General features: G+C 37.7%; 3 protein-coding genes across 12 annotated transcripts in view; 1 reads left to right on the top strand and 2 right to left on the bottom strand.

The window, feature by feature from the left end:
• Nucleotides 1-55318, top strand: part of FMN1 (formin 1) — a 175196-nt gene extending 119878 nt beyond the window's left edge. For all 6 annotated transcript variants that reach the window (XM_071427034.1, XM_071427035.1, XM_071427032.1 and 3 more), the window contains 6 exons: nt 835-955; nt 12146-12238; nt 34304-34355; nt 37452-37601; nt 46459-46543; nt 47590-55318. In XM_071427034.1, the coding sequence (XP_071283135.1) occupies nt 835-955; nt 12146-12238; nt 34304-34355; nt 37452-37601; nt 46459-46543; nt 47590-47634 (546 nt within the window). In that variant the 3' untranslated portion in view covers nt 47635-55318. The remainder of the gene's footprint in view (nt 1-834; nt 956-12145; nt 12239-34303; nt 34356-37451; nt 37602-46458; nt 46544-47589) is intronic.
• An 11974-nt stretch (nt 55319-67292) lies between these two features.
• On the bottom strand, nt 67293-77674 carry GREM1 (gremlin 1, DAN family BMP antagonist). Its single transcript, XM_071427031.1, has 2 exons — nt 77234-77674; nt 67293-70713 (listed from the first exon to the last, which is right to left on the bottom strand). Exons 1-2 carry the CDS (start codon nt 77434-77436, stop codon nt 70158-70160), a joined length of 759 nt encoding a protein of 252 aa, XP_071283132.1. The 5' UTR covers nt 77437-77674; the 3' UTR covers nt 67293-70157.
• A 13156-nt stretch (nt 77675-90830) lies between these two features.
• Nucleotides 90831-133439, bottom strand: LOC139590023 (neuroendocrine protein 7B2-like). 5 transcript variants are annotated; one of them, XM_071427025.1, is made up of 12 exons: nt 133073-133439; nt 130683-130753; nt 130263-130359; nt 129502-129752; nt 128877-129037; nt 128623-128769; nt 127536-127610; nt 126729-126896; nt 125383-125518; nt 124949-125057; nt 124013-124160; nt 120938-123625 (listed from the first exon to the last, which is right to left on the bottom strand). In XM_071427025.1, exons 1-12 carry the CDS (start codon nt 133199-133201, stop codon nt 122043-122045), a joined length of 3075 nt encoding a protein of 1024 aa, XP_071283126.1. In that variant the 5' UTR covers nt 133202-133439; the 3' UTR covers nt 120938-122042. The 5 variants fall into 5 exon arrangements, with proteins under 5 accessions (XP_071283131.1, XP_071283129.1, XP_071283130.1 ...); XM_071427026.1 differs by lacking the exon at nt 127536-127610; XM_071427030.1 differs by lacking the exons at nt 120938-123625; nt 124013-124160; nt 124949-125057; ... (7 more) ...; nt 130683-130753; nt 133073-133439 and adding exons at nt 90831-93879; nt 97533-97586; nt 102261-102373; ... (2 more) ...; nt 118830-118898; nt 119175-119232.
• Nucleotides 133440-144179: the final 10740 nt, after the last annotated feature.

The raw sequence follows: 144179 nt of genomic DNA, 5'->3' as shown, positions 1-144179 counted from the left end.
GAGTTTTCCTTTATTACAGATTGAAATCCATGCAGGCATATGCATATTTCAAACTCAGCAATATATGCTTATACTCAGCAAAGTCATGTTAATACCATTTATACATACTTTACTTCCTAAAATTCCACTGGAGATATTGCTTTGAACTGTGTAAAAGTTTTTTGTTGGTTGGTTGCTGGGTTCTTTTTTTATTTTGTTTTGTTTTGTATGTGAGGGGGTTCCTATTGGCTTTGTTTGTTTATTTGTTTTACTTCTGATTATTTTTTCTTGCTGTGCTAAAAATAAGGTATATACTTAGGGGGTCCATGCAGGCTTTAACCCCTGTTATTTATTTAGCCACATAAGCATTCAACTGTGTATTTTTATCTGTGTGAAGTGCTTCAGGAAATATATGAATAGGGTTTCCAATTTATGCTTATAAAGTGTGTGTGTTTTTAATGAATTGTGAGAGAGTGAAACCACAAACGTTTGGCATAAGATCCCGTCTTGCATTGAAATGGGCATTCCTGTTATCTTTTTCTAAGAAACTTCTAATCCCTTATCTAAACCTTTATTAACATAAAATTAACTTAAATGTTCTGTGTTTAATGTTGTTTCAAAATTTAAATTGAGCACAGTTGCTTTACAACATCTAAGAGGAAGTTTCAATACTCAGAATGGTTGATATTTAATCTTGAATGAGATGTTGTTTTAACAAGAATGATTTAAAATATGTGATTTTTGTAATTTTATAACACTGTTGCATAGATGAGAAGTTTTTAAAAGCTACTTATTTCACTTTAAATGCGTTCAATTTTCATAGAGGCTTGTTTGTTTGTTTGTTTGTTTGTTTAGGAAGCAGGAACAGACAAGAGTATTTTTCCTTTACCAGAACCACAGGATTTTTTCCAGGCCTCCCAAGTTAAATTTGAAGACCTAATAAAAGACTTAAGGAAACTGAGGAGAGATCTAGAAGGTAACTGGGAACTTTCACATTTGTTCTGCTAACAACAAAGTGCCATTTAAAATGTGATCTTTATGAGGTTTTCTTATTGCTAATTAGGTTTATAGTGTTGATTCATTTAGAGTTTTTACACTGTGGCACAAATTACTCACATAAATTAGAAAGAAAAAAAATTTAACTCATGACTTAATAAAAATGAAAGTAGAGATCCTGAAAAGTAATTTTCCCTTTTACAATCGAAAGGCCCCTAAAGAAATCTTTCTGAATATTCCTTCAGTTATGTATGAATTTTTCTCTGGCTTCTCCAGAACTATGTGTTTAACTGTAGATATCTGTTAGCTCCATAACATAAATACTTTCTTCAGTACTTGTATAACAACAATTTCAAAGCTACAAGAAAGAGTTGAATACTATTAATGCAGAAATAAAACACAGCTTGCCAAGGCAGAGCAAAGGGAAATGGAAAGCTCCAGTTCAAAATATTTTCACCCTGGGACATAAAATAAACATTTAAAAATGTTTATTATAAAGAGGGGCTCAGAAACCCAACTCATCTATCAATCAAGGTACTGAGTGGAAATAAAGTAGGAAGGGTTGTGCTCTTAAGTATTTCGCACAGTTTCTTTTTTATTTTGTTCTACATGTAATTTTCTAAAATAAATTCAGGAAATGATGACTGAATATTTTAAGCCTTTTTCTTGTTATAGAAAAGTTTCTACTTTACTAAGGGAGTTCTGTGTAGAAGATGGAGTTTAGGAAGAGAAACACGTAAAAACTTTTACATTTAGATTTACATGTTTGCACCAGTCTAGAAGAGTCCTTTTGTAATCAGAATTGAACAAGATAATTGTTTTCAAATTTTTTCAATGAAATGTGCTGAAAACCGTTACAAAATAGTTTATCCTTACAGCTAGGAATTGCTGGATTAGGTCACTGCCATCCTTAGGATAATTCCAAAGGTTAATAGTGGGAGGAAAGTATCAGTTGTTGTTTGTTCGACCCAGGCATAAGTGAGTGCTCTATCTCCTCTCATCGCTTGGCCCTGTAAGCCCCTTGGCCTGCCCTCTTTTGGGCTAGTTTTTTGCAGAAACATGATCTGTGTTTGATCTTGTACTTTTTCAGCATGTAGTCCTGCTGTCATACATCTTAGTTGAGCAGGAGCTGCATTGAGGCTGGAGCATTCACATCATATTTGTTCTACATTACAAAGACACAAACAGCAAATAGGAAAAGCTAAACTCTTTTAAAATAAAAACTTCAGCTTTCTTGTAATCACTGATTTCTGTCTTCTAAACCAAATTTTTGTAGGTATTTATAGCAAATCTAGAAAAATTGTTATCTTGATGTTGTTTCTGTAATTCTTTGTAAAGGTGTGCGTTAAAGCCAGTCACAGCAATTAGCACACAAAGTTAATGACAGCAAAGATGTGAAACAAAAAAGGTTGTGGAAATGTTTTCAGAATGTTGGTATTTTATCACTTAGAATATGCAACAGATTCTAACAAGCATTCCTGTGATTGTTTCTCTTACATTTAAACAAACAATCACATATATAAGAACTTATCTTTTTTTAAAGATTCCCTTTCAAATTTTTTTCTTCAGTTTATCCTCTAGTTAATTTTTAAATCAGAATTTTAATTGAAGAGGTTATAATTTTAACACGTAGAACAAAGATTTGATGAGTCTCTGTAGTTTATTGTAGCCATTAAAAAGTTGTGGCTGCTGGCAGAATACCAGCGAAAGTCTAAAGCTGAAACAGATGTGAGTAGCAGAAAGCAAGTCCAGAGAAGCGTCGGGCCCAGCTATCCAGACAGGCGCGGCCCTTCAGATGTAAATAATTTGAACAATATTAACTGGGGCTGCCTGTGTTATAGGGTACATTGGATTTGTTTCACAGTTTGTTGGCTAAGGTAGTCTTGAGCAGATTACCTTGGAAGTGGGATGAGACAAAGGCAATAAATGGGAGAGAGGTTTTCATCGTGTCATTAGGTAATGAACTAATTTTCCTGCTAGTGACTTCCCTTTTTTATGAGATTGGTAAGAAATTATTTTAAAAAAGAAGCATATCACTTCTTGCAACTGAAAGGGAAATTTTGATAGTTACTTTTCATATTATTTCTCATTTAGTATTTAAAAAAATATTTGACTAGTTTATCAAGGCATTCATTTATGTTTCTAACATGGATATTAACATAGGAAAGATGGAATTATCATGACTGTCATGTCTTATAAACCTTGTGGTATAAACCTCTGGTTTGAAATACCTAGACACTGTGGAACCAAAAGTTCAAATCTAGATGGAGTACAAACCCTTTTATCCTTTTCAGATAAACAGATTGAGTTCCGTACAATTTGCTATTTTTAAATCTTTCAGATTAGACTTTAAAGGTACAGGCTAACTTTACTCTGAAGGGATTAGACTGAAGTTAGATTCAGGAATTCAAAAAGGTTTTTGGAGAACCTTAATCCAACAGGTTTTTAAAACATATTCCAGAACAATCTTTTTAATCATAGGTGTTTTAGGTTAAAAAGAATGAGAAACGAAAATATGCATTTAATATAGGCTTTTAAGGGGAAAGAAGTGAATATTGGATGGTAAGATGAAAATTTTAGTGAAATCTGGTTCCACTCTAATATCCAACTAGAAAGAAATGTCTGTAAACTCAGGTTTTCACTCCAGGTCTGTTGGTGTATTTCCAAGGCTTTCAAATATTGCATAGTATCATAAGCAGATACATTTATTCATTTAACTCATGCTAGCTTTGCTAACTTTCCAGTTAATGTAGAGTTATGGAAAGAAACGATTTTACTTTGCTTCAGTTTGTAAGACTTCTTATTCCTTGTCTAGGGCAGGGAATGATTCCCACATTTTTCTTTCCCTGTGACCAAACATGATTTACCTTCTAATTTGAACAATGCCACTTGGTATTCTTGAAATTGGTATTCTTCTGGAATAAACACAGAATGTTTTAAATACATCATCATACGAAGATACTCAGAAAGAAAGCCACTTTACCAAAGTTTGATAGACTAGTATAAGTTTTACCATGAATCCTTTTATTAATCTGTGTCTGAAGTTGAACAATTTTAATTAGTTGCCCTGTAGATTGTTTCCATCTGTCATACTCCTTCCTCTTCTTTGTAATACAGTACATAAAATTTTAAAATTTTGTGCTGCTCTGTTCCTCAAAATAAAGCAATATGAGATGCCTCCTGTAATATTCTGTGATGTTCATTGTAACTTTTTTTCTATTCTTGACAAATGAAACAGCAAAACTATTGAATTGTCAAAAATGGAAACCAAGGTAGGCCCATACTAAGGATTTTGAAAAGTCTCTTCTTTTTCTCATAATTAATTAAATTTAATATGAGAGAGATTGTAACATTCTGATTCCATTGAAAATCCACATACCCTTTACTTTCCCCTCCTTTTATGGCCACCAGTAGAAATAGTGGTTGCAATTTTCATACTAATATTTTTTCAGTACTGTATATAAGTTTTAAATTTTATTAACTTAATTGTGTGTGTGAGTATATATGTAGGTGTTTGCAAACACATATGTGACCAAAAAAAATCTAAAATAAAAAGACAATTGCTATACAATTGTCAGTTTGAGACAGAAGACATGGTTTTATATTGGGCACCTCTTAACCTAGTTGTTGACAGATCTGTACCTTTCATAATAAGTATGTAACCTCAACTTTTCCCCATTTACATGGGAGAGCTTCACCAAAACTTAAGTTTATGACAACTCCATTTTATAAAATTGCATAATCCTTATGAAAAGATTAAAAGGGAAGTAAATCTATGCAAGAAAAGTTGAGAAATTGCAATGTTGTGTTGGCCATTTTCACACTGGTTTTTATGCAGAAGCATTACAGATATCTTAAAATGATAGAGAAGTGCAGTTTGGTAGGTTGGAATGTACATCTGGAGGTCCTGTGGTCCAGAGCCTCTGAGCAAAAGTAACTTTGTATTTAGATGAGGCTGTACAGGGCCAAAGTCATCTCAGTTTTGGATCTAAGGATGGAAATGGCAGCACATCTCTGGGCACCTGCTCCAGTGCTTTATTTCCATCTTGAGTACTTTTCTTTATCCCATGTGAGAATTTCTTGTGCTGCAACTTGTGACTATTGCTTAATTTTCTTTAGATGTGCATTCCTGAAAAAGTCTGGCTCTGCCTTCTCTCTAGTTTTTCCTTAGATAGTTGACATGAAAATCTAGATCTGCAGCCCGCTTTCTCTAAACAGGACTGAACATACCTGGCTTCTCCTGCCTCTTCTTCAGGTGCTTCATTTAATTTTCATTCCTAAATGTCATGAGAATATAAATAGTTTTTTCAGGTATTAATATATATTTATATAGTATAAAATATATTCTTGTTCATAGAAACAGGTCCAGTGGACTGGATGTGACTAACAAACACCATGCCAGTTGTGTCACTCCCTTAACACGGTCTCTCAGCATGGCTGATTAGACCAGACTAAACTGCTGCATATACACTGCTCTCATTCAGTGCTTCTTCAGGTAGCTGTGTATCACATTCTATTGCAAAGCATGGAAGAGAATTTCGAAATAAGAAATGGATGGAAGCTGAAAAGGGTCACTCATTTGCCATGCTTTCAGCAACTGTTACTTTAAATAGAGTCAAGGAGGAAACTGCAAAAAGAAAAATAACCAGTTCATGCAGACTAAAACTCTGATTTTCCAAATTTAAAGTACTGAAAAACATCTAGATTTATCAAGGATTAGAAGGGAATATATTTATCAATAGGAAAACATATAAAGGCAGAAAAGTTTTGTTGGTAATATTCCAAGAAGTTAATTTACAATTCCTAAATATTTTTTCCCATCAGAGTCCTCAAACTGAGTGAAAAAGTTTTGCAACAAAATGTCCCCTAATTAACTATAGCCTGGTTTTGTTCTAGAGATTAATTGATTTGATGGCTTATAATTTATTTAGGTGGAATTATAGATTTAGTTCATACATAATACAGCCTATGGTAAAGTCTATTCTGTGGACTAGAGTTTTAGTGAAATTATGATACAGTAATAATCCATAGTGCAAGGATTACAGTGTTGAGGGGTCTATTGTTTGATTTGCTTGATAGACAGTAAGTTTACTGGATCACATCAAGAAAATTCTAAGCATTATACCAATTTTGAGTATTAACTTTCTAAATAATTTGTAGAATCAAAAGTTATGTGTTGATAAAAGGTGATTGCTTATTTATTAGGAGGATAGTATTCCAAAAAGTATCAAACATACTCTTCTAAAATATTTACAACCAATTGAAGCCTTAGTCTAATTTAAATTAAATGTTTTAAGTCAATTTAAAAGAGGGGCTTTCTCTTCCCAGCAGGAGCAGAGAAGTTGTATGATAATTTACAGGACATACATAATTTAATTCTCATTGTTGCTTATATGGTCTTTAAAATTGTGGAAGTGCAAGCAAATAGAAATTTGAACTGGGTGGTGGAATATGAGGAGCCAAGTAGGTATATGTGTTGTTTCTCTGGGCAATAGCATAAAAGAAGCATGTTGTTTTGTATGTGGTTTCACTGTTTTTGCACAGTCCAATATTTACATTATCTGTTTTGAGGCAACGCAAAATCGTGTAAGGAAAAGAGCAAAGCAAATAGTCTTTTGCCTCAGCAGGATGAAACATATTTCACTTTGTTTTGATTTAGAAAGATCCAACACAGGCATTTAAAATGCATTTTCTATACCTGCGTTGGATTTGATTTTACAATAAAACTAACTTTTTGACAGTGTTCCACTGGTAATGTTCATATGTGAATACATTTAGTATAAATTTTTCTAGATAGATAATTTCTTAAAATTTCATTAGATTTTTTAAGTTTTGATAAAAAGAATAATATGCAATGGTTTAAATGGTTTAAGCACTCAAATATATAAAAGAGAAGAAAAGCAATTATGTTTTTGAAGACTTTATTCCCTGAAAGCAGATGTCTGCATGTGTGCTCAAAGGCACAGGGAGAAGGCTTTCAGTTGGTTAAACAATGGCATACTGTTAACTTTTTTAGTATATTTTTTCCTTTGGCTGAAGAATTCTCGGAAATTTCTTGTTAAAATCATTCTGCAAATGCTAAGATTCTAAAGTTAATCTGGAAATACCTCACTTATGATTTTCTGTGCACTTTTTTGTGTGCCCTTTTAAATAAATAAATAAATATATGTGTGTTTGTTAAGCATTAGTTACACAACTATGAAGGATACATCTGAGGGCAGGTAGTGTACATCTGGGAATGGGAGGAATACTGTCCCTATCAATGTGTATGATGGATAATGAATGATGTAGTTTGGAGAGTGGTAAGTACTGGTGTTGGGAGGAACTGTGACTTCATGTTTATGGACCTCATCAGCTTTTCCTCTTTGTGGAGGTATGCAGTAAGAGACAGGACAGATTTCTGCTAGAATTGAGACAGTCACATATCAAAGATTGAAACTGCATTTCTTCAAACTGTGGGGTGCAAATTAGTAGTAGTGGGGCTAATAGGCACTTTGTGAAATGTTCCTGCTAATATTGCTGGTACTTTATGAATTTACATGATTTTAAATCTAAGCTGAATGCCCAGCTGAACCAAACTTCACCAACTTGGTGGAAAAATTATTTAGATCCAACTTTATGATCTGTCTTGCACATAAAATCAGAGATCCAGCAATAGAGAGCAAAACAGATCACTTCTCTGGCTTTTACAGTTTCAGCTCATAAACTGTTTCAGCCATTGCCCAATTCTCTTATGTCTGATCCCTTATTCAGTACAATAAGTGATAAAATGTTTGAAAGGTCTTTTTCTTTCTTAGCACAGTAAAAATCTTAGCTCATCTGATGAAAATATTATTCTTGCTTCTTAAAAATATTGTCTCCCTCTCAATTACCCACACAAGACTCTTCAGTTTTAAAATATTCTCTTTTTTTGTACTGTTCAGAGCGAAGGGAAATGTTTCAGTTTCTCAGCAGATTCTGCTAGCGCACAGTTCTACACTCTTGACAGATCTTAATGATGTGTGGAGTGCTGTATGTTTGGATCTTGAGACTTAAAAAGTTTCTACTAATCATGTGTACTGGAATCACTTAAAGGAATCTTTCAAAGGCTTGACTGGAAAATTACGAGGCTTTAGTCATTATAATCATTTATATGTACTGTTCTGTCCCTTGCAGTGTGCTTCTCTGCTGAAGGATGCCCTGAATGTAAACTATTATTTCAGAAGGAGTACATTAAGCAGAGGCTCGGATATGTTGCTATGGTGTGAAAAATATTTAGTTTTACTAGCAGTCTTTTTCATTTTTCTAAATGTATTCCTGGGAAACAATTTTAACAGAAAGGTTTTTAAATTATTTGTATAATATGTTGGTGTTCTTTCACCAAATAAGGAGCTAAAAGAATTTTAGAACAGTTGAAACTAATATTGGCCTGAAAGTTCCTCTGTATGCCATCACTAACTCTAAATGTTCAAAAATGTTGTTGAAATTATACCAAGAAAAGCCCCCTCAAAAGACAAAGGTGGAACATCTGATCAAACTTGTGTGAATTGTCAAGATGTCTGACTCATTCAGAGCAGGTGAACTTTTTAAACTCTTTTGTATGCCACTAATTCAATTATTTCATTTTCCACATCTTAGGACGTGTCACTGAAATGTTTTTTCTGTTTCATTTATATGTGATAGCCAGAGCACCTAAACAGGTGTTCTGTGTGTCATGAGGAAATGTGTTTCAGAGACTGACTTTTGACTTATTATCTTCTATCCTCTGGATTATTTTTTTAAGAAAAAGGAATTATTAATTTGTGAAGAAAATAACTTTATATAGAAGCATTTATTCTTTATATAGAATATTTCTTCTTTTAAATTAGCTGCGAATATCTTCACAGAACAGTAGCTATACAAGCAATTAGTAGGTTAGAATGGTGTATTCAGTTTTATGTGTGCTAACACTTTTTTGCATTAAATTGTTGACTTTCATTTAAGGCAGCAGAGACTGAGCTTGAGAACAGAGTGCTACCACAGTCTGATGCCCAATTATGCTTTTCTCAGATAGTTTTGTCTCAGAGAATTTCCCACTCCACAGCATTTCCATCTCTGCTTTATCCACAGGCGTCTGTATTAGTCAGCCGTGCTCTGGCTTTGGTGGTAGTGCTTGAACATTTGTGTGTTCCTATTATTGGCATGTACTGATGATCAATATGGGTCCAAAAGGGCAAATAAAATACTGTCTCTGAAACTTTTCTGAGTCAGTAGCAGCATAGCCTCTTGCAGTTGGAAGTTAAAATTCTTACCATGCTCCCACAGAATCAAGATGAATCTCTTGTCTTTTGTACATTATTTAAAATTCTATCTGAAAAGAAACTTACATGCAAGTTTGTACAGAAATGCAAAAGCTGTAGATAGTGCAAAAGGCATTCAATTAATTCCATGTGAACAGCTCCAGTGAGTAGGTACCTATGTGCATGTAATAACAGGAGACTATAACCAGATCCTGCAGTGGTGTCCAATGGGTAAACATGCATCTACACCAGTAACTATTTGTTTAACTTGCAAAGTTGTTTCCAAACAAGAAAATAATAAAGTAATACCAAAGGAACTAAATCGTGAGAAAATGATATAGCACTTGCTGAACCATATAAATTTATGAAATTTGTCAGAGGTTTATTAGGATTTAATTTGGGCGTATAGATCCCAGTAGCGTAACAGGTTTGTGTGCTGTAAAAGATCATGGATTCTCTCACACAGAAATTTGGGATTATTTAGCCCTACACTGAATTCATTTGTAGTATTATTTCAAATGCTCTTGGAAACAGAAAAGGCAAGGGCTCTAAAAAAGAGTTGTCAAGTAGTAATCCTTCTGTCAAAGATATGCTTGCATTGTAGCTGAGTGGAAGAGCGAGCCTAGCAGTGTAACCTGCCATGCTCTGAACAGACAGGAACAGGGCAGCTCCAGCAGCTTTCACAGAGGCATAACTCATAGGGGATAGTGTCACTGACAGGTTTATAGGAATTCATGGTGTTGATACTTGGTTTTGCTGTCAGACTGATTCCTGTAAATGCTACTGATGGGTTCTGGTGAGTAAATAGTTAGTAATTTACTGTTATCAACTTTAAACTATTTCTGTTTTTGCGTTTACTTTTAAAATGGTGCTTAAAAAATTCCAAATTGTGTCTGATTGACACAGAAATGCTCTTTACATGAAAGTTTGTTTATGAGCCATGATTCTTTTGACAGATTTACAAGTGTCTGTGGAGTTTTAAGACTATTGCCCAATAGGCATTAAGTGAGAGACATTCTATTTTGTAAATATTTTCACTTATATTGGGGATTTTTAAAGAACTTTTTGAGCCAAGTACTGCATTAAATCTGAAGACAGTGGCAAACTGATAATCAGCAGTTTCCAGCTTTGTTTTAATGTTTTGCTAATGCTTTCCATTTCTGTGGCCAAGATTTGCAGTGGGTGAAGCATGATGTACATCCAACAATTTGTAAGGGCTTTCAAATACTTTTGCACACTTGTATTTTCCTTTTTTTTTCTGCAATAGCTCATTTAGAAATAAACAATTTTCAAAATAGCATATTACATTCAATTCCACTAACATACAGCTCATACCCAGGAGAAGAACCAAAAGTTTATTACATTAGTGGAGAATTTGCATCTGTTTGAACTCAGTAATGCTGAAACAGGTTTTTCATTTTCTCAAATGATTATTTTGGAATGGTGAGAGGAGAATTGTATGTATGGTGTGATAGCTGTCAGCTTCCTCAGAATTCCCTCAGATTCCTCAGAATTTCAGAAAGACATTTTTTCAGAAAGAAGCTTTTCATTATGTATTTAAAAGAGAGAATATGAAGTGTTTAAATCACCACTCCATTCTGCCTACTTTCTGGCATACAAACAAATATCCATTAACTCTGCTCTGAATCATTTGAAAGATTTGTCATATGCTACCGGATACAAGACCATAGATTAAAGATAAACTTAGACTGTAGCCCAGGCCATTTTACACAACCTGCAATTTGAGTTGTGGAGGGTTGCTAAATTAAAATATAGTCTTGGGTGGGAATGGGCATTTTGCTGTAAGAATTGACCAAATGTATTTCTGCTCTCAATTAATTGAAAATCTGTGATTGTTTTCAGTACGTCCTGGTGGTCCAAGGGTTTATAAGCATAATACTACTTGCATAGTAAAATGCATCTATTTTCAACCTTCCCTTGACTTTTTACACTACATTGCAAATTTAAATAATGGAACATTTTAATTACACAGCCTCAACTTCCATTTCGACAGTTTTACATTAAATTTTGTTTAATGGTGCTAGCAATATGGTGTGAATACAGTTCATGCAGTCAAACTGTAAGTCTCTGGTTTAACTTCAAAATAACTTTCCATCTAAATGTTGCTTCTTGGAAATGAAAAATTGTAGAAGAAAACTCTTGTACTTGTTCATAAATTCAGTTGCTAAATGGAAAGTAATTTCATTTTGATTTCTGCCTTCTGTCATCTTTAATGTGGAACACTGGAATGCACTAAGTTTATTAGAAGTTCTCGGCCTGTTAAAATTCATTAGCAAATGAAATTAAGTTTTTCAGAAATTGCCACAGCATTGGTTCTTAAAATAGCAGATAGATTAAATAGTAAACAAATTGCACTTAAATATAAGTTCACTTTCTTACATACTTCAGCTGTTTCATATGATGGTCTGGGGATGGAATACTCAAGTAATGCTGAATTTCTGCATCTGTTTCAGGAAAAATAGTTGAGTATGGGATGCCTGACATTGATTGATTAAAATCAATTCAGATACAAAGGATCCTCCACTCACCACAGAAACAGACCTTAAAGCTTTCAATATACCATTATATTTACCATTTAAATATACCATATACCATAGAATTAGTGTGTGAGGCAAGCTGTGTTGTTAGCAAGCCCTAGCATACTGCAGGAGTTTTAGAACAAATTCCTTACTAAAGACAAATTCTACTCTTTAAACACATATAGAATTTTTTATTTAGTATACTTGACTAGTATTTGTATTTCTTATTTTAGTGTAATTGCTGGATTCCTTAGTGCTTATTTATAACCTCTAAAGTAAATTCAGGTGAGTATTTAGATGTAGGCTCCTATGGTGCTGAAACCTACTTTTGGTACATTTCTTCTGTCATAAATATGTCTCATCTTTTTGTAGCCTCTGAAAAGCAGATGAAGTTAGTTTGCAGAGAGTCTTCTGAAGAACATCTCCAGCCCTTCAAGGAGAAATTAGAGGAATTCTTTCAGAAAGGTAACCACATCTGAAAAAAAAATCTTACTGCCGAATAGTGTAGTGGTTTATAAAGTTATGTGTAATGTAAGCTACATTAAATATCTGTTTCCTCTGAAAATTCCTGTGGATTACGTTCCTAATGGGCCTAATATATATTCATATATGTCGATATATGTTATACAGATCTTCGACATCACTTGTCAAAGCTAATCACTCCCTTGATCTCACCCATTTCCCACTGGTTATTTTGTGCTTTGTTCTTTATTATTATTTGTAGGCAAAATGAAAAATATATTAATCACAGACGAAATTTATCAGAGGGAATATAAAGCTTCAAAGACTTAAAAAAGACAAGAGTGAAAGATTCTCTTTTAGAGAAAGTCCACATATATACATGTCATCTTTACTCCCTAGTGTGGGCTTATGAACTGACTTAGTCATATTTAAAGATTTTTCTGTCTTGCGTGAGACAGAAAAAAGCATTAAAAAAGTGATTTACCAGGTTAGAGTCTGGAGGCAGTGGGTGAAAACCAAGGTGCAATTTGGTGCTCAACTGAAGATAATGTAAATGCAGGTTGCTGTTGAAAACAGCAGTCCTGCTCCTCTTCCTGTTTCTCATACTGTGTTCCCCATCACCTGCTTCTGCCAGCACCATTGCTTCTGTGGTTGTGGAAAATATATGCAGGAAGAGATTTTCCCCCCTCTCCTTGTAGGAGTACAATCTTCTTGGATAAACAAAAAAAATCTGTATTTTTGACAGAGATATTAGAATTGTTAAGAATTTAATTGTATTTCTCATAGAAATGGTGAACAGTTTAACAATTTTCTATCTGAGAAGTCAGTTAAACTATCTGAATCTGCTCATCCAGACAGAATATTAGTGATCATTCAGCTTATTGTAGTAATTTATTGATTAGCTTAATCCTTTTTACGAAGGTTGTCCTAATGTCTTTTTAATAACTTTGTTTCATTAGACTGTCTTGTGTAAATACTTTGACAATTGAAAACAGGCTGTTTCAAAAGTAGCAGTTAAATTGTACTGGTAAATAAGCTGATATTCTCCTTTACCGTTCTGCCATGGTGCAAGTGTATTTGGACAGTATTTAAGCAGCAAATTCCTCCTCACAGAATTTTTAAAGCAAAGAATGTAATGGAAATCTTAATGTCACTCCAGGACAGTTTGTCTTTTTAATGTATTAATTGGAAGTTTTCACTTACAGTTTAACAATAATATCAAGATTGAATTAGTACTAAATATCCAAAATATTGTAATAATCAATTTTGCCCAGATCTTGCCAGGACCCTGACCAAATGGTGCCTTCCACAAGGGTATCACAGATTCTGTAATTCTTGCTGCGTCCTGGATCTCACAAGGACTGTCGTGGTTTGTGCAGTTGGCAGCTTAGCACCACTCAGCTGTTTGCTTGCTGCCCCTCCATGGACAAGGAGAGGGTGGAAGGTTGAATGAAAGAAAACTAGTAAATTGAAATACAGACATTTTAATAGGGAAAGCAAAAGCTGTGTGAACAAGCAATGCAAAATATGGAATTCAATCAACTCCTTCCCATCAGTGAACAAGTGTTCAGGCATTTCTTAGAATCATTAAGGCTGGAAAAGACTTCTTAGAAATTATCAAGTCCAGCCATTAACCTACCATTGCCAGTTCTACCACTAAACCATGTTCCTATGCACAACATCTACACTCTTTTGGAACTCTTCCAGGGATGGTTATTTCCCTACTCTCCTGGGTAGCCTGTATCAGTACTTGATAACCCTTTCAGTAAAGAAATGTTTCCCAACATCCAGTGTGAACCTCCCCTGATACATCTGTCCTGTCACTTGTTACCCTAGAGAAGAGACTGACCCCCTATGCTCTCTGGGAGTTGTAAAGGGTGATAAGGCCTCTCCTGAGCCTCCCTTTCCCCAGGCTAAACACCCCCAACTCCCTCAGCTGCTGCTTGTTGGACTTGGGCTCCAGACCCTTCCCCAACTCCACTGCCCTTCTCTGGACACTCCAACACCTCAAGGTCTCTCTTGTGTGAGGGGCTTAAAGCTGAACATGGGATTCAAGGTGTGGCCTCACCAGTGCCAAGTACAGTGTGCTTTATCACTTCCCTAATCCTGTTGGCCACAGTATTTCTAAGTTCCATTTAGAACACACATTTCTAAATTTCACATTACCAGGAAAGCACTATTTCATCACACATAACCCTGCTTAGGAAGACAAGCATCAAAACTCTGAATTTCTCCCCTGCGTCCTCCTCCTTTTCCCAGATTTATTTCTGAGCATTATGTTCTGTGGTATGAGTTACCCCTTTATTGATTTGGCTTGGCCCCTCCCAACTTCTTGTTCATCCCCAGCCTACTTTCTGTATATCAGCATTAGAAATAGAGAAGGCCTGAATGCTGTGCAGGACTGTTCAGCAACAGCTAAAACATGGATGAGTTATCAACACTCTTTTGGTCACAAATCCAATTTGCAGCACCATAGGAGTTCCTGTGAAGTTACCTCCACACCAGCCAAAACCAGCAGAAGGAATAGCAAATCATATCAACACAGTCTTAAAAAATAAAGACAACCCAGTACCTGGTTTCTCCTGCAATACTGAGCTACCCTTTTTATCATACTCCACTTTCTTATGCATGGAATATTATAAAAGTACCCAGTTGATATTGGAAGAAGAGTAGTTCTGCTTTAGATAAAATTGCAATTGAATTGTGCATTATCATTTCAAATAGAAAAACATCCTCTTCTAAATATTTTCCTTGTTTATGCCTATTGATGTGAAAATTGAGATATATTTATCTTTGTCAGTGTGACAGAAAATTTTATCCTTATGTGTGTGAATAATGTATATATTTTTTTTAAAAAGAGAGAGAGAGAATACATTCCTGCAGCTGTCCTAGGACAGTAAGTTCTATATATTACATTTATTGGGACACTTTTTAGTGAGCTCTTTTGTATACTAGAAGGAGAAAAACCACCTGGATTACTCACTTGTCCACTTTTTCTCATGTTCTCTTGTTCTTCTTTTGCTTTATAATTTTATGCTTTATGGTATCTAATCAGACACACCTAATTTTATATCATTTACTTCTCATCTTTTGACATCTTAATTCTACCTTATTCTGAGATGAATTTTCAGTAGGTTGTCAGATTCTACAATGATTGACTCTATTTTTCTGTCAGTCACGTGATTGATTTGAATCTTTATAATGGTGGATGGTACTTTCTGGGGCATTAGAATGGAAATCTTATAGAATTCCACATTAAAGATAGGGAAAAATAACACAGAAATCCATCTTGATTAATGGCACTAGAATAGGCGTTGGACAAATGTCAAGGTCAGAGGTGTCTGCAAACTCAGCCGCTTCTCTGAAATTGGCTGATAATACTGAGCATCCAATAAGCATCTGTTTTCAGTCTTGTTTGTTTAAGAAAGAGTTGTGGCTGCTTTAGCAAACATAAGAAAAAATTGTCTGTTATCTTTCTGCCAGCTCACAGCAAGTATTCAAAACTCAGATGCTTTTCTGAACCTTGTGGCTTGAAAATAGGGCTGGAACTCATAGATATTGAGGTTTTTCCCACACGCCCAATTCCCATAATTTCTAGCCAATATGAAGTTGGAAATACTGTAAGGAAAAAATCCTGGTTTGCTTGTACTGAAGTGTTTACATTTCCTAATTATAATTAATACCAATTAAATCTAATACTTGCTGTGTTGTAACAAAAAACACTGAGAGTGTTATGGAGACTGACATTCTAAAATGCTAGAGGGGATAAACTGTACTTCTGCTGATGTCAGTGCTGGTTTGTATAACTGCATGTAATGTAGCCCAGTGCCTTCAGCAGGGAATTAGGTGCCAGAAGCTTTGGGTTCTATTCCCAGTTTAGCTACTTTATATGTGATGGTAGCAGTTGGTTAATATCCTTTTCAGAGAGTGCCCCTCTTTCCTGATACACAGAATGTTAAATAATGATTCTTGCTAGTTTTTGTAGTGAAAGATAATCTTTGTCAAGTACTTAGTGAATCCCACATTACAGACATCTTGTGTAAACTATCTTAATGCTTCACTAGCTGTATTTGATATGCCTATGCTTTTTGGAAAAGGCTTAGATTATTCACAAAGTTGAAATAATCTTTAGTAAATCTAATTATATTAGTTTTCCTATAGTATGGAGAACTACTGATTATTATAAATTAGTATTCACTTACTGTATTTCCATTGAAATTACCATGTGGGGTGGTTAAAAATATGTTCATAATTATTTTCCTTTTAAATTGCCATGATATGCAAGAAGGTCTTTGAAAGTATGAAATTATTGTATGGTCTGGAATGCTCTTTAGTTCATTAGATTCTTGCTCAGAATTTCTTAGAAGAAAACTCCTCTTTTGATATGAAACTATCTCTCACCAAAAAAAAATCAGAATACTTAGATGACTATGAGAAAGATGCAAACTACTCTATTTTGAAAAGGAGAAAAAACAATTTTTGTTACTGCAACTGTGCAGCTCACTAGAAGGGCTATTAACCATTGGTGTTTTCCATAGTGTTTCTTGTTCTCCTTGTGCATTCCCTCAAGAATAATACAAACGAGAAAGTAAATGACATACAGGAGTAGGTGACTAATGTTAATTAAATTTATTTCTTATTTAGCCACCTGACTATTTCATCTTGTTTGTCCATTCTAGTAAGTGTAGAAATAAATAGCGCACATGCATGCAAGATCTTGCAAAATATGTTTCCAAATTCTTCTTCATTGGGTCCAGGTCAGAAAGCATGCAAAAACTTTAATCTGGGCTTGGGTTCCTCCCTCATGAACTGGAATGTGAAAATGATGTCTTTGTAGCAGTTAGCGTAGGAAAAGCATATCTGCTTCTCTTAATTTCTCTGAGAATAAAGCATCTTGATGATGAAGACTCTGCTATTACAGGAATTCATTTAATTTAGAACAGAGTCAGGGAAGTGAGTAGTCTGATGTCGAAACAGAACAGTTTTTGAATTTCATTAGTAGTGGAAAGTAAAGCTATTTGGGAAAGGTGCATGATACACTGATGTGACCAAGGTAACAAGCAAGATGGAGAAGGAGTGATTTGTAAAATAGAGTCATCTATTGAGATTAATCCCAAAGAAAAAGAAATTGTCCTATGTTTAGAATTCTAGCCTAACGTTTGGGAAACACTGGTTAGATTAATTGCTTTGCTACAACTGCTGTGTGTTCTATACTACATAAAAGGTCAATATTGTGCTATCTATGGGACTATGCAATAGAAAAAACAGTCGTAGACCAAACTAGTCACCACAGCATTATGTCAGGAGCTAGTGAGTTTTTCATACAAGCTTAGCAACATATGAAAACAGTCCAGAAATCCACTTTTAACTGCTGAGTGATTTCATCTTAATAATTTTAGCCAGGCTGCAGTAGCTACCTGGGCATGCATCCAGTCCAAAGCACTTTCAAATGGATTTCTGGTATAGAACAGGAATTTTGAGCCACATTTCCTTATCTGCCTGTTGATGTGCACCACAGAGGATTATTGAGGTAGTCCATTGGGAAAGAAGATAAGAAGTAAATTCTATTAAGAAGGCCATGAAGGCTGGAGCTGAGTTGGGGCTGTTCAGCCAGGAGAAGAGAAAGCTCTGGGGACACCTTACAGCATCTAAATCTGCCTTCCAGTATCTAAATCTAGAGCTGGAGAGGGACTTCTTATGAGGATATGTAGAGATAGGACAAGGGAGAATGGCTTGAAACTGAAAAAAATGTAGGTTTAGATTAGATAATAAGAGAGAAATTCTTCACAGTAAAGTTGGTGAGGCACAGGAACAGTTTGCCCAGAGAAACTGTGATTTGCCCCTTTCCTGGAAGTGTTCAAGGCCAGGTTGGATGGGGCTCTGAGCACTTGGTTTACTTGTTCCAACCATGGCAGCAGAGTTGGAACTAGATGTCCTTTAGGGCCCCATCCAACCCAAACCATTCTATGAGTCGATGGTAAATGAAAGCAGCTGGCCAACTTTGAATTTCTTTTTCATCATTTCCTACATAGTTCCTCAATATGTAAATATTCTCTCCAAGATGTTGTTCTTGTGCTATAGGTGCTCATACATGGTGAATTGTGCTTCTCATCTAGTAGCATCTATTGTATTAACCCTGGAAAAGCAACCTTTTATTAGTTTATAGCTCCATATATATTTTGGGTGTAGGAGGATAATAGAATAATTTATTATACTACAGGAAAAAAGTATTTCCACTCAAAATTGCTGCTTTTCTCTCAAAGCAGTCTATGAAGTATAAAGCAAGATGTAAATGTCATTTAGCAGTAGTGAATCAGAAGTCAAGAACACTCCAAGGCACCATTTTTCCAAGATAAAATAGTACTTCTTTTTTCTCTCTTACTGTCATCAGGACATACCTTTATACATCTTACTACAGTCAAAGATTAGGAAGAAAATTGCATTGTCACTTATTTTCTTTCATAGTGTGACAATATTATATTGTTTTTAAGACAGATACAGAGATTATCTTTTAAGTTGTTACTCAAAGCAGTTACCTGGTAAAGCTTGTCTGTAATGACATCTCAAAATATCAGAAACCTCTGGGAGCTATTTAAAATTCTTGATTCTCTGCAATAAAATTACAGCTTTTCTCTCCAAGAACATTAACAGAAATAAAGAGAAATGTTCTAAAATTGTATATGAAATTATCACATACTTGTCTTCCCACTTGTCTTATATTCCTCTGCTCTAAAATACATGTCAGATTATGGTACTTTTGTTGCATTTTATTTGTTAAGCTCTTGAATGTTTTAATGCTGAACAAGTGAAGTAAGACAATCAAGAATCATTTTTAAGAACACTGTTACATTTCAGTAATAGCTGTCTGTTAAAATACCATGTGCAAACAACAGCAGAAGAGCAATAGCACTTGCAAGGATCTTACAATTGACCAGATTTTTCTTACCTGCAAGTGTGAAGCTGCTTCTGTCAGCTAAAAAATTTATCTCTGAACAGATAACCATCCCTACAAAGCATGAGACTCTTCCAGTATGTGTAACTATCCACTCTGCATATCAAATACTGCTTCTTCCTCTTGTGAATAAAATGTACAGATATGAAGACTTCTAACTTCAAAGCTTTATTTCTGTTCTACTTATCATAACTTCTTTTTCATTTCATTTGTTTTCACTGAGATGTTTTATTATCTCTGCCACACATATGCATTTCTCACATTAAACAGTGTGGGAGGATATTTATGTCCAGTGTCAAACATGAAAAATATGTCATACTTCCTTGCAGTGATAATGTTTGCTTAAAACTTTTTATGCTTCCCAGCAATGACATTACAGACCAGGCAAAGTTTGTGTTCAGATCTGGAATGCTGTTTTATATGCCAGGAGCAGAATTACTTTAATCTTTCAAACTTTGTGATAGACATAACTGTTTTCATCACTCAAAAGATTGTCATACTTAAACAGATGAAAGAGTGATTTACATAAATTGGCATGAGTCTGCAAAGTACAGAACCTTACTGCTGGGTACTCTGAGATCATATAGTTAGACAATAGCTCCAGTCCATAAGACATCTAATAAGTTGTCCTGGAATGTGATTGCATCCATATGCCTCCTAAGTAATGTAATATTGACAATGAACTGATTCAAAGAACAAGAATTTGCTCTGAAGTGAGTATTTTCTCCCACACTACTAGAAGAACTATCAACATCAAAGTCCTGAAAATTGGTGTTAATTACAGCTATGACTTTTCAGGAAACTTTCAATTTATTATTTTTGAAGCAGATGTACATCAAATTACTATAGCCAATTTCACTATATCACTTCTTACTATACAGATTAAAAGATTATTTTGTATTATGAATGTAATTTAGAAAAACTGGTAATTGAAAATGCAATGGTCATCTCCTCTTAGAAAACAAGAAGGAAATCTCCTATAGAAAACAGTTCCTTCCAACTTCCTTTGAATTTGATTGTGGTATACTGAATTACCATGGCTGTTACAAAGTCACTGGCATGTCATGATAGAGAAGGATTAATAGCAGCTAAGTGACATAATGAATGTTAGTGTTAATACCCTTGATTTAATACAAAATTATTATGTACATGATAGTTATAAAATCTATTCCTAGAATTACTGATGCCTTTACTATAACCACTATCAGCTATCTGGAGTTCAACATCCTCTTTAAATTCTCATTGTAACCTCTATTTTCTGTTAAAATCCACTGTATTTCTTCCATTCTCTTTATCATAGGCTTAGAGGTAAACAGAGCTGTAGACTGTATGTGCTGGCTTTGCATAGAGAGCCTATTAGGCTTTTCTTTTTGTCCAGCTGGGTTTTTTTCACTATACTCTTAGGAATCTCCTGCATGATCTCCTATTTATCTTCTTTTCCTTTTATGTCTTCATTTTCTGATATTCAAAGTCAGAATTGAACAGATAGAATTTAAACCTTGTCAAAGCTGCAGAAATGAAGATGTTCACTGATTCATTACTTTAGATTATATAACTTATGAGCAGTTGTTTACATACATGGAAGACACTACTGCAAGGAAAGAGCAGAGCCAAGAATTGGAAAGGATTGGATAGAGGAGATTCATGCACTTAGATAATGAAAGGCTCAAACACATTTGGTCTCAAGAGACCCCAGTCTTTTAGCCTCACAATGGTCACTCTTACCTTGTGTTTGTCCCCTGTGCTCTGTAATTTCACACCATTAAGCCTGGAAAAGCCCTTCAGTGCACCATATCATACAAACTGATTATGACAATAGCATGCTTAATCTGGTATGCAATTATGTGGAATTTCTCTGTAGACTTCTGTAATTTTGGTATGTTAATACTTTTTCTCAGTCATTTTTTGGACCTGTGCAAGCACATGAATATCGTGTTTTACTGTTTTCAAGCATGATTGATAAAAAATACTAGATACTGAACATTTCATCAAGAAATTGAAGCTCTCTGTGTTAGATTCTTTTATGGTGTGAGCTCTGATTTCCTTTTTAAGCAATAAGAACAGGTAAAACCTGCAGTCTTGTTGAACAGGATGGACCATTGTTTTGAGAACAAAAATATTAATCACAATTTTCATAGGGCAGTTATCAGAAATTTCAAACTAGTTAAGGACATAGCACTGGGTTGCTACTAAGCTCTCAAAGTAGAGGAATGGCAGAGTAAAACCATATGGATAATACAGTATTGTGAGATTACAGCTGTGATTAAAGACAGACTTCTCCAAAATGTAAAGAAAGGGTCTGATTTCAGGTCATCATTCAACCTTTCCTGTAACTTCTCTGATACTTCTGTGTCTAAATACTTCAGATGCCAGGGCAAGATATTTAAAAATTTACCTTTGCCCTGTGAAGAGCCTTTACCATGCTTTTGAACACCTTGAGGTGGAGAAATCAGAAGTTTTATTTCTCTTAAGAGATGTATGTATGAAATTGATTGGAACAGTACTTCTTTCATGGCATATAAATCAATTCAAACTTTTTAGCATCAGAATTTTTCAGCTATCTAAACATTGTTCCAAGTCAACCATTTTGAAAGTGTCAAAAATAGCTTTTAAGTACTTCAGCTTCTGAACTGACTTCAGGATATAACTGTTTGTACAAAGCATGTATATGAAGTCCTGGGAATGTCTTACAGTCTGAAATGTCCCTCCACAAAGTGTTGCCATCTCTGGAACAGAATTTGGTATTACAGAGGTTGTTGGTGCCCCAGGACAGGCAGGGATACCCGACTAGACACAACAGTGTATCTTCTCTGGCCAAGCAGAAATCTTCAAACATCAAAAAGTATCATGCTAAAAGGAAAAAACTGCTCTATAAAATGTGTTTAGTTTGATTATCTATGGAGTTATCAGTGCAGTTTATCAGTAAATCTTAGAGTGTGTTTCCTTAACTTCAGTTTTACACAAAGGGCTTGACCCACCATTGACTTGAAGTGGAATTGGATAGGGCATATGTTAAAGATTATTAAGCTTTATGCTTCAGGAATTCTTTCCTTACATGTAATTGGGCAGCTCCTAGACCAGAGAATCCCCAGGTTTAATGAGGAGAGCTAATTCTATGATGTCTATTTGAAATAATGGTAGGGGAACTTTGACTATTCTCCCTTGACTGTTCTTTCTTTTGAATTCCAGTTATTTTTCATTGTAATGTAATTTGATACAGGTTTGGTTTCATCATGAATGAAGTAAATTATCTCAGGATTTAAAAATTCTTTCCAAATTTCTGAAATTTTTTTAAAGTAATTTGCCCTTTTAAATACTTGATGTAAAGAAGATTCTGTGGTTATAGATGCAGTGAAGCAAATTCCAGTGTATGTTATTACTTTCACCTGTGTATGATTTATTAACTTTTTAATTTTTTAAATTAATTTAAATTTAAAAACTTTCTTGTTCTAATAGAGACAAAAACTAAGAGGAATTAAGCTTATTATGACTGTTTTATTACAACATAAGAATTTAGATGCAAATTATTCATCTTAATTATCTTTTTCAGAAATAGTGTTTGTGTGGCTCAATAGACAATATCAAATCAAAATGGAAGTGAAATAAAAGCTTTAACTATGACTACAATTATATTTAACTCTTCTACTAATGGGAAAGTTGGGATTGCCTTTTGCACAGATCTACTGCTATTATTGAGTAAAAGCCATTTCCAAGAGATAGGAGGTATCTCATAAACACGGAGGTAATAATAAAGGCCTAGAGGTACAGCAAGCACAAAGTCTGCAGTGATGTGCTGAGCTGGTGCACTCACATTCCCTGGTCTTGTTATCCAATACTTATGTCCTCTCCTTTCCTTTTATATGAGAATAAACGTATACATATTAAAATGTTTCCATACACTGCAGGGAAAAAATTCTGTGCTCCCAGGATAGAGTCAATAGAAAATAAGCAAGCTGTAAAACACCAAAATAGATCAGGTAGATGCAGTAATAACTCTTGTTATTTTCCCAGTCTTAAATTAGGCTGAGATTTATTTTTTTATATACATGCTCATTTTTCTCATCATGGTTGTATCTGAGTACTTTCAAGGAGTGAATCAAATGACCTGATTAATGTGTCACATATGCTTTTTCCCAAGAACTCCCCATAAGGAGAATAGTAGCTTTGCAGGTTTTTATTTAGAAATAGAGAGATCCTATTTTTAAATACAGTCTTCTAAGTGTTTATCACAGAGAAGAAAAACTCAGAAAAATATCAGTGCCTTGTATTTCCTTTTTGAGATGACCTACTTCTTACTGGCTTTCAGTAATCATTCAACTATTTAAAAATATGGTCCTTGGTATAAGAATGGGCCAATCTTGAAAATTTTTACTTCTGCTTACAAAAAGACATTGTAGTTACAGATAATCTGGATAGTTAGTTTTCCCAGACACAGACTGCAGTTTGGTGTTTCTTGGTTCTTCATCATTAAAAGGAATCCTAACAAAATACTTTTTAATGTTAGTATCCTGTATTTTATTTGTGGTAAGGAGAAATACTCCAGATCCAAGTTTGCCTCTTTTTTACATTTCATTTCAAATTACAGGTTTTTCAAACTAGTATCTAGATAAATTTCCCTACATAAATTGAAGTTCTAGAAAATCTTTGAGTTAAAAACAAGAATTAATGCATTGTAAGTAGGAAATAATTTGACAAATATTTGTTGTTTCATAGAGGAAATTACAATATTTTTTTAAGAAAGTATTGAGCCTATAAGTATTTTTAACTCTTTGGCATAACTATTTGTTTAGAATTTACGTATTTCAACAGAAGGAATTTTTCTATTGTTGTTGTCTTTAATTACAATTAATAAGACACCCATGCCGTTTCGTAAAAGCATATGTGATTTGAGAGGAATATATTTTCTTCGTTTTTGTTCTTATTTAATTCTATCTATTTAAATATCATGTTCCTCAAGCTGAATCTTAGGGTTTTACACTAAATATGAATCTTTCTAAACAGTACTGCTGTTGGTTACAAATTTAGAATTTGATTGAAAGATTTTTACTTTCTTCTTTAATGCATACATTTTTTTTCTTAAACAAGATCCTGCTAGGTGTTCTTCAAATTCAGTTTTGATTCAGGTGTTAAGAAGACTAAATTAAACTTCAGAGGCTAAACTACATCAGATTTAGTGATATTAATAGAAAAATGTGGGTAAGTTTGCTGTATATCTCCTCTTAATTAATCTATAGTTTAAAAAGACATTTTCAGAGAAAGGGGTGTTTATTTGACACATTTCTCATCATTAAAATGCAGTTACAGATTCTAAAATATAGGAAAAATCTACCTTAATAATTTCACCTTGCTTTTAAATGTGAATATCCAATATCAATACTTAGGTTTAATTTGATTTTCATTTTTATTTTATTTACTCTCAAATATGGGTAGCTGTGTATTTGAAAATCTATAGTCTATAGGGCTGAGCAAAAAGGGAAAAGTGATTGTCATACTTACAAGCGACACATTTTTAGAAGGTCAAACTGATTCAATTCATTCTCAATAATGTAGTTTTTCTGTTCATGCTTTTTATTGACAGCCTTTGTTTCTTAAAGAAACTTCATTGCTATTTTTCTGTTTAAAGAGAAACATAGCAAAGAAACAGATGTGTCCCATATAAAATATGCAATAAATCTTGTTTCACAAATTCTTTGCTCTGAACTTTCTGACAGAAACTGTCAAATATCCACTTTAATTCTAGTATAAAATGTTCACTCTGTGTCATGGCGCCAACCACCATATGCTGGAATAAAGTCAGTAACCAGCAATAAAAAAAGGCAACGTATGCACCTTTGAAACAGTACAAGCAATCAACAGTGAGAAAGGTCTATATAAATCTATGGAGAATTAATCTCAGCTTTGCCACTATCCTGCTGTGCATTTACAATGAGACTTTGCTCCCGACCACCAGAAGTGGCTAACTTTGCAGAGGAGTGTATCCTAATGAGGGGAAAATGCAGGGAAAACAAAGCAGTGGCTTTTAACCCCCCGCCCCCAAGGTTTGGATCACCTAGAAGAGTGTGTCCTAGTGTGTTCAAATGTGTGGGGCCACTACACATCACGGATTCCTGTATTTTAGCTGATCATGTGAAACCAATCTTGACTGAGCTCAATCAGCAGAAATAACTCGAGCTTCATAAATCACTGTTATCATTCCACAGAAGGAGGCTTTGCTGTGGATTTTCTCTCCTCAAACTTTCCAGGCCACAAATTTCACACAGCTTTTCTGAAATTAGTTTAATTATATTTGTATAATTATTCATTCTTTACCCAACAGATTAGCAGTTGGTTCACTATCAATTCATTTTTTCCTCAATAGTACTCTTTTTTTTTTTGAGATGACCTACTTCTTATTGTCTTTCAATAATGATTCAACTATTTAAAAACATGGTCCTTGGTATAAGAATGGGCCAATCTTGAAAATTTTTACTTCTGCTTACAAAAAGAGATTGTAGTTACAGATAATCTGGATAGTTAGTTTTCCCAGACACAGAACAGATTGGATTTAACCTTGCTCTGAAAGGATTAGAACTAATTTTTCAGTTCCGTAAACTCTTTAGTGCAGTTAGTCAGAGATTAATCTCGGAATTAAAACACAACATTATAGGTGTTTATTAGAAAGAAAGTAGAATTAGAAAATGTATCTATCTCTCTAGTGCTGAGTATTAACATGCTTTAAAAAATAGTTATTATCTGGATCACCAAAGTGTGGGAGAATGTGAGATTAATTTCTTGGTTACATTTTAACAGAATGGAGTTTCAAATAATTTAATTGAATGAATAAAATTGAAAAATGCAATGCTAACTCTTCTTTTGTAATTAATGCCTCCAGAATAAAGGAAAATAAGATTAGGGTTAGTCCTAGTTTTAATTAAAAAAATTACTCTTTTGTATGGAAGCTAATTTTTGTTTAGTTTAAAAATCTTCTTTCACAAAATACAATAGAAGCATCATACTAAGAAACATACATTTTAAGAAATAAAAGAATTTATTAAAATAAATACAACTTTTTTTTTTTCTTCATGGTTAGCTTTAATGTTCTGGTAAAATGACCTTCAACACTTTGTTCTGGCACATTTATAGACAGCATTATCACTTTAAAAAGAAAACATAATTTCCTAGGTTTTTTATTACCTATGATAATAAACACTTTCTTGAATGTGTTGCTTGAGCATGTTCTGCTGGTATTGTGTGTCTCTCTGTGTGTGCAAGTGTCTGTAATTCATTATGTTTTCATAACATTAAAAATACTGAATCTAATATTTAACAATTTCTATATGGTAAACATTAATTTTTTTTCTTGATGCATACCTAATATACAGATTGACAACTTATATTCCTGGTAACTTGTGGGATATTTGTTTGTTAAGAAGCTTTCCAAGACTGCATAGAGACTCTTTGTGCTGTAGGAACATTTATACATTCACATCATTGGATGTGGGTTTCTTAGTTAAAAAAAACTTTTGCACCACTGCAGAGGAAAATAAACTTGTGAGAACTGTTTCAGGGAAGGGCGATTAAGACCTCATGGCAGCAAGTGTTCTAAAGATTGTTTTGAAAGGATTTAAGATGTCTATACCAGTATTTAAACTGTCTAAAAAAAAATGGCGTAGCCAAATTCCGTGTTAAAAATGTGATATATTTTCATTTAAAGAAGAGATAAAAGAAACAAAGCTCATGTAATCACACTGCTTTTTGATTATTCCCCAGCCAATAATTTTTAATGCATTGTCCAATTTTCACCAAATGTGACAAGGTCAAAATTGGTTAGAGATCCTGAGATATTAAGCTCTTAAAATCTCAATAAAAATACGTGGCTAAATAGACAAGAGTGACCTTATTAGCCTTCCAGGGAGAGCAAGGCTGTATCATGAACTCACCCCTTAATTAAACATTAATGAATCCATCTGGGAACTAGCTGAAGTACAGACCCACAGTAGACCCAAGTTTCATTGATTCCATTCTCCCAGGGCTTCTTGTTTAACTGAAAGCATAGAGGAAAAATCTCTTCATGGGCATGGGACTGTTTTATGCGGGGATTTTTTGCATTGTGATAGAAAACCGTATTAGTCATTCAGTCAAATATTGCATAGAATTCCCAGGCTGTCTGTTGAATTCCATGAGTTTATAAAGCCCACCAATTAGAAGTTAATAATGGGCTAAAGACAGTTTATCAAGTAATACATATTAGAAAATTATTTGCTAGGAAGTTGTGTATAGAACATATATGTTTTTTCACTATTTCTGAAATGCAGCATTTTTATAAGGCAAAAAAGCAGCAGCATGAGAATGGTGGACTGTAGTCATTGGAAATGATTTGCACTCATATTCAGATTTGAAATTTAATACAGTTCAACAGTAAAAAAAACCAGAAAATATTTTACACTGGATGTATTCTCTCATGTTTGCTCTGTTTATATATGGAATCAACTAAGTAATAAGAATTCTTTTGTTTAGAACTAAATTAAAAGTAATACTTTTTCTCAAAATACAGAGTTATATTAGAAGTAACTCAATATAAAAATATAGAAGTAGGACAAAATTCAGGTTTTATGTATAGCTCTAGACAGATGTTTCTCAAGAATATGTCTTCCTAGATCCAGATACACAGCTCCTTTAGAATTTTTGAAACATCATAATTTGTGAAAAATTTAAGATTATTCAGAAAACTTGCTCAATAATTAGAATTAAAAGTATAAATATCTGAAACTGCAAAATTGTTTTTTACTTTCTGAGGACTTCCCTCTGCTGCTAAATTCTTTTTTATATAATATGTTTTGAAAAAGTAAAACTGTTCTAAAATTAGATTCATTCTGTAGGAAATTAAAAACTTCATCCTAGTAACATATGACACTAGAGTAGAAAATTATTTTCCATGTCTTTAACAATTCCTAGGCCCCAATTTTCATACCGAGCACCCAGACTCACACTTGTTAGTCATACCATGTTTTTAAAAAACAATATATTCCAGGGTTTCAAAATTTTAAAAAATTAAGACAATCCATTTTCTGAATCTACTTTCTTTTGCATTCATATGTGGATTTTTGTTAATACTTGTTTATTTGCACTTGACATTTTTAAATTTGTTTAAAAGATGCTATTAATTTTATTTCCATTCCTTTAAAATTGACATTTCAAGAAAGCAGATTCTGGCAGTGTCAGGTATTAAAATACAATTTCACATGTTATATAATATAAATTATTTTATAACATTTCTAATGTGTTCTATTCTTGGCCTTTTATGTAGAGCCCAGTCTTTTTCTAGACAGTGAGATTACACTAAGAATAAAAAGATTAAATGGGTATTGATGATACTTATGTACACTTTAATGAATTGTTAGTTACATGCTGTTGGCTTTGCTATCATCAGCGAGAACAATAAAGCTTCATAGTGCATTGAAAACTACAGATTGTTTAACATCCTGGATCAAGTTGTTGGACCTTTACTATAACAAAAAAAATAGCTATAGTCTTGATTATTATGTATTTAAACAGCCAAATTATCCAATTTGTCTAAATCTCAGGATTCATCTCCATGGCTGTATGATTACTCTGCATGGCTGTGTGCTGTTGCGCTGGGTCCAGCTGGGATGGAGTTAATATTCTTCGTATCAGCTGGTGTGGGATGTGGTTTGGGCTTGTGGCTAAAACAGTGTTGATAATACAGAAGTGTTTTGGCTATTGTTGAGCAGCACTTGCACATTGTCAGGGTGTTCTCTTTGTCCCACTCTGCCCCCTCAGTGATAGGTGGGCAAGAATTGGAAGGGGTCACAACCTGGTTAGCTCACTCAAACTCAGCATTCCATGCATTTAATGTCATGCTCAGCAATGAAGAAGGAGAGGAAAGGATTTTGGGAGAGGTAGTATTGCTCCAAAAGCGGTGAGGCATCACTCTGCCCTTGCATCACTTCTGTTTTTTCTTCCCCTTTTCTTCATATATTGAACTGTGTTTATCTTGACCCATAAGTTTTTCTCATTTTTGCTCTCCCTATTGTCTTCTCTATCTGACTGAGAGGGAAGGGGGAAAAGTGAGTGAGTGGTTGTGGGATGCATAGCTACTGGCCACAGTTAATCCATGATGATTCTAAAATAGCAGCCCTTGGGAAGAGGTTTAGATTGTTTGTAGTAGTTCTTTGCAGCTCAGAGAAATGCCATGTGCTAGCAAGTGCATCCCTACGAAAATTTTCTTTTCCATGATACTACTTTTAGGTCAATATGGTTTGAGTCAAGAATTTCCTAAAAGTTAAATCTGTTCAAAAATTTTCAGTGTTAACAGATATATTGAAATCAAAACCAAAGAAGGCTTATTTCATCCCACTCTAATCCTGCTGGTCATAGTACTACCATAGTGCAGTGTGCTAGTAGTTTGAACACATCAAGAATTTTGTTCAGAAACAGAAAACTGTATAAATGCAGCGCTTTTGATGATCCTCTGTAGTCATTTTGCCCGCCTAGGGCACCTTTGAGATTTTTCTTCCACCCTCCAAAATCCCTGATTAAACAGGGTTATTAAACAATTTCTCTTGCATGACAGTTGTACTTGAGGGTAGAAATAGATCTACTACACTTCTAGCCTGGGAGCCTTCTGGGTTCAACTTCTGATACCCAAGTATATCACCAGTGATAATATCTAAGAGATTTGGATCTCTGTTTTCAAATGGTGATAATGCTTTCAAAGCATGGTTCATGCTTTACAAAGACCAAGAAAATAAGGTCAATTGTCACTTGTTCTCCTAACTTGATAATGTCCTAGAATGTGACTTTCCTCAGCTTGGGGAAAGATAACCTCTTGGGGGGTATACTTTTCTTCATCTGCCATTAAATCATGGGTTAGTATGTTTCTAGGATGGGGTTCATGTTTTGGCTACATTTCAACATGCCTACCTAAGAGGTTTTAGTTTTGACTAATGAGGAAGGTGGGTTCCCGTGAGACTAGAAATGTCATAATAACCTTTTGTCACTGTTTTAACAGTCTCTGTCCAGGCTTTTATAAAGCTCCAAGAGGAATGTCAGTAGGGATTTTGTTTTGGTTCATTGGTTGGTTTTGTTGTTTACTTTTAAGGTTGAGTTTTGGTTGGGGTTTTTTTTTGTCTATGTCTTATAGATTCTGTCTTAATCTTAACTGTGATTGATTGGAAGACATGCGTCAGAAAAGACATATCTCCCTCCTCAAGGGAAAAAAAAAATCAAATACCTTGTTTTAGGGTGGTGTTTTTCCTATGCAGAAAACACTATAATTTACAAAGCTGTCTCCTAAAGTTCTTGAAGCATATGTTCTTGAAGCATATATTTTTGAATCACAGAAATTCAGCCTTGGAATATAAAATTAAGAGTTCTGATATCTCCACCCTAATGGGTAGTTGTTACAGTTTTCTTGTAATTGTGGACATTTTCACTGCTCCAAAATGCTTTAAAAATTTGTAAAACTTTATGCATCAGATCTTTCAATTATGAAAGTAGAAAAATACTGAAAAACAAAAGAAAAGCTGTAATGTATCCAGCTAAATCAATACACTTGAGTGAGTTATCATTCTTAAGTGCATTCTATATTTAAGGTCTGAGAGAAATACCAGAAAATTTGTTTAGTCAGACTCAATGACTGGACTTTTTCACTAGAGGGGCAGAAGTAACTGAGAGATGTTTGTGTAGTTGTGGCTACCCATTTTTCTTTGTCTTTCTTTGTCTTTCCCTGCACTTTTCTTAGTGCATCATCATTCTCTGGTTGCCTCTGTTAGTTACTGACCTTCTCAATTTTCGTCTGTGCCAGAATTTGTATCCAGTATTTTCTTTCCTTTGCTCTTTAGAGATCTGTTTCATAGTAGCCTGATGCATGAAGAGGTATTGGCTCTGTTGTATCTGGAGCTGCTGTGCATACATTAGACCTGTTAAAAAAAATATTTTCTGGTAATTTCTCATTTTCAGTATAGTGTTTCATGTACTCTTCCATCCTCAAAGAGTAGAATATTTAGAAAGAATATATTGGAGAATTTTTTTACCATTTCACTCTAATACTACTTCACTTTTTAAGCTGTTAGAGGATCATGAATCTTCAAGTTGACATCTCCATTTCAGTAAAAGGAAGTCATCACAAATACGTGATTCATAAGGCAAATTCATTAGATCATCCATCTCATGTATTCAAAGATATCTGAAGGCCCAAATTTTATTTTAGTCCTTTTCTCCCTATTTAATATTGGAGTGCATTTGCTGTGGAGCTTCCTGTTTAATTTCCTCCTAATGGAAATTAGTTTACAAGCACCAAAACCTACCTGCAAACCAAAACAATCCTCATTAAATGGGGAATACTGAGGAAATTTGCTTCAAAAACATCCTAATCAAAAAGCTCATGCCAGTAGACACCGTATTGCAGTGTTCACTGCAGTCAGGTTTTCTCTGATACAAGAGTGATATCAGGTGTCCATTTCAAACAAAATGTGGTGCATATAGTGGACTATAGGACACTTGCCACAGCAGGTTTGGAAGTTAAAAAGTTTCTAAAAGCTTGAGCAAAGAATGAGCAGGTTCTTGAAGAAGAATCCATTGAGGCTTACATTACAATGCCATTCAATGCAGAAAACATTTTGTACGAGCTACAGAATCTCAGAGGCAGAGAGTTCACTTAGGGAAGTGTGTTTGTCCTGGTCCGTAATTCTAACTGAGCACCTGTTTCAGTGCCTGCCAGGGACAGGATAATTAGGCTGGATGAATCCCTGTGCCAGTCTGATATGGCTGCTAATATAGTCTTAACTTGATGAAACTGAAATCAAACACGTGGTCTAAGGGTGGAAAGATTACATCATTCCACTTCTTCAAAAAGCAAATCCTGTGCAAGCAAATATGGTGTTGCTAGAGAAATAAAAAAAAAAAAATTAAGTTCTTTCACTTATGTAATTCATATGAATTGTCTTCAGTAACTCCACAAATTAGACAAGGATTGATATCTTGACTATGGGGCTTTGAAGGCTCTCCTGAGGAAATTACATTGTTTCATAGAAACCTATACTGACAGCATTGATTGTGCTAGTCATTGCAGGTTCTGGGGGGGGAGAAAAAGAGCAGGATATTTCAGATTTTGAGTGGAAAATTAGCTAGAAATTTTATCGACAATAAGAGAATTGGTCTAGTTTCTTGTCTTACACATTATAAAACTTGTTATATGGAGTCGTTCATTTATTTTTTTAACAAGTCTCAACATCTAAATTTCAAATAAATGCTTTTAAACAATTCCTGGGTGGACATGTTTACAGTTAAAAATACAGAAAATACTGTTTGCCCTATAATACAGCTATTTTCTTCCTTCCTGTTTCGCCTTTTATTGGTACACAAACACTGTTATATTAATGTAGGCTCTGTGTGTTTCTTCCTAAAAGTCACACTTATTTTCTACTTTGTATAAAAAATTAAAACTTCTTTCCACTATCTTTCCTTATCCTGTTCTTGCAAGATTAAAACCAGTAAATCCAGTCTTGCCACCTAACTATAAATGCATAAACATGTTGTCCTTGTTAGTTATTGTGTTTCATGTGTAGGGACCTGAAGATACTGTTTCTGTTGTAGCTGGGAATGTAGCTATGTTGGGAAATTTGCCATACTTAATCTTCCATCTCTTCGAAAACCAAAAAGAAATTATTAGTGTAATAATGAATTGTACAATTTTATACATAGTTCAGCTTGTGTAACTAATTTTATATCATTATGAATCAGTAGAATTCCAACCTGTGTTTTCTGCTTTTAATGGTATAAAATTGAAATAATGAATTAAGTGTATTGGGTTAGCTTCAGGCAAATTTTTGCGACCCTGAGGTGAATGGGATAAATCAGAGCTGCCCTATATATTTCACTTGCAGCTGTCTTGCCACTAAGATTTGAGATGGAGAACCTAATCATATAGAATTAATTGCTTTCCCTGCAAAGGGCACACAACATTGTTTCTGGCTATTGGCCACATTGAAATAATAGGAATAAATATCTCCAACACACTTACCCAAGGCAGGTAAATGTATGAGTTGAGGTTAACTTGTTTTGTTAACAGCAAACGTGCTGAAGCAATCAAGTTTTATTTTCCTTTTAAACTATCATAGTACAAACCTCTTTGTTAGTAGCTTTATAATGAAATGGAGTTGTTCAGGACCAGTTTCTCAATGGCCTTGTCTGTAAACTCAAGTTTGTAACTGTATTTCAACCAGGCACTCCTGTGGACTGAGATGCAAAAAGATAACGTTCTTTATTTTTGTATAAAAAATGTCTGAATTCTGTTTATATTAACATTACCACTTACAGGATTATTTTAATATGGAGTAGGAATGACTTTTCAACAGTAGCATTATTTTATATAGGTGGTATTCTGCTGGAGCTGAAGTTGCTCTTCTGTATTAAGAAGACTTGATCAACAAAAACTAGTGGTTTTGCTTTGAGTATCCAGGTCAGGAAACATTTCCAGTAGTAGAGAATGTGTATCTTTTGAAAATCAAATCCTTTTAAGTAGTTCATGTGAGCATTCTGTAATAGAGGGCTCAGATTCACTAACCATATTTCAAATTCTTGGCTGATTTTTCCAAAAAAACCATGTACATGCCATACATTTAAAACCTACTACATGTGTTTTCACTTTCCAGCTTCCAGAACAAAATGTGATAGCTCTAAGGAGCAGTTGGTGCTAACTATGTTTGGTACCTGTTCAATTGCAGTTGAACTTCCAGTCATTTATGCTGCAGAAACACATTTAAATTTATAAGTTCTGACCTGCAACAATAAAGAAACAAACACGAAATATTTTCTTTTTAAAAAATCTGAAAGTGAAGTTTAATTATTTACATTTTATTCAAATTATGCCTAATAGTATATATTATTATATGGATTTTAAATTACTTTCCAAATCCAATACACTTTATTGGTACAGAAGAAACATTCATTGTATACAAGAAATATGTAAAAATTGAAAATTAGCAAGTGTTTCCTACTTTTTTTATACTTAGTATACAAACTGTGCAGTTTTGTAAAGAAGAAATATTTAATCTGTGGGGTTTCTAAAACAGTAAGACAGTAATTTATACCTTTAAAATGTTTCTCATTGGCAGCTAAAGAAGAACGGAAAAAAGAAGAGAACAGTTTGGAAAATGCTCAAAAATGGTAAGATTTTTGCTAGTGTTCTTTAACAGTTTATTTTGATCAAAGATATTATTGAACTTAGGAATTACATTCAATAGCAAAAAGGATCTGCATTTCATAGAAGTAATATGTTTCCTGAACAACTCTTACATAATCTTCCAGGAAAAACTTCATTTGTGTTTTTATCCAAACAGTGTACTGTGTTTGAGGTTTTAATAATTATCAGCATTGAACTGAATGAGGCTTTTATAGAAAAGATAAATAACTGATTAACTACTTTATAACATAAAAATATATTTCATCATCACTGGACATTATGAGCACTTAGAATACAGCACTCGGTCGCCTAAGAAGCCATTGAAATCCCAGTGTTTTTATTGCTTGAATATTTGTGCCTCACTTAGGCCAAAGGAGTCAAAGTATAGAAAAAGTGAGATTGATTTATAGATTGATAGTAAAATATTCAATAAGTTAATGTTACTAATACATTGTGTTTACCAAATTGTAGTTTTGTGACAGTGAAACATCCATCTTAGCTATGGACCTGCTAGAAATAAACTGGGATAAAATAATTTTTCACTTCCTATCAATATTTTTTCTTCCTGGTCACTGAAGGCAGACCTGTGGTAATTTGGATTTTAATTGTACTTTTCACAGACCATACACACTCCACCCGAGACACCTCAGTTAGTTTTCCTAGGCTCTCAGGAAGAGGGAGATAAGGGGCACTTCCCAAATGCAGTTCAAGTCTTAGGTGAGCTGCTCCCATCTGCTTGCAGAAGTTACCTAAATATTGGCTGAACAACTGGCTGATGGCAGCTGGGACTTTACCTCCTCATTTCAAGTCTCTGACTGGCTCTACTTAGCTGCAAACCTAACTTCCTTGGCACAAAGCTCCTTCCTATCCTACCTGCTTTGTAGCCTTTCTAGAGTAGAATAGACTCTCCAGGGTGTGGAGCTGCACCCAGTTTGCAGCTGACTTAAAGAATTAGTTGTCCAACACAGAGTTTGGGGTTTTTAATTGCCAACTGAATATTCAGTATTTTAAATTACTACTTTAGAAAGGCAGAAAGTAGCCCAGGAAGCCAGATTAAGGTGGGCAAAAGCAAAGGAGTGCTAATGGGGCTCATGAAGAAAGGAAGAGAGGATGCAAAGTGTCAGGATGAAGGCAGAGAAAGATGGTGCAGGATTTCAGGACCCCGCCTCTGTATGCTCCAGCAGGGATGGTGAAGGGCTCTGTTAGGTAGAAGAATGCACAATGTACCTGGGGCTGCTGTTACATGAAGCAAAGCTGAGAAGAGTCTCTGTTCTTGCTGCTCTTGGTGAAGCTATCCCCGTGAAAGTGCTGTGAACAGCTGAGGAGCATTTGGCCCAAGTGAACGTAATGCACATGACATTGCCCAGTACCATAAATGGTTTTAACCACGTAATTATGACTAAGGTATTTTATTATTTTTAGAGTTTGAAAACAAAAACGTTTTGCACAGATATTTAAAGCGGTATTTGGTTTATTTGTTTGTTTGTTTATTTTTCTGTTTCTCCTCCTAGTGTCACTGCAAGACCCATTAACTCTGAGTGTTATGTATGGCCCTATATACACATATTTCTTTCTGATTGTTTAAATATGGAACATCAGTTAATTTGAAATATAGTTAAATGTTTCATGCAAAACCTAGCAAGAATGTAAAAGGTTAAGGTTATCATATATGAGGATTTTAAAAAACTATTATTTTAATAGCTTACCTTGAACAGTATGGGATATTGCACAGCATAGTTTCTATCGTTAATGTGTCAAAAAAAATCCCAGAGCATATTGGCTCATGTGGATAAAATCCAAGGTTCTTTGTGAAGTAGCTCGAGCATATATTGCTTTATTTTGGATAATATCTGTAGTTTTTGATGAATACTTTATATTCTTCAAACTAAGCTAAAGAGCTTTAATTTCAAACTAAGTCAAAAAATCTTGAGCCTAACCTTGTATTTCTGTATGAAAACATGCAATGTGGACTCTGCAAATGCAAATATAAATGAAGAAAGATGCCAAAGCTGCATCCATTGTTCATGTAACAAGTTGAATGGCTGGAGACTCCTTACAGGTCTTCAAAATTATTTATTTTATTTTCAAAATTTACACATCCGGTGTTTAGATTAAGAACCTATTTGCAACTCTAAAGAAGAATATAGCTTTCTTATGATTAAATAAAATGATTATTCCAGGAAATATTACTTATTTTAAAATATGTTGTTACCATTGCTTTTAAATTATAGCATTATTTTTAACAAATATCACCAAATGTTTCAGGATTGCTGCATCTACTTTGCAGAGAAAAGGGATTCAACTTTAACAAAAGTGAACATACTTTTATTTATATAAGTACCTAGTTATGAGAGTTGTTCCATTTTAGGTATACAAAGCAATGTCATAAAGTTAAAAATGCACAATCAGTTAAAATGCTCTTGGAGCTACTGTCTGTAATAAAAGAATACTTTGAAAATGTCCAGCTGTATAGCAATTCAGTAACAGCCACACTATAAAATCTTTTTAAAAGCATTCTAATACTGGCAATGTATTTTTGTAAAATTAATTGTTTATTGACACATGTGAAAGGAGATTATTTTCAGTAAAACTTTTGCAGAATTACTATTGGCACTGTCTTTGGCTTGGTTGTTGCTACTCCCAATTCTCCCTAAATACTAGAAGACTATCTTCAGTCACACTTAGAGATTTTTTTCCTGACTTGGTGTGTGGCTCTTCCAGAGTCCTTCAGTAAAGTTAAATGGGAGAATAGGATCTTCATGGAGGGCAGCAGAATAAAATAAATAAATATATTACAGCATTCCCTGTAAGGCAAGAAGTTAAGCTTTTCTCATTATAATTGAACACCCATGATTTGCCAGTGTGACATCTCTGTGGTGGCTTGTGCATCTGTAAGTTACCCTCCTAGAAAAGAGGTGGGTGTTGGAAGGTTAGTTATACTTAGCAAGAATTGCTGCTGTGATTTCCAAGGCTAAAGAGAAGTTATGGTAATTGCCAGCCTTGACTACTGAATCAGAGAAACTGTTTCCCCAGTGGGCTTATGTGTTGACTGGTTTCTTTTCTTTCCCCCTGCCTTGCAGCTTTGAAGAAACAGTGGGATACTTTGGGATAAAGCCAAAGCCTGGTGAGAAGGAGATCACACCAAACTACGTTTTCACAGTGTGGTACGAATTCTGCAGTGACTTCAAGACCATTTGGAAACGAGAGAGCAAAAGCATTTCCAAGGAACGGTAAGGTTCTAATAAAGTCATTAATACCATTTTAGATGTCTGGGAAACTGCTGCTTCTCAAACCCAACAAATTATACTCCTATATTTCACAGGCGTCATTGTTTACTTTCAGATCTAATGGACATCAAGGAAAGATTATTCCCTCAGGGTGCGTAGGAAAATTCACCAAAGGCATGCTGTCCCCACAAAAAGATAAACACATATAATCTGATAAATTACACTTTTGTAACCCCTTCCAATTACTAGCTAGTAAAATGAAAGGAGAGCTGTGCTAATTTATAACAGATTGCTTCTCTGTGCATTTTCATGTTGAACTAGCCTAAATGAGGCGATATTGCTGTCGCAGACAGTACAGACAAATAAAAGTGAATGCTTTTCCAGTTAATATACTGCACTTGCATCAAAGAGAAGCCCCAGAGATTCAGGCCACACTTAGCATAGTGTCGAAGCCCCACACTGAATTTACAGCACTACTTCTGAGTTTTGGTGTCCTGCTGAGGACATCAAACTGCTTGCCGCTAGATCTCACAACAGTCTCCTGATTTTATTAGTTAGAGTAAAAGAACCCAAAAACCTAAAACCTTCAATTATTTTCTTGGTTTTCTTAAAGAAACTTTAAGTCTTTTACACAAAAAAAAGCAATTCTACTACAAGCTCATCACGCTCAGCATGTTACAATTCATTTGAAAAGACCTAGAGTGGTAATGTAGTCATTCTTTGGAAAAGAATGGAGCAATTACTTTCAGCATGAAATTTAAATCCAGGTGCTTGTACCAAATTGACAAAGAGGTAGATTAAAATGTCTTTAAGAGAGCAAGCAAAAGTAGAACACTCATTTACACTTATATTTTCCATTTTGCTTCAAATCAGTGGCGCTTTCAGTTCCTATAAAGTAGATTTTTTGAAGGACTAGATGTAGAAGTTACAAATTCTTCATTTATCAACCTTATCAGCATTGCTTTATAGATTTTACAGTTTTAAAACATGTGAAAGTTGTAGCTTTTTGTATCATCTATTGATTGATTTTGGAAGCTGACAAATGCAAACATTTACAAATAATCTTTTCTTTCTTTGTATCTAAATCAATATGCAAATTTGGTTTACATGTTAAAAACTGTATAAAATAAAAAGTCCCAAGCATGTTGCTATGGTCATGATAGAGATCATCTCAGGGATATATTTTCTGCTGAATCATGACTTATTTTTGTTCCAAAAGCAGTTAGGAGGAAGAGAAGTTAACTGCCCGAGAAAAAAAAAATCCAGACCATGCAGACCTTTCTTTTTTATGCAATTAGCACCTTGCTAATGGTACACAATTGCTATAAATGATCAAATTAGAAACCAAATTTATAAGAAAATTTAGCAATGATTTATTAGATCGTTAACAAAATAGAATTTCGAGAAAAACCACCACAGCCAAGGCAGCGTCAACCCTGCGTATCCAACCGACAAAGTGTCAGCGTGCTCCATGCAGCGAGCTTACATACAGTTTATTCTGCCTGAGGCAGAAATGACCGGATGTTCCTTTGTGTCCCTTCACATGTAGAACTGGGGCCATACACGTGCAGGAATAGACAGAAGTGAGTCCAGATGTCTAGATGGTTGTCTGAACGCTTCGGAAGAGCCTGCCTTCACATATAGCAGGGTGGCACCCAGTGCTTGAGTGTGGTAGATGCAATCTTCCCAGGTGCAGGTCCTCGTGAGTGGCCCTGACATTCCAGGGAAGTCAGCAATCATGGTGGGAAGGTTTCATTCATACGTTAACCGGCTTGATATTATCTACACGTGGTCTGGGAACTAATTGAATAAAAATAAGGCTCTGCTCCCAGCCGGGTGGTCAAAGACACAGCTTGGATTCTACAATATTTTATACATAAATAGCATGAATTATCTCTATCATATGCCACACAATGATCCTTTCAAATAAGTCGATTTGAAGTGGCTTATGTTTTAACAGTACATAGCTTCTTAACTATCTTAATACAATAATCACAAAATCTTTGTAAGTAGACTGCTATATTGTGTGCTTTCATACTCAGGTGAGGTGACAATTTCTTGTGGTTTAATAGCTGTATCAGTCAAATCTACAAATAAAAACACAGAACAAATATATCACCAGTTCCTCTGACAGATGCCTTATTCCTGTTCCAGGTACAGCAATACAGTAGAATGCAGAGCAGCAGTTACTGTAATACTTCTAGGTGCTGACACTTTCTGGGTCATATAGACTGTTCTTCAAAGCTCACTTCAAATTATTTTTCAAAGTTTCATTAGTCTCAAAAGCACAGTTCATTGCCCTTTACATTCAAACTTGGGTGATTCATCAAGATGATGAGCTGTTAAAATGAGGAGCCTTGTGTAAATAGTCAATTAGAATGACATAAGAGCTATTTTCATCATTATAAATTGTTCTGTAGTGTGCTACTGAAAAGAAAGACATAGTGAAATCAGTAGATTAGAATGGTGGAAAAGCTTTTTACATCACCTGAAAATGTCTTGTAAAGTCTTAATCATTTAAGGGTCCTGTTTAACAAAGTATGAAACTAACAATTGATGAACTGCTGTCCAAAAAAGTTTGAAAGCAAGGGAAGAATCATTGTACACACTGGTAACTAAAAACCTTAGAATGACAGGAATGGACAGCTGTCTTCCTTTACTAGCTAATTAATTGGATGCACTATTTGTTGTGCATTTTTAAAGATTGCAATTCAATTTAAAAAAAGGAAAGAGAACATTTTTGTCATGAACCCTTATTTTGTTTTGAAGGAAGTTTTAAAGAGGAAGAAACATCATTGTAAGTCAGTAATTGCAAATGTAAGTTCTGAAACTGAGGCATTGATATCATTATGTGAACACCTAATGATAGGTGAATGATAGTTCACCTATCCACCTATTCAAATTTCCTATTCCACCTTTCAAATTTCAGGAGCTGAAGAAACCCAATATAAAATGCGTAGGAATTAGCTAATTATTTACATTTACATAGGAACGTTAATAGTGGATTGTAATTTGTCTTTCAAGAAATATGACACATAAAAATTTGATGATAATGTACAGAATGATCATTAATAAAAGGAATAATTAAAAATTTATTAGGTTAAACTTAATACTAGAAAAAATAGTTCAAAAGATCTATGATTCCAAAATTAAAATTTTATATCCCAAACTTACTACATTGCATTGTATAACAGACATCTTTAAAATCTTTGAGTTTCAGGAAAAAAGCGTGCTGTCTTTAACTAAATGACAGTCTCAGCTGCAAAGAGCCTGTTTTGTCTAAAGCTGCTTGGCTGCCAAATGTAACACAACTGTAGGAATCTAATGAGATTTCAATGACACTTTTTCCTAAAGTAGAGGAAACACTTCAACTGAGCTGCCCTGCATTTAACCTCACCATGAAAATAAATTAGCTGCCTGCAAAATATAACTGAGTCATTGTGTCTTTCCTGGACAAAATTTGCACATAATTTGGGAATGCGAGATGGAGTTACAGATTAAAAAAAAAAAAAAAAAGATGATATGATATGATATGATATGATATGATATGATATGATATGATATGATATGATATCTAAATGACTATAGGGATAAAATGAAAACTATTTTCCAAACCATATGTCTGATAGGAATAAGATGACAGTTTACTTTCCCTTCAATACCAGAATTCAAGTACAATGAAATAAAATTTACTTTGACGATCACATCATCTGTGACAAACAGCTGAATGTAAGTGCACCTAATGTTGGAAACTTTTTTTTGGTGCTGTTTTGAATCAAAATTCAGTTGTTGACAGTTTTATAATTTACAACGTGTATGCATTCAGGTACATCAACTGCTTTTATGCTTTTTTCTGTGTATGAAATTTTGAGATGATAGCTGAATTGAAGACTAAAAAGTTGCAGTTTTTGGCAATAAAGCACTTAGAGCAAGGTGGATTGCAGATATTTCCACTGTCACCTCCTTTTCTTAAAGTACTAATTTTATTTGCAGTGAGCATGTCTATGAATTCAGAACCAAAACAAATACATATATATAACAACTTAAATCCATTATACATATTAAATTATATTTTAAGAGGATGTCCTAGACAAGTCTGAAATAAGGAAAAAGTATAAATACAGAAGAAATACTAGTAGTTTGCAGTGAGTTTCATCACAAACTGTGATTATGTTTTGCAAAATAAATGTGACAAAGATTACAATAATATGTTTATGCCTGTTACCCTTCAAATATGAAATAATTAAAATAGGAAAGAATTGTTGCTTTTAATTTAACTCAACTCACTGCTGACTCTTGCAAGGATAAGATTGCTACAATGGTTACTGTACTGGATGAAGTAATCTCTTTCAGATTGAATCTGCATACAAATAGGCCAGAATTCAGAAATCAAAAACAGAACCAAAATTTGTCTCAATAGCTGGAGAAGACACGATCACTATTTAATGAACAGAATTATATATTTCATCTTGAAAACAGAAACACTTTGTCACAAGATGTCACAGATGGTAAAAGCTTGCATTGCTTCTAAATGGTAGCAATGCAAAATTATATTAGCAAAATCTATGAAGGACTTGCACATTAAGAGAGTTCCCAGCTGCAAAAGCATTCTGGTGATTATCACTAGGCTTTAGCTGTCTTTATATACTCCTAAATATTTGCCAGTGGCCATCTCAGATGAACTGAAGTATATTTTTGTTCTTTAGCCCTTGTCTTCCTATTGGTTTTTCTTACGCATCAACTTTCCTAAAAGAAAAAAAAAATTTATTCCTTGTTGCTACAGAGATGAAATTTTTCACTTACTTTGTAGATAACTTTGTATACAAACCACTGTCAGTACATCCAGAAAAAAAAGAAACATATCAAACATATTGGCAATTTGAGGTTTAATGACAAAATCCACTGACAACATACATTTTACTGTATTTTACTAATTTAGTTAGTGAACATTTAGTTTAAATGCAATCTAAAGATTTGATCAGCAATAGCCAAGTTCTTTCCAGAAGATTTAGGCCTGAAGGCTTGATGGGAAGTTGTATTGTACAGCACAGTAATAGAAGTGGCTACGTTTAAACGTCATAATCTGGTATAAGGCTTCTAATTTTAAAGCTAGTTAAGTACTCTGTAAAACCATCTGCCAGGCCAGGTACTACACAAACACCTGTCTTCTAAAATTTTGATACTGAAATCTAACCTGTTTTATTTCATGGGCTAGCAGTTTTCAGGAAATGGAGCTGTGACTTGAGTTTAGTTTATGAGCTGCATACAGAAATAGGACTGAGAGTAGAAAGGCATTTAACACATGAAAGGAATGTGAGCTGTGGGGATTTCTCACTGTCCTAAGGGAAGTCACTGTTCAGCTGTGTTAAGGGTCTGGACTGGATATGCAGCTTGGCTCTAGATTGAGTAGTTGATGTTGACTGTGCTACCTCCTCTTGTTCATTTCCGCCCATATCTGAAATTTTGTTTGCACAACTTTTCCTTATGCCAAAGCAGTTTTATGGGAGAATTTTAAAGTTCTAGTCATGGGAAGCTCAGGTGACACAGAACTGTCATTCCAAGTTATTTCCTAACCCACAGCTATCCACATAACCCACCAGCTGCATGAAAGGAGCTGTAGAAGCGAAAAGAATGGATTTTCCAGATTATTGAGAAGCTGAGAGAAAATCAGATAATTTGGTCTCTGTTGTTGCACAATAACAGAGCCAGAACATGAGTATGTGAGCAGCAATTGCTTCATTTACAAGGGATTCTGGTTTTCCTAACTGGGAAACTTCATAAGATGGAGTGTGCCAGTCCATGCTGCCTTCTGTTTGACTTGAGTGGAAACCAGAGGTGAAAATGATAATCAGTTTATCTACTTAGTCCCTGGCTTGGTAGTATCTTTTCCTGTAAGGAAAAGAACGTATTTTCTTGAGCTTACAGAGGAAACTTCTTTATAATAAACACAGCCTTATGTTTAGATCAGGTTTCTGCATCCCTAGGTACAGAATGAAAATAATTTTGAATAAAAATAATGTCTTTATTTTTCACTAATAACTTCTAATTTGAGGCTTGGCTTTCATCCAGTTTACAGAGGAAGACACCACTTGCCACATAGAGTCAGGGAAAAGCCAATTACATTCCCATAGATTATAGTAAGGATACATATGCAGTATTGGAGTCATGGTTCTCATATTTAAAAATACATAGTTTTTTTAATTGTTCAATTCAATATTTTTCCATATTATGTGCTAATGTGCAGTATCACTCAGTTTGACACCATATCTTCTTTATTAATTAAGGTGCATTGATTTCTTTTGATCACAGTTGAAGGAGAATAACTTTTCTTTTGAACACATCCACGTTGCAGCTCATCAGATTTGAAGGCTTGAGTGACCTGCATTCCATAATGTTTTGGCCTCATGACTGCTTGCTCAGTTAGCCACAGGCCAGCTTGGAGGGGACCACAGTGGCTCACCTGGTCCAGCCTCCCTGCTCAAGCAGGGCCATCCTGGAGCACATGGCACAGCATTGCATCCAGACAGTTCTTGAGTATCTCCAGTGAGGGAGACTCCACAGCCTCTCTGGGCAACCTGTTCCAGTGCTCAGTCACCCTTGTCTTGTGTTGTGGTTCAGCTACTCTGTCATCCCTTCTGGTCTCTTTGTCCTTACCAGTGCTCTCTGTCCAAAACTGTCCTTGTCACTGTGAGCTGTAGATTGTGGCCCTCCATTTCAGGGCTTGATTCTGTTTCAGCACCCTCATTGTAAAAACCTTCTTCCTTATACCTAATCTAAATTGGCTTTTTAATTTAAAACTATATACCCCTTTTCCTTTTGCAATAGGCCCCGCCGAAAGTTTGGCCCCATCTTTCATTCTATTCTTAAACATCACTATTTCCTAGAAATGGTGAAAATATGCCCTGTAATACAGAGCTAGGTCTGTATCAGTGGCAGGCATAATCTTCTCTTTTTAAATCTGAAAGTTTGTAATCCCTATAATTCTACCTTTGGGTGGAAGTGTGGACTCAAGACATTTGAAAACTATTTGAAAACACTTCTAGAACCAAGGAGAATGTGATCAGATAGAAAATGTTCTCAAAATAGGGAAGAGTTTAGAAGCTGATCACTTGGTGTGATTCTGATGAGAAGAAAACCATCTTGAAATTCATCATCATCTTTGCATAAATGTTGTAGCTGTGAGGAATAGCATGCTGTCCAGTGGGTGCAGTCATCCTGCATTAAGAAGTGAACTGTGCAGATTAACAAAAATAAAGGGATGGAATGGTGTGTTGTCACATAGTTGTTTACATGTAGAAACAGGGAACGGTAATTAAGTTCTAAAAATACACCAGCTGTGTTTAAAAAATGTACAGAATAATAATTTATAATCATATAATAAATAGTAAGTTTAGTTGAAAGTAGTGTAACTGTTTTCTCCTCTTCTTAAGCACTCAAAAGTGAGACAACACCAGGAACTATCCTGTACATGCTTCTAAAATACGTTGAGAAGAAATTTTTTGTTTCCAACACTGATAACATTTCCAACATTGATAAAGACAGTAATGGATGTATGAATGTGTTCTGTGTTTTAAAAAGAATACAGCTTGCTGCTATTGTTACAACAAGGAAGTACACATCAGTAATTGCAGCTATAATCCACTTTTCTTTTTGCTTTTCTTCCAAAATTCCTCAAAAATTGAGTGTGTCAAAAGTGGTTTGAACTGGACGTGGTATTTTAAATACTTTTTGACTGGGCATAGCAATTATTTCTGCCAGTGGAAAAAGTTAAATAGGAGAAGAAAGTAGAATTTTTCAGTTTGAGAGTGCCAAGAATTGTGTTGCTTCTAGTAAAAGACTTGACTTGGTGTACATTACTGAAAATTGCTTTACTGAGTTCTCCTTGCTTGTAAAAATTCACTCCCAACCTCCCTCTTTTTGCATTTTGCATATAGAATTTAAAGTAGTTGAATGTACCATCGGTATTATAGAGGCACTTAGCACTGGGCAGATCCTCTATTAGGAGTGCCAAGAATTTTATTTCCTTTTTATCACTGTTTAGCACATAATTTCCTATGCACTTTCCAGTCTGTACAAGGAGAATCAAGTCCCTTTTTCTTTAATTCTCTGTTTCTCCTCTTCCTCCTGATTAAACTTCTCATTGGTTCTTCTCGTTAAATCCCCACAGAAGGAAAGGTTCTGTATGCAAGACCCTGAGAGTAAAAGGCAAGAAGCAGAGGAATCAGATGTGTTCTTCTTTTCCCTTATCTCTACAGTACTTTTGGCAGTCTAGTCTGTTGCTGTACACAAGACAGCTTTAACTACCCTGAGATAAGAACCTCTTGTACCTCCTATTGCCACATCAGTGAGGCTGGTCAGTCAGTTCCATCTAAAGCAACACAGAAAACATTAACAAAAAACTGGCAGATGCTTTCATTTCAAGGTTTTCAGAGGAAATGTAATGTATAGCCTGGCAAATGGCCTGCTAAAATAGCATATTCTGTGTGTACAACAGATTAAGCCAGCTAGCTCTTTTTTTTTTCAGAGGAGGATCTTTTTGCCTTGATAGCACAGCTTTTTTGGTGGGAAAGATACTCCATAAAACCCAGATCCTGCAAGAACAGAGAAATCATTTTTCCAATGACATTTTCAAGGGGCAATAGAGACAGGCTGTCCTTTTGCTTTTGATTTTTTCCATTTGAAAATGTACTTTGATCTACTTTTGGTAGTTTATTAAGTGCGTTTAAATAGAAGTAGTGGTTTGTTGGGCTAATGTGCCCAAAGAAAAGTTACTGGTGAGGCTTCTTACAAAGTATATATCAAGCAGAGCCAGAATACCTTTCATTTCATCAAATCTAATGACTCCTTTTCTCTGTTTCAGAATTAAAGTGGCTCAGCAATCAGTGAGCAAGTTAACTGCAGAGAAGAAAGTTGAAACGAAGAAAATCAATCCTACAGCTAGCCTGGTATGATGTGGTTTTCAGTATGACATTCCAAAGGGGTTTTGTGACACCGTTCTTGTCATTCAAAATGATGGCTGGTTTCTGCTGTTGTTGGAGAGCGAAGTATTTTTAGTTTGAATGCAGCAGAGTGATTTTCTTCACAAGGAGAAATGTTAAAGCTTATGCCCTTTGGTAGTCAACAGCTATGTTTAACATTTAGTTCAATTGTGCCTAAGCATGGCTCTGCTATTTTAGATAACAAAAAGAGCTGCTTTTGTGCTTTCTTCGTCCCTTCCACTGTAGTCTCTTGTATTTTCTTCCATGCTTCGAAGTGCAGAAGCTCACTAGATATATTTGTCCAATGGCTGGAGTGTCTGGTTTTTTCAAAACCTTAAAAATCTTGTTTTCTCTGTGGAATAGTGGTAGAAGGGATTAAATCCCCATTTATTCTTTATTGTACACCAGTGTTTTTGATACAACACAGTAAGAGATCTGCTAATTTGCATTGTATATAATTCCTTTTTTTATCTGTGTGCAAGGCACATGTGTTAGACAAGCATTTCTCAAACTCTAGAAGGCAAGAGAAGGGAAGGAAATGTACATGAAGGAATCAGGGTATTATTTCCATTCCCAGCAGAGCCTCTGCTGCAGATCAGGCAGCAGAGATATGAATGACTGCACTTGCCTGGAAAGAGGTCATTAAGCAAGATCATCTAGCTAATGCTAAATTAGAGCCCTTATGTCAGCAGAAGCCATTCCAGACATGAGAAGGTATTAGAGTCACATGAATTTGTAATGTATCTTGTTTTCTCTAGCTGCAGTGGTCATCACAGATGTGTATTTTTAAAGGTACACAGTATTTGATAAGTATGTAGTGAAAGCAAACTCAGTAAGTAATGTGTTTTGAAGTTTTAAACCTTCTTTGAGTGCTCCAAGCATTTTTTAAATAAAGAAAACTGAAACTGTGACTTACTTCTTCATCTTCTAAACCAAATGCTCATGGGAACTTGAGAGGAGATGGAAAATTATAGACAAGAATTAAAATAAAACTCTTTTTTTTTCTTTAACAGAAAGAAAGACTACGTCAGAAGGAAGCCAGTGTGACTGCCAACTGAAGGAAGATGAATGAAAACAGTGCAGTGATTTCATACATTGCCTGATGCTTTACTACACCAATGGCCCAGGAAGCACCTTATGTTAGATACTGAATTCTGCTTTGCTGATCTGTCCCAAGACAATCCATTAAAGACTTTTGAGTTCCTTCAGAGGGGTTTGTATGTTCAGTGGAGGGAATTCTAAGAAGGTCTTTACGTGGGAAGTCAAATTTTTTTTCTGTAACTGTTCCTTACATTGCTTAAAATGCATCTTGTTGTCAATGGTTTATTAAAATAGTCTGTGTATAATGTATTTATTTGGATGCTGAGTTAAGTAATGACTAACAACCTGTAGGTTATTTACAGGGCTTTATGTACATGAGAGCAGATATGCCATTCAGTTCACAAAGGTCTATTGCAGCATACTTTTTGTTACTTCAGCAGTAACTGAGGTAAGATTGACTGATTCTAAATAATTTTACACTGTCTAACTATTGGATGCATCTTTCTAAAACTGATTAAATGTAAGCATAGATTCATGCTGTATTTTACTATGAATATTTTTATAGAAGCTTCAGCTCATGCCATTCATTGAAATGGGAGTAATATTTTGCACATAGAAAGGAATATTCAAATTCTTTAGTTTTGTGATTGATGACATAACAGATTTATTATTTTTATGGTTTTAATCTAACATTTCCTAAATTTTGAGCTTCGAAAGAAAAAATTATAAAATGTATATTTTTATTTCAGTATATATTGCAAATAACAATTCCATAAAGTGATGAGTTTATAGGTCATTATTCATTAAGATACAATAATATCTCTCCATGAAGTTAGGCATTTGCCATTAAACATTTGACTTTTAATTCCATTGAAAGCTTTCTTTTTAACAGCATTAACTCACTCTAAAATACATTATGCAGCCTGCTCTTGTCCCTCTGTATTTGTATGAAGAATGTGTTAAGCATACCTACATATTTATATATATATATATATATATGGTTTTTATATTTGTGTGTGTATATATATATATATATATATATATACACACGCATAATATAATAAGTAAAATTCAGAAAGAATTAACAGGGTCTTGCTGTCCTCCTGTAACATTACAACCATTGCCATAAAGTGGCAGAGCCTAAAAATAACCCTACTGAATATCCACCATTACTTGAAGATTTTTACTACATTTTAAGGATTTGGATTCTTAGGAGGAGAAATCTGGAAGCAGAAGTTAATTTAAGGTAAAAGAGAAAAGTGATTCTGCTTGCTGTCTACAAGAGAGAAAATGAGTTTATGATAGTGGTGTATGAAGTTGATTACAAAGAGAAATTAGCTGAAGCAGAGAGGTGCAAAAAGCTAGTAGGGGAAAAGCATTAGTCCTTTGCTTTGAAACTGGAAAGAATATCCATGAGACAGACATCAGTTATCATACGGCAAATTCCATAGAGACTGAGATTAAACCTAGGCAAAGTCCCCCCTAGCAGTGTACATTTATATTAAGAAAAATAGCAGTTTTGGAGACACATTCATAAATTAACTTAGGATTCAGTGCAGATTTCTTAAATTAGTGTCTCTCTCATTCCTGCATAAATGAAAACAAAAGACTCAAGAGTCTCTTGTATGTTTGGGAGTTTAGACCTGCTGCAGATATACTCAAGATATGTAAGCATAATTCTTATGAAAGCAGTCAATAACATGCCAGCAAAAATAATCTGATTTGTATTTTGACTAGTCCCATTGCAGAGAAAAAGAAAATTCCAAAGATTTAAGTTTCCTGTCTTCCACTAACTAGGTGAAGTACATTTCTTTTCAACTCTATTAGTGATAAATAAGAGGAGCAATAATGCCTATAAAAGCCAAAGAACAATAGCAAGCAAGGCAATTCTGATGAGTATTTAAGCAAACAGTGTTTATTTTTTATATAGTTTTCTATCTATCATGAAGATAGTGTATATTGCCATTTGACCTGACTGAGAGTTTTTTCAATGAAATGAATTTCTTGAAGTATTATTCAGCAAGAGCAGCACTGTTTGTGAAAATGGATGGTATTAATAATTCCCATTAAAAGTATATTGTGGAAAAAAAGGTTTTAACTTATTGAAATATTCTCTTTCAAAATTTCTAAATGTGAATTTTCATTTTTCGGTTCAAATTTACTTCATTTTGAAATGTTGAAAAATGTATATAAAAAGGGATTAAAATTAAAATTATTCATTTGAAGCATTGAACACTTGATCAGACTTATAATTCTTTTATCAAATTAGCAATTTGCCAAGGTTTTGAGAATTAATGCTATTTTTTAGAAGATTCAAAAACTTATATAGCACAGGGACCTTGTCTTTTCCTGATTTTCAGTTGTATTGATTTTCCTCTCAAGTCTAAGTTTCTGATTCCAGTTTAACCCATGACTTAAATCCTCTACTGCTAATTGAACTATTTTTAAATGAAAAGAAGAACTCACCTAGATTATTTGATTCATTGTCTTAATCAAGACTATAAGACTTCTGGATGGCATTCATCAGGTAAATATCACACTTTCTCCCCCAGTGATACCCACAAGTGTCTTCAGGCAGTGATTGAAGCCACAGTAGCTGGCTTTAACTAAAACTGTGTATTAGAGAGGAGATATTTCTACAGATATGTCTACATAAGCTGTTTATTTCTGAAATATTTAGACACTTCAGGCATAACAAATGTGCATCAACCACCACTCTTCTTTGGGGTCACCAAATGTCACCAAACATTATGTTTTAAGCTTTAGTTTGATGCCTCACTTTACCTTGAGCTTCCTAGTTTGGGGAGAATAAAAGGACAGAAGGAGAAAAGAAGGAAACTACAAAGATGGAATGGAACAGAAGTCTGTGGCACATGTCTACATTGCTGTCAGGAAGTAAAAGAGTGGACTCAGTTAAGCCAAGCAGCAATAGCTAGACAGTTACAATTTTCTGGTCTATTTAACTTAAAATACCTCAACACTTCACAGAAGTCACTTCTGTGACTGCAAAGTAGATGTGGCTTAAGAGGGGGAATTTTCTGTTGTGTTTTGGTTTCATTTCTTCTGTTACTGCCAAGCTTCTCAGACTCTAAAGCACAGGATTATTAAAACCCATGTTACTCATTAGGTGCTTATTACCCACAATGACAATATACAGTACTAATTTCTAAATCAAATTATTAGGAAGAATTCAGTGTAGAATGAGTAGATAATAATCTGCAAAGTGCTCTTTACATTATTTACAACATTACCACTTGTTGATTTTAAAATGGAAGATCTTTTAGTGTCTTTGAGGTCTAAAAAATCTTTTTTTCATTAGGTTTTTACCAAACTATGAGAACTACCCAGGTGTTTTGCCATCATTAACCCCTGCAATTGTTTTGCCTTGTGTTTTATCATAGGGTTGTAAATATATATATTGAATATTAAAGTTTTATATTAAACTTAGAATTTTTTTGCATCAAAACAGAAACTATGAACTTCAGTTTCTGTATATAAATATTTCTATTTCAAATTATTAATACTTAATATTTGTTGGATGCATCTTACAGCATTAAGGTAGAAAATTTATATGCTCTGAAATTCAACACTGTTTTGGAGATTCCCAGGCTAGGTCTGAGAAAACTGGCATTTTGGATTGCACAGTGAGAAATCCCAGAATCCTAGAAACCCTAGTTCCTTAGTAGTCAAAGGTTTGAGCATCTGCAATAGACTTTACCTTGGGTACAGTTAACATGGTGCCAGATTTAGATAACTGTCTCTACTTTTAGATATGGCCTGCTAATATCATTACTAGATATTTCCACTGCTAAATAGGGTTTAAACCATAAGAATTTTATGCAACTGTTTTAGAGATCTAAAGTTCAGAAGTTGTGCAAGCAAAATTGGTAGACCTCATCAAAAATACTTGGCTTTGCAAGTTGTTTTTTTTTTCAAAATGCCTGCAAGACCTTTTCTTGTTTGTTTTTATAAACAATTATCTCAATTTAAAAGTATTCCTAACAACGTTACAAACATTTTTTTTCCACTTGTTGAAAATGAGGTATACCTAAACAGTATCTTAGGAAATTTTGCAAGCTTCAACTGTATTTAAATTTTTATTTGATACATCATAGAATGCAAGCTTTTAAATTAGGACCTGTTAGTAAAATTTAGGCACTGGATATAAAAGATTATATATTGTAAGAACCAATGAAGTAAAAATGCTGAACTGATAAATAGCTTAGAGACAGAGTGCTCCACCTTCCTGGGAGGACATTATCAAGTGACATAAGCTTTTCCCTAATGTAGAACAGCATTGCATTTCCTGTGATCTCGTTCTGCCAGGTGTCATCTCAGACTAAACTAAAGGTTGCAGCTTTTTTTTTTCATTAGCTGTTTCTGGTTAATTTCATTTCATACTTTTTCACCTCAATTTGACCTTCAATAAGCTAATATTGAGTAAATAAAAAGCCTTTTTATACAGGCTGATAGTGCTTATATATGCATGCAGGTTTACTTATGTATGTATTCCTCTGGCCCACATGGTAAAAAATATCCATAGGGAACACTATGGGGTCATGGGATTGGATAAAATCTTTTAGAATCCTGTTAGGGAAACTGTACTGAACTGTCCCAGTATGGGACATGATTTCTTTTCTGTGGTATGATCTGCCTACAAAGGTTTTGGAGGCCTGGGAGCTTTTGGAGGATGGAGAAAGCTGTTGCAGGGCATCTTTGCTTTATCCATCAGTTTCCAACAGTTTGTTTCTCAGGAATTACACTGCAGAATTCCCTGAGCATAGATTGCCTGGGGGACTCCTGGAAGGGAGACTGGAAAATAATGTCAATGGTTGATTTTCAAAAGGGAAAGAGATCATACCTATATTTCCAGATTAAGGTAAAAGCTAGAAAACTCTTCCAAAATAGCAAAAGTTTTGTAGAGTTGTATGTATCCGCTCATTAGGTTCTACAGATTTCAGAAATGCTGCATTCATGTATGTGAACATCATCCTGTGCCTATATACTGATCATATGATTATTTGAAATGAACAAAATCACTTATATTGTCTTACTCTTGTGCTTTGACCAGTAGAATATTGACTACAAAAGCTCTTGAAAGAGCAATCCATCATCAGAGTCCTGACAGACAGCTGTGTTTCAGGTTTCCCAGTGTTGTCTTGGCAGGAACATTGATATTTTCCTAGAGGTAAGATGAGTTTAGCTGCCATGACATCTGCCTTCTCAGCCTCTCTTAATCATAAGCTAGTACTTGAATCATAGGGCCAAGTGATGGGGCCAAATTCTGTCATCACTGATGACTGCAGTCTTCATTGCAATTAGAAGTTAACTGTAGCACAAAATAGTACTAAGGATGGTAGGATGTTTTTGTGATTGACATTGAACCATAATGTATTTGGTCAGCTCAAAGACCTGAAGAGTACTGACAGGCTGAGATTTGTGTACTATATTGGTCCTGATGAATGGCATCATTATAGAAGTTCAAGTGACTGTAGAAAGAGGACCTGTTACATCTGTTCACTGGTTGATAATTTTCTTTAATTTTTTTAATCTTCCTCAAGATGATTTTTCAATCTCTGAACTATGCATTTGAGTACTTTATATAGTACATTTTCTCTCTGACTTGTCCCAGAGGGGCCAAGCTTGTAGTTTAGTATTTTACTGTCTCATTTGGCATGTTGTAAATACAATCCATTGTTGTTGAATAAATCCTGAGCAGCTATCCACAAACAGTATGTTATAGAAACTGCAGAAACTGGGTAGCAATCTAAGATTATGGCACTGCTTCCTACAGTTTGGAGCATCACTTGTCAGCATATTAACATAGATGCTGTATAGCACCTGATACTTCTTAGGTGTAAAGTAGTTTTAGGGGTGTATTGCCAATAGCAGCTAATCACTATAAACTGGAAAAAAGCCGTGTTCTTATTCTTATAGTTTTGGTTTTTTTTCCTCTCGATTAGGATGATTTTTTGTGGTGTGGGTATCTTCTAGATTTTATATGGGAGCATACCATTTTGTAATTAATCAAAGCAGAACAAGCTCACAGTTCTATTCTAGACTTTTTTCATATCTGACAGGAAGGTGAATAAATAAAACTGATTTCATTCCAGATAAAAATAATACTTTTTTCTCGTTCTATTAATTTTTATAGTTTGTGTTACAGTCCAGTGTGTTTTAGAAGGGCTGTAAAGAGTGAAAACATTGCAGTGCCATTGAAACAACAATATTAACCTCACTATATCTTCCTTGTGGATTTTCTTTTGAACTCAAGTGTTTGCTTGGGTTCGTTTGGGCTTTGTTTAATTAAAAGATTATGTTATATCAGACAATCAAGCCAGCTTTGCTTGGATAAGTTTCTAAGGCGGCCTGAGTGCTACTGTGGTCAAGTGAAATAATCTGTGTGTATGCTCATCAGGCATGTAGCCTGAACAACACACTTTCATCTCCATATAGCTCAGAAAAGGGAGAGACTTGAGAGGGAAATTGAACAGATTTTTTGGGGCCAAGTTCAGAAAAGCTATGTCAAATGAAATGTGCTTGTCATATTGCATTGGTTTTGAAACCAGTGATACCTGTTGCAAAGGAAGACTCATGCTCCTTGTCAGATAAGGGACTGGATAAGGACTTTGCACAGAGTTGATAAAAGCAGTTTCTTGTAGGTGCTTTCAGCAAAGCTGTGAGTGCCCAGATGATGACTGACTGTATGTTCCCCAGGAATAACAGAGCTATATACTTTAAGAAACACAGATATATAGTGACACTATTTTTGGTGGAGGGTATATCAGCCTCAAGAACAAAAGCTGCCCCTGCCAGTGTACTTAGCTACTGCTCACTGTACTAAAAGCTTTGCCACATTTGGAAGCTACAGGAAGCAAAAATGGAGAAATAATATGATATGAAAAATCAAGACCTGACCACTGGAAAGTGTTTTCAGTAGGATTATAGTATGATTTTCAACCTCCATTTAGCTATTTGGGTTCTTTTTCCTTTCCAATCATTCGGAGTTAAATATTTGCACTGTTGAACATTATTATTTTTGGTATGCTTCCCTCTCTTCCCTCCATATGATACAAAATCATCAAAAGAGAGGCCTCTTTGGCTGCTTAACTTCTCTTTGAAGATGTAGCAAAATGGTAAAATCTCTTGCAATGCTGATAGTGTTCTATGTGTACCTAGCAAGTTTCACAGACATAACAGCATTTAGGCCTCTGATGTCCATGTGGGATTTGCTTTAATAAAATCAGAGCTTTGCTTGAATGTTTGCAAATACAGTCAGCAATTATATATTTGCTGTCCTTTGAATTGAAATCAACTTTGCATTTATCATCCTACGATATGTAAAGCAAAAATAATGGAATATTAATGTGGTTTAGCTTTTTTTGGTTTTCAGAATTAAACTCCTTGGAATAGTTCCTGACTAAATATGTTGCAAAGGTCTTAAAATAATAAGTTAAATAGATTCAGGTGCTTTTTCCCTGCTCCATGTTGTAATTGTGTGTGTGTGTGTGTGTGTGTGTGTGTGTGTGTGTGTGTGTGTGTGTGTTTCTACTGTGTATCTGAAAATATAATTTTCTCAAAAACCAACATGTGCTATGAATGACTTTGTAAAAGTTATTGTAGTGGGATGGAGTATTTATTTTTAAACTAAATTCTTAAGGAGACACTGACTGTAAATAAAAGACTATATTTTCCTCCTCAGTATTTTTGATAATTTTTTCAATTGTCTTTTCTGTATGCAAAATGTGTTATTGGGATACTGTAAGTTTCTCTGTTTGAAAAATTCTGTCTAAATAACTTCTTTTATTTACAACACTTTACTGATACAGTTAATATCCCAGGTTCAGTGTGCTTGTTAAAAAAGACATTATTTCTCAGATCTGCAAAGAATTTGAATATCTACCTTTCTGAAGTCAATGTCTTGAAGGTATTTTTGGGGGGGGTGAATCTGAAACAATTTGTACACATCTGAAGATGAAGATTTCCTTTAGTTCTCATCCCACTTTTGGCAACTCTTCACATTTCCAGATGCATAATATCAAAAAGCTTTTCAGTAACTCAGACCATACTAACTAAAAAATCATAATAAAATAGAATCTCAGTGTTTTCTATCATCCATGTCTCCAAACATTAATATTTGTATTCTGTTTTCTAGGGGAAGAAAAAAACTATGAATTTAATTATAATTTTGTCTAGATTTTACTGTTACTTGTATAACTATATTGATAGTGTAGGAAACCTTACTGTCACTAGTGTATTTTTTTTCCAGCTTTCCTGTAGCCAGAACAGAAAACAATTACAGTTTCAGTAGAAAATTTTGCTGTGATTTCATTCAGCTACTAACCATTTTGGGGACTACAGGAACTGGAAGCATCTTCAGGAGGATGCTCAGCAATTCTTGAAAGACAAATTTATTTTAGGCAGTTTTGAGTGGGATTTTACCTTCACACATCACATAAATTTAAAACCAGAAGACTGCGATTTGGTTTTATATTTTCTGGAAACATTATTAATGTATATGTTTGAAAATCCTTATCCTTAGTCAAGCAGAGGTTGGACTGATCATGTCATGTTTGAAAATCCTTATCCTTAGTCAAGCAGAGGTTGGACTGATCATGTCAAGAGAAATTAAGAGCAAATATATTCTATGACTGACCCTGAAAATCACAACAGGTTAAAAGAGGGAGTGGAGAAACTCAGCAAATCTACAGCAGCATGATCAATGGATTTTGGGTTGAAAAATCTGCATTTTTCATCATAGTTTGACTGGAAAAGACAAGTATCTAAGGATTTCAGCTACATAGGTGAATTGAAGATATATTGCCCAAAAACAATCACCAAGGTGCAGATATTAACCAAATATGAAGAACTCTTTGCAATCAATTTTCTGTAGAAGGGGACACATAGGAATTGCACTAGACCAACCTGGTCTAGTGGGGACATGGCAGAGGGCTGGAATCTGATCATCTTTAAGGTCCTTTCCAACCCAAACCATTCTGTGAGTCCATACAGACATACCAGATGCCATAATGATGAGCATGTTAGAAATATCAAGATAAACACTGAATAATTAAGTAGTATGTAATTAGTTACGTCATCTTAATTAAAAGTAGCTGAGCAAAGCAATCCAGCTTGTACAGTTCTCTGTTCCTTCTCATATTATTTGCAGTCTAGTTTCATGATCCTCTAAAACAAAAAATTGATGTGCTGCTGAAAAGATGGACTTCATAAGCATTTTTGTTTGGAATTCTGATATGCCAGGATGTCAGATGACAGATGGTTTATCCACCTGAACAGCTAACTTCATTCATTAAGAACCTGAATTCAGTCCTTGGGTCCAAAAGAAGTGCTGAAGCCTGAAGTTCTTGAACTTTCTTTATGCTTCTTTGATTGCAGGATGCTTTTAGCAACACAACACCTAGCTGAAAAGCAGTATTTGCCATACAGTTGTGCCTGTGTTATTCTGAGATACAAATACCACATGCAGGGAAGAAAATATATCAGATAAAGTGAATTTCTTTTCAAAAATAATAACATACATGTTGAACAGAAGTCCAAATTTGTAAGGCCAATCCTAAAGGTCTAAAATAAATGCTACTCTTTTGAATACACAAAGTTCTCATCAGACATAAATCTTATTTTCTATGATGCAGTATTATTTATTATTTGCTAATGTATTTCAGCTCTGGGGCTGTTGACAATGTTACTTCATAAATACAGAAATAATTTGTGATACACTGATTTAAAATCCTATCAAGCAAACTGCTGCCTCTAATTAAATGGCAGATTAGAGCTATGCAATTAAATAATTTCAGAGATTAATTGTTTCATGTCTGTAAATATTACAGCCATTTATCCAGGGATTAAATCTGGAAATAAAAGCAGGCAGTTTTTAAATTACTTTATATAAATATGCAGGTAAATATATAGGCATATGTATATTTTTTTAAAATATGAATGCATATATATCTCTAAGAGAAGCTTATTCTGTTGATATGGCAAAAGAAGTTGATCCAGTTGTAGTCTAATATCTGTATTTCAGCAATCTACAATGAAATTTTCATACATGCATTGTTTAGGAAAGGACACCTAGTGCAAAATCAACGCTAAAAGCTGAATAACTGTAGTTATTGAAATAATTTAAAAGCAAATGAGCATTTGAGATGTGTTGGTCAGAAAATTTTAATCAAAGCAGACTGGGGATTTCTATGCATAACCTCTTTCATGAGACAAATCCCAAGGTCCTTTACAAAATAATGAAATTAGCAATGCAAATATTGATGAATACAGTAGGTCAAACAAAGCAGTCCTTGCTCTTGAGAGTGCCGCTACTGTTAAGTCAACAAACCAAGGGCTTCCAGATGCAAAAAAAGTGCAAGCCTCAAAGCCAGGCATGCTAGGTTTTTGGTAAGGATCAGAAAAAGTATTGAAAACAGTTTGCAAGTCTTGGTTTTGGTTTCTATATAATTGTTACATTTCATTGTGTCCATTTGCTCTAGGGCTTTTTGCTTCTTAGGGACAATCTTTGACACATTCATGAACGTGCCAAATCTTTCCTGGAGGATGGTGGATGAACAGGTGTATGGGCTTCAGAAGTTCCTGGGTTGCATATAGGTCATTTACTATACAGACTGGTGCTTGAAGAAATGCTGTTCTTATAAAGGCAATTCCCAGACACTTGGAAAAAGTTAGGGGTTTTCAAGTTTGGTCTTACAGTACTGTTTTATCTATGCCTGAAAAGAGAAACTAAAGCTCCACAGATCACAACTGAAGACAGGCTCAAAAGAAATGAGTGGTGATTTAACTTTTACAACTTATTCTTTCTGAGTGAAACTTGTTTAGGCATGCTGGGCCTTCATGAAAACCCTCTGCAGCTTCTTAAAAAGAATGTGAGGGGTGAGTGAGGAATAATATTTTCAGTCACAGTGTGTTATAAGACTTCTAAGACTTCTTTCTTTTTTTTTTTCCTTTTGCATTGTTTCCTCTTTGTAAATTTTTCTTCCTCTTTCTCCCTCCCTGTTTAAGAAACCATTGCTAGTTTCATGTGCATTTATCCAGCTCCAATATTTGTTCATTACTAATAATAAGATTTATTCAAGCTGCAAATTCCAAGACTGAAATGATTAAGCCATTTGAAATTGCTCCAATAATTGATCTCTAAATTTCTCTGCCATATTTTTGGTCATACTTGTAAGTATGTTAGTACTTACAAGTTTTCATTTCAGATTCAATTAGTCACAGAGTCAGGCACAAAACTCCACTCTATGATTCATAACTAATCAAGACAGTGTAAATCAACCATTGAGAACTTTATAAATATATAAGTAGCTGAGCAGTAAAACTTGAAATCAACTTGTTACAAAAAGCTTAACCCACAAATGGCCATACACAATTGAGCTCCAAAAAACCATGTGTGTGAGTCAAGGGAAATATTTTTAAATTCTGAGGTCGGTATTTTTTCTTTTGCTTCTCTTATTAACCTCAAAAATGGAAACATTGTGATGTTCTAGTTTTCTTTGCCAGTCACTCTTGCAGCATCTGTAGCAGTATTTTTGGCTATTGATTGAATCAGAATCTGTGAATCAGACAAGTGTGCTAATGCCCCTTTGTTTTTTACTTTGAGAATCTTTGATTTCCACTGAAGTGTTTATGAAGGCTGACAGTGCTCATTTTATACGTGATTCACAGCAACCATAGCAATCCTGTCTTTGAGAAGTGCAGTGGTGCAATGCAAATGTCCTGAAAAGGCTATGCATTCATGAGAGGGTTTTAATTATGGATCACATTGCTACCATTAGGGTCTGAAGTTCAGTGCTATTAAAGATTTGAAAGATTTTTTAATTGCTCAGAATTTTAAATGAAAGCACAGTGTGAGATATATTCTCTGATTTTAAAAAAATATTTCCTAAGAATGAGTAACAAAAAAGGCCAAGGCCAGAATTTTGTCCTCTCTTCCAGATTCAAAGTCATTATCAGAAACTTTCATACAATGATCTTCCCCACCACACCCCTTGGATGATACATTCCAACACTCCAAAAGGGTGATGCAGATCTAAGATGGGTTTCTGAGACTGCTTCATGCACACACTTCTGAAGTTGTATTTATTGCTTATATACAGTAGTATTTTTTTGGAGGTTTTCACAATATCACAAGATATCACTTTGCTCTCTGTTTGCTGAAACTGCCACAGAAAGCAAGCTATGGGACTATATACTATGTCCCTGCAACAAAAACACCTTCAGGTTTTAAAAGAGGTTTCCCATCTCTTCTGGTCTTAAGTATCTTCTAAAATATCAAACCAAGTCCACTTTCAAGCCTGTTGACAAATCATGACATTAATAAAAAACATGAAGGGAAAACAGTTTCCAAGTTCACATACTTAAAAAGAGAACAAGTTTCATGTGAATCTAAAGATCCTATTCAAAGTTAGGAAGTTGATTGGGATATTTTCCAAAAGTAAGAATTAGTGTAAACTTGGATCACATTGTGATGCGTGTTCTTTCCTTGGAACAGCATTAAACAGCTGAGAATCAGTCACCTTACTTCAACAGAGTTTTTGAGAGAATGGGGGTGAAGACAATATTAATTTTTAAGTAATGTGAGCACAAGAAATCTGATGCCCAACTGCCCTTTTTGCTCCTGGGATTATTTTGACCTAATTCCCAAGGCATCTTTCTGAAAATGTATCCTTTGGACTAAAAAAACAAAAGGCAAAACCCACTCTCTTGGACCCTACTGTTTTAGTTCCCTGTATGAATCTTCTGGTTTGATTTAGGAATGTGCTGCTTGGTTCCCATGTGCATTGTTGTTGTAGTATTTACTTTGGAAGGAAAAGTGAGTATACGGTTCACGCCTTAACCTTGTCAAGCTTTCCCCTTACCAACTTGAACTGACACCATACAAATTCTGAAAGGAAAGGCCACAGCCAAAATTAATCATAAACATTAACCATAAAATATTACTTTTGACCCTACCAAGGGGCAGACCTCTAGGAATAACATCCTGCTCCTTAAGAAAATAACATCCCTCTCCAACCGAGAGGTGCAGCCGATCTCGTCTGTGCATGACGGACATGCTGACCTGTGCCTCGGGGTGTAACATCTGATCCCAGCTCACAGGGTCATGTGCACTCCAGGCCTTACCTTATGGAAGTCAAACACTGCCCTACACACAGGGCACTTGTGTCCTCTTGGCACTTGTGTCCTCTGCATGAAACCAGTCCTGTCTGAGGTTGTGCTGTAAAGTTAGCGTTTTATGCAAAGACAAACAGATGACGCTGAAGCTGGAAAATTTAAAGCTGCCACCCCAACTTCCAGGCTGTTTTGACCTGAATGAATGCTCTAGGTATACACTTCTCATCATTGCACCAACAATGAGCCCTGAGGGAAGGCTACAGTCCGTAACTCCTTTGTAGCATTTCATTTGAATAGACCCTATGACTAGTTTATTCCTAGAGGCACAATCCATAGGTTATTGGAGAACCAATTTCTGTAGCTATTGGGCAGTATGCTGTTCATCAGCAAATTGAATTATTGAAGCCTCTGAAATCCAAAAACTCCAGAACCAAGACTAATTAATATTGCGAAAGAAATAGTAAATCAAAGAAAAACATACTTATTACAAGTCACTGGAGATGAAACATAGGTGCCTAAATCAAGCAGGACTTGCAATATTGAATGGAACATTCCCTAAATATCATTAAAATATCTAGCATGTATTAATAAATCAGGTTACTTCCCAGGAGGTGCTGGTTGTTCTGACATTGATAGGGAGAGATTTCAGCAGCAAGCTGTTGAACTTGTCAAGGGTGCCCCACAGATGTACTACTGCTCCTGCAGGCCTCCCTTAATTCAATCCCTTGCCGGCAAGAATAAGATGTAAGTACCCCACTTTCCAGGGGTTTCCCTTAGCATAAACCCTTCAGTGTCACCTCAACAAGTGATTTTGGTCTTCCTTTTCCCAGCATGTCAGCCCCAGATAGAAATCGAGCTGCTGTTGGGATTAACAGGTTAAAGAGAATTGGTGAGGCAAAATGACATCATCCTAAATTGGTGCACTTAGACTTCTTATGGAAGATTAAAAGATTTCCCTGGTAACACTCATTTGTCCATGTGGGAGAAAGTGGGGTTTGTTTCACCCATTGAGTAATACTAATCAAAGAATAAATTTCAAGCATTTGCAATGAAATAATCACTTGTAACAAGTTCATGAGGTTAAAACTTCTTTGGGATTTTTATGCCACACTGAAGTGCGGTTATGTCCTTGTGAGTGAATTTGACAGATTTGATAGAGATGGTAGAGATTGTTGCTGTGTTATCTGCTGGATAAATGCCTTGAAGTGAATATTTTCACAGGAATTGATCTGTGCTTGATTTGTACTTGCATTGTCTATTTATAGCTAACAAATATAAGCTCTATGCAGATGGCTCACTTCTGACAACACAGTACAAACTGAGTACACTCCTCCTTTCACGTTAATGCCAATACATCTCTCCTGTTATTAATAAGCTATTTAGACACATTCTGACAGCAGACTAGACCTCATCTTTGAGATCAGTACCTGACACTCATATTTCTTTGCTCTTGCCCTCTGTTTCTTTTCACCATCCATCACACTGACTCTTACTTCCTATCCTCTCCTGTGAAATAGACACTACCTTCGTTTTTCATCAACAGTAAAACAGATCAAGGTGGTTTCATGTGTTGGTAAAGATAAATGTCGAGGCTAAAATCTTTCCTTGTGTGTCTTCCATTAAATTTCACTGTGTAGCATTTGTACACTTTTCAGCTATGATGCACAAAAGCCAGTGCTGCAAAATATTTTCAGTCTCATAACATCATGACTCTAGAAAACTAGTGTCCTTTTAGGTAATCAGTGCTTATGCATTGAAATTAATTACCATTAAAACCTCCCTGTGTTTTGTGACTTTCTTGTCCAGTTGTTTCAAATGGCTCCTTCTCAAATGGCACAGGTTGTATATCATGTCAAGGAGAGGACTGGCAAAATGTGCTTTGGAAATATGCAAACAATATTTCAATGTAATAGTGATAAATAAAGATGTGTTTTCCTCTGTAGTCATAGCAATTGTAAGGAAGAAAAGATGTGAAGATGCATTTGAACAATTCTCATTGGAAGAGTCTTTTTTTTACCCAGCTTCTCTCCTGAGGTGAGTTAATTGCAAGTCTTCTCACTTAGCTTATGTGATAGAAAGAGATGAACCTTTTTTGTGCATCTGTGTGTAATGTTTTGTCCCTGGTAATGAACTAAAATATTTGATTCTGAAAGAAGGAGGGTTTTTTTTGGGTTACAAAGGAGTTTGTTGCAAGAACTGAACTTAGTTGTACAGGAGTAGGGAGCCTGCTGACTTCTGATCAAGGCTGACAGCTTAAGAAAACCTGCCAGGGTAGCTGTTCTCTCTGTTGGCTGAGCGATGGCATTTTCATCACCAGACAAAGTTCAGAATTTCTTTCAGAGAAAAACTGAGTCTGACTTTTTGAACTTTCAGACTACTGAGCTGAGCAGAGTGAAACCAATTGTTGAGACATCATGCATGGATCTAAGGGACCAGTGGGTATGAACTATGCTAGAGAATCATGATAACACATTCTGCATGCTTTTTTTTTCTGTTTCCTTTTAACCATTGTTCTTGCTCTGCTGTTTGTCCTGAGTCTTACTTGCTTTTCACCATTTCTCAGTAGCAGTGAATGTATAAGATATCGTGGGAGAAACCTGAGACCACTTAAAAAGCAGCTCTAAGATGAGTTCAACTCACATTCTCAGAGCAATGTTCTCCTTGAATGGGAAGATCCAGATCAAAGGCAAGTTGGACACCTCTTGGATGTTATGGTACTTCAGAATCTTTCACTGGTGTTCATTCAGCAGCAGCTCTCCTTTCAGAAAGCATATTCTCTACAAAAAGAGCACTAAAAGCAACTCAATGGTGAAATTAGAGATCTACATAGATTACATTCCCAATGCAAAGGAATGGATTAGCTTAACTTTCAACTCCTGCTGCCTAATGTTGATTTAATATATTGTCTTGACTTTTAATAAGGTTATTGAAAGATAAAAGCATATAAGGAGCTGTGCCACAGATGCGACTGTCAGAACTTCATACGCAAAATAAAAAGAGACATTATAATAAAATGAAAATTGAATGTTGCTTGTATAAAATCTGGCTTTGTTTTGATGCATAAAAAAGCAAACACTGTTCCATACTGAGGTTTTCAAGAATGTCTTAAGTACACAATGCTTCTGATGCCACCCCAGTTGCCTATATATAGATCTGTCTTGTGTAAAGAATTTAAAAAGCATTAGAATAGAGAAATCAAAGAGACAATAAATTTTAAACCAATCTTATTGTCTGCAGCCTAAAGTGTTATTAAGATCAAAGTGGAGCAAACATCTGGCATTTGCCTTTCTGCAAAAATTAGATCAAATTACCTACCATAGGATTTAGATCCATTCAATAAGTTCTTGCCATTGTACACATAGTTTTCTCTCTCCTTTTTATTTGCTAAATCTAACTTAACACCCAAATTCTAGTCTCTTCGTTCATTTGAAGCTGAAACAAATTAACAACAAAAATGGAAATCACGTCCCTCATGAACATCTGTTTTCGAAGGAACATTCAAGGTCCTTCAGATCCTAAAGAGAGAAGTTCAGCAAGACTTCATCCATTAAGGGTAATTGTCTAGAAATAAACTTAACTGAATACACAAAACCCTGTCCCCATCCTTAAAAAAAGAAATTCTTCGTGACTACTCTTCTAATAGTCATTGTAGTCACTCCTAAAATGTGTTATTAAGAAGCTTGACACAGGACTCAATAATTTTATGTATGATCTTATCCAATATACATTTTTCAGACTTCTAAATATATCTAATGCACGGCTTGGCTTTTACACCTTTGTTTAGAGAAGTAAATACATTTATGTTACATCTATATAGCATGATTTTTTAATTCTCTGTATAGAACAATAGACTAGTACAAAGCTAAGATTGAGAGTATATCTCTTCTCTTAAATACAGAATTTAATATGTCCTTACACCTCAAAAACTGAATTACAAAAATTTAAATAAAAGAAAGACAATATTGCCTGCAAATTCATCATTATATGAATCAAAAATCTCAATAGTGCTCAGTTGTGATGACATATGATAAAATCATGATTAATGAATTTGAGTATTCTAACCCATATGAGCTGTAAATTACACATTGGTTCTTTCCAATTGCTTTAAGCAGAAACCTTATTGATATTACTAGGCAGAAAGGTAAGACATAGCTCTCAAATATTCTGGAGAGAGAGATTTTTTAACCTCTGTTCCTTTTTGCTCTTGTAATATGAACTGGAATATTACTTTTTTCCACAACGCATTCTTTAAAAAAAGAAATGCAAATGTAGCAAGTTCCAATTTTCTTTGCAGAACTTTTATTGTGAGTCAGTGTAATTTTTCTATTTGATCCATCCCCAAGCTATGTGATCTGCATCTGTACCACAGCAAGGAGGAGTTATTGCTTATCACAGCCTAGAATTTTGGGGGGTTTTAATGCAATCTCAAAGAACCTTTTTTTATATCAGTATAGACTTTCTCATATCTTGCTCCTTGATTTTTCAAAAAAAAAAAGTGGATTCTGAATTTCATTTTCAAAACTTTTAGAAAATAATAGAAAAGTGAGCAAGTGACAGTTAAAATTTCTTTACTCCTCCACCCAGACCCATGAAAGCTTGAGGAAGAATTCAAGCAGCCAGAAGCCACACATTGAGACAAGGCACTTTAAAGTCATCAGCTACATTCCCAGGCAGGCAGTGCACATAGGCTTCAGATGTTTTTATGTAGATGCATTACAAGGTAGCATCAAAAATCTGCACTGGGACTCTTTGTGATACTTGTGCATTGCTGGGAATTTCTGCTTTCAGTCTCAGATGATAAAAAAAATAAATCTGATGGTTATTAAAAATATGAACCACTGTTTTGGCTAAATACAAATATATGTTAAATTTTCACTCCCTTAACATTTAAATGATGCAGCTCTCCCCTTTGGTTAGTGGATTGCAACCATCCAGGTAAGCAGGACAGCTCAGAAAAAAATTTGGGTGTTCTTCTGCCAAAATTGACTGCTGTATTTCAGTAACTAATGAAGTGTTTTTTGGGACAGGTTTGAGTTATTTGGAATGAATAAGATCTAGGTATTTTTCACTTGGTTGTTCTCCTTCAGGAAACCTTTTGGAACTAAAACCTGTAGGTTTACATCTACGGTGGAAAAGGAACATCAGCCCCAAGGGTGCAGTTCTAATTCTCCTTTCTGCTTTTTTTGTTTGCGTTGGGTTTTTTTCTGTTTTGGCAGTGGGTTTCTGTTTGGTTTGGGTTTTTTTTCACTCAGGAGAAGGTAAATAACAAGGTGAAGTTACCGCATCATTTTCGCAAGGTCCAGGTGCCTGTTGCCAGGCTGGTGGAGCAGAGGCACGGTGCCCACGGTGCACATCTGCGGCTCAGATGGGAGCACGCTCGGCAGAGCCAGCGCTCCGCTCTCGGTGCCTCGGAATCACACACCCTGCGAGCTCCCAGCAGCACATGGCTGACAGAGCACACCAGAAACCCCACACACACCCGGCCCAGCCCACTGGGCACAGAGAAAAGGAGGTCTCATTTCTGTCTGCATCCCTGACAGCAGAGTAAGGTGTGTGAATTCTCTCTCTCTTGCTTTCTTTTGGTCTGTGTAACTAACTATAAAGCACATGGGAGGTTATCTTCAATTCAAAGCTGGTATGTAGGACAAACTATAATTAAATTACATGTTACTATATAATTAGTAAGACCAGTGCCATGGAGTACTAGAAAGCTAAGTCCAGGAGGTTTTTCTCTGGTTTAAATATTTAAATAAAGATAGATATGCACAACTTCTCAAGGAAACATTCTGCTCAACTGTGCCCATACCTCAGACCAGAAAAAGTCAATTACCTTCCAAAAAAAAAATGATTCTTAGCTGATTTTATTATCTTTTGAGCAAGTTTTAGAAGCATGACAAAGCTAGATGTGAAGGAAGACTTAACCAAAAGGGTGGAAAGTTCGAAGAAATATGTTCTCCCTGGCTGCAGTCCTTCCTCAACCCTGGCCTTGCACATGTGCTGCCAGCAGTGACAAATCTTCCTGTTCTTCTTTTATAATTCTTTTGCATCTCCTCTGTCCCTATTTGCAGCTTGTAATATGCTGTATTGTAAAGGTGTTCCTTACTCTTTTTTTCTAGAAGTGGGACTAAACTGCCAGCTAAACACTAAACTGAGATAAGGCATAAGGCAGGCAGGCCAACTCCAACTTTAACTCTACAACAATTCAAAGCTGATTTATATTTTCAACTGTCACTCTATGGTTTACAAGGGGAAAAGTGTGAGCAAAGATTGAGATTTTCCTTCTATAAATTGTGGAAGGGTGAGGGGCAAGTGACAGATCTCATTTAAAAGCCTTATTGAAGTAGCCGTGTTGAATGATGGTGCCATTGCTTGTCTGTATGTCTTATTGTCATAATGTAAAGCCTTTTATAATTAGAAGAAACCACAGAAGTCAGGATAAAGTACAACAGATCCAGAAAGAGCTGGAAACTTGAGGAAGGGGGGAAAAACCAAACCAGAAAAACCACAAAAAACCAAAAAACAAACAACAATAGACACAGGCTGGAGAAGATATTTTATTTATTTGTTACTAGTAGTTAAAATGACGTATAAAATGCTGGGAAGAAAAAAAACTCCAATTCTATTCAGTTACAAAATAATTAAAACTTCATTTTAAACCAAGTTTTGCTTTGTGAGACCGAGCATGAAAATACTGCAGCCTTAGGTTATATAGTCCATTGTTTTTAGAATAAAGCAGACATTTAAATACATATTGTGGTTGATATTAAATATCTCATATAATTGTAAGTTAGCAGAACTTTCTTACTCTCAGGCAATAACTAGCAATTCATATGGGTGAGGGGGATCTGCCTCAAAGGGAGTTCCATCATGATCTATGCACAGGCAGTTTTAGAACATAAAGATTTGGAATACTTTTATCAATTTTCCTTGAGAATTCTAGACAAAACTTAAAGGAGTTTCTGAAGCTATGCTTAACAGCTAAGGGGTTAGGGACATAGCAGTCACTGTCAAAGAAAATGTGAATTTTGCTGTCAATTTTACATGAAGAAAAAAATGATTCATAAGGTGTTCCCATTTCTTGAACAAAAACCCAAGCTAGGACAAAATTTCCAGCAATGACTGAGGTTGGCCCTTTCCCCTGGGGAAAAAAAATTTAAAAAAAATTAAATGAAAATATTCCCTGCCTATTATCAGTGAAAGAGAATTTGTATTAATAATAACATTAAATATCCTTATCTTTCTGTTTAACTATTCACATTCCACACAGTGGAAACCTACCTCCTATAATTCCAGATTTTAAAACTGGATTTTAAAATCCATGAAAACATGTCAAACTGCTGAGTGAGAGTATACCAAATGAAATGCATTTTAATAATACCAATAAATGGGTTGTTATCGTTTAATTTTACAAACACAAACCTCACAGCAGTGGATTTTAGAACAAAGATAAAAGAGCTGTAGAGATGCAGGATATCACCAATAAATGTATGATGCATTACATAACAGGTGGGAAAATTGATAAAATGAGGCCACATAGAATGCACCTGTGACATGCCACTCATCATATATCTTTCCCTCTGGGCAGATTGTCCTCCTTAATATTCTATGGCAAGAAATCATGTCAAAATAATCACCTTGTGGCTGAGAGAGGCATCTGGTGGGAGAGAGCAGAGTTATACTGATAGTGAATCCAACAGAATATTGCTGCTGGGTGGGGAAACTGAGTCCTGGACCCTCCAAGACCCATCACACAGTAAGTGTGGGCCTTCGAGTGCTCAGGATAGCAAGGACAACATGCATGGATGGGCTGCCTCTCTGGTCCAATCCCCAGCACACACCTCATTAAAATAACTTTTTTGTAGGAACTTCTGTGCTCTTGCCAAACTTTACAGCCCTGATCAATTTTAAACTCCTAAGCCTGAACGAAAGAAAAGACAAGATAACCTCACAGGTGAGAGTCATCGAACTGTTGGAAGTAGGGTGTCCCCTTTTATGTTTTTCCCCCCAGATGAGAGGGGTAGTCAGCCCTAATTCTCTTTACTTACTCCAAATCCAGTTTAAATGCAAGTCTGTGGTAAAAGATATAAAAAGAGGATCATTGCTGGCAAAGTTCTGCATCTCTGTTTCAACAAACTGCATGCCTGTGGCAAAGCTAAAATAACAATAACAATGCAATGTTTACTAGTCATGAATGTCATGTCTTTTGTCTCTTGTGTGGTTATTGCATTTTCAGTCACATGATGCTTGTTTTAATTTTTGCTCTGCTCTTTATGTACTAAATTACTGCCATTCTGTACTTGATCTTGGTTAGCAAGATTTTTGTGCTGTGGTTATGTATGTGTGTGAAAAAGAAGAGTTTGGATACACACAATGAAGTAGGCACACTCATTGCATGTATGTATAGATACCACTGCCTAAGAGATACTGCATATACATACATATGTAGATATGAAGAATAACTGATATCAGAAATAAAAGACATCAAATGGATCTAGTGGCATAAGAATGGGTTCTGTTTGGTTTGGAGAGCCATCAGAATTCAGAAGTATATTTATAGCCTGGTATATAGTTTCTTTTTAATTTATGTAATATATGACTAGGTATATAAATTAAAGCAAAACGTAAACAGAAGACAATATATCTTCCTCTGTGTTTTCCTATTTATGTACCTTTCCTTTTTCTACTCCCTTTTGTACTCTCCCTTTCTACTTGCTTTGACCTTTTGCTTTCTAAGTTGCTGTAGATCTGTTTCCCATCCACCTATATTGACTTTTCAGCACTCCCACATCCCCCCATTGTTCTCCAGACATGGATTTTGGATTGCAGCTATGTTTTGAAGAAGCGTGGTACAAACTCTCAACACAGCTTCTATTTTCAGTGATGGCTGTGCTAGACTTTAAATTGCTCTTTGTCTATTTTTTATATAAGAATAGATTTGTGCTTTGAAATATACTGTCCTCTTGCTTTGATGTTTCACGTAATACAGTAAAAAAAATAGCACAAAGGTGAACATTCGCAAAAGCCACAGCTCCACTTTCCCAGCAAGCGGCAAAATTGTGAATATACACATGAATTAGGAAACCTAATTCATGACTATGGGTAATTAGGGGTTTTTTTCATGTCTCATATGCTGTTTTTGTTTGGTTGGTTTTTGTTTGTTTTTTTTGTAGTGAACATTCATGCATTTGCTCATCCATATCCATTTTCTCCCCTACACACACACACATGCATGCCCTTTCCTTACATGAATTTTTTCTTTCTTTTTGGGGGGTTTTGCTTGTTTTAGGTAATTCACTAGGTCCCTTTCAGTTTTGGCCAGCCTTGAAGGTAGGCTAGTTCACGCCACTCACTCTCACAATGGCAGTGATTGCATACAGTCAGAGTGCAATTGCTACTTTTTCTCCATTTAGTCCAAGTCAATAGATATACACCGGCACTCCTTAACTCGGGTGATTCTTTTTTTCTTTCTTGGGGGCTGAAGCTCGGGGCAATTGAGTGTAACAGTCATAGTGGTGAATTTCTTGGGCTTGCAGAAGGAACAAGACTGGAAGGAGCCTTCTTCTTTACGGACGTGCCGGGGGATGTAGAAGGAATTGCACTGGCCGTAGCAGAACCTGTTGATGATGGTGCGGCTGTTGCAGCCTTCCTCGTGGATAGTTTGTTTGAGGGGCTGGGTTTTGCACCAGTCCCGCTTCAGGTACTTGCGCTCAGTGATGTGCAGCGCCTCCTGGCTGGACTCCAGCACCTCCTCAGCAGGCATCGAGGTGCCCTTTCCTCGCTCTCGGTGCCTGGAGCCTGACTGCTGCTGTGTCTGCATCTGCTCCGAATCATTGGGCTGATCCTTGACAGGAGGAGGGATAGCACCCTGAGATCCACGATTCCGCTTTCTCCCTTCGGCCGCTGGCAGCAGAAACCCCATCAGAAGAAACAGGGCACCGATGGCATACAGCGTGCGGACCATCCTGTAGGAAGGAAGGTGAGGAAATAAAGCACAGTTGTGGATTTCAGATATCAACAGAAGCCAGGTATGCACTAAATTTTCAGCTCCATGAAAAAAATGTGTGCACACACACTTATAAAACATAAGAATTCAAGCCTGAACCAGCTGGAAAGCTGCTCCCAAATTACCAAGTGACAAAAGCTTTCAAATAGAGTGATTGAAAGTAAGCCCAAACAGAATTTTGTTTGTGTGTCCTCCATCTTTTTCCAGCTTTTTTCTCCACCTGCATTACCCTAGTTCTCATTCCCTTCTTATAGCTCACTAACATACAGGAAGATTGCTCCTTATTTACAACGGTGGAAGAACAAATTTTATACTACACAAGGATTCATTTACATGATACAGCTATCTACAATACCAGAGGGCTAAAGTCTTTGTCTCAGCAGATGTAGTCTAGATTTCTGTTCCCTAATCAGACTCAGAAACTTTATACAGCTCCTTGAAATATATTGTCCTCTGTACATCCAGTATATAATGTACATAATGTACATCCAGTATATAATGTATATGTTGTATACACCTGCAGCCTGTTTTACAGCTTCCCAACCTCTGCCACACTGCACCTCCAAAGGGGTCCAATGTATCTGAGTGCAATGATGCTTAAGCTGAGAGATGTGCAACAAGTCAGGCAACAAACATAAAAGAATATTTAGGTACAGGTTAAAAGAGATCTGTCTTATAATTTCAAACTACATCCTCTCATACATTGCACTGAATTCTTGATTGAAGTAATACAGATGCAATCACAGTACTGAGAATTTTTCAGATCCCTAAATTTTATTCATTTTACACAGAATGGTGTTGTTGGAGGACAGAATTTTGTAAATGACATTAAGTATCACAGAGTTTGTGCATACAAAAAGAGACCACTTCAGGAAGTGCAGTTAAGTGGAGATTATCAGGTCCTTCAAAACCGTATGGCTGCCCCAAACCTAATTATTGGGTAGAAATAACTTTCCTACTTATACTTTCCTCCCTTATTCCACCATTTCTGTTGCTTCCCAAATCTGAGTTCTTGAGGCTGTTCTGTCAGCTTAAAACACCAACCAGCACAGAAGAAACTCATCAGTGTCACACTTCTCCCTTCCAGAAGCACCATGGTCTCCAAGTTTTTCTGAAAGGAGCTATGTGGTAGCAAGACAGGTGAGGTAATAAGTCTCTGAGGGACACTCTCCATGGAAGCATGGAGGAAGGCACTAGAAATGAACAACTAATTGCAAAAAATCACTGTAAAACACTAAAATTGTGAAGAGGCACAGGCATTAAAAAGGAAAAGGACTGTGAAAAAAAAATGTTGAGGAAGTCATTGTTTTCTACCTGCTTGGAGTGCTGCAGTTATATCCCTTGTTTGACTTCCTTTATTAGTATGGAAAAAAACAGCATTTAAATTGAAGAATCCTTCTGGTGTTAGTGCCCGAGAAACATGTGAAACCATGGGCACTGTCCTGGACGGCTTCATCTGCTCTGCTGAGACCACACAACTAGGCAGGAAAGCAGCCAAATGCCAGTGCTGTGAGGGCCACCTAGAGACTCAGCAGAGGCTCAGGGTAAGTACTGTTTGCTGTAAAAAATAACTGCTAATTTCTCAGTTATTAGGTCTTCCCAGTCACATGGAGAAAATAAATGTTGTGCTGTTCAAACAGCCTTTCTCATCAAATGGATTGAGAGAGGAATTCCTGAAGTAGGAAAGTGTCATAGGGGGTTCTACTACATTCAGGGAGTTGCTTGTGGATCTAATATTTTTAGTCTTTGTCAGCAGATTTCTAGAGCACCTAGAGTTCCTGATGTATCATAGATGTATACATTCATTTCAGTAATCTATGTACCAGCATGTCCTGTGTTTGGCAGTCAAGGAAGGGGCGTAAGAATGATGCAGTTGGTGACTCCAACAGACAATCTGGAAGGGCTGCTGTCAGTATCTAAATGAAATATGGCATGGAACGCACAATTTCAATAACCTTAAGACTTTGACATAGACAAAAATAAGTTGAGAATTACAATTAAGGAATAACACAGCATAATTTCAAGTGTCAGCCTAGACTTCACATTTGCTGGTTTTTCCTCATCTCTATTACAACCTGAATATTGTTTAAACATGTTTAGTTTTAATTTTTTCTTAAAAATAAGTTTTCAGAGAATTATTAACTATTGTTTATTCCGTTAAGAGATCAGAATTATTTCTTTCAAAACTATTCTTATTTCTCTGGTGACTGTCTAGTCACCACTATTTTAATATGCACTTTATTTACTCAACATGGTGCCAGTCTTAAAAGAAAAAAAAAAAAAGTTATTGCATGAAGATGAAAATAAATTGCTAGGTTGTAAGCAGTGCCAGAAAACTTCAGGTGTTTATTTTATTTAGTGTCCCACAACTTGGATGAGGTTCCACCAACATGCATATTCCTGGATTACTTTTATTTTTAAAACTGATTAGCTACACATTGTTTTCTTTCTTTTTTTTTTTTTTTCCACCATAGATGGCACAGCAAGGTCTAGTCCTACAAAAATGAGTTGCATTCTGGGATGGGAATCTGGGGAGAGTTTCATAGTAATATATACTATTGTAAGGTCTGTGGCCCAGATTCATGCAACTTTATGAAGCACAGGCTTATCCCTAAGGAAATGCAAGCATGTGCTTTGGTGCAATCCTAAACTGGGAAGAGGTAATTTTTCACTGGGTTGGTTTCCAGCCTTAAAGGTGGAAGCTGCATTACATGCTCATAAAAGAAATTGTAACTCAAATGAAAATTAGCCACTCGGCAGAAACATTTGTTATGGTCACTTCCAAAACACACATCTAAAAGTAATCCAGAAATTTAGGGATAAATACAGGTTAAATTCAGAAGAGGCTGTGTGAACAGCAGCTAAGCAGGATCTTTTTTTAATAACTGATTAAAAATTTATTTTTAAATTAAGATCTAAATTTTTTAAATGAAAAACACAAAGGAAAATGAGGTGGTATGCCTCAGGAAGGAAAGCAGCCAAAATGGAGTATGGGCACCCTGCAGCACCTCTGGTGGCAGGGCAATCAATGCTTTTGCTTATGAGAGAAAATGACACCTTGGCTTACATTAGGAAGTGAAGTGGTTCATCTCTCTATGAGTTAGCAGTTGTGAGTGTTTCTTTAACAGGGTTTTTTACTGAAAGAAGTAAAACACAGAAGAGGACAGTAGAAGTAACTAAAATCAGTGTTACCATACCAGAAGTTTTACTGAAGAGAAATGTCTCCTGAAGTAAATGCTTTTTCTCCTCATTACAGTCATAACTCTGCAGAAGTTGTAGCTCTGCAGCTGTGAGAATCAGGCTGTAAAAGCTTATATTCCATGTTTCTGCAAAATTTTCATTACTTGATACCAACTGGCTGTTACACTGGCATAACAAGAAATCCTTTGGAGAATTCATTTGAGAATCCTTTGAACAAACAGATGACCATAACCAAAATGATCAATTCCCTCATTTCATTCAGATCCAGAGAGATATGACAGAATATTTATTTTTTTAAAGTAACACAATACTACAAAACACTATTCTTTCCATATTCCACTGCTGAGTTCCACTTTTCATCATCTGTAAGCTCTTAGTCCTAAAGCCAAAAGAAGTTTTATTGCTGACTTCAAACAGGAGCAGAATTGGGCCCTAACATTCATATCACTTCATATGTGGTTTATCTAGAGCCTGAGATCTCATCATCTAAAACAGATTAAGAAATGTGTGGATTAATACTAGCAACTATTGAAAGAAATATAAATGCTTTCAGGTTTACTATTTCATACAATTAGTTTGTAATTTTTTTCACTTATACATTTTCTGCTATGAATTAAGGATCTCCACATGTCAGTTCACAGACAGAATTTCCCTATGAGTTCCTAGGCAGAGTCAGAAAGTTACTACTGACATTTTTAGGTCAACACAACTTGTTTAAAGGATCTGGATGGAAACCTGGTTGAAATACCCAGCAAAATTGTCACAGATCTTAACAGGCCTGTAACCTCATCTGTAAACCACTTTTATTAGCAAAATATTATGAAGAGCCATGGACTCCTGTGCTTCACAAGAAACATGAAAAATAATCTGATGAAGAACTAAAAAAAAAAAACAACAATTATTTGGTGGGCTTCAAATACAAGCCAAAGAAAGACACAAAACACAATCCCTTTGACTACTGCGAAAATAGAAGTGGTTTATGTCCCGAAGGATCAGAATAATTTTATGCCTTGCATATTACGTCTGAATTACAGAAACACTCTTATGTAATGTTTTCATAGTTCATAGATCTGTATTTTTAAATATTAAAAAAGCATAGTGATGGCAGTTCCCAGAAAACTGCATTTTTTTTTTGAAATCAAGACAGCAAAACTAACATCTGTGTTTCATAGAATTTGGATATATTTACATTTCAGAAAATTTCTTCTTGAGAATCATAGAGATGGGGGGGGTTGAGACATATAAGGAGTGTAGGCAGCAATTTTTAAAACAAACAAACAAACAAACCAACCAACCAACCCTTGAAACCTTGAGAATTCCCCGTTTAAGAAACTATTTTTCTACAGGACATCCTATGGGACTCCCGGGATGCTGAACATCAAGGTGGACATGGCTGGTACCAAACCCGGGTTTGCCTTGCCTGAAGACGCCCACGCAGCCTGACAGGTCCCAGCTTCCCAGCGCCAAACTCCCTGCAGACACATTTCCTCAGGGAGCCCTAAAACAACCGGGAGAGCTTTGCTTCTCTCTCTGCACTGCCGTGCGTGCTGGAGAGTCTTCAGCAGAAGCTACGCATTTCTGGGTAGCACTGCCGAGAGAAAAAAGCCAAATGCTTTAGCACAACTTGGCACTGAACGCTGAAGAGGAGCGGAGAGCTACGGCCATCGGTGCCTTTGTCACTTACACACAGCCTCAGCGCACGCTGGCTGGTTGGTTATTCCCGGTTTGCCGGGCTCAGAGAGGAGCGGGGCAGGAGCTGAGCGCTTCTGCAGCTCTCGGGTCGCGGGGCCGGGCTCAGAGGCAGCTGAGGCTGGGGAGCCACTGGCTCTGCACCCGGAGGTCGCTGCTGACAAAACGCCTGATAAACCCGGCGTCCTGTCAGCAGCAGGGAGAGCCAAAGGCGCGCTGGCGCCCCAGAGCCCCATCTGTGAAAAAGGAGGTTGTGTCTCAGCCCTGGTGACCGAAACGGGATTCGCTTGCCATTCTTTCGCCGAGAGGAGCCACAAATGGGACACCAGGAGTGCGGCCGCAGCTGATGGCCGGGGAGGGACTCTGCGGTACAGCGGGCCGGGGGCCGCGCACCTTGCCAGCCCCGCACCTTGCCAGCCCCGGGCCGCACCGCCCAAGCCGAGGCAGTAACACGGGAGAGCCTGGCTGCGCCGCGGGGAGACCGCAGGCTTGGTTTGGCTCGGCGTGGCCGGGAGCGACTCGGCCCGGCTCCCCGAGGGCGGGGACGCTCCTGGCGGCGGCAGGCGACACCGACGGCTCTTCCCACGGGGCACGGCCGCGGTCTAGATTAACCCAACGGAGGACGAACTCGCTGAAGGGACTGCCAAGCCCGCGGGGGATCGTATTGAAACAGACGGGGCAAGCAAGCAGGCTTGCCCTCCAGAAGGGAAAAGCCCTGCGCCGAGCCGCGCCGCTGGCCCCGGGCCGGGAGGAGCGCGGCCGGGCCGAGGGGCTGTCAGCTCCGTGAGGGCAGCTCTGACCGACGGGCGCACGGAGCCGTCGGCTCGACAAAACTCCCGCGGCTCCGAGTCAGGTGGGAGGGCTGGGTGGAGAGGCGGCCGAGGTCGCCGAGCGCAGCGCTGGGGTCGCGTTCCGTCCGCTGCGCTCCCGCCCGCCCGGGGCTGCGCGGGGAAGGACGCGGGGCGCTGCCCACGGGCGCTGCCGGTGCGGAGCCTCCGCTCCGCGGCATCCGACCCCGCTGGCACACACCGAGTCTCCCGGACGGCACGCAGCCCGCCCCGGGAGCTCCTGAGGTACCAGGAGCGCGCTCCTACGAGGAGCGGAGATTTGCAAAGGCGGGCCAGGACAGAGCCGGGGGCTGAGCGGCCTCGTAGAGGGCAGCTCGGCGGGACGAGATGGGATGGGGCTGGCACCTGGGGATCTGCCCCCGCCCCGCTCCGTGCAGAGGCCGGGCCGGGATTTTTCCGTGTCTCGGGTGGGCGCCGAATCCAATTTGTCGGGAGTGATGCTGTAGGCGGAGATGAGAGGCAGAGCTAACGGGGCTTTTGCAGTCCCCGTGCTTGTGAGGGGAAAGAGATGTGACGGTGCCCTAATCCCCAGCGCTGCGGCGGAAAGCTCGGTGCGCCTCGCTCCCGGGCTAACGGGCGTCACCCCCTGCAAAACCGAGACGCCCTGGAGTTTTGCTAGACACCGGTGAACAGCTCCTTCCCTTGCCCCTTTCTGAAGGTAGGATAGAGAGCTTAAAATTCTGCCTCCCACAGACACTGGCCGAACTCGCGGCCGCCGGACCCGTTGGTGTCCCTGCTCACCTGCGCGGCGCGGGCGGCTCCGCGGCGGGGCTCGGCTCGGTGGCGGTGGCTCCTCGGCGCGGGCTGGGGCTCTGCGGGGCTCTGAGCGATGGGTCACTCGGTGGAGCGGGTGGCGTGGGAGCCCGAAGCTGCCCGGGAGTCCATAGAGAGAGAGAATGTCGGGTCCTGCCTACAAATTGCAGCAGCGCCGAGCTGTCTCCCATTTAAATGTCTGCCAGCTGAGATCTGCTCTCCAAGCCCCTCCAGATCATTGGACAAGCGCCTCCAAAGCCCGTGTTATCCGCCCCTTTTAACACTTCCATAAACTTCCACCAGGGAAAGCTTTCAGTCATCCAGATAAACACTCGACTACTTTCCTGTCTTCAGAGAATCGGTGCTAAAGGTCACCACCCCAAGGAATTGTTCCTGGAATGCACAGAAAATTCACATTTTCCATCCCCATTAAAGTATGACAGTTAAGAAGAATTAAATCCTACCCCCTCCCACCGCCTCCGCCGCCTTTCCGCGCACGCTGGGTGCTTCCCTGCCCGAGAGCCGGCCGGGCGAGTGGGCCGGCTGCGGGGAGCCCCTGACCGGCCTGCCTTGGCCGGGGGAGGCAGCCACCTTTGCAGCCCTCCCTCTTGCAAATTGGCTTTCTGAGGTTCTGCAGTATGCCGGGAATTTCGCAGCTTTGGAGGAAAAAGCCTCTGTGGCAATGTCTGTGTGCAGGGGTGTTAAACCGTGGCTCTCGATCCGCAGCCCCGCGCTCATGGCTCTGTATCACTGAGGGTTTGTTTTTTTTTTGGGGGGGGGGGGGGGAGTGGGGGATTTGTCTTTTTTTTTTTTTTTCCTTAATTTTGTCCCGTCGCTGTCTCTCGGCGGGCGGGGGGCTCCTCAAGCCCCCCGAGAGGGGCAAGGACGGCGAAGCAGCGGCGCGTCCCGCCAGGCGGAGCGCGGAGCCGGCCGGAGCGGCCCGGCCGTCGGGGCGGCCGCGGGGCAGCGCAGCCGCGCCGAGCCAGCCCCCGCAGGTCCCGGGGGCCGCCCGAAAGGAGGCAGAAACCGGGGGGGGGGCTGAGCGCTTTGCGGACCCAGGCCGTCCCAGCAGTAGCCGGGAGCATCTCTGTACACTGCAGCTGCCCGAAGGTGTACCCTGAATCTGCAGACAAGCGTCGAGCTGGGGGCACCGAGGGGCACAGCCCCGGAGGGCGGACAGAGCCCACAGCGAAGCCTGCACTTCCTCCAGTGCTAGCCGGCCCCCGTCCTCCAAGCGCTCCAGTGCCGGTGTCTTGCGGGGCTACCCACAGGCTTTACAGGCAGGAGCAGCCTCTGCGCCACGGATTGACTTTCAGGCTTGCTAATTAAACGGAGACGTTTGTCAGCTGCCGCCTCCAGCTGCGGGCATCACGCCGCAGGAAAAGCGCTGGGCAAAGCTCTGCCATGGACACGAGCGCTGCAGGTGGTGCCGGTAGGTCTGGGCTCTCCTGGCTGCTGGGCACGAGTTACTGCCCGTCAATCAAACCAGCCCTTCTCTGTCACCAGCAGTCAGCTGCCGCCTTGGACCTCAGACAGGCCCGGATCTCACCTAAGAGGTAGTTTTACTTGCAGAAGGGGAAGACGAATTAAAATGAAAGGATTTGCTACATTAGGGGTGCCAGAGGTAGGCAAGATGCCAACTTTCTGACTTTCACAGTACTTAGCGGTAGCTTGCTCTTTGCTGGGACCGAGACTTGGCTTCTCTTAGAGCCTGAGTGCTTAGCAAGGTAGTAAATTAGGCCCGTTACAATAATTCACACACATTTAGCGACAACTTGTTAAAAAAAAATCACAGGGCAAGTCACCATAGCGCAGTGGTAGGTGGCAGCATGAGAGAGAAAATGAGTTGGTGTGCAGGAGCGAACTGAAATCCAAAGACCATGAAGGGGGGAAAGATTACTGGCAAGGAATTACAGCAAATTACATCTATATGGGTAGAAGGAGAGGCCTAGAGAATTTGTATTATTTTGTTTGTTTGCGGTTTTTTAACTCATAAAAGTGCTATTGTTTGTATTTTATTTAATTTGTTTTTAAGTAAATCTCCTTTTGGAATCTCCTTCATGATTCCAAAGAAAAGGTCCCACCTCTCAGTATGCTGAGACTTTGTGCTCTTTTCCATTTCCTCCAGTGGAGCATTTGAATTGAATTGAAGGGGTCTGTTGGGTCTCTTCTGCTCTGTGTCTCTCACGCTGCTCCGCGCTGCCCCTGCCCAGGGCCGCAGCCCAGGCACAGCAGCGCTGCCGCAGGAGGAGCTTTCTGCTCTTTGATCTGAGCTCCTCTTGGTGCCCACGATGGCACTGCTGCAGGCAAGCTGCCTCTCTGCTGTTTATTTCTGGTTTGTCATTTACATGCCACTCTGGCATTGCCTTTCCTAGGTGACATTTCTGGGCAGCAATTGCAGTGCAGGTATGTCCACTTAATACCCTACTGCATTTAGGGATCTAGCCAGAGTTGGTGATCTGGAGTAGCTCTCACTCTGACTTAAAGCACACTAGGAAACACTTTAGGAAGCAGGTCCTGATATAGAAGTTGTGTTCCCTCCTCAAGATCCATCTTCCTTTTCTTGCAGCTGAATATCCTATACCATATCTTCTCATCTGTTTTTTTCCTCTTAGCATAATCTGCAGTGTTCCAAGTATGCACTAGCACCTTGGGTCAAGCAAGACAAGTGTTCAGATTTCTTTGACAGTTGGAAAGTAGAATTACTTCTGCAAGTATTTGCTCGCTCATTCACAAAAATACAAAAAATAAATTTGGGTACCAAAAAGATAAATAATTGCAGCTGCATCTGGACTGAATGAAAGTAGATTTTTTTTTAAAAATATTTTTTAAAAAAATGTTAAAAAAATGTTATGTTTCTTTATTTGTTTGAGATTGAGGGAGGCAGGGGGAAATACGTCTTTTCCCCTCATCATTCTTTCAGGTATCCGGAATAATTTCCAGCTTGGAAGAGTTCCTTATTTCTGCTGGAATCCTTAACAAAACATTCCGTGGGTTTGCTCCAAAGCTTCAGCTGTGCTGGTTAGATCCCAACCAAAGACTGGTTAAAAAAGCACCCAGTGCTGAAAGGGAAATACTTCTTCCTACTACCATACTCAGACTTGAATTCTGTCAATTCTCATCAGGGCTTCTAATTGGAGCTGGAATACTCATGGGGAGATGTTGTTTAATTATTTAGTATTAAAGAGGCCTATGGAAATGTGCATGTTTTTGTGGTATAGGTTTGAGATGAAGAGCTTTAATGTCATTGGATGGTAGTGGTGTGTACTGTGAACCTGACAACTACAACTACCTGCTTCCTCTTGTTTTGCTTGGCTTTTTTTCTTTTAGTTCCTCTCTCATTTCTTCCTGGTATTCACAGTGTGAGTTGTTCTTTGTTTCAATGGAACAGTAAGAATTGTGTAAGCTTAAAGGAAGTGCTGTACTTAATTCTTGTAGAGAAAAATGTTATTGGGCTGAGCTCCTGTGTGCTACTGCTAACTTTGAGTGCTACTCAAAGTATCCTCACTGCCAGGACAGTTGGCACCTTATTAAAAGCCTTTGCAGAGAAGCCAAAACTCACAGGGGCCAGAGCCTCTTCTTGAATAAATTGGAATAGCTTTTAATGACTCAGGGAGATGTAAGTGACCTATGAGAGCTGAGATCCTGACCCTAATACACCTAGCAAGCCAGTATCTCTCAGTTCTAGACCTGTTCCTCCAGGTCAGAAGTAAGGCAGGCTGTCCAACAGAGACAGGGCACATCTGAACTGCTTTGCTTGGTATTTTGAACTCCTCTGTTAAGGAGAGAAAGGAGCTTGGTTTGTCTCACCAACACAGCAGTAACTTTTCTAGCTGAGCTGTAATGAGTCTAGAACAAGCACTGACTCAGCTCTTGCTGAGTTACTGGTGGTCTACACTGCTGTCTTCCTGACTTGATGAATGAGATCAGCAGTGTCTCAGAAGTGATTCATGACTTGGGGCCAAAGCAAGATATTGGTAGTGTGTGTTGTGTGGGCCCCCCGTGGAAGTGTCCATCCTTACATTCCTGCTGAGGTGTGTGAGCTTCTCTGCTATATATGGGAAGAACACTCCTTGTTTAGTCATAGAAAAGAACTGACACTCAAAGAATCCAGTTTCCTGTGGATTTTAGACATATCCAAAGTAATGGATAAAAACCTTCATCGTAAACCAGCAAGTAAAATGGGGGTTTTTGCTTGTTATTTCAAACCTAAGCAGGCAAACAATAATAGCTGGCATTAGGTGAGGGAAAGAGATGTGCATGTTGGTTTCAAGATGGTATACTAACATAGCAGGCCTGGTATTCTTGTGCAGGTACTCTCCTGTTTATTCCATTGCAGATGATTATATGAAAAAATGCGCTAATTTAAGTAGCATTGTGCTTCATATCAAGCCTTATAAAGTAGTAACAGAAAAAAGCTGAGGTTATTCTGAGTTGAGTTAAATTTCTCTTAAAATGTAATGGAAAATCAAGTTTAAAGCTATGCTTCACATTGGCAAGATTCTGTTTAATTAAGGAATTTTAATCTCTCTCTTATTTGAGTTTTAGAATTAATGTCGTATGATGGAGATTGGAAAATATTGTACTTACTGAAAAAGAAGTATTTTATATTTTTGTTGACAGAACATCAACTTTTTAATATACAGATTTCCATCAGCTGAATGCGAGAAAATTAATTAGGGAAAAGTGCTTATTTTCTTATTTTGGGACCAGATTTTTTTTTTTTTTTTTTGAAAATGAAGTATTTCAGGGTTTTTTACATTCAAAATATTGCTTGATCTAAGAATAATTTGAAAATCCTCATAAATAGAACATTAGAAATCAAATGAATAAATGAGTTCAAGAGAAAATCTTTAAGCATCTAAGTAATTCAAAAGTCTTGGGTTCTGCTCTGAAAAGTATGATGTCCTGGTATGTTTGAAAATGTTTCTTGTTTGGCATATACTGCATGTAGAGTCAGGTTGTGGGCTTGTAATGATGTCCACACCTAGGAGCCATGGTCACCCACCAGCATTCCACTCAGCTATGTGATGCAGACAGAGAACAAAAAATATGTTTTCTGGCCTCAAAACACCTACATGCATAATACAATCCATATGTGACTATTTTTCAAAAGCTATTTAGAAAAGCTTGTTTTATTAGGATGAAGTTTGATTGCTGAACAAATATAAACTTTTATGCCAAATGAAGAAATATCATATGTCAAGCTAAACTTTTTAAACTTTTTCACAATTTTTTGTGTTGCAATTGCATCTTATGTACAATTGCATCTTATGTACTTAATGACTATAAAAGAGTTTGCCAAGAAAATGAAAGTCATAAAATCCCTCTGTCCTCGTGCATTTGCTTTTCTTTTTCTTTTGTCTCCTGAAGCTGTAGGAGGTGTTTGCTGACATGCTTTGCTTTCAGGGCACTTCTGGAGCAAGATGATGCGAGAAGTGACTCAGCTAAGCAAACTGAGTTTGTATGAACATCAGAAGCCCTTACAGCGTGAAGCTGTAACTGGGAATTATGAAAAGAAGCATTAAGGAGCTCAATGTGTTATTTACATACATATTTCAATATATGACAGCTATGAAATATAATTATGCTGCAAAACTGAAAAACTCCTTTCCTGAACCTTACTGCATCCCAACATCTCAGACAGATTTCATACACTTTTAACACACAAACAGATATCTCATACACAGTTCTGGCAAAATAGTCCCTTTTACTTTTTTCTTGCTGTGCTGCAGGGCAGCTTGCTGTGTGACCACCTGTGTTCCAGGGTGTTACCTGTGGGGGATTCTGTACAACACAGTGGAGCACACAGTGTCACTCTGGAGGGTAAGGTAGCTGGTGGGGAGACAAGAGATCTGTCTAGGCTTTTTTTCTGACTCTGCCACTTATGTCTGTAGTGAAACAAAAGAAGAGTAAGAGACAGGAAAGCTATTTTATTATGTAAGGAGATTTGCAAGGCGTTTATTTTAGTTTGTTTTGTTGTGGGTTGGTTTGGTTTTGGTTTTTTATTCCATTGCCCTCAATTTCAAAATTGAAATCTTATCTGTTCTTTTTGCTTTTCCTGGCAATAGCCATGTAAAAACAGAATACCAGAAAAAAAAAAAAATGTAGCTTTGCAGGAATGAAAGAGCTGAAGCTTTTTTTTTGTCTGATTTTTGTTTGAGACAACAACTTAGAATTTCTGCATTTTCTAGCTGAAATCCAGTGTCACAAAAAAAAGGCTGCCATATTACAGGAAGGAAAGAACACTGTTTAACAGTTGTACTGCTGCAGCATCAGTTGCTGCACTTCTCAGAGAGAATACTAATGGAGGTGGGAAAAAACAAAACTCTTCCTCACTGCCATTTTTATTTAGATAGTCTCTCTGTTAAGAACAGGTATGAGGGACAAGTTCACCCCCCCTACCTTCATCCTTTACTTTATTTCAATCACACCAATTTTCTCTTGACTCCATTTCCCCACCTATAAAACTGCAGTAGGGAACAGAGTTTTCAAAGGAATAATTTTGGCATAAGTCCTTAGAGCTGATTGGGTACCAAACTTGTGAAATAAGCAATTTATAAGAGGAGTTGAAAGCTCAACATAATCTGGAAATACAAAACATACCTTTTTTAACTTTCACATGCTTTGTGTCAATGTGCTTGAATACATCCATTTTGAAATTTCTAAATGCTTTTAATAGGGAAGAAGGCCGTTTAACTTCTCTAATTCTCCCCAATAAAAAAAAAGGATATTTCCAGTGAATATGCCAAGTTTTCACTGTCGTAGAGAAAAAAAAGTTTAAAGGCAGACAAAGAATTGTTTAACCAGTTGCCTTTTCCTAAAAGAATTGCTGGTTGACCTATATAATATTTTTCCTATATACATAAATGCAAACTGATAGTTAAGTGCTTTGGTAAGAAAGGTGGATTTGTGCACATCATTTTTTTGCTGAAATTAGATTCGGACCTGAATCCTGCAGGGGCTTGCCAGATGCTTGACTTTGTTTTCAGTGGAACTATTCAGAATGTATTATGTGAAGCACACACAACAATACAAGAGACTTCAGTCAGGTGAGCCTTGCTAAAAGAAATTATTTATATATAGCACTTTCCCCTGTTAAAGAACTTTCTAGTTATGGTGCATATTAAAATGCTAAACTTTATGGACTTCAGGATTAGAAATACAACAAACTTTATGGACTTCAGGATTAGAAATAACAACACACAAAAATAGTCTATTTTTTAATCTGTATGGTTACCAAAAATTTACTCTTTCAAAAATTGCCAAAAAAAAAAAATCACTTCTGGGAAACTACACACATGAGCCTAAGGCCAAATCTTTCTTTTTCTATTTCCAACAACTGCTCTGTTTTGCTTCTTCTGTTTCCTTGTCAGAAGGATCCTGTTTAGCTTGTTGGCTAAGGGCAGTTGGGTATTCATTGATCTCTCATTTCTTGCATTATCTTGAATTCTAATTAGAGTTTTTTTGAGTCCTATTACTTAACTCTCCAAACATAGCTCCAGCAGACATCACTCTTCCTTTCTGTAGAGCTGTTCAGAACCATGAAGGAGCTGTCATCTTACATTCTGGGACTGACCACACTGCCCAGCAGTTCTCTACTAGCTGCTTTCATTGGCAGTTTGATTGAATGTGATTGTTTCTCCCCCTCACAACATGTGATTCAAAGTGCCTGAAAAAGTGTTAAGTCACTTGATGTTAGGAGAGATTCTGTAAATAGGACTGGGAGCAGTCCTCTAGGTGTTTGTAATTAATCAGGCTCCAAACACTTGGAGCTTTTGGATGCACTTATAAAAAGTCTAAAAAATGTAAACAGTTTTCTTTCCCCTCCCCAGGAAGTCTTAATGCACTAAAGACGTAAGCGAAGAAGTGAAATTGCCAGTGATCAAATCAATTACACTTCACATCAGACTGTGGCACAGCTTTTTTGTTCTCAACCAGATGGAACTAGACTTCTTGTGAAGGAGGTATTATTATTTCTTGTCAGGGTTTCAGAGTGAACGTAGGAATTCACAGTAAAAGAAATTGCCTTTTTTTTTTTTTTAATATACTAGAACACTTAGAGGAAAGATTCCTTGGGAGTTGATGTCTCTAAAAGTTTTCAGACACACTAAAAAAAAAATCATCTTAGCCATTTCTTATTCTTCTGATCTGAAAAAAGAGAGAACATAAATGAACAGGATATTCTCCTGTGCTGCAAGGCAAAGAAGAAACCCTAATTATTAATATAGTAAGTTCTTGGATTCAGAGTTTATGGGTTCTTTTGGCTGTGCCTTTCTTATAGGCTGAAGTTTTTACATTAAGAAAGCTGTGATGTAAAAACTTATAAGAGACAAAGTACAGTGGTTTTTATCTTGATGCATTTAGCAATTGAGATAAATCCAGATGAGGGCACAGGCTATCTGGAGGCAGAAAGCATTTTTTTATCCTGTGGAGATCAGACAGCTTGTTTAGAAAGCCTCTGTGGATTAGGAGGGGAGGTGACTGCTGTAATCAGGTGTAACAAACCCACCTTTCCAGGTGAAAAAAACCCCCACCATAACCAAATGTGATTTGTTTGTTCCTAATTTAGAGAAGTACTTTGTAAAGCCAAGTACTTCTATGGCTTAGTCTTTGCAATCAAATTATTTGTTTGATTTGGAGTTCAGATCCCTCTTGCTTTGAGTACACTGCCACCAGCTTATGTAAAAGCTTTGAAAAACCCTTCAGTACTTGGACATGCACATTTTAATAGGGCAAATTCCACCTGAAACCACCTTGAAGAGAATTAGTCATGCTGGTGTGGATAAAAAGATTGTGCCTTAACTTAAGTGCTGAAAATGCTTATAATATGGTATGTCTTCCTGTAATGAGATGTCATGTTAGGAACATTAACAGGGTCCTGTGGGCTCACTGGAGCTCTTGGTGAGCAAATCCTATACATTACAATGATTGCAAGATTAAATTTGTCACTGGAATGCTAGTAGTGAGTAAGGAAGTGGAGTTTTTAAATGCTCCCTTTTCAACAGATGTAAAATGATCTAAAGATACTTTTGAAGTTACTAGAATAAAGAATGCACAGTCCAGCAAATGAACTCTTGTTAGTTTCCAAGTCTTGCTAAATGTAACATTCTTCAAGAATTTGGGTAGCAGCTAAATACATCTTTCCTGAGGAAAATAAACAATACATAAAAAGTGAGTGAAAGGAGGCTGGTGGTGTTTTAGGAATCAGAAAAGAGAAGGTGTCTGTCTACTCACTGGAGGTGTTTAAACCAGCACCTCCAGAGGTGCAGCCTCTTAGCCATGAGAGCCTGTTTGTGTGAGACCTGAACCTCCCCTGCTGAAACTGTTCAACAATTCAGAAAACAATTAAATCAAGACAAGGAGCCAAAATTAGCCATCCACTCAGGAGGGTGGGGATCTATTCAGGAGGGTGAGGGTGGGTGGTTGGCTTGGTTTTGTCATCTCTCAGACTACTCTTGTATTTTTTTCCCAAACACTCCTTGAGGATTAGCTAAAGCCCAGTTACCCTGTCCTTCCTTGTGTTCAGCCTGTCATATGAACCACTAGGGTGACAAATCTGTGTTCATTCTTGATTGCCTTCTCTGGTGTCATTAGAGCTTTGATTCTTTTGCAATAACTCTTACAGACACTTTTCATTTTTTTTAATTAAACTGTATGTCTGCTGTGGTATTTCGTGCAGTGCCTGGTCCTGTAGACGTGTGAGATGAGCAGTTGCCAGGCTTGCTCCCTCAGGGAATGCAGGGGTAGAATTGCCAAGTCTGTGGATTCAGGCTGGGTTTAGGACTGAGATAGGTGTAGAGCTGTGCAGGTTCACTGAGTCTCAAACAGTCCTAGGCATGTATAGAAGTAGGAGTTCAGGCACCTGAGGTACATGATTACAGGAAAGCATAGCTGTGCATAGGCTTTGGCTGCCTGAGGAATCAGGAAAGAGAGGCAGGGTGTGAGGAGTATGTGCTTGGGCTTTGGTATTTGCATTGGACACAAGTCCAGCTGTGGCTACTTAGGCCTTTACTGCAGCCAGCACTTCTTTGCAACTGTTCACCCATCTTTTAATTGGAAATTATTCTCAGTTTTGTAAACCTCCAGCTCAAGAACCTCCAGATGCACAACAGAATAGACACAAAGTGTTTTTTACAAGCAGCTGATATTTTAGGATAGTTTTATGAGGGCCTTATCTTCAACTTTGTGGATAGTTCTTGTTCTTTTAAAGGCTTAAATGTTGCTGCTGAGAATGTAAAAACACAGCAGGAAATAGTCAATGTGGTTAGAAATTAGAAATAATCTCAGCTACTAATTAATGTATTTTTAACTGAAAGAAATGTGTATCATTATGGCACATATTGCTTGCCTGCTGGATAACTTCGTACTCAAGACACTACCTGAAAAGGAGCCTTCCAAGACACCACAACTTCAGAGCAGTAGCCACCAGAAAGGCTGCAGCAAAGCTGGAGGCACTGTGGGATTAGCAGGATGAAGCTATAAAGAATCAAAAGCAGGACATACTTTTTTTTTTTACCTGTGCACACACATACATTAGCCAGGCATGCAGAGTCCTGTGTCAGCGCAGTCATTGGGTTTAGGAATTCAGCCAATAGCCAGGGTCTCTGCACGAACTACAACAGCCATGCTTATCTGGTAGAACATTGACTTTTAAAGAATTTACTTAAATTCTTCTTTTTTTAAAAAAAATTGATCAATGGTTTATGCAGCATTAAAAATAGGTTTCTTCAAGTGCCTTAACACAGCTTTCAAGTCTATAAATCTTACAGCCATTGCACCACTCATTGGAATCAAAGTTTTGCAATTCTCTTAGTCACTGTTTGCACCATTAAGAAAGGAAAAAATAACCAATGATGAATTATGAGTGCTTCTCTGGATGGACTAACCTGCTCTTTCATTAGACTGTTTTGTCCATTTAGAAATGGACACTTTTAGAGAACTTTGGGGCATTAGAATATAGATATGGCACTGAAATAACTGCTAGAGTTTGGGGTTTTTTTGTGTTTCTCAGAATAAAGAATTAGTTAAAAGATGTCTGAATTTAGCGTCAAAGCCATATGCACCTTTTGTGATCTACCAAATACGCCCAGACCCAAAAATCACTGTCATCTGTGATGGAGATCTTCAGTGCTTCCCAGGAAAGTAACACTGTCATACGGTGGTTAGGCTCAGAACAAAGATCTGGAGTAAAAGGAGTCAGTGTTTATACATTTAATGGTCTCTAGCTGAATTACACTGGTTAGGGAAGGAGACAAAGTTTGAGACTAGTAACAAGAAGCACATTACTTTTTTTCTGTGCTTCCTCCTTTGCCTCACTCAGTTTACCATGAAATTCAGCCACTGACTCACACCACTGTTTTTCTTGGAGAACGGAGTAGGATGAAGAAACAGTAATTAAATGTAAAAGACAACCATGCATTGCATTAGGAGCTGCATTCTGTGTGTTTTGGTAACAGGCACTACAGAGGAAAATGAAAAAGAGGTGATTCAGGTCTACCTAATCTTTAAAGTCTGAAACTATTCTCAATTCCTACCGTGTCTACCTCTGCCCCACATACAAATACAGACCTCATTAATAAAATGGGATTTTTTAAAGCTCTTTAAGTTCCATTTGTTAATGCTACTGCCATGACACTCATATTTAATGTTTGTTATGCTCCCATGTGTTGAACACATGGTTAGCAGCTCTCCCAACCATCAGGACTCATGTAATCTCAGCAAAGCAGTCATCATCATAAATAAAGCAAACATGACAACTGAAACTACATGTTTCCTTCTCATGGTAAACTAGGATGGTAAACTGGAGCTCAATGCCATTCTTCACCTAACAGCAAAATGCTTGAGCATGGTAGACCTAGACCATCAGTGTACTTGGAAAATAGTTCATTTGACCTTTTCATTTCTTGTATTTGAAAATCTTGGCTTAGTTCCCAGTCTTATAGTAGTCAGCTGCATTGGTGAGTGATGGGGATCTTCATGATGGCAATTCCACATCCTTTGCCTACAATTGTTTTCAGTTTTTATTTAGTTTGCATGTAAGCAGATCACTGTCAGTGGCTGAGCCCTTCAAGGGAACTTGTTCTTTGCTCATGGTTGGAATTTGCCATTGACCCTAGGCATGACAAACTGACAGACATTTTAAGGGACACAGTAACTATTTTAAAAGCATACTTCTTCTTTGAGATAATTCCTGAATATGATTATTTTTAAAGAGTATTGAAGGTAATTGCATGCCTTTAAACAAAAATGAATTTTTAAGTGTATGCATATGTATTCATATGGCAGTGGAGTCAACGTTTTCTGTTGGGTTTTTGTTGTTGCTGTCTTCTCTTTAGGGCATATCTCATTGACATCCTTTTTGTATCAAGCATAGCAGAAATATAATTCAATCTAATTGTCAGTTCCGTTAACCTGAAATGTTGGATTCAGGTGTCTCAAAATTGGAGATAATGTCCTCTCCCTGAAAGCCTTGATAGCTTCTGGCTTAGATGGAGAGGTGCCTTAAATCCTAGAAATAGTGACACTTGGCTAACAAAATAGTGAACATACTCATCTCCTTTGTGGATCATGTGGAACTGTCCTTTCCTTGGACATTTTAAATTTTCATGAGATTATGGTAGCATCCTCTGAATCTCTCTACCTTGCCCTTCTCTTTCCATAAATCTGGGTGTGCGACTTCAGAAAACTGAAAAGTTGTCTTTAAGGTCTCTGTCCTACAGATACAGGCATTGTCTATTTGCATAAAAAAAAAAATTAATTGCATAAAAATTGTATCACATTATAAGTTGAGGTGAGAACTGGTTTAGTGAGCTTACCAGCAAACAGGCCAGAAGATTCCAAGTTTGTTTTGGGTTAATGTTGTTATAGGCTTTTTCCAAAAAATTTAAATGTTCAAAAATTAGTTTTTTGTACACCATGAAAATGAAAACAAAGCCTTTTCAACACTTCCATAGAGCTACTGTTTAGAGCCTGATTTGAAGGCAAGTCTCCTCTTCATCGTGAAAAAGCTGCTGTCTGCTTCCCCAACTACAGACATTTGGAAACAAAGGGGCTTAAGTGTTACTCTGTTGACAACAAAGCCAAAAACCTAAAGGAATTGGTAGTCATCTTTCTCCCTGTGCCCTTCCTCAGTTTAAGAGATAAGATGGGCTTCATCACATTTTGATAAAATAAGCTTCAGGTCAGCTTTAAATGCAGTCCTGGAAGTGACTCTCAGAACTCTGACATCAGAGAAGTAGTACCCAGCTTCTTTGGATTGCCCCTGAGCTGCTGCAGAGATAGCAGCATGGTTTTGTTGCATTTGGTGAATGCAAATGTGCCAGTAATTAGAAGTATATAATGATTTCCCCACCTTAACAATTCACTAAGCATATTTATATTACTTTCTTCTGTGGGTTAACATCATTATATTCTTTACTAATGAGTTTATTATCAGACTGTATTGTTTTGAAAAGTGTATTAATGTGTGTGTGTATGCACATGCGCCCCCAGAGTAAGTTTTGTGTCACAAATCAAATATTCTCATCAGTTACACAGTGCTTTTTTTAAACCAGAGTAATGAATATTTCTTTACCAGACAAAATCAATGTTTCAGGGCAATACATTTTATTTTGTATAGCTTCCTTCTAGCACATTGTGTCTCTAATGCATTAGAGGCAATTAACACACTTGCAAATTTTAAAATACTCTAAAAGGTTTTAATTTGATGAAAATTCTAAACAACAGTATCAATATACATGCTCCTTAATTCACATGCATCATAAAGGTAAAAGGGCAATTACACCTGTGCAGCTATTTACATTCTTGTAAATATTGGTTTGGTGAACTCTGAGTGAGGTGGGATAGTTGATATCTTTGTTCATTGATTCTGAAAGACCAGCACTGTGATTATTCTGTTTAAAAAACTACATACGGATGTTTGGACTCTTATTGGAACAGTAGGAGGGACAAGGATTTTTGCTTGTGTTTTTTGTTTTTTGTTTTTTGGGTTTTTTTTTATCAATATGGGACTAGCCAGTCCCAGTACCAAAAGACAGCTCTGCCATGAAGCTGAAATTAGAGTAATGAAATTCATTATCATGGTGCAATAGTTATATTTTATTAAAATTTCACAATAGTACTTCTGAGTCTTCCTGGTGATGCACTCAAGCTGCCTGATGAACTCAGCAGACAGCTGCTCACCACCACACACTTGACTTGCTCCAGCAGACAGTTCCTGTAAGACACATCGTTTTGTGCAGGGTAAACATTTTTACTTTGTTCTTTGCTTGTATTTAAGGACAAAACCAGGTTTGAATTGTGATTTTTTTCCTTTGCCTGCACTGTGCAGGTCTGTCATACACAGGAGGGCAGCTTCTTTTGGTGGCATGCAGGCAGCCTGCCCGGTATCCCTGTTCTGGCCAGTCTGCACTGCTGGATTTCACATTCCCACACAGGGTTGGAGTGACCTCGAGTGCTTCACAAAATTACATGTGGGATTATTGATACTATTAAGCAAGCAATGCTTCTTTGCCCTTCCCTTTTCAAGCTCCCTATTTACTATACATACTTCCTTTTATTATGCACTTGTCCTTAAAAAGAGCTTAAAAATGAAATAAATTGCCATCATGGTTGTTTCATTTTTGTGATTCAAATGGATTTTACTGGAGCTATAAGGACAGAATGTAACTCAGATTGTTTCAGAAGTATTGATGGAACAGTCAAGGATGTGAAGAAACACCAATTTCTTAGGAATGGCAGTCTGGCCTCCAAATGCCTGGAAGCCTTGTAGCTCCACCAGTGGCTGGAATGACCATTTCACACACTCTGGGCCACTGGGCATCAGTAAGATTTGATGTCAGATTTAGGCCATTATACATATAGACTCTTTGTTGGTTTTGGATCCATCTTTGTAGATTTGCAGCTTTCAATACCTGTTGAAGACTGAGCAGGAGTGCAGGTAAAAAGAGTAAGCTCCAGATGCAGAGAATACAAGTTCTGTCACAGGGACAGCTGGATTGCTCCCATCCTGTTCCAGCCCCTGGAAGCCAAAGGAGCTCTGTGACTCATCGAAATTCCTCATGCTTGTGTCTTGTGTGAGTATAAACCCCACTTTATGACATACTTTTCATTTTTCTCTTCAAGATTTTTTTTTTAAAAAGGAAATATGATGAAAGACATGATAGTCCAATCCAAAATTTTGCAATCTACCCATATTTGGCTCGAAAGGCCCAGTTCTCTAAATATATAATTTATTACAAATAACTAAGGGGTGGGACAAAAAAAGCAAATGCCAACAACAGTAATACCTGAGCCATCTTGTTAACTTTAATTTTATATAGCTAGGAACCTTAATTTCTTGTTTGGTTTTTTTTCTTTTTTCTAAGAGGTCATCATTATTTCCCTGTTATCTTTCTATAGGATGGGAAAGGAAACTACTTTTTTTTCCCTCACCATTTCCCTCATATTATTTGTAGTATCAGCTGTAAACTAATGCTATTTTCCCTAATTCCAGTGCTCCATTCACATGGCTTGAAATAGTCAGGTGTGTTCTCATCTTTCAGAAAGGGAGAACTCTGGAATATAAAGTTCTTCAATCTCCTAGGGGCAAGAAGGCAATTTAAGCTTCCCAGAACAAATTCAAGAGCAATGATGGCTACAAGTGTTATTAGAGTAGCATATTTTTTCAGAAGATCAACTGTAATGACCTTCATATCCTGGATTTAGATTCAGAGGTTGTTGACACAACCTTATTAACACAGACAAATGTCTCCATCTTTACTTATAATTTAACAACAGTGTAATGCACAAATGCTGCAGTTACTAAGACAAAGAACAGCAGGGGAGATTAATTTTCACATAACAGTTCCATTGATAAGGAAGGAAGGAAGATGTTCAAGTGTTCAGCAAAGCTGTGGGCATGGAATGATTAAAACTAACAGAAAAATAGTTCAGTGAATACAGTCAAAAAGCAGTTCTTTAATTCTTAAATTTGCACAGCAATAACAGAGACAAATGAGCCTCTGAAATATTTTGGAAAATGTCACTTTGCAAACCTTGTAGATTGCTTAAATGTTTATTAAAATGGACCAAAAGCCAAAATTCCCTGCGTAAAATAAATACTTTGTCTTTGCTAAGTAACAATATTTGTGAACAAAACATAAAACTATAATTTTCATGTGTCAAACATAGTAACATTTAAGATTAAATGTTGGAGTCAGACTTGGCATTTTTTTTCATCTTCCTATTTACAAGTTTCTCATTAAGACCATTTACCTCACATTAGCTATCAAAAATGACTAACATTTTTAAAGTTTGCTCCATGACTAAAATAAAAACAACAGAAATATCCTTTTACCATAACTTAACAAAAAACAGAACCATACTTTTATCATCTAGGAGAACATGCTGTTATAAATACAGCTGTTTTTAATCTACATTTATATAAATAATAAGCATGCTGCCATTCACAAGGATTTTAATAGATGATTATGTATAAGCAATATAATGATCTAGAGGAGGATGGCATGAGTTTTTATCTTTCATTTTTATTGTACTTATTTAGGACTTTTGTCTTCATCTGAAAATTGTGGAACAGACTTCTTTGCTACAACATTATCCAGTCGCTGTCCTTGCAGATAGGGGTTCACACTCTGAAAAAGTTCAAAAATATTTAAACTTATTAGAAACAGGGAAACAGATAAAAGGTAACTAGGATTAGTGAACATATTTATGTATTTCATCTGTCAGATATTTACAGACGTGGGGAAAAATTGCTCTGCCAGGGATTAAATCTAAAAGTCACCAGTGTTTTGTTTCTATTTTTTTTTTTTTTTGCGCAAGAATTTAATTCAATCCACTGAAGGGAATACAAGTGAAGGAGGCCTTTCAGGAATATAGAAGAATCTCAATTAAACACTGCCTTTTTGCTCCACTCCTCCTTTCCTCAGCTCAGCAGAGACACACCAGCAGCTCTAACTCCCTAATTCTTGAGGCAGGACAGAACTTGTTGGAGAAGTACAGGTAAGCTTTAGCTTAAATCATCAACCCCTGATGGCCATTGTGCTGGGACACAAATTAGAGACCACGATTCCAGTTTGACCAAAGCCTCTTGTTCAGCCTGTCTCCTCTCCAGGAAACCCTCGTTGCTTCCTCTCTTGATGCTGAGATAAAAAGCTGCTGGCAAAGAAGCAGAGCCAAACAGGGTTTTGGCATAGAAAATGGCTCTCACAGCACTGCCAGAAGAAGGGAATGCTGAAAGAAGATTCCTGGAGAGGGTTGAACTTCACTTTGCACCATGCAAGCAGCACAATGTGAGGCTGAAGATGAACAGATCCTGTCTCAAAACTGCTTGGAGACCGTAGATGAAGTAACATAGAAATGCTTGAATTTTATCTATACCAATGGAGTAAAATGTATTTACTGTATTTGCAAAGCGACAAGCAGTTCACTGGAGCTTCAGTATTAAGTATCATTTGCACCTGCTTTCTGGCTTGTTACAGTGTCAGTGTAAGCAAAATTCAAGTTTATATTGTCTTCTTCACACAGATACAGGCAAAAATTCTAGCATGAAGGCTTTTTGATGCTAATAAAAACTGTTTGCCTAAGGACAAACTTCAGAGGAATGAAAATTTTCCAGTATCTCCTGATTCTTGTCAGGCTGACTGTGTGTCACAGAAATTACTTTTCTTGAGACATTTCTGTGCTTCTTTCACCAAAACTTAGGAATTAAAAAAAAAAAAAAAAGCATTCATAATGGGCATGAAATATTTATTTTCAGCTATCTGAAGTATTTGTCAAATCTCTGGAAAACATTTGGGGTTTATCTATCTTCAGTTTAGGCCCTTAGGTTTCTCCAGATTTGTGGATGCTATCATTAATACTTAGTCATAGCACAGAGGAGCCCTTTTGCTTTACTTCTCTTAGGTTTGGGTGTTTTGCCTGCTGCAAGTGAAAACAGAAAAATATTAAGAACCAGAAATGAATGTGGAAAAATCTTTGAAAATAAACTAACTCCAATGCTTTAAATTGTTAGAAATAAGACATATGTAAATGATTTGTTTGCGTTTGTTTAAAGAAGTTCTGTTTAATGTTAATTTAGTGAAATTCAACCATTGCATAAACTTCTAAGAATTATTTGAAGATTCCTAGGAAGATTAATTGGTCTTTTTTTTTTTTTGGAATGGTACTTGCTTGCTACTTTTTGAATTAAAGTTGAAGAGAATGAGACTACATAAAATTTTGAATCCTTCTTAACCAACAAAAGAAAACACAAAATATAATGCAAAATACTTTGGCTGATTTGACTAAAATATGTTTAATCCCATGCAGCTGTGCAGAATTGAAAGTAACACAAACTCCCGAGCACCTTTGTACACAGCTCTGAGCCCACAGCAACTCAGTGATCACAGAAATGGTCCTGACACTTCTGGACAGGGCTGTCTGCAAGCACAGACATTTAAAAAAGGGGAGAGCTGCTGGTTAAAATTCGATGTCACTGCAAACCTCCTTGTCTTGCAGTGGAAGTGCTGCAGAGAGATGAGCACAGCAGCACGTGGTGAACACTGGTATGTGTATCCATGCTTGCACGTGTGCCTGTAGAGGCACACAGAAATACATGAATATGCACACATGCTCAGAAGATGTGGTTTTCTAGACTCCAGTGGTGCCTCTGTGACTATTTCACTACAGCCCTGGGTAGACACAGCAGGGTTACTACACACACTGTTACACAGGACTTGTTTTAACCTCAGATGGGGACATTCAAAATCAATTTGTTGCCAGATCCCAAAACTGTGTCTGTGCAGAAAGGCAGGGAGGGGTGGCAGGGAGCACAAAAGGCAGGAGGGGAATCCAGGGGACTGCTTGATTTCTAGAAAAACACACTCTCCTACTGATAGTTCTGGGTTACTCTTCTGCTGATAAAGTGGAGATTCTGAATTGTGCATTAAATCATTAGAAATTATTACAGTATTACCCTAAAATAATTTAAATTATATTGATTCTATTAAATTCTAATGAATTTAGCATTAAGAGACATGTAGGTGCTAAGAAAATCAGTCTGATTATTTCATAAGTCTGTAAAGCAATTCACCTTCAAAATTCTGGGCTACCCCTGGCCATGTAGCTGCCAAGTGTCTCCAGCTAGCACTTCTTTTGTATCAAATTGTGTCAGTCAGCTCACAGAAAGAAAATGTTCTTTTTTTCTTTTTTTCCCCTCATGTATATGTTGTATGAATTCTACTTTAACATGCTGTTCTAGCTATTAATAAATATTCTGCTGAATTATTTCCAGAGTAAATGCTACTTAAAAATTAAAGTCAGGTGACTACCTTTTTTTACTTTTCAACTAACAAACTCAAAAATCAAATGTATCAAATGTAAGCATGAAGCAAGTACTAAGCTCAGGTCAGATCATTAACTTATGGTTGAAGTACCAGCTGCCAGTGATGTCTGAATCAGGAAAAAAATCAACTCATCTTCTCCCTTTCTAGCAGAGACTTAAAATTTGAGAGTTACAAAATAAATAAATCATCTTCGCTTATGCTCGTTATTTTAAACTATATTTACTTCATTTACAATATAAACTGTGCTGTCATATTTTGAAAAGCTACTTTCTGGCAGAGAGCTAGACTTTTTCTTTTTGTAAAAATAATACACAGCAGCAAAGCTGAAGATGACGACTCTTACTGAATGTGATTTTTTTTTAAATTAAAGAAAGGCTGACGCTACCAAAAAAGAGAGAGTATGAGGCAGACTGTGCAGAATCTCTCTGTGTGGGTTGCCTTCCTTGTTACAGGAGCAGAACAGTGAGAACCTTTTCATCTTTGTCTTTCAAGCAAGTGGGACACAGTGATAGGAGTTTCATCTGGGGTAGATCAGATAAAGAACCACCTCTAGTGTTATTTACACCCAAAAATATTCACACACATAGATAGTGGTAATTAAATTTACTAATATTTTTAGTAGGAATTTTCAAATTCTGAGATTATTTTAGAGATCTTTAAATAATTTTAAATGGTTTTAAGCAAATAGAATCAATTTTAAAAGACAGACAATACAAGGTTTTATAATGTTCTACACTTGAGCGTATCTTCTGAAAGCAAGAGTCTGTTTTGAGAAATAAGGCTTGTGCCCAGTGTACAGTCCTTAAGCTAGCTATAGCAGTTTATCACAGGGAGTTCCTGACACATAATCTAAAGTATAATACAAATGCATTAGACTATCTCTTCATTTCAACAATATGGTTTTAATTTTTATTAGGTCTCTAGATTATATAGGGGCTATGAAATATTCAGATAGTTACCCTCTTTCTTCTTTTTGGACCACCATTGATTTTCTCAAAGAGTAAATTCTTGCTCTGAAAAGGAAAAAAAAAACCCAACACAGCCATCAAATCCATTACACTCTTCTTTTAAAATACTACTTCTGCTATTAAATACTATCAAGTCTAGAGGAGTGTGTAGTTTTATGGGAGAAATAAACCACAAATAAATATCTGTGTATTCCTACTGAGAATCACAGTTTGTCGGATGCAGTCACAGCCTTACCAACAATTTAAAAGCCAGTAATTTTCCACTGTGTTATGCCCCATGTTCAGGCAATAAGGGCTTCAAGTATGTGCTGTACAGTCTGGATGTTCCCTATCATGTGATACATGTGATATTTTTTTTTATCATGTGATTTTTTTTTATTTTTTTTTTTTAAGAAAAGGCAGAAGGAAAAAGAAAAATAAGAATGTGAAGGAGAAGAAGCAGGAGTCCTGCCTCTGGTATATCTTTATATACATTTGAGGTGACACAAGAACAGGAGCAAAAAAACTTGCTTTACAAGGGATTTTCTAATTCCTTTTAAAAACAGAAATAGGCGTCATTCCTACTGTTTTGTTGTCTTTGCTTATTCCCTTCCAGATATCAACACTTCCCAGTGCAAAGTTCTGCTGAAAGGAGTTCAGCGCCAACTCTTCCTTTGTTTAAGTAGTGCCCTCAATAAAGCTTCTAAAAACCATTTGGTCTATAACATTTTTAATGGCAAACCTTTTAAAAACTGCCAGAAACATCTTGGCAGAAGAGAAAGTTATGATGATGAGAAAAGAAAATGAAAAAAAAACCAACACAAAAAACCCCCTCTGACCATAGTTTACATAAGTGCATCCACATATTGTTGTATTTCTTATAAGTAGTGAATTCTAATAAAGTCTGGAATAACACACACATGTTCAACACATTTTGTTTCAATTCTGTATTATGAAGAAAACCAAAACCAAACCCTAACCTGAAAATGGAAGGAGAGAAGAATTACATGTATAAAAGCAGAAGACTATATAAACAAGGCCATTAATTCTGCTATAAACAACTGACCTAACATTGATTATATAAATAGAAAGTGTAATTCTAGCACGAGACAAATTCACCAAACACATCTAACTCTCTCTGCAGCCTTGATATGAGAAAAAACAAACATTTTCAAGTGTTACAATGAAATCTGCCAAAATTGTCTGTTTTGTACTTCTTGTGTTCATTAAACCTCAAATTCACAAGGCCTATCTCTTATCCAACCTCAGTTATTTTGTCTGAGCTGTTCCAAAAGGGAACAGAGATGAAGTTGGCCAAGGGGAACATTCTTGGCTAGTCATTTATGCGGGCTCACTTCAGGAAAACTTAAATTTAACATTTTAAGGAAACTCAAGGATGCATGACTTATTCTCCTTAGGAAACAAAGCACCATCAAAGCTTCTCTTTCTAAAGTATTTGACCTTGTACTTTCATGAGAGGAAAATGGGTGTTTCTGAAATAAAAATAATTTCATGGACTACTGGAGCTAGCATTTCCGTCATTCTGAAAAATTTCTTACTATTAAACTATCCCTGCTCAAGGAAACCATATTTTGTTTAGTCTGTTTGAGAAAATGTTTTAAGACCCTTAGTACTGCTGTAGCATTATGTGGAGTACAAAGCAAATATGGTTGTGGAGCATGAGCTAAGAACATACTTGTATGATAATAGCAATCCTGAAAATATGTTCCACTGCGTAATGGCCTGACCTCATCAGCCACCAAAATCTGCCCATGAAGTGTTCATCCTTCACTGAGAGGTTGTTAAGGATGAAGGCACAGAGTTTTCTTCAGTTAAAGATACACCTCATGTAGAGACATGCTGCATGTGGTTTTCTACTTTTCCCTCACTCCTGGAGCTTCCTTTGTATCCTCTTGGCTACTTGGATTAGAGTACTACAGGTTGGGATTTGGGTGGAAAAAAATCAGAAGTTAAAATGCTTTAAATCAATAAAATATGTAAGAGGTTTTTACATTTGATTGTAAACTGTATAGTGTAAATTATCTTTGTGCAAGTGTTTCTGGATGCCAACAACACCATCCAAAGAGCCAAGCTGCAAGAAAGGTACACTCAGAAAGTGTGTATGTCCTATAAGGAAAAGTCTGAACTGGGGGAAAAAACTCTGAAATCTTAGAAACTACAGTTGTACACAAGGACAGAAAACTCCAAAAGTCACTCATCCTACTATTTCCACTGTCCCCTCTGTGTTTTCCCCATATGAGGAGAGGGGAGGAGAGTATAACCCATGGATCTCACTCTATAAATAGAGTCGGTTCTTGAGACTTCTCACTGGCCAACATATTGATATATGGGGAGCTATCCCAAAGACAGAAAAATTCTTCCCCTTTCTTCCCACTCCTAACCCAGTATATATTTCATATGATTTATGTATTTGTATCTGCAGATGTATTAGCAGTGTTTACATGTAATATTTAGCATCTGCATAACCATGTACTTTGCTGCATGAGACAGCTTCTAGACTGGCTTGACCCTTATAAAATGTGTGTTATTCACAGGATACTGCAGAGGTCCCACAGCTCTGCAAGCATGACAGTGTACCACCAAAACAACCCAACCAACCTGTTTCTGTCCCAGTAGGACAAACAGGTCCTTTTTTTATGACCTGCTAATGGAATCTGGGTTTTTCTGTGGTTACACTAAGGAATGCATGTTGGTTCACTGGGAGCTGTAACACTTCTTCAAGCACACAGTGGTAGGAAAAGGCTGGGGAGAGGCTCCCCCAAGAGCTGGGAGCACATGCCAGCCTCCATGGGCCCAGCAGACACTGGCTGCAGGAGCTGCAGCTGGTGATGACAGCCTGGTGCCCACTCAGCTGGCAAGAGCTGCTGGAAACACAGTCTGTGAGCACACAACCATCACTGCCCCTGGCCCTAGGCTCTTCAACAGGAGAAGCAGGAACAAACTGTGTGGGCAGAGGGAATTTTAGGCGCTGGGGGCAGTGGGAGGGTGAGGATGCACAGCTACCCAGTAGACAGCCCACAGCCAGCTGTGTTGGTCATTTACAACTTATTGCAGACAACAGTGAGTGCCCTAAAAGATCTGATCTACTTCAGCTCTGCTTTATAAGCAAACAGCTAATTCTTGGAGTGTTTACTTGATTTTTCCAGAGAATTAAAAATAAAAACTGCAGCCACAAAAAGATACCACTGTATTTATATTTTTACCATTTGGTAATATGGAATTAGGAGATGATTAGGGTTGTTCTCCTGGATCTCAGCAGAATATTTGTTCATGCACATGACCAGCTGTTTCATCGCTAATTAAAAAGATCTGGACTTGGCTAAGCTGCAGCTAAATATGATTACTGTTTAGTACCCAGAAGTGTTTTAATCCATACATGAGCAGCTTTTTCTCCTGAATTAGTAGTGATGGATGGAGATACAAAAAAGCCCAGGATTCACTAATGATTTACCATCATTTATTAAGTATATATGTTGCTGATGACAACACAGTATGTGTGCTTGATTCTGAAATATTGCTATAGGCCAAAGATTTACAGAAGTGCCTTTGTAGTCTTCAGAATGGTATTATGAAAGTAAAGTACTCATGAATAATAGAAAACTAACAGTCTTATCTGGCATAAATAAGAACGCTCACCATCTGGTGTTTTTTAAATGAAAACCTTTGATGGTAATTACGTAGAATGCAACAAGTTTCCAAAATTTGGATTTTTGGCATGATTCTCTCCAGAAATTTAACACTCACATAAGTAATTAAGACTATAAATCTTATACTGGTTTGATTATGAAGATGAATCATTGTCTCAAAATTACAGCAGGAGAAGAGACTGCCAAACATGTCCATTTATCGATGTATGCTTACAGAGCACTGGTTTAGTGCAATATTAAGTGAAGTGTTATAACAATGTAAAATGAGATTTCATTATTTGCTCTACAAGCCTAAATTATGATCATTGTTATTGTTTTCCTGGCGCCTGAAAATGGATTTGGGATTGGACATTTTAACTGATGCAATCCAAGATTAAGTGGCAGAGCTTTCTTTGGAGCCTCTAGCCTGCAGAAATAGTCTAGCTGCAGTTATTAAAGTCCTTGTATGCTCAGAGCAAGATTCTTGCCCTTAGTGTAGCTCGCTGTGTTTATTACACGTGATGTGTCAAATAGGTGTTCAATATAATACAGTGCATAATCTGACTAGAGGAAGAAGCAGCATCAAGTCCTCCAAAATCCTTAAAGTGAGGAGGATTTCTTAAGGCAAATTGTCATCCTAGATTTTTTAAGCTGTTTTAATCTGCTGAACTCCATCCATCTATCTGTATTTTCTTTCTATTTTTATATATGTAGCTGAACAGTGCATAGTCACTGAACCTGGATATTCTTTCAGATTAAGGCCATTTTGTGCTTTGAAATCTTAAAATCTGCACTAATTTTGGCTGCATGTTCACTGTAGTTTGAAGTGTGGTTTTTTGCACTTATCAAGCTGTAATGCTTTGGGACAGGTAATAGAACAAGGATTTCTGCTTTCTGTTTTTCTGGGGTGTTTATCAATCACAAACACTATTTCTGTTTTTCAGGCCAAGTTCACCTTTTTTGAGAAGTTTCCCTCAGGGTGATAACTTCCAGCATTAAGGACAATATCATCCTCATGGTTTCATAGTGTCCCACACAGCAGACAATATCCAGTTTCACATGCAACAAAAATAAGCAAGAAGCACGTACTCACCCACTTGCCCCTGTTGGGATAGTCATGCTCTGGATCAAAAAGGTGTTGGTGCAGTTGGTATTCCCTGCTGAACTCTGCTGTGTCTGGGGTGTTTTCTAGACACCCATCATCAACTGCAAAAGAAAGCACTGAGTGCTCAGTAGCTTTGAAACACACAATATGTGCCACATTAGTCAGCAAACTTCTTAAATGCAATCATGCAATTAAAAAAACATAAAGAACTGGATGACTGGAAAACACCAGGTTTTTTTTCTTTTGAAACAAATTTTTCAGAATGTATTTATTAAAAAAAAATCCTCACAACTTAATGAAAACTGAAGAAGTTTATTTTCCAAGCTCTTTCCCTCCTTTATGTTTTTCTTTTTATTATTGCACTTGATTTTAACTAGAATTGCATCCTGTTCTGATTCAGAAGAGATATTCTTTTCCCTTTTAAATGCTCACAAATTATTTTAGAAATTGGTAAGGCAATACTTTCGAAGGTCATGGTAAAAGAGTGCTGTGAGCAAAGACAGAATTTCTTTCACTGAGTAGCTAGCTCTTCCTGGAGCTCCTTTCTGGTTTGCTACTTTGTTCAAGCTGGCTGAAAATCATTTCTGCATCATAAGACCTCATAAAAATGCTATGTAGGAGAAGTTTTATGATGAGAACATTTCTGTAGATTGGTAACTAATCTAATTGGTCCAGAAACCTCCTATAACCATAAGGGATGGTTTTGTGGGCAGTGTCACATCAAGATAATATCCTTTTAAAAATCAACTTGGGGTCTTTTTACCAAAGTAAGTCATCTTTAGCTGACACAAAGGTTCAGTATCTTGAGGCCAGAGTAGCTTTTTGGATAGAGTCTGCTCCTGGAGCTCCCACCGCTTAGCCAGCATGGGGAGCTTGCAGTCCAAGTTCCTCTCAGACATACCCAAGGAGATCCTACCAGCCAGGGCATGATGCTGGGCATTCAAACAGCTGCAGCTGCCAGAACACAGGAACTCCAGAGCACACACCTGTGGACTTTCCCTTCTGTCCTTGTGTGTCATCATGTAAAAAGATCTGCAGATAGATTGTCTTTTTCCCTCAGATGTGGGTAAAGCCTTGACTTAAGACTGAGTTGATTCAATGACCTGAGGAGGTTATTCTGAGTTCAACAGATCCAGCTTTCTCATTTTTCTCATTGGCACTTGCCAATAGAAAACAGGGGAAAACTCTTCATATTGGCTAAGTAACTCAGAAACTATTAAAGCATTTAGAAATCATTTCAGTCTCATCAGGGGCAAGGTTATACCAAGAGAGAAACAGGTGACAACAGAAGTGTGGTAGACCTCAGAGCATTTGTGTCTTTTGGTAGAAAACAGAAAGGGCAGCTGGACACATGGGTGTCCTCTATGACTGCTAATCCAAAAGTCTTCCACTCATCTGCTCCAGGCTTATGTATTCCTGCTGTGGAATGTGCATATGTAGACAGTAACTGGAAAAATTGTTTTCCATTAAGCAAATCCACAGACCTGATTGAGGAAGGCCTCTGGTAATTTGTATGCATAATACAGTCACCACTTGAATTCCATTTAAGGCTCTGAAAAACATTTTACTCTTATCCTAGCAGATACTATCTTCACTCATAGCATACCTATGACAGAGCCATTTATCTGAGCAGGCAGCACTTCCCTGCAAATTCCCCCCGTTCAGATCTGACTGTATTAGCTTAGCTAACAACTTTTATTTCACCTAAGACAAAAAAATTGAAGGGATTTTCAAAGGCATTTCCCTGGATGCCATGTCTTTAATTTATGTATCTAATCATGAACAGAAGTCTAATGGGCAAGCACGGAAGATAGAAAGTCCATGTGTGTGCTTGTGTGTATATGAGAAAATCTAAACCCATCATTTGCAACTTGTCAGACAACAGCTATAGTGAACAAATTGGAAGATTAGGTATTATTCCAGAAGAGATGAAGGCATCATCACCAAATGGGCAGTAATAGGAAACAGTAAGGGAGGACTATTTGAAATTTTGTCAAATTTTTGAATGAAATGCAAAAACACTTCACAGTGAAAAAAACTTTTATAACAAATATTATTTTCTTATTAATTCTAAGATAGCTAGAACATTTTAAATAAGAATACTGACAACTGTTCTGCATAATCCAAAAAATATAAAAGAAGACTAAACAGGAAACATTTTGAAAGGATGTCTTAGCTGACAAATAAAAAATCAGAGCTCTCATTCCCAGTTCCAGGTCCCAAGGCAGCCAATGGGTGTTTTACTACTGCTTTCAGTCCTGGAAGCCATTCCTTGGCTCAAGTAGGAGGAAGGAGACCCATTCTCCCAGGGTATGTGTACAGCATGCACACGCAGGGCTGATTCAGTGACCCTCGGGCAGCAGCCCCCAGGCCGGGTGCCGGCGCAGTGTCAGCCTGGGGACAGACAGACAGACAGACAGACAGACAGACACCCCACACGTGCTGGCCCCGCTCTGCTGTGGAGGCTGCGCTGCCCCAGCCAGCCTGCAGTGCCGTGGGCTGCAGCCGTGCCGCTCCCCTCTTCTGGCACGGATGAGCTGTAAAGCTGCATGGATTGGAGCCGAGGTATCTTAAATATTGACTCATGGTCTGGGTTGGAGATCAGGGCAGACAGTTTCATTCCTCTTGGCACAATGAAAGTCTCTAAAATAAGGGTAAATCTCATCTTGAAAAAAAGAATAACTTTTTTCAGGGGCCAGCTTAAAAATGAACTCCCTTGGGAACATGATGGTCTCATAAATCTCACTATCTTCTACTCTGAGATCAAGATGATTTCTTCCACCTTCTCCAGGGTCATACAGCAATACAGGATATGCACATATTCTTTAAAAAAAGATTTTAAAAAGCTCATCTGAAACACTAAAACACCCAATTTCTCAACAGTTCTTGTCCTGGGGCATAGAATGAAAAAAACCCTCATTTCTGATAACAGGCTGTACAGTGCTGAAAGACAGGATGATGTACAGTGAAGACAGAGGTACAAAGGGCAGAGCTGAATTACCTGTTTTTCCAATAGGGCAGGGATTTGGAGGGTCAGGATATCCTTGATCTTCACTGAAATCCTTTGGTACATTGTCTCCTGTCAGCTCAGCCACGATATTTGGGATATTGCCATAAGGACCCAAGTGCTGGAGACCCTCATGAGCACCACCTAGCAAAGACAATTTATGCACAGTCATTTCACGAGATTAAAATGTGAGTACTTTAGCTGGTGCAAGCAATCTACACTTCAATTTAAAATATAATATCTCTCTCTCTCTCTCTCTATATATATATATATATATAATTGTTTTAGAGACAAATCCAAATTTAGATTTCAAGTATCTCTTTTAGAAACATAACCATGTGACCTAAATCCAGTAACTTAGATAATTAAAAATGAAACTAGGAAACGCATATTATTAGTCTTATGGTTGTTTTTTTCCTTAACTATGAAAATTTTAGGCAAGAAAATGCAAAAAAATAGACATCATGAAAGCTGATATATCTAAAGCACAATTATCTTCAGTCACTGATACTATTACTGTTCATCATGGCAACTAACAATAGGAGATACTGGCATCATGGCAGGAAGACAATGTTAATGATGCTGTAGAAAGAAATACTACCTGCACAGCCTAGAAATACATTAATAAATTAAGTCCCAAAAGGGCTTAAGATATTGAGGTCCTTAGGGACCCAGGGCATTCTAGCAAATTTGGTTGTGTACACCTAGAACAAATATTTTTAAATGAAACCAATTCTTAAATGTAAATTTGCATTTCCTGTTGTAATGATGAAAAGTGGTGAAGAGTCCCTGTTGTTGATGGGATTTCTTGTTCACATATACCTCCACAGTAGTCAGTGTGTTACAAAGCATCCCAGGCAGTGACTTCACACTTTTACATACAAGATTTTCCCTGTGGGACCCAGGGAAAAGAGCAGCATCACTGCAGGGTTACAGCAGCAGAGCGCAGCAGGTTTTGTAACCCAGTGGCAGAGGACACAAGGATGGGCCTGCTGTGCTTGGGCAACTGCACCCAAAACTGCTGTGCTGTGGCCACCTCCCACTCACCTCAGCTGGGTGCCTGCCTTTGACAAGCAGGGCCTTCCACTGAAGATTGGGGAACCAAGCTCAGGCCACGCTCTCTCTCTGTGCCTCTCTACAAATAATTATCTGTCCCAGATCTTTTCTGCATGCCTTACTGGCCAAATGCATCCACAGGCTAAACCCCAGCTGCTTGTGGAGTTTTTTTTAAGTACTATTGTACACTATTCTTTTGAATTTCAGACATAATACGTTAGTTTCAAGCATGTTCTTTCTCCCTGACAAAGACAGCCACCACACACACTGCAGCAATGGAGTTGCTTGTGTGACAGCAAAGTAATATTTTTTTAAGCCCTATATAATGAGGGATAACAACATACAGTCAACATATAAATTCTACTAACAATGAATGGAGAGAAAAAGGAATTTGAACAATTGGAAAATATGAGTTAAAGAGTGAATGCAGACAAAACTGCTTGGGTAAATAGCAAAATCACCATAGTATCACCAAATAGTCTTATTTCAAATTTATTTATTTTTCATAGATCCAGAAGATGTGCATAAAGCCTCTGAACATGAAAGTTGCTCCAAAAGAACCATTCAAGTACTCCCGTCCCAAATTACAAATAAATATTACCAGCCTAAATCATCTTTTATATAGCCAAACATTGTGAGCTAACGTAATCACTTGCAAAAATTGCTAACAGAATGCAATCTAATACAAAATTCAAATTTTGTATTCATTTCTACATTTAGAAATTGAAGTTGAGGCAAATTTTGCAAATTGATTTTGCAAATGACTAGTTGGATGTTGGCATTATAGCAAAGAAAATTAGTCTATAAGCACATATATTTCCATTTTATTTGTACAATGGACTAAAATCTAATCAATGTGCTAATTTTCCCCCTCAAGTCTCTTATTCTGTAATGCAGTGTTGCAGAAAAGATATGTAACAAAACATAAAACCACCCCATAAAAGAACTGCATCTCTGTTAAATGGGAATTTGGCAGGTAGCTGCCATGAGACCTGGTACTAAAACCAGAACAGCACTATCCCCACTGTGAGCTTTATTATCCCTTGAGTCCATAGCCCACACAAAAATCACACTCATAACACAATAATGCTATGGTGATGAGGTTAAAGAAAACTATAACATACATTTAACCTAATGTAATTTAATATCATGTCTAATATATAGCATAAAATACTTCTTTTGTCCTGAGTTCCTTCACATGAAGATTGATTACATGTATGTACTTAAAAGCACCAGGTTATGATTGTGCTGTAAACTACGGAACCCCGTAATCAATACGTGTTTGAACATCCTGTATACAATGGGGTTCACTATGGGACAATCCATCAGATAGAAGCCTATCTGTGCTTGCCTGTGGTGCAGACCTCTTGGCACCAAAGCTCCATCCATAAAGAAAACAGAGGTACTTAGCAGGCTCCAGTGTGCTATATATACATGTAAGTTTAAACCGACTGCCAAGAATTCCCTTGACTGAGTACAAACCAATCTTTTTATATTAATATAAAGGATTGTTTCCTTTAGGTATAAATGTCCAGGATCATTTGAGGGTTTTTCCTTTCTTTCCAGAAGAGCTGCAGACAATAGCACCTGCTCTGGTGCCATAATTTAGCACACTTGAGTGATTTAACAGCATCAGCAAAGCTCATTCCTTATAAACTCTGATAAATAGTGCACTCAGCAAAGACTACAATAATAAAAATGAAATGCTATGAATATATGAAGTTGGGGTACTATTACAGTAACTCTCATTAGTTGCATTAGTTTTGGTATTATAACATTACTGATTTAAAGAAACATATTAGGATTAAATGCACTGCAGCTACCAAGTCAAAATATTGGAATACAAACATATACAGTCAGCTACAAAAATAGCAGAAGATCAGTTTCTTGAACCTTGAGGCAGAGCCTGAAAGAAAACGGCAAGGCAACTCAATACCAAGAAACTTTTCATAATTTCCTATCCAGAGGAATCATGAGAGATGTCATTGTTAAATTATTCAAACTTGGACTACCAAAAATCCAGAGTAGTACAGACAATGCCCTTGTACTGAGAAAGGATGAGCTAGATAAATCTATGCTTTTTTCCGTATCTCCTTACTTACACGAACAGGCTTTTCTGTGTCGCATACTAACAAAGAAAACACTCCAAAACAATCAGCTCCCTTTCACATGCAGGATTTTGTGAGCATTTATTATTGGGTATTTGACATTCCTACAGGATAAACTAGAGGTTTAGATCTCTTGGGCTAAGATCAGCAATATGCATATATATGCAAATATATGCATATATGTAGTCATCTAGCACTAGTCTTGAACTGCTGCAGGGTGGGAAACAAAAAAAAAGAACAATGCCTCTACCATTATTTTAATTCTGGAAAAGTATTTTATCAGCTGATTTCAGTTAGAGATCCTTGGAATGATTACAAGTTTAAAGTGCATACATTTCAGCTAATTTCTTTATAAGAGCAATAGTGTCCCACCCATGTAGACAACATAACCACTCCATTCTTGGAGGAAAAAAAAAACAAAACCAAAAAGAAACATGAAGAGCAACTAATTTCTTGCAGGTATTGATATTTCCCTGATGAAACACATCCAATGGAAATGCTGTTACTCCACTGAAGTTTTAGCTGCTTCTACCCATCTATTGGTAGTGCAAAGCACTGAGAACAAATCTGTGGAGAGCAATCCTCCATGTCAAACACAAACAGGTAGTGCTGTCCCCCAGAAGAGTCAGTTTAACGAGAAGTCAACGAGAATGGATTTTCAAGAGTGAAAAATTTTTGCAGAATATTTAAAGAGAAACAAGAGGACAAATTTGCCTTTCAGTCTCATTGAAACCATTTTCCATGTCACAGTGAAGATAGAGTTTCCCCAGTCACAAATTCAGAAAAAGGTAGTCTGGCCAATCTTAGCACAGAGATATGAAATAGGAAGGACCATGAGTATGTGTTGTGAGTAAATAAATCCCAAATCCCAAGTTAAAGCCCTTTCCTTAGCAAGTCATACCCCAGAGTGTCTAAGCCCCTCACAGATTCACAGGGGGATCTTCTCCCTGAGCAAAAATCACATCTCTTATCTCAACCTGTAAAAACTCCAAGCACACATGAGCTGCAAGGGAAGGCTGACACAGCTTATCTCATTTGCCCAAGGTTCCCAAGGGAGAAAATACGTATTAATCAGAGATGTAATATCATACTTCCTACTTTGCAAAATCTTTTGTTAATCTGGACTATTTGTTCTTATCACAAAAAAAATCTTCAAGATTGTTTACAATGTCTCCTCAACACATCAGAAATACATTTTTTTCCTTTTTCCTATGGGAAGTGACAGCTTCCCATACTATCCTACACTTTCATCCCCAGTCACCTTGCTGTATCTACATTTGTTGTCATTGTCACATTCAAAAGGAACATCTCCCCGGTGGAAGGCAGGATTGACAGAATGCTTCCCAGTGTTAAACTGGGACATCATTCACAAACTTGCTTTTTCTTTTCTTTTCTTATCTGCAGGACAATCATCATGTAAACTCTCAAAAGATCCTGAATGCAGAAAATGCATTTACATTTTCCTTACCCTTGCTAACACTTCAAAGGGCTTTAAAGCCCCAATGCTGTAATTATAATTCTGCTAGCTTCATCCTAGAGAGTCCTATCCTGCTTGCTGAAATTGATTAAGCAAAGGAAGTGAGAAGAACTGAAAAAATTATAAATGATCACATTTTGTCTATTCCACAGAAGCTGTTAAATAAGAGAATAGGGAAGGAGAAAAAGCATAAGAGAACAAAGAATGGAAAAATGCAAACCTAGCCAACTTCCTTAACCATTCAAGAGCATGCCTCGAGAAACACAAAAACACTACAGCTATACATGCTCAGGCATTCCAGACTTGGCTTGTCTTCTCCTTAATGACACAAAGTTTCTTAAAACTATAAAGACTAATTTTCTATTTCTCTGCAGAGGGGCAATTTTTTCTAAAGCCTTAAGAACACAAATTGTACAATTACTGACCTTGCTTTCAGCAAAGTTTTATCCAATATTTTAATTACAAACAGTACAAATATTTAAGATATTAAAGGCTCTTACTGTGCAATAGTTAGGACCAAAATAATGCCCATGCCTCTCACAATAAATTTATAACAGCAGCTTATATGTCATTATTATTCAAATTGTATACACAACAAAAAAAATACAGCAGCCACTTGCTGACAAAGCAAAAAAAAAGAAAACTTTTATGTCTGCTTTGGTTGAACAGTCCTCTGACGGACTATATTAACTTGTCCTTCAGCTGAGCAGTGGCTTTTGCGCTTCAGCATGTGAATAAGCTGACACACAGTGTCACACACAGTGTCACACACAGTGTCACACACACAGTGCATCGTGCAGCACACAGACAGGGGCCCCTCTGCCACCCTGCCTTGCAGCCACCACACACCAGCAGAGTGACAAAAAATGAAACAAAGCCAGCAAACTGCACCCTCCTGTCACTGCCACAGCACAACCTCACTACTGACCACGTGTGCAGCATGTGGTTCTGGGAAACAGAGCAGTGAAAGGAAAACAGTGACCTCCTTTATCCCATGAGGGATGGGACATTATTTCAATCCTATAAATGCAAATGTGCCAGTGAAAGACTGTAAGACTTTATTCACTAGCACTTTATTCACTTGAGACCAGCTGCATGAGAAGTCCAAATGCTCCGTCAGTATCAATGCATTCAGAGAAAAAGACTCTTTTCACTCCTGTAATGTGAAGCTTAGATGCACCAGAAGTATCCAGAACATCCATGGTTTTGTCTCTACTGCACCACTGAACTTCACAACATTTCCGTGTTCATTTCCCCACTCATATCCATTCCATTCCATTCCATTCCATTCCATTCCATTCCATTCCATTCCATTCCATTCTCCATGCAGATGGCTCAAAGCCCCAGCTGGTTCAACAGCAGGTTTAAAACCTTCCCATGCCTGTCTGCCAGCTGCTACAAGGCAGATTTCCCAATGCCTCAAATGTCTTCCTTGTGAGCATTCCCAGTGCAGAGCTGGAAGGCTCCAGCCTCTGCCCTGGTGAGCCAGTATTAGCCCAGAACTCCAAAGCAGAGGCCTCGCCATGCAAAGCCACCCCAGTCAAGACGGGGCTTCTTTTGCCCTTGGATAAAAGCACTGGCACACAATGAATATGCAATGGAGTGGGGAGGTGAAGAGCCCTGGTGGATAAGACCAGGCCCAGTGCTGTTCTTTGCTGCTGCAAAGGGGGCTCAGATCAGCTGACCTGATGTGCTAAAGCACCCCAAGGGGAAGGACCAGCTTCTGCAGCTGACAACATTCTTCTGCTCATTCATCCCTGCAGCTGAGCGCTGCTGGGATTCTTCTTCTCATTCATCCCTACTGCAGAGTGCACACACCATGGCAAGCACAGGGAGAAGAGCTCTGGAAACCTTTGGAGAGTGCCAGAGATCCTATCTCCTGGAACACCAAAATCAAGAGGAGTAGGAGACTCCTCTTCTCTAGATTTCTAAAATATCTCTTCATAGAACCAAATAATCTCTTCATAGAACCAAGTAAACTTAAAAGTATTTTCTTAATGCAAGTTAATTTAAAATTCAGGTGGGAGCGTGGGAAATGCAGCTGATTTTGAGAAAAAATGCAGAAAGGTGTAAATCCTGGCATGCTCACAGAATCACAGCATATGTAGAGTTGGAAGGGACCCACAGGGATCATCAAGTCCAGCTCCTCACTCTGCACAGCACCCAGGAGTCACACCCTGTGCCTGAGTGCATTGTTCAGAAGCTTCTGGAACTCTGTCAGGTTTGGGACTGTGACCACTTCCTGGGGAGCCTGTTCCAGTGCCCAAACACCCTCTGGATGAAGAACCTTTCCCTAATATCCAGCCTATTGACAATTACGATTACCTTGGGCCCTGTCACTGCTCACCATAGATGAAAAATCAGTGCCTGTCCCTCCTCTTCCCCTCATGAGGAAGCTGTAACTGCACTGAGGTCTCCCCTCAGTCTCCTCATGAGAGACAAGCAGAGAAAAAAATCTTTAAAAACAAGGGCTCATCATAATTTGGCCAACCTTCACTGATAGACTTTTTGAAATACTTACATCTACATATTCCAATGGTAGATGGAATTTTATAGATTCATAATACATTTCTCTATACCTCCTGCCAATAGTAGAAAATACAGTTACTATAAAGCATCAGACAATACAGAAGATATCATGTTCCCTTTCCTCTTCAGGTTTCTTACCTCTCCTACTGGATTTTTCCCTCTAGTAACATGTACGAAAAAATAATTATGGCTACAAATCCCATTCTAATTGATTAATTATCTTTAGGTAGATGACAAGCTACTTAACTCTAAATCCCTACAGACCTGCCATCTATCCTTCCCAGAAGCTGCTTGAGATGGGACTCATTCTCCTTTGGTGGCATCTTTTAAAGATGACTTTATGACTAGCAGCAGTAGTCTGTACCACATAACAGGGGCTAGTAGGAGGTTTTAAGAGTTGGAGTCACTTCATCTTCTTGGTTCCTCAGCAGAGGAATGTGATGCCTGCACACTCTCCTGCAATCACAAGAGGAGGATGTTTCAAGAGAAGGTTTCAATGCCTCAAATCTAAATGGGTTCCTCAGTCAGATCCACTTGCAAATAACAGATCTAGAGAGAAATGGGTATTAATAATACTCTTTTCTTCTTTTGTTCTCCATTGACTGACTTCTCTGACAAGCACACTAGATTTGAGAATTTCCCCTGCACGTTCCCAGCCACACTGAGAACACAGGAGTAGCCCTGCACCCCTCCTGCAGCTCTGGGGCATCAAGGAAGGGCAGCTCCCAAAGTTCACTCGTGGCAGAGCTCATGGTGCTAACACCCACTGCCTTTGCTGGATCCTGCCCTTGCTCCTCAAGAGGGAAAGCTGGGAAACACATTGAGGTGACCTGGTGTGACCTCCTGGCAGCAGCACAAACACCAGCTTGGCTTTCCTATTCACTGCTGCTCATGGCTTATAAATTCATATGGAATCAAGGATATTACGGGCCAAAGTTCAAAGATTTTTCCTTAATACAAATAAAGTCACACCACCTCATAATTTTCCTGTTTGTGGAGTTAGAGGTATAAACATTTTGTGTGCAGTTTCTTCACAGACCTGTGCCATATCACTCAGATAAAGAGAATTCACTGCAAGTCACTGCTGTCATTTGGCACCATCATTAGCTTTTAAATTCAGAAATTAGCATTCTAAGGCACCTCTCTTATGACATGCATCACTGCCTGATACTCAAATTCTGGTTACACTTAACACTACAATGTTTTGAACAAAATGCAAAGAAAATAGGTATTTTTAGTCAAATCTATACAAATCTAGATATTTACATATTGTTGTGTAAAAACCTGTAAATTTGCCACTTCCATTTAATCTTAAAAATTTGAGATGTCCATATGAAATTTTGAAATGTTACTTTCTGGGCTAATTAGATTAAAAAAAAAAAAACAAAAACAAAACCCACACACAAACCAAAAACCCACAACAACAAACAAATCAGCCTTTCTGGCTGTGGAAGGTCTGCCCCAACTCAGCCCTGAGCAGCTGCCCCCTCATTCCAGCACTGCTCCCTCCAGATGCTGGCACAGGCTCTGGCACAGAGCACATAAACTGCAGCAAAGAGCTGCAGCCATCACACTGCTGGGTTTGCTGAGCCCCACATATTGTACAATTATTACTTGTAGTCACCCAAGGAAGTCCAAATATATTGGGGCATAAGCATAGCACACATTAACCTGAAAGTGAATGAGTGCAAAGGTCAGGTGTGCACTGCTTTCATGAGGGAATTCATCAGCAAGAGTTTTTGTAACTTTCTAATACAAAGATTTTACTGTTCTTGTAGGAAACAAGTACCTGTCTTGCAGGACAGGACAGACAGCAAAGTAATACTCTTATTTACTAACAAGAAAACCTTTACTTGTCTTATTAGTAAAATGCAAACAGAATAGACACTATTAACATGCATGAGTAATCTGCATAATTTTATGGACAGTAGGTTTGCTGTAGAGGGATATTTGTACAGGGGCTGTGCTGACAAGCCATTGATTACCAGTTGTTAGTAGACATATTTGCATAATGTTCCAGAGTCTCTTGAATTTTATCATCTCAATCTGACAAACAGTAATTACATTTTCCTAAAACAATAAACATACTAATTTCCTTTCAAAATAATCAAATAAACCCCACCCTGTTTCCAATAGCTATGAGGAGTCTCTGCAGGAGAATCAAAAGCCTCCCTGAGAGGATTGTATTTTTAAAATTTCTTTATACCTGCAAGCAATCATAATTTAAGAGACATCATTTAATGCAGCCACTGAAGTTGACAGCATTATGCCTTTTCTGCAGACTGAAGACTTCAGACTCTGGGCTGTCAGGCCAGCACCTTTACCAATAATCATTCTGTTTGGGTGGTTTTAAGAAATAAAAACAACTAAATCAAACACAAACAAAAAAAAACACACAAGAGGCTTTCTGTTGTACTGAATTTATGGTAGGCAATGATATTTGCAAAAGCAAAATGGGACTTCCCATTTCCAATTATGAAGTTAAGTGCTATAAACTGCTCAAGATGAGCTACTGGTGCCCCCATGTGTTTAAGTGAGATTTTTACTGTTGTCCTATGCAGGGTGTAATAGGCCTGAAATTTACATTGTATGCTTATTCCCTTCCAGTCCTCAGAAAAAAGGAAAACAACTGAAAATCAAACAATAACAAAAAAAACCACAAGCAAACAAAAAAACCCCAAAACCCCAAAACCTTAAATATTGGCACAAAATTGTAAGCATGCAAGGAAAGAAAAAAAAAGTGTGGTCTCTTACTTCATAAATGCCCTACCAGACAGAAAAATTAACTTCTGTGTTTTTTGAAAGATTGTATGCATTTCTTTATTTTTATTCTTTTGTTCTCTTTTAACATAGATGCAACCCCTTTCTTATCTGCAGAAACCTTGAATATAGCCCAGTAAGGCTTGCATACTATTTTAGTGATAAGTGAGCAAAAAGTACAGAAACACAGCTACTCATTAAAAATTCCTATTTTGATTTTCTGTGTTTTCCAGTCTTTTTTATAGATGCTGCTAAGTGACCCCAGTATAAATTTCTGCTAAGATGAATTGACAAGGAGAGTGAACATTATGAGAGAAATTGAACTAGTTTATACGAGTTTATTTCTTTTTGGAATCAGGGGATATACAGAAAGAGAAATCTATTCAGTGGCCAGCAAAACACAGCTTTAGTACTTCCAGGTCCTAAAACCATTTCCCCTTGACTCTTATGGTGCAGGACCTGTTTGGCTCCTGCCACGCTCCTGTGCCACTGCTGGCTGCAGTTCAGGAGCACAGGGAGCCAGGCAGCAAAGCCCCACTGCTGGCACACACCTGTCCTGTTCCACCTCCCCAGCAGAGCCCGAGCAAAGGGACAGAGCTCACGCTGCCTCTGCACCTCCCTGAAGCTCACAGGAACTTCCCACTACACTCAACTTCCTATCAGGCGTTTTCCAGACGCTACTCCTATGATAGCAGCCTGACCTGAAGTAACAAAAGTAACAGTAAATTGACAAATGTAAAGTTAAGGAGTAGATTTAAAAAAAAAAAAAAAAAAAAAAAAAGCCAGGTGTTTATAGATTTCAATTTAAGAAAAGGCAGAAATTTCTTTCAATTAACAAGCTGCAATATTTTTTTTAATCCATCAACAAGAAAGCCGTATTTTTTTTAATCTGTCAACAGAAAAATTATCTGATCAGAAAAAGAGAGCATATGCTACTAAATGTACTTTCTGAAGAGTGTCCTTTTCTTAGTTTCGCTTTTACGGAAATTTTTTAATAAATGCTTAAGTATCCATGGTAGGCTTGAAAAAAAAAAAAAAGAGTCATCCTCATCTCATCCTCATCTGAGCAAGAGGGGAAAGTTAAATATGATAAAGCTACTGGATTTATCGTCTTTTAGTTTTACTCTATGACATACACAGATGGATTTTTTATTAAAAAAAAAAAATGAGAAATAGAAAACGTTTGTCCAACCTGATGTTTGTGGAAGACTGTACAGACAACTGGAAAACCAGCATTACTTCAATCTAACAAACACTAGAAAACTTTTGATACTTATACAAAGAGATGCATCATCTGATTTTGCTACCACTGTAATTAGAAAGTAACATCAAACAGCTGAGATTAAATATTTGCCAGAGATTCAGATTTGCTTATATTTTCTAAGGTTTCTCTTTTTAAAAAGATGTCTAGGGAAAAAAGGCAAATAGAAATTAAAATTACTCACTTCTACCACCCATCCCAATTTCTCTATGTGTGAACATTCATAAAGGAGAGAAGGTACAGACCAAATTATGCTCTTTAAACTTAGTCTCTGTTATTTAAGTTTGCAGAAAAATGTGTGTCCATCAAAGTTTCTTAGAAAAACATATATATATATATATATATATATATATATATATACTTAGGTCTGCAATTATCTGGTAGAAATTATCTGCCTATTCAGCTTTAATCCTCTCCTCAGCCTCATTAAAGCAATTGTATCTGTTTGGTTAGGACAGCCTGTAGATCAGAATGAGGATAAAATAGAGAACAGAGACTTAGGAACTGTGGAGTCTTACTGCACTGTCAGACTGATTTAATTCTTAGAGGAAGGTTGAGGGGTTCTAGCCTGTTCTGATATTCACACATAAACAATAATATTTGGAGTTTCATACCTTCAACCTCTTGCTGTCATGCCAAAATAAAATCTGGTTTGTTCTGTTAAAATAGCAACACACTGAAACATTATCCCAACATCCTAACATTTGAGCCAGATATTTCCAATTATTTACATAGCCATAAAAGACTGATTCCAAGGAAAACTTACACAGTGTGAGATCAGAGTACTGGCCAAAAAAAAAATAAAGCTGAGCCCAGAGCATTCATCCCTGCAACATGGTTTTGAGGTGCTACTAGTGGACACAGGGAGAGGAGCACCCCCAGTGTAATGCTTATCCCTTTATCTCACATGGCACCACAAACACTTGATCTCTTCTGGTTTGCAAATGTTTCTAAAAATCCATGGAATTTGGATTCCACAGATAATATTTATTTCATGACAAAAATATATGTAATATATGTATACATAATATTCAGGAATAATTTAGCAAACCAATTGTTTTGAGGACAATGCCAAGACAACATAACTTTTTCTGCAAAGCCTGTACATTAAAAAACCCCTCTACTTCTACCAAAAACATTACATTAAGGAAGGTGTAAGATGGATGGTGATTTTAAAACAAAGATCAAGCAACAACATGATGAAGACATCTGTGACTTTAAGCTCAGGATATTCTTTCTGTATCTATAAAAATATTAATTATTACCAAAGCATACTAAAAAAATAATCAGAACTCCAAATAGAAATTAACTACCTTCAATGCTCTGTGGACCAACAAGATTCGTAGCCTGGTGTGCTGGATATTCTACCCGGGGTCTGGCAATGCCCAATTGCTCCATAACCCCATGGAGGAGCCTCTGAATATCTGCTTCAGTAACCCTGTCAGGTGTCCTGGGGCTGTGGCTAAAAGCTGAAGCCAATCCAAATGCCAGCAGAAATACCATGTTGCAAAGCATGGTAGATACCATAGTGGCAGCCACTTTCATCCTGTCAAAAAGAAAGGAGTTCGATTATAAATTATAGTAGGGGGGGAAAGGTCCAATACATGTGGTGGAAATAACACCTGATCCTACTATTGGACTTTACAGTTTACTACCTCAGGTTCTAGGGCACTCCAGCCAGCTGGAAACTGGGTGGGGGGAGCCAGGGAGGGAATAGGGTAGATATGTTCTTCTCTTCTAAAAGAAATATTAAGCAACAAACTGCAATATCAATTTGCTGATTTGCATTTTCCCATAACATTAATTAACAGTCATTGCTAACAAAACGAATCCACTTTTTCATTTCACAAGAATACATCATCCACTCCACCATCCACCCCTCCACCTCCTCCATGTTTACTATGCTATTTATAAAGCTCTGGTCTAAAAGCCAAGAACTCTTCATTCCAGGAATTGTGTTTTCCAGGCTCTCTTCTTTCATTGCCTGGAAAATCAATAATTAGCCGAACAACCTGGATGTAATTTGTTTACACCTTAAGACAAAAGGCTTCCGATGTCGTATGCATCGTCTTTCCCAGCTGAAGCAAATATGTTTGTTTCCTTGAATCTCTTTCACTAAATGGCAGCACAGTGTAGTTTAATTAGGAAAAAAACCACCAAAAACAAAACCAACAACAAAAAAAGCCCACAACAAGCAAGTACCGCTTACGGTCCTACGAGAGGCTGAATTTTAATCAGAATGCTTGTTTTCTTAAAGCTCCTTTCCCCGTCGCATCAGAGTCTAAGTGAAATGCATCACTTCCAGTCCCCTGGATAAACAAACCCCCCGAGTTCCCCTTTGATTCCTTAACACACGCACAGCTGCCTGATTTCTTCACGCCAGACGTTTCAAAGATGCTTCCGTGCTCCAGCCTCCGGCGCAAGGCACCTGGGAACGTTTTTGAGGCAAAAATGGCTGAAAACCCCAAAGCTGGGAATATTCCCCGCTACGCCTGTGCGCGGCTCCCCCGCCGCACCAGGCTCCTCCCGCAGCCCTCCCGCTCCCTCGGCCGCTGCGGGGGGAAGATCCGCTTTCCACAGAGCATCCCCGCTGACCGCCCGCACCGCCGCGCCCCGCACAGCCGGGCCGTGCTCCCCTCCCTCTCCCGGCCCCCGGGCGGCTCGGTAGCAGCTCGGAGCCGCAGGACCGGAGCGCCCCGCTCACCTCCCGCTCCCAGCGCGGCTCTGCGGGGGCGGCGGCTCCGCGGCCGCGCATCCTCCGTGCGCAGCCACGGCCGGGAGGGAGCTGCCCGCGGGTGCCGCCGCCACCGAGCGCTCCATTGTCCCACAGAGACACAAAGCTCGGAGGGGAATTAAAAACCTCTCTTTTTAACCTAACAGTCTAAAAAGGAAACGGAAGGGTTTTGATGCATTAATGGTGACAGAAATAAGATACTGCATATTCCCGGGAGAGTATCCATCTTCCTGCTGTGATTTCTGTCTCTAGAATAATACGATCAGTGGTTTACTTACAAGGTGATAGTGTTACCTAACTGCAGGTTTACAGGGCAGCAACACAGCAACCATCTCCAAGGACTTGGAGGTAAATTGCTCCAGATTAAGCAAATGTAGACACATCATCCAGAGCGGAGATTACCAAGAAGATAACTACGAAAGTATCTTACTAAATGCAGTCTCTCATCTAACACAGCTTGGCAAAACGGTAGCTTCTAAAGGTTGTTTTATGTATCACACCTTCACTGTTACTGAGGGGAATGTATCACATCCCAGTTTAGTATAGCTATCCACAGAAAAACTCTGAATTACACCCCATAAACCACAACATTCCATGGACTACACTTGCACGTGCTGATTTTTTTGGTTTTTTGTTTTTTTTTTTGGCTGGTCTCTGGTACATTATGCAAGGTGTAACTTGCAGGATTTGGCAGTAGGGACTTCCAGTTGGCATCTAGTTGCTTTCTGCAAAACATAATCAACTTTATATAAAGGGCTGTATGTCCAAACTGTTCTGCAAAACTTCTAAAACCAGAATTTAAACTTTAAGATTTTTTTTTTCTGCTACAGCTTTCTTTGTCAGGGCCCTACCAAATTCCCCCTAAGCCAAGTTTAGATGTTTCAAGACTAACTTGCATGGATGATCAAAAGTAGCTTACTGCACCACATAGGATAATATTAATATGTACCAAATATTTTGAATGCTAATGCAGCTTTGACAATCGCAAGTCTTAGTCTTTTAAACAAAAATCAGTGTGACACCTCACTATTACAGGAGGCAGACCTCATTTTCTTCCTGACACTGCCTTTAACTCCTTCTGTCCTATTTCCAGCTCCTACCTCCTTGCCATGACAGCTGGAAGTTGTTTTGCTGATCCTTACTTGCCTCAGTGAGATGATTCAAAACATGGTGCTCCGGTGCCTGCTCAGCCTATTGAGGGATCTGCCAGCACCAGCTAAAGGCACGGGGTAGGGAGGAGCATGTTGCCAAGAGAAGCAGCCTCCTCTTTGGATGGTGGTGAGCTGCCTTATTCACTCCTTCATGAAACTGAAGCTTCCCACTCTTAAGCACACCACCAAGCAATCTGGTTAAGATCTTTGCATGGCTGGCTGCCTGGTATTAGATTTAACAGCAATGTAGCAAGAGTGAGGCAGGAGTTTGCCACAGATTGAGCTGACCCAATTCAACTTGCAGGTTGGTGGATACATGGGGAAGGAGACAGGGAAAAGAACTTTTCTTTTGACTATTTTGACTAACATATCCTTTTAAGAAGCTCAGAAAACCACTGCTGATAAGCTATGCTGCATCATGTCTTTTGCTAGTTGTGAGAATTACCAATACGTAGCTAAGATGAACAAAAAGGACAGCCAGAACAGATTTACTTCTGACTTCAGTATTAACAGACTTACTAATTTTGGTGTCTGCATATAACAGCATAATTGAACTTTCCAAGTCATTATAGAAGAACAAGCTCAGAGAAGGGAAAAAACAATGGTTTTATTAAAACCAAAAGTATCCAGTGCTTCAGCTCTAACATTTTGCCAATAAGCAATTCACACATATAAAAAGCTAATGAACAGTTTCAAGTGTTTACTCAAATAATTTTACAACTGATGACAGACAAACAGTTTTCATTCCAAAAGATGTAAACATTTGCTCGTGCAAATCAACCTTTAACACACTATGGCTTCTTACATTCGTCTCTTGCAACACTTTCAGCATCTAAACTTGGCTTCTGCACCACTTAGTTAACATAATTCTACAGCTCTAAAAATAAGTTAAAACTCCCCTCTCATATTAAGATAAAACATTTTATTATTCATAACTGAAAATACTTGGTACCTACTGCAGAACACAACACTGGATTAAGTTTTAAGACTTTTCAATTCTTGAATAAACTGCACATTTGTTTTCCACATGTTCTAATAATTCTCCAGTGTGTGTGCACGCATGGATTGCATTTTGACATTTACCTACTAAACAAGTAAAATACGCTCTCAATTTACTCCAACCAAAAAAAAACCCCAAAAAAACCACATTGTGTCAAAACAAATAGAGCTCACATGAGGTCCAACTTAGTAGTATCAAGGGGTGCTACAATACACTTAAAACTAAAAAAAGTACATAAATTTAACTACTAATACTCAGCATCAAAACACTTCCTTTTATATGTCTGTTTAATTTGTTTTAAATATTTGAGAAATTGTTTTTGAACTTGATACTTAATCTAAATACTGCAGGAAGTTTTGGAAGATGCAGCATATTTTTAGATGCTGAGATAATCAAAACCTGAGATCTAACACAAACATTTGTGTTAGATTATTTACAGACTAACAGATTATTTTTGTTTTAGAAGTCAAATTCATTTAGTTGAACTTACTAGCATTTACAGAAGTTTCAGTAAATGAAGAAAACCTCAACATGAAACAAATTGCTATTTGTACATCTTCACAACTCATTCATTTAAAACAGATGAAGTATTACAAATAAAAAGAACTAGGAAAATAACATACAGATTTAGATTTTTCCAAAGGTTAACCAAGTTTCAAAGAACCCATTTAGCCATCATATTTGATCTTATAAGTCTACTGGCTTTGCAGTTGGTAGCAGTTTTACTTCAGATATTGGATTCTTTGGAGAGCCTCTGTAACGAACTCTTTCTTTTCCTGAAGCACTTCTTGCAATCACAGATTTTTCTGGGACAGCACCTGGAACACTTATATTTGCATTAACTTTCAAACTGGATTTAACCATTTCATGATTGGTTAGATCTTCTAGAACAGACTTTGATGGATGAACAGTTGCTTTTTGTTCATGGATTCCAACAGTTCTGACAGAAACATCAGGCTTGGCTGATGGATTTAATGGCCTGTAACATGATTTAGATGCTAAGTCTAGCTGCTTACAAGCTACAGAAACTTGGTCACGTGTGCTTTCACTCCTGCGTGGCAAAAGCATGGAATTCTTTGAGGGCTTTGCTGTGCAGGGGAATAAGGCAGAATCATAGCTCAAAGATTTAACAAGTGGTGAACCAACATCACTTGACTTAACCGTGTGAGAGCTTACAGATTGTCTGTTAGCCTCCAAAAGGGAATTAATTCTTCTTACAGACTGTCTAACTGGAGTACGTTGAAATTTCAGGGGCGGATTTGTTTTGCTTGCAGAATTTGGATCATGTAATGAAAGCTGGTTGAACCACTGTATGTGGTCAGAAACCTTCCCATGGTCAGAAACAGTTGATGTTTTAGTTAAAACTTTACCTGAATTTTCAGCTTTCAAGTATTGGTTACTCATTTCTTTTTGAGATTTAGGCAACTGTGAAGTAGGCAGCTGTCCTGCCAAAGAAGGTTTAGGAGTACCCTCTTCCAAATTACAGCACTTTACTGTACAGTTTTCAGCTGTTTCTGAGTGTATTAATTCTATTTCCTCTTTTCTTCCAGGGAAATCTGATTTGTGTAAGTCATCTTTTGTTGAACTGTTCTCAACAGTAAACTTATCTTCCTTGGCTAGTACTTGAGGCATAGGAAGTTCTTTTACTTTATCTGGTTTTGGGAACTGAAGTTCAATCTCAATAGAAGTTTTGAAGTGTTTTTTCTCCAAAACGTCAATTTCCTCTTTTTTTAATTGCTGTTTATCAGCAGCAGAAGATGGATTAAATGGGTGCAACAGCTCTCTGGATTTTACATTTGCTAGATTTTCAGAAATTTCTTCCACTAACAATTCTTTTGCAGAACTGAGCCCTGAGGGACATGGAGTTTCATTTAATATTTCACTTGCTACAACTGAGAGGGATGATTTCTTATCACCTATCAAATTGTGAAGAATACTCCCAGATGCAGAGAAGGCTTGCTTAACTTTCAGTAATGTTTCTGTAGTTGAATTACTTTCATCTTCACACAGCACAAGTTCCAAGTTGTTGTCTTCTTTGCTTACAGTTGCAGATTTGAATTCATCTGGAATGACTGGTGGCTTTCCAAATATCAAAACAGATTCTGAAGAGCTGGCTCCCATTTCAGAGTGTCCAGGCAGAATTTGCTCATTCTTGCTGATCACCTGAGAATCCGTAAGAGCAGGACTATTCCATGACATTCGGTGAACTACTTTATTGTGACATTTTGGAGTTAGCAAGTTTTCTTCTGACTTGCTTACATTCCTTGAACCTTAAAATAAATACCACAGTGTTTAGGAATAATTTAGGGTCATTTTAATAACTATAGACAAAATTCTTACTGAAAAATAATTAGCAAAGCAGCACTGAATTTAAAGATGTTATTATGCCCTTAAACTTCAGAAATGTAAAAAAAGGTTATATTAAATGAAATAGTGCATCCCCTCTGGTTTAATTAAGAGAGCTACTAAAATACATTAGAAACACAAGCTTGTTCTAAATCAATTATTTTTCCCAAGCAGCCATTAACATATAAGTCACTTTTGACTTAGCTAGAAGCATACTTTTAATCCAACTGCTTTTATACTTTTATCCATAAAGTTGCTTTTGCAAAGTAAAAATAGTTTTCCCCATCTAATATATTTGGTTAGGCAATCACCTTTCTTAGGGAATTTTTCATTGACATATGGGCTGAAGAGTACATCTCTTCTTGCACATTCAGTTCTGCTTTCCAAACCTTGCTGACTTGCAAGACGCCTTCCAATATTTTCTGATCTATTGCCCGCTGCACATCCTGATACAATATTCTTGAACAAACAGAAAGTGTTAATTGCTTTATAGAAACTTGTAATTTGGAATCTCATTTACAGACGAAACTTCAGGAAAGCGCTACACAAATCAGCCACAGCAGGCTTTTCTTGGCCATACTTCCTCTCTGCAGACCTTGGAGGGGAACAGCCTCCCTGCAGTCAGGCAGACTCAATCACACTGTGAACAGAGTGAATGAGCACAAGCTCTGCCAGGTCAGACACTCAGAACTCTGAGACACACTGATCACAAGCGTGGTGGGTTGATCCCAACAAGCAGGCAAGCTCCCATCCAGCCACATGCTCATTTTCCCCATTCCCCAACAGGATGAGAGAAAGAATTGGAAAGATGAAAAGGGACACACAAACACCACACACAAAAAAACCCAAACCCACACAGGATGCAAAGGTCATCACTTACAACAGTCAGGCCAGTTCTCAGTAAGCCTCTGAGCAGCGGCTACTTTCCACAAATTATCCCCATCCCATTTTTACTGGCGAGCTTAATATTACATGGCAAGGATTGCTCCTTGGTCAATTCAGGGCAGCTGCTCCCTCCCTCAGTGTCTTGCCCCAGTCAAACACAGTACAAGCGCCAGTCAAACACAGTACAAGCCGATCTGTTACTGCTATGCAAATAAACCTCAAGCTTCTTGTACTTGAGAGCAAGCAGGTTCAATTAACACTGGGATCCCTCCATTACTAAATACATCCTTCCTGCTCCTGAAAAGCAATGCCCCAAACTGTGAATTAAAATCTACAGTCTAATGAGACGACTGGGTACTTACCACTTCTCTGTTGCTTTTCCCCAAACCAAATTTCAAGCGTAAAGACCTACGAACCATTTCTTTTCGGCTTATTTTTGGAGAAAAACAACCTGTCTTTCCTGATTCAGCCCTGGAGGGACACAAGGGAAGAAGGGACATAAACTCTTTAGGAGGAAAAAGAAAACACCCTAACATTTATTCACAGTTATTTCCTTCTGTTTTACTTATTTTATTGCCTTCTTGCCCACCTTTCTTTAATAGGCACAGAAAGCTACAATACCAGATCTTATTTTATTTTGAGCTCAATTTCACAACATCAGAAGATCTAGTGGTTATAAGACTACTATAAAAATTTACCAAAACCAGTATTTTTAGAGACAGATTGAGGTCATTATTCAAGGGGTATAGACACACCTTTCCAATTTATCTTTAGGTTTTGAGAGTTAATTAATTACCTGTATAGTTTTTTGCTTGCAAGTCTTTTACTTCTTCTAGTCCCTGTACTGGACACATGATTTTCACCCATGCTTGAAGGAGACAGTGAGGTTTGTGATGACTCAAGACACACACAAGGACTTGCTTCAAACTGAACTACAGGGACAAAATTGTATTTATATGAACTTAAAATAGTCACATTTTTTTCAGATAAAGACTTACAAGTTAACACAATAAAGAACAGGTTTTTAAACAGGACAATTTTTTTGCTTATTTTGTAGAGTGCTGGCTTGAAATTACTTGCATTTCCACCTTAAAATTAAACAAAGCTGTTGCTTGTAGCATCCATAAAAGTGGCTGGAATGCAATTAATTGCAGGCTACAGATATCACTACCTCAAATAAGTTTCCACACTATTATCATCAGATCAATTCCTCAAATTTAAGAGCTCACAAAGAAAAATTAGACTTAGCCTCATTATTATTTGAGGTGTGCTTTTTTTTTTTTTTTTAACACACCTAGCCAGAACAGCTGAAGCAACAATGAAGAAAAGAATTGGTTTTTTCTACTACCGGACATTTTATGAAACTCCTGCATCACTGCTATCTTATAAAATGTCATTGCTTTTGTTTGTTTATCCATAGAAACATGGAGAACATGAAATGATTTAATAAGAAAAGCACTAAGCTTTACAACACTCATTGGAGGGGGGGAAATCAAGCAAAACAGCCAATCTAGAAATATCTTCCACTCTAACTTCAGTTGGCAGAACTTTAAAGAATGAAATAAAATAAAACAGGATTCTCAGAATAGCCTGATTGTTGAAAGCACTCTAGTAGAATAAAGTAGTACTAAAGCATTGTCAAACAAAAGCAAAATTTTCTCTAGAGTTTTGAGATGTAGCATCTAGAGGAAAAACAAGAGGTGATAGGACACAATAAAGAAGCTTTATAAAAGCAACAATTACATTTCTCATAGAGCTAGGATCAGCTGTTTAAGCATTTAGGAGACAAAAGGCTACAACTTCCAAAAGGTTGGAAGCATAGGCAGTCTTCATGGATTTGTGCACCAAGAAAGAAAAGTATATCCTGAGTGATGATAGAGAGTAAAAAAGGTAAAAGGGCATCAGGATCGCAAGTATGAGAGATTAACAGAACAAAAACACAAGCAAGAGAATTTGGCTTTCGCTCAGTCCATGTAACATGACTTACCAATGAACATACACTATTTACCAAGATGGGGAAGTAGTGCAAGGAATACTTCAGCAATGAGCATCAATGACTAACAAGAACAAACGGCTCCACTCTTAAGTTAAGAGCCACCAACAGTCACTTCAAGCAGCAATGAAAAAGTAACAGCACTGTACCTGATGCTGGTGTTGAGCTGCTGTTAAATATGCTACTTGGTAAAAACTCAAATGCAAAATTGTGCTTAAAAGAGCGTCTCTTCTTGCTGGACAAGCCCTGAGAGCAATCAGTTGGAAGTTTCCTCTTGGTACTTGGAGTAAGAACCACCGGAGTCGCTGATGAAAGGACTGAAATTAAGAAAATCAAATTTGCAGTAATAGCTTAAAAGTTGGAGAGTTTAGTAAATAGTTATTTTGGGTTTTTTTAACTTTGAAAAAAGCTTAGCCAAAGTGCATGCATTTTGAACATGCAAAGCAATCAGTATAGCTTAGGGTTGGATTTTTTATTTTGTTGGGTTTTTTGCAAGTTTAGGGTACCAGACAGGAAAATCCAAACCCACAGATCAATAAAACAGTATAGGCATTAGGAAGAAGTAAATGTATAGTCATCTGCCGAAAGCTTCAGAGACAGTAAGTGTGAAAGAATTTTAGTCCTGGCAGATTCATTCCAGGGATGATAAAGTGCTGCACTACTGCACTGAGGCTGTAGTGGTTTATTAGCTAAAAAGCACAATTTTGGTTGGGTAATCCCCACAGAGCTAAACCACACAGCCCACTACTGCAGTGATTGTAGCTGCTCCAAGAATTAATGTAGTAAATGCAGTATCCTCAATAAATAGGTAACTATATTCCATCTTAAACAATTTAAATTTAATCACTTGCCTTCAACTAAGTTCTAATTCTTTAGTTAAAATATTATTGAATATAGTTAACAAATCCAGAAGATACTGCATGGGCTTTACTCAGTACAAATACACCAGTACCTACCGCTGCTGTCTTGTTGAGGTGTAGTGGAGGGGGTTCTGTTAGATTTAAATTTATTCAATGCTCCACTAACAATATCTGAAATGCAAGACACACCGAGCAATCAAATTTAAATGTGAAGCCTGTCTTGCTCTATTTTCAACTCATGCCTAACTCGTATTTTTTTTAGGGAGAAAGTAAATCAGTTTAAATGTTGTTTTATGTACAGAATATCATAACCCAGATCTTCCCACCAACATAGTTTTTATTGCTTTCACAATAGCTGAAAAATCTATTTTCCTTAAAATAAAAATTATTTAAAAAGAACCAAACAAAAAACCCAACAAACAAACAAACAGAGCAGAGAAGTACAAGACACAAAAAAACCATGCCATGGTGTAACATACAGTCATACAGTCTTAATTTCAACTACTGTCAGGTTACATGAGCTAAATAAATACTTATGTTTTTACAGCAATACATAAAAGATCCCTTTCCAGTGGATTTGAATGAAGTCAAGCATACATGTTCTGTAGTATTTCCTCTAAGAGAGTGCAGAACTAAGAATGGACCATTTGATTGCCCATATTTAGCAAAAAACCCAACTCAGCCCTGTTGAAAGCTGAAAAATCCTCACCCAAAATTCCAGATCCATGATACCAGAGCACACAGTATCCAACAATACCCAATTCAGATTTACACTTCAAAACATAAATTAGCTACTCTAATTCAAAACACATTTGCCATTTGCATCCCTAATTTCTCATGACCAGACTTCTCTAAGTCTACATTAAAGTACCATTTCAAAATTAGCAACAACAACAAACCAACCCTATAGCCTTCTGCAACAGGATCTGAAGTTGACTCAACAAAAAGCCAAAATATTAATTTGGCTATACCAATCCAAAATAGCTTCTTTAGTGGACAACAGAAGAAAACTGAGCAAATACACAATTATGTGATTACTGAAGTCCTATGTACATTTTTCAAATCAAACCCAACCAGTTTTGAAGACATCTGTTCTGCTTGTGGAAGAAGCAAGTGCTTAGGGTCAGACTACCTGAAATCTAAATTCTGTTTTTGCTTTGCAAGGTTCACAAAACATACCTACCCCCAACACTTCGGTGCCTCCTCCTCTTACGTTCACTGGGAGATTCATTTTCACTGTCTTCGTGCCCCCACAGTGAGGGAGTAGATTGAAAGACATCAACACCCAGCATTGAAGGAATCTTTTCCAAGATAAATTCTGGTACTTGTCCTGGAATAGTTAAGAAATACTTTTTTTAACGATTCTTAAAAGCTGAAAAGAAAAGCTGCACACAGGTTGGTGCACTGAGACACGTTGAGAAGCATTTATCATCTTACCGATTTCCGCCGCATGGTCAATAAGCGTTTCCACAACAGCAGCTTGCAAGCGAATTTTTTTTTCTGTACTAGTGGACATCTTTTCATTTTCATTCGAGTGCAAGAGGTTGGGAGCAAAAATCACTGCCAGATTACTGCTATCCATTCTGTTTTCATTGGATCTTAACAAGAAAACGTTTTTTAAATTCAAATTATTAGATAATATAAACAGTGGAGAAAGAAAAGACCAAATAAGACAAATGCAGTTAAAAAAATAGACTCATTCACTGGAGTGCTTATACAAGATTAATGCATAGATATATGTCTTCCAAGCCAGATAATTGAACAACTACGTTACTGAAATCAAGAAGTTATAGATTCCTCTCAATTTTCGGGAATGCAAGGTATCAAATTATGGTAATTCTGCTGAACAAAGTTTGAATAAAGTCAAGTCTCCAGTTAATTAAGTTTTCATAAAGAAAACTTTGGATTTATGAAATAAAAGACTATGACTGAATTAAGTAAATATCTGCACATATGAAAGTTTAAAATGGCAAACCACTGACAGAAGGTTACAGCACTTGCCTGGACAGAGATGCAGTTAAGGGAATTCAGAGATGTTTACAAGCACAGCCTTGACACTGACCTTAAGGACACAGTTCTCAGAAAGTTGAAAAAGTATCTCAAAGCTGCAATTGTTCTGTCAGCCATCAAACAGGAGAGCAACACGGTTGCAGTTTTCTTCTCATTTCCAAGCTGCTGAGCTTTGAATAGGCCTTCCTGCAGGTGAGGTGGAAGGATGGGTTCTGGCAGCTCTCTAAAGAACTGTTTGAGAAGCCCTGCAACATCACATGGCAGTGCAGCTGAGAGGCAGTTTTCACCTTGATCCAGTTTGCTCTGAAATTTTCCATAAGAAACATGATTTAAAGTCTTCAGCATATTGTCAGATTTCTAAATTTGAGCAGTAATGCTCTAGAGCCCTTGTCACAACAGACATATCTTCCACACTGTTAGTTTCAGCTTTCCCATGTTTTACTCAACTACATTATGGACGATGAGACACAGGCAAGGTTGTCAGATCATATGTATTAATTTAGAGGCATCCCATCTTCCCTCCACCAGGAGAACATTGCTAAACAAATATCCTCATATCATCCAGTGTGCACAAATTCTAATGAGTTTGTTCGGTGCCAAACTATTCTCATCACCTGGAAGGCAAAATATTTAAAAGACAAAAAAAGGCAAAGCCTGCCTTTTGGCAGATCTCCTATCATTTCTAAAGCAGGCAATGTTACCAATCTACTTCCAGTATTAGAACTTGAATATGACTGAAAAGAGTCCAAAAATTAGAACATGCCCAAGTGAAAATGCAGTTTATTAAGAAAAAAGAGCAGCTTTAGAGAATACCTTCAAAGCTTTTAAGCGAACAAGAGATCCAGACTTTCTGAAGAGTCCCTCAGTATTAACATGTTCTTCCAAATATTCACATGTATCAACGAGAAAGCTGAGAAAAGAACAGTAACAGTTTTGATGCTCAGAATAAAGCCTGGGGTTTTTCCACAAAAACTATTTCATCATTTTTTGTTAAACTTAGTATATAGAATAATTTCCCCAAATGACAAGAGTACAAAGAAATACAACTGTGTAAGAGCTCTGAATTCCCTGTCTAACTTCTGCATCCCTCCTTTTCCATGTGGAACTATTCTTATAACCCCCAGAAGCTCTAGCAGGCATGGAACAAATATTACATTCCTTCTTCTGACAAGGGTTCAATACCATAAAGAGAGCGAAATAAGCACAAAATCTAAAAATACATTGTTATTTTACCTTGGAATATAACCATATTCTGGCACAAGTGATTGTGGCAACGCATGAAAAGATATTCCAAAGATTTTACCCTGAAATACAAAATTCAAATAATGTCATTCAAAAGTTGAAATAATTATCAACCACATGTTGCAAAGAAGCACACATTGCACAAGTAGACATAAGGGCAGTTAAGACAAAAAACAAACTCTTTCAGATAAGACAGACAAAAGGTATTGTCTGGAAAAGCACTGTCATCTCCAGAGATCCAAAACTGATTCTAGTGGCAGGTAACACCCTAGATGATTGTGAAAGAGTAGAAAGCTTTTCTGTAGTATGTTTTACACTTCTTATCTTACAATAAATTAGTTTTCCTGTAAGATTCACAAATCAGTAAGGATATTAACCAGATTGCTTGGGAATCTCGCCTTAGTTTTTCAAATTGACTATATCTTATTTTCCTTAAAAATCAACACAAGACAATTAAAATAATTTTTTTTTTAATAAATTTTTCTTCATCTCAGACACTCAAGATTGCTTTTTTAGGAAGGATCCAACTCAACAGAACAATCTAGACAACTGTTCTATACCTCATATTTAGTACTTGTTCTTAAAAATCTGGTCTCTACTGCCTTATAGCAAGACATTAGAGTATGTTACATATTAGAAAATGAGTAAATCTCATCAGTCATTACTGCTGATGTTCACCCACAGCATCAACAACAACTTTATTTGCTTATATCCATGTTTACAGAACATGCAAGCCAGTCCCTCTCCCAACCAGAAGAGGACTGGGATTATGCCCAACTTGTTCTTAGAGCTGAATGCAAACTGTTAGTCATTCATAGCTGAAATTCAACTGCTGTGCATGTCAGGAAAACAGTTAATCAGTAACTAACCCATTAGACCCAATCTAATCTGTCCTACAGAAAACAAACATAACAGAGTCAGGAAAGAGAAGCGACACATCTGTCATTGCGTTCCAGGTTGCAACCAAAGCTACAAAAAGAAAATTAATTCCAAGAGAACATTTTTTCTGAATGTACAAGATTACATACTAGAAAATTCCAGTGGTTTGGAATTCAGCATTTAGAATTCCTAACTGACATGCTTACTTCACTAGGTTTTGTTTGAAGTATCAGAAGTTGTGATTTAATTGCTTCTTAATAAATAATAAAGCTAATAAAATTATGTCTGTTCCCTTGTAACAGAAATAAGACATCCCTTGGCAAAACAAACGTTATTCTGCAGCTTTTCCTACCTTGCTCAGTAGTTAACTACACATTTTCTTCCTTGCATACAATTTAGGCACTACAGACAGCAACAAAGACATCTTTTATCAAGACATACATATATTGCTCACAGTTCTTATTACCTTCCCTTCAAATGGAAAAGGAAAGAAGAGTCTATAACCATGTTTGATACTGACAGGAGAGGGGGAAGAAAACTAATTCTAACTTTACTCTTGCTTTCTCCCTTTCCAAACAACCCACCTCAAGCAAGTCTTCCCAACTTCTTTAGTTTATATTGACCAAGGATTACTGCAGCATTGTGTAATGTCTTCTCAGCCTTACAGAAAGCTCAGTCTGAGGATGTTCAGCTCTGTGCCATACCAGTGGCACAGTGATCTTGCTTAGGACTTGACCATGGTCCACATTTTATAAATTAAAGAGTTTCCCAGAAGATCAATATTCTCTAATGGAACTCAGTGCAGGCATCCATTATAATACGTCAGTTTTAAATAACAGTCATGAGACAGAAAACCCTTCCTTCATCAAATTCAAACCTGATATTTAATGTAATGGGAGAGATTTCATTCCTGGATCACTGGGAAAGTAAGGCAAGAGCTGTCTCCGACAAATTACTTAGTCATGCCTTATACTAAGAAGCCATGCAAATAAAGCTCTTCAAAAAATCCAAAAATCTAAGAAATCAAGTAGAAGACACACAGCTTTTAGAAATATATTCCAAGAAATAATACAATTACTAAGATTTGAATTCCGTGGTGAGTGACATCAGTCACAGTGAAGCACAAAAAGCTCTCGCACGGATCAGAGGCGACCGTGGGTGTTTCAGCGGCCAGCAAGCCCGCGGACAAAAGAGGAACACATCTCCTTCGCCATCTGGCCTGCCAAACTGCCGGGGGCGGGGGCCACTGCCTTCCTGAATCATAACACGGCTCTACAACGGCCACCTGGAACACGCAGCAGGAAAGGGGAAAAAAGCTCTTTTCCCATTACAGGAGGTGATGCCCTGTTGGGGGCTGGCAGGAGCCGCTGCATTACGGGAATGGCACTGCTGCCGGAACCAGCGCTCCCGGGACACGAGCAGCCCCTGAACCCGTGGGAGCTTTGGCTCTGCTCTGCCCGGCCCGGGAAGCGGAGCCCGCGGAGCTCCCCCGCCCCGCTCACCTCCGCCGCTGCAGCTCCCGGCGCCTTGGCCGCCGCCAGGCAGCTTCCGCTCTTCACCTTGATCCCGTACGAAGCCCGGAGCTCCTCCAGCACCGCTAACCGCACCAGCCTCCGCCTCTGCTCCGCCATCCCTGCGCCCCCCCACCCTCTCTCTCCCCAGCCCGGCCCCTCAGACCCCGGCGGGCGCCATAGCAGCCACGCTCACCGCCCAGCTCAAACCCAGCGCGCGGCCCCGCCCGCGCCTCTCATTGGGCCGCTCGCCGTTCGAAATCAGGACCCCGCCGCCCAACGGCCACGCAGGGCTGCCCGCCGCGCCTGCCTCCGTGCGCCGCCTCAGAGCCTACACAGCCAAGGCCCCGCGCGCCGCTCGCCGGCGATCGCGATGGATGCCTAAGGGCCAGGAGGGGCGGGGCAGTGGGTGCGCCCTCAGCCCTCCGTCCCCGCCGAGGCTTCGTTCCTCCGTCCGCACGTCTGCTTCATCCCGCACACGTGCTCGCCCCTTGCCCCCACAAACTCGGCGGTGCCGAGGTTGGGAATGGTTCAGTTGGTTGGTCACTTGGAGACAAGTGTCTCTTTCTCCAAAAATAAGCTTCAAAAACAGCTGGCCACCGCAGTTTGGGGGATAAACTGTAAAGGAAAAGCTGGAAATCTTATTCTTGGTACAGTGTTTTTTTTCTGACTACACAGAAAGACTGCATTTGGACTTCCACCACACCTGATAGCCAGGGAATGTCAGTTATCAGCACCGAGAAAATGTCGAGGTTCTTCCCATCTGCTCCCGTCAATTGTCTTTGCTTTCCCCCTGCATTACGTGGGCTCTGTGCAGGTCTGCCCGAGGTGATCCATTACTTCCATCATTTTCTGCTGACAAAGCCACACTCCACAATTTAAGTGACACTTGAACCACTAGCACCAAGTTTGGCTTGTACTTGATACATTTGGGTTCCCTTGCCTGTTCCATACAGTGAACTCAGAAACCTCCTGCAGCAGAGTCATTCCGGGCTTTGCACCCTGTTATTATAGGAAGAACTGCTTCCTTTTTTCTTTGGTGTTTTTTGGATTGGTTTTTTGGGGGTTTTGTTTGTTGGTTTTTTGGGTTTTTTCCTATTCCAAAGTAACTCTTCAAGTGCCAACTGCACTACAGTTAACCAAATGCAGTCTTTCTGTGTAGTCAGAAAAAAAGCACTGTACAAAAAATAAGCTTTCCAGCTTTTCCTTTACAAGTGTTCTGTTACTAGCTTTAAAGCGAGTCTTACTTCACTGAGAGAAAGACTAAAATTACCACAAAGCTTAGACACAGAATGATAACAAGATCATTACAGGGCTCTGAGCACTTAGGGACAAAAAAGCTAGAGAATAACCAGAGAATAGCTAGAATTTTTCCAAATGTCAGTGAAATGTAAACCCTCTTACAAATTATATAGAAGAAAGACTTAGCAGCAATAATAAAAAGCAGATTGGATACAAATTTTCTTAAGTAAACTCCCATGATTTTGATTATGGATGTCAAAATCACGTCATTGTACAAAAGTAATATTCCTCTAAATGTGGTTTTAATGTAACCTTACTGTAAGTATTATTATCTGTCCTGGCATTGAAACACCCTGGCATTAAAATGGCATGAAAATAGAAAGTTTCAACCCTAAAATATCGCTAAATTTCTCTAAATATGAGAAAAATTAAAGGAATCAAGTAAATAGCTACCATAAAATTTAATTTAAACAATCTCTATTCCAACTTAGTATTTTGTAGTAATGGTGAATTACACAAGGGGGAGCTGTGACTGGATAAATATATCAGAACTTTTCATATTGAGTATTTTCTGTTTAGTATTCACTTAAGAAGATGTGGTAGTATGTACTGCATTATTTTTATTTTAAAAAGTGGTGTGGATAATTTTTTTTATCTTTTGCAGGAGATATTTAAAGTGACAGAATAATCCAAATTTTGTTAAAACCATTTGTCAAATATTTAAATATTCTTTCGGTGACTATTTTGGCATGTTTCTCTTTTATTTGCAGGTAGAGACTGGAGCAGGAAAAATTACTTTGCAAATAAGAACTGTAGTTTTGCAACCAGTTGTAGCATCCCAACTCAAATCTATAACACCCATTTGAAATGGAGTTAGGGAAAATAAACAGCTCTTTGGCATTGTCCTGGCATGACTGTATGGTGCTTGTATCCCCAATTGTCCATTCTGCTTATGCTAGATGTTGAGTTCTGTGCTTTTAAAGTAGATCTGGGAGCGAAGGGGAGAGAAGGAGAAGTGGTGGAACAACTGTGTTTAAAAACATAAAAACAGGAGCTTCAGCTCTCTCTCTCTCTCTCTCTCTGTGTTGTATGCAGCACAGACAGCGAGAGAGAAAGGGAGTTTTTCTTTGTTTTTCGCTGCTTTTCCTCATTAGTTGCAGCAAGGAAAGTTTTCCCAAGACTGTGTCTATTTTCCTGGAGCTGTTCAAACCTGCTCTGGACCGAAACCCCAGAAAAACACCAGGAGCTCACACCTGTGGCCCACAGGGGCCCAGGACACAGCAATTCCCAGCACGGGAGGGACTGATAACAGACTGGGTGAGCAGAGCTGCAGCCCACAACAAGGACTTCCTGAATTTGCCATCTCTTCAGAACAAGGAGAGGTTCCATTGTTTAATGTTATTCATTTTTCCATGTTTGTGAGTACTTTGCTTGTTAAATAAACAGTATTTTCCACTTTTCTCCAAGGAAATCTGTCTCAAAACGCTAGGGGGAGGGGCCACTTGAATTTGCTTTCTAGAGGAGACCACTTCAGAAATTTCTTCCCAAAAATTTGCCCTAAACTAGGACAGACATCTTCCCCTCATCCTCCCCCTGCCCCAAATTGTCTCAGAATTGACATGCCAAGCTTCTGGAATTTTAAATAGCTGTAATTTTATGCAGCTATTAGTGAAGTCCTGGCCTGGGTGAAGTAAATTACACCATTCTCTTTCATCATCAGGTGGGCCAGGCTTACACTCCATTTTGCTTGTTATACATTAATGTTTGCATCCACACACAGACAATTTTTTCATTATTCATATATATGTTTATATTTTGGAAAAAAACCCCAAAACTCGAGCATCTACATTTAGCGTGGTATTTTGTGAATTTTGGAAGTTACTACAGAAATGATAGCTTTGAAAGAGAAGTTAGATGCATACTAATAAACTCATTTCTCTGAGTAACCACTCAGAAGAGTTAGTGGTCAAATCAACCAGAAAATCAGCCAGAGGAAGCAAAACCAAAGAGCAGGGTAACATGAGGAGTTTGAAGGGGAACTACTAGGGGGCACTACTCCAAAGTGCCCCCTCCCTGAACAAACTCAGAACTCAGTGGGAGGAAGTGTAAGTATCCCATGTTCTAGCAGTACAAGGACTTCTTTTGTCTTACTTCTTCAACAGACAAGTTGAGGGAAGAAAGACCATAAGGGCAGATTATGAAAAGTAAAGACCACGTGAGGAGAAAGCCAGGCTGTATAATTCAGGAGAAACTCTGAGAAGTAGCTGCACAAAGGAGGTTCAATCCCTGATGTCCTCAGAGTGTGACTGTTAGTACACTTCATTCTGAACATCCTTACTTGTTCTTATCTCTTCCTGGCTTTCTCTCTTAATGAGGAATTATTTACTCCAGTTCCCCGTTGTCATCTTTTCATGTTGTTCAGCCTGCACTTACGTTAGCATTCCTTGGAAAAGTCTGTAACTGTTATGAAATGTATAAAAGATGGATTTAAACCTCTCCTCCAGCTGATAATAAAGCAAGAATCTGAAACTCCATTTTATAGTTTACCCAGTCCTATAGACTTACTTTCAGAAGTAAGTAACAAATCAGATCATTGGAGCAAGGTTTGGAATAAGGAACTAATTTCTAGTCTTTCTATTTCTTTTCTAGTTTAGAAAAGTGCCTCTTCTTCTGGCATGTCGTTTGGCTAGGTTCATATTTTAGATGTCTCAAGAAGATAGAAATCAAAGAATGGGAAGTTTAGATATTCTAGTCCTGGGTGGAAGGTGAAGGGGGGTTTAAAGTTGCTCTGTTGGGCTTGTGTGTGCAGTGGGGTCTCAGGAGGAATGCAGCTGCCCAAGTCTCCCATGAGGCACCCAATGCTTTAGTCAGATATGCCATAGCATGTCTGAAGTAGGAGATGGGCTGAAGCCTTTAGAAGTTTAACTCCAGGCCCAAACTTGGTGTTTTTTCTCTTCTGACTTTTGATCTCTCCCTTTTAATCAGTGTGGGAAGGAGAGATGGTAAAGCAAGCAGTGTATGGGAAATTAAAATGAGAACAAAAGTCTGTCCAAATTATGCAACAAGGATCATTATGCTATAAAATTGCTCTTCAAATGTGGCTGTCATTGAGAGGTATTAAGATTTCAATAGTTATTTTCTTGATGAAGACTTAATTTCTTGCATAAAAAGGTTTTTAAGCTTAAAGCAATGCCTACACAATTAATGTCCTTTGGTTTTTTGAGTGTTTGAAGAGTGCTAAAGAATTTAAATGTTACAAGAGTATTGTTCATCACTACACATCAGTACTATCAAAGTACTGTCACAATAGCCTTAGAATTTTAACAAATTATACATGTAATGCATTGCTAGGTAGAATGATCACTAGATCATTTTGCAATGGAATGTGTGTAGTTTTAGGAATCAGTGCAGGCTTGAGGGTTGTGCTGCTTTATCCAGGGCTAGAGCTGGGTTAGGCAAAACAAGCAGTAACTAAATTTCTTTTGCCAATTCAGAAGAGAAGTTTACTGGAAAACAGCAGAGAACAGAAGCTGCAGATTCCCTTTCTTTAATTCTGTTCTCTGTTTCTCTTATGCAATGGGATTTTCATGTGTGCAGCGAGGCAGAAATAAGCTGTTTAAATATTCCAACAGGGAGAGTATTTGAAGAAATAAAATCCGTACATAAAATTGTTAAGTTTCACAGGCTGTGCAGTGAGGTGCCTGTCACTGGAGGGCTCTTCTGTGCATGTCTAAGTACATTCCTTGGCCCAAGCAACCTGGTGTGTGGTTTTGAGCTAATTTACCTTGAAGAGCATACACACGGTTTCCTTTCTTAGTTTTCCCCCTAGTCATACTATACTCATCAGTTACACAATTTTTCATTGTGGGGTTGTAATGATACCCCAGTGACCATCTTTGGAGTTGCTTTCATCTAATTTCTTTATATAAATTCACTTGTTTTTCTTTCCTACAGGAGGAAAGATAATTGCATAGGAGAAGGAATTTTCACTGTTATTTTTGTTACATCTTTTTTTCCCCTTCTCTTTCTTTTAACACATTTAAATTACAAATGTGCCTGCTGGACTTAGCATTTTAACCTCCCTATGTTAGATGCTAAGTGTATCTAATAAGAAAATAGGATCTATTAGGAAAAGCTTGGAATCCAAGCAAGCAAGACAGTGGGGGTATTATTAGGTGGAAGAGGCATAGGCAAATGATTTGGCTTGTCTAGGAAGATCAATTGCTAAACTAAATATCTAATCCAGGTCTCCTGGAATTTAGTCCCATTAACCATATACTGACCCCTTTTTTCCTAAAGCATCAGTAATTGTAACTGAGTAGAAGTGGTACAGTGTGACTTAGACATAAACTACTCCTATAAGGCCTGATCCTGTTACCTTTATATTAAGTACAAAGACCTGTAATGGCTATGGAGTCCAAATCAGCAAAGAGAACATATCTTCAAATACACTCACACAAAATAATCAGCCCACCCACATTTTCAGGGATGGGGGTTGGTTAGTAAATATGGAGTAAAACCAGATGTCAATTTAGACAGTGGCAACTGTTTAAGAGACCACAACATAACTTCTTTACCACCCATTTTTGGATCTGAATTAGTCTACTGACAAACTTTTAGAGAAATCCAGACACAAACATGCAGTATTAGTGTAGCTGGCAGTAGCACGGTCACATTTATTCCTCCTATTTTCAGTAGAGTTACTTTTACAAAAAGCACTGACATCTCACTGTCACAAGGGATGTACATAAATGTAGTTTTGAAACAATCATGTTACTTACAGAGTCACAATTCTGAAAACTCCTACACATATAGATACCTTTCTATTATTTGTGGGTGGATCTTTATCTGTTTTACAGGCTTGGCAGAGAGGCTCAGGCCAGCTTTCTGTGTGGGACTGTGTGAGCTGGATCTCTGCAGGGCAGGTATGTCTGCTGTGGGCACTTGTGGCCCAGGCTCGGGGCACAGGTTCTGTTACTCAGGGGCCCCCGGCTCTGCAGCCTCCCCTGCTGAGACACCTGTATATAGCTTCATTGTGTGAGCCTGCAGGCTTTGGAAAGTGTCTGCACTTCCCAGCTAAGTGCTGTTCAGTAGCTGATCTTTTCTTTATTATGTCTCATCATATGTTCTTCTAGTTTTATTACCTAAATATTACATTATGTTTATTTTAACTGTGGTCTCTCTCTCTTCACCTTAGATAAATGGTAACTGAAAGTTTTAGTGCAACATAGTCAGCAAAATAAACTTGAAAGTTCATGTATGAAAACTGTTTCTTTTAAAATATTAGACTTGTTTGCTCATCTATTACTTTCAATTCTTTCAGAAAACTGAAAAAGGCTAAATACATTAAGAATGAGAAGGCAACAACTCAGAAGAAAAAAGAACAGAAAAGCTTAATGAGACAGCTAATGAAATATGCACATAGAACCTACTGGTGTATACTTATATTTCTTCCATTTTTTGTGATCTCTGGAATATTGCACCATTTTTATCATGATATTTCCAAATATTTCAAATTTTCAAATTGCTATGCTGGACTTTTCCCACTCTTTACTCTACTAGGAAAAGCAGTTCTAATTATATATATATAGCTATTTTTATACATGTTATTTTAATTTTTTTTATTTTTAGCTACTTACTTTCTCTCTAAAAATATACGTAAGATCAGCACTCATCTAGGAAATACAGAAATTCTTTTTTTTTTGTCTCATGACTACTGATCAGTTTAGATTCTTACTGCATTGAAAACAATTACCTGCCTTTCAATTGAAGGCATTCATGCTGATGTCAAGATGTGTCAAGATCTTATGCTGTGCCACCTCCACTGAAAGGCTGTCAAGGTGAAAACACTACGTGTCATCCTAGCTTCCCACGCTACATCCAATCTTAATTTACTCTTAAGTTGCCACAGTATCTTGTGAGTCCTGCATTCTATCCAAGTAAATGGTTATAATCCATATTTCCTTCAAAAAAAAAGAAATAATAAAACAGGAATACAACAAAATAACTAAATACTGCACTTTTTGTATTGTGGTATTTGTTTTTGACAGAAGGAGGTAGAGAAAAGAGGAGCAATAACTAAATACTGCACTTTTTGTATTGTGGTATTTGTTTTTGACAGAAGGAGGTAGAGAAAAGAGGAGCAAGACATTTCCAATAGAAACAGGCTTTGAATTACAAATGCTCTTGGAAAAAAATTTTGTCAGGAATGGAAGACTGGCATCCACCATCTCCAGTGTCACAGCTGTAGGACTGCTGTAGGAATTTTTCTTTTGCCAGTCAGATACTTATTTAAATAACATACATTGTGTAATTCTCAGTGAAGCAAAACTTCCCCTGTTCATGTTCATGGTTTAGCCCCAGTCGGCAATAAAGCACCACACAGCCACTCGCTCACTTCCCCTTTCCCCCCACTGATGGGATGGGGAGGAGAATCAGGGAAGAAAAGAGAATAGAATTCAGGGGCTGATATAAGAACAGTTTATTAATTGAAACAAAGGAATAATAATAGTAAATGAAAGGGAGAGAAGGAGATAAAACACAAGAAAGACAAGTGCTGACAATACAATCTCCCACCACGTGTTGACCAATGCCCAGTCCATTCCTGAATCACAACTGGCCCCCTTCCAGGTAACTCCTTCTAGTTTATATATTGGGCATAGCTTTTTGCATTATAGAATATCTCTTTGGACAGCTGCCCCAGCTATGCTCCCTCCCAGCTTTCGTGTGTGCCTCCTCACTGGCAGGGGATGAGATGCTGAAAAGTCCAGAATCACAGAATATGCTGAGTTGGAAGGGACCCACGGGGATCATCAAGTCCAACTGCTGTCCCTGCACAGCACCATCCTCAGGAATCACTCCATGTGCCTGAGAGGATTGTACAGAAGTTTCTTGAGCTCTGGCAGGCTCAGTGCTGTGACCACTTCCCTAGGAAGCCCGTTCCAGTGACCAGCCACCCTGTGGGGAAAGGTTTCCATAATATCCAACATAAACTTCCCCTGACACAACTTCAGGCTATTCCCTCGGGTCCTGTCACTGTCAGCACAGAGAAGAGATCAGTGCCTGCCCTTCCTCTTCCTCTCATGAAGAAGTTGTAGACTGCAGTGAGGTCCCCTCTCAGGGATCCTCTCCAGGCTGAACAAGCCAAGTGACCTGAGCCATATCGCTGTCCTTTAAGGTCCTGCACCACCTTTGTTGACCTCCCCTGGATTCTCTCTAATAGCTTAATGTCTTTCTTATATTGCAGTGACCAAATCTGCAGATAGGACTCAAGGTGAGGCCACACCAGTGCAGAGCAGAGTGGGAAGTCCTTGACTTAGGGTGAGTATGACTTAGCAACAACCAAAATATCAGTGTTTTATTCACATTCTTCTCCTCCTGAATCCAAAACATAGGTCTGCATCAGCTACTGAGAATAAAATGAGCTTTACCCCAGCTGAAACCAGGACAAGAGAAAGCAAAGTAGTTAGCATATTACTGCATAAGCATACTATTTCTTCTGTTTGGCTTCAATCATTCATAAATATACAAATACTCAAGACAGAATTAAAACATATAGATTGAAAAAAAACTCAACAATGTTGGAATGTGAAGAAATTATCATTAGTAGTTTCTCTGTTAATTTATTTATAGCTTTATGAGTCATTTTCATGTAGTAAAACTACTTAACTCTGTCCATCAACTGCACAAAAATATCTGTTTAAAAACATACAAAGATCAGACAATTCCTATGTTGATTATCTTAGCTGCAGAAAAACCACCACCCCTGAAGCTGACTTCCTGCTTGAGAAACCATATGCTGATTGCAAAACAAAAGGCACATCTGGAGAGGTCCTTGGCTTTCAGCAGTTAGTGCACTACAGTGTATCAGATGCCAAGCAACTTGTAAATGTTTAGCATGCTCTTTGTTGAAGACAGTCTGGTTGATGTACGCTGCTAATACTGCTGGGTGAGGTGATAGAGCATGAAGGAAAACAAGCTGCATCCTTTCCTGTCAAACTGTTCAGTTTCAGTTGCTCCAAAGAGTAGGCATTTGGGTAAAGAGTAGGCAGCTGCTTTTTCTGGTTTTTTTAGTCAGCTGTCATCTTTACCAAGTCACTTTCCACCTGCTGTTTTTTGAAAAAAATAAAATCCTTCCCACTCTTTTCAAGTTAGTTACTGAGATTCAAACCTATGATGCCAGGCTAATGTCTATTGTCATTACATAGCAAAGGTTCTACTGCCACTATATTGTAAGGGTTCCACATTGCTAGAGCTTTATACCTCTTTCATGTTTCTTGTAGGCAGCTCAAGGCACTAAATCTTCCTTGTCTTTACAGTAGCCAACTGACTCCAGTTTCCACCAATCCACTCTTTTATAACACTCTACTTATTGGCTACGGATGTGGCCTGTTAACATCAGGCCTGCTCCTAATCTTTAGTAATTGGTTCAGCTGCAACTCTTTAAGGGATAAGATTAGATCTATACCACCTTCATTTACCCATACTGTATCCCCCTACAAATGTCTGTTACGTGGCTGACTATAAAAAGAACAACATGAAGAAACCAACAGGTAACTTGTGGTCCTTAACAAATTGGTTTTGTGTGGTTTGGGTTTTTCTTAAACTAAAATAGATTAATTGGGCTTTTTCTTAATTTTCTATTGATGGTGGCTTCTAGTTTTCTACTCATTTCTCCAAGATCTATTTTCTGTGTATTTAATGTCCAGTTTAAGCTCAAATTTTCCCATAATTAAAATTAATTAATGAAAATATTTTAGACTTTAAAACCTTAAAAGTACATGCTCAGAAAATGACTTTGTTATGTGAGTTTCTGAAAGTATGTAGGCAATACTGTGTTCAGTGCTTCTAGACCTCTGGGACATATGACAGAATGTTCTTAAATCCAGACCTTTTTACTGTCCACAAAAAGGGCTCCAAATCCAATCCCCAGCAATTCTGCATTGTGCCAGGGCTGTAAGGCAGTTGTGTTGCCAAGTTGCCTCCCTCTCCTCCTCATGATGTGCTTGAAACCTATCTGTGTGTGAAGGGTTTGAGCACGGGAAGCCAAGCAGAGTTATCTCTGTGGCTTTCCACCGATTTGCACTTCCTGCACCTCTGAAATACAGGCCCATGCTGGAGGGACATGGCTTCTGTATGGGACAGGGTAGCTCTGTTGGCTTTACATGGCCAGCCGAGGGATGGGGTAGAAGGACAAGGTGCACACAGGAGAGAAGAACAGGAGTTACAGGGCTTCAGGTGCTGGAAATGATCCCCCCCAGCAGCTGTCAGAGAATTATATCATCACAGAATGGTTGAGGCTGGAAGGGACCACTGGAGATCATCTACTCCAACCTCCCTGCAGGGTCCCTTATTCAGGATTGTTCCTGTTGTTCAGGATTGTACCCAGGTAGGTGTTGAATATCTCCAGTGAGGGAGACCACAGCTCTCCTGGCAATTTGTTCCAGTGCTCAGTCACCTGCACAGTAAAGTAATTTCTCATGTTTAGGTGGAACTTCCTGTGCCTCTTGTCCAATTACTTGGCAGCATCCAGAAGAGCCTGGCTCCATCCCCTTGACATTCACCCTTCAGGTACTTGTATATATTGACAACATCCCCTCTCATTCTTCTCTAGGATAAACAGGCCCAGCTCCCTCAGCTGTTCCTCATAAGTGACCTGTTCCAGTCCCCTCATCATCTTTGTTGCCCTTCACCTGACCTGCTCCAGTAACTCCCTGTCTCTCTCGTCCTGAGGAGCCCAGAACTGGACACAGCACTCCAGGTCAGGCTCTCCAGGGCTGAGTAGAGGGGCAGGATCCGGCAGGATCCCCTCCCTCAACCTGCTGGCCATCCTCTTCCTAATGCAGCCCAGGATCCC

The sequence above is a fragment of the Agelaius tricolor genome, unplaced genomic scaffold (assembly GCF_023055355.1).
Source record: "Agelaius tricolor isolate 1412-34295 unplaced genomic scaffold, bAgeTri1.0.p SCAF_5, whole genome shotgun sequence".
Lineage (NCBI taxonomy): Eukaryota > Metazoa > Chordata > Aves > Passeriformes > Icteridae > Agelaius > Agelaius tricolor.
Note: the sequence above shows the minus strand (reverse complement) of the source record. Positions and strands in the feature narration are given on the sequence as shown.

Excerpts from the sequence above, each read along its gene's own strand:
- GREM1 (XM_071427031.1), bottom strand. The coding sequence starts at position 77,436 with ATGGGAGACAGCTCGGCGCTGCTGCAATTTGTAGGCAGGACCCGACAT. Across the intron at positions 70,714-77,233 it reads GAGCCGCCCGCGCCGCGCAG|GATGGTCCGCACGCTGTATG; the intron begins GTGAGCAGGGAC and ends TCCTTCCTACAG.
- LOC139590023 (XM_071427025.1), bottom strand. The coding sequence starts at position 133,201 with ATGGCGGAGCAGAGGCGGAGGCTGGTGCGGTTAGCGGTGCTGGAGGAG. Across the intron at positions 127,611-128,622 it reads GAGGCACCGAAGTGTTGGGG|ATATTGTTAGTGGAGCATTG; the intron begins GTAGGTATGTTT and ends CTTGCATTTCAG. Across the intron at positions 125,519-126,728 it reads CAGCTCAACACCAGCATCAG|TTCAGTTTGAAGCAAGTCCT; the intron begins GTACAGTGCTGT and ends TTGTCCCTGTAG.